Source organism: Rattus norvegicus, chromosome 2 (assembly GCF_036323735.1).
Source record: "Rattus norvegicus strain BN/NHsdMcwi chromosome 2, GRCr8, whole genome shotgun sequence".
NCBI classification, from domain to species: domain Eukaryota; kingdom Metazoa; phylum Chordata; class Mammalia; order Rodentia; family Muridae; genus Rattus; species Rattus norvegicus.
In genome coordinates, this window is record NC_086020.1 from 197,746,843 (window position 1) to 197,889,280 (window position 142,438).

General features: G+C 48.8%; 3 protein-coding genes and 1 long non-coding RNA gene across 12 annotated transcripts; all 4 read right to left on the reverse strand.

The window, feature by feature from the left end:
• Positions 1–252: 252 nt before the first annotated feature.
• Positions 253–41,625, reverse strand: Kcnc4 (potassium voltage-gated channel subfamily C member 4). 6 transcript variants are annotated; one of them, XR_010063661.1, is made up of 5 exons: positions 39,501–40,379; positions 29,185–30,121; positions 27,090–27,293; positions 12,873–13,173; positions 253–1,591 (listed from the first exon to the last, which is right to left on the reverse strand). XR_010063661.1 is itself a non-coding variant. In XM_039103131.2 (4 exons), exons 1-4 carry the CDS (start codon positions 40,179–40,181, stop codon positions 13,169–13,171), a joined length of 1,827 nt encoding a protein of 608 aa, XP_038959059.1. In that variant the 5' UTR covers positions 40,182–40,379; the 3' UTR covers positions 253–13,168. The 6 variants fall into 6 exon arrangements, 4 of the variants coding, with proteins under 4 accessions (XP_038959059.1, XP_038959057.1, NP_001402039.1 ...); XR_010063660.1 differs by having other exon boundaries at positions 12,318–13,173; XM_039103131.2 differs by having other exon boundaries at positions 253–13,173.
• On the reverse strand, positions 16,945–19,737 carry LOC134485669 (uncharacterized). Its single transcript, XR_010063914.1, has 2 exons — positions 18,312–19,737; positions 16,945–17,940 (listed from the first exon to the last, which is right to left on the reverse strand). It is a non-coding gene; the product is annotated as an uncharacterized LOC134485669 (long non-coding RNA).
• A 7,154-nt stretch (positions 41,626–48,779) lies between the features above and the next one.
• On the reverse strand, positions 48,780–97,041 carry Slc6a17 (solute carrier family 6 member 17). Of its 3 annotated transcripts, XM_063282444.1 has the most exons (13): positions 96,668–97,000; positions 90,477–90,624; positions 79,394–79,766; positions 75,031–75,188; positions 73,324–73,450; positions 72,477–72,658; positions 70,853–70,963; positions 58,521–58,762; positions 58,073–58,265; positions 55,536–55,728; positions 54,834–54,993; positions 53,385–53,547; positions 48,780–52,888 (listed from the first exon to the last, which is right to left on the reverse strand). In XM_063282444.1, the coding sequence occupies exons 3-13, from the start codon at positions 79,677–79,679 to the stop codon at positions 52,520–52,522; spliced, it is 2,184 nt and encodes a 727-aa protein (XP_063138514.1). In that variant the 5' UTR covers positions 79,680–79,766; positions 90,477–90,624; positions 96,668–97,000; the 3' UTR covers positions 48,780–52,519. The 3 variants fall into 3 exon arrangements, with proteins under 3 accessions (XP_063138514.1, NP_001028251.1, XP_063138515.1); NM_001033079.2 differs by lacking the exon at positions 90,477–90,624 and having other exon boundaries at positions 96,668–97,041; XM_063282445.1 differs by lacking the exons at positions 90,477–90,624; positions 96,668–97,000 and adding an exon at positions 96,318–96,468.
• Positions 97,042–133,826: 36,785 nt separating this feature from the next.
• On the reverse strand, positions 133,827–136,325 carry Ubl4b (ubiquitin-like 4B). Of its 2 annotated transcripts, XM_063281208.1 has the most exons (2): positions 136,247–136,325; positions 133,827–135,254 (listed from the first exon to the last, which is right to left on the reverse strand). In XM_063281208.1, the coding sequence occupies exon 2, from the start codon at positions 135,029–135,031 to the stop codon at positions 134,468–134,470; it is 564 nt and encodes a 187-aa protein (XP_063137278.1). In that variant the 5' UTR covers positions 135,032–135,254; positions 136,247–136,325; the 3' UTR covers positions 133,827–134,467. The 2 variants fall into 2 exon arrangements, with proteins under 2 accessions (XP_063137278.1, NP_001389736.1); NM_001402807.1 differs by lacking the exon at positions 136,247–136,325 and having other exon boundaries at positions 133,832–135,162.
• Positions 136,326–142,438: the final 6,113 nt, after the last annotated feature.

A 142,438-nucleotide genomic window follows, 5' to 3' on the forward strand; every position in this document is an offset into this window, starting at 1 on the left:
GATGGGAATTTCACCCCCCCCAGAAGCCCCTCTGCCACACTCTTAGACCAACTGTGTGAACATATTAATCAGAGAGGATAATGTCAGCCCTTTTCTGATACCAAATGTGGCACAGGAATTGTACTGAGAGCAACCTAGGGCAGAGGAGGGTAAGTCGGGTTCTCTCTCTTGTTGTCTTTCCTGGTGCTGCTGATTGAGTGATTCAAAGGCTTGCAGAGCATCAGTTCATACACACAAAACAAAGCTCACTCCTTAAGGGGAATCGAAAACGTATTTATCCTTGACCCAAATATGAGTGGCATTAAGATGGCCTGGGAACATGGATATAGGTTTCCCCAACACCACAAACTATGGAAACCATTTCACCGGGCTTTTATAGTTACAGAACAAAAGAAAGTCATAAATCAAGGCATCTTCAGTGCCACAGGAGGAGACATTATATGAGTGGGGTACATGAAAGCAAGCACATCTCACCAGTTATAGTCCCAGGTCCTGACAGCCTTTCTTAGCTTTGGGGTAATGGAACCCAGTGGTCTGATAAGCTAACATCTTCTAAAAGATTTACCTGATACTCACAAGGATATTGGGGCAGACACAGAGGCAGACACTGAATAGTGGCTAGGAGGGCAAAGAAAGCCCAAGTTAATTGGTTCTGGAAATACAATGCTCTAACTCCCTACAGATCGTGACGCTCAAATCCAGTGGCTCTCAGCCTTCCTCATGCTGTGGCCCTTTAATGTAATTCTTCACATCGTGGTAACCTTGAACCATACATTTACTTTGCTGCTACTCCATAACTGGAATTTTGCTACTGTTGTGAATTGTAATGTACATATTTTCAGAGATAGGGGTTTGCCAAAGGGGTCATAACCCACAGGTTGAAATCGCTTTTCTAACCAGGCAACCAGTCTTACAGACTCTTTAATAGGTATGGCTATTTCTTGAGAGTATCAGTCACAAGACACATTGGTAGATGTGAACCATGCCTAAGGAGCTATTACATAAAGCAATAAGGACAAGGACTCTCCAATGAAGGCCCAGAGTACAGAAAAACATGAAGAGCCCCAACCCCACCCTCCATTTCCCCCCTCCTGCCCCGCAGAGGGGTACAGCCTATCTAGGGGAAAATAAGGTTCGTGCTAAGAGGCCAGGTTAGGGAGGTAGGCTGGCGGCTAGGAGGATCAAGCTTTGGGGTGCTCCAGTGTGGGGGATCTGGAAACAATTTGGGTGCAGAGAACTGTTTATCCAGTCGGTCCCTTCTGGTTCTGGCGGTGTCTCAGACGCAGCGGTCCTGCTGCTCCTGGGCCCTCCTCTATGGGGACCCAGAGGTCGTATACAGTTTCCTCTTGGGCCAGGGATGTGAGCAGGGGTGGGCAGTGTTGGTGGTCTCTTCCGCTCTGCAGCCTCAGGAGTGCCCACCTGACCAGGCGGTGAGGTCTCTCTCCCACGGGGTTTGGGAGCAGAGAGCTGCTGCGGGCAGGGATCCTCGGGTTTGGGACTCCCGCTAACCACCAGAAGTGCCTGGTCCTAGAGGAATTTTGCCTCTGTGTGTCCTGAGTTCACCAGGCAGGTCGCTTGCAGCAGAAAAGTTCTGGAAACAATTTGGAACACTATTTCACTTGATGCAAAAGGAAGGAGCTATGCCCTGTTATTGACAGCGACAGAATCTCTGCTATGCTATGATTGTTGGACAATGGAAGTGTTACTTTGTGACAGCTTCAAGGTGGGACCCTTTCTTGGAGACCGTTTTCACCACTAACTCCCTTTTTCCCCCTTTTCTTTGTTTCTCCCAGTGTATCCTTGCTGGCCTCAAACACAGGGTTCCAATGACTCAGTGTCACAGTGCAGGATGACAGTGGCTTTGGAATCAAGGAGAATTGGTTTCAAAACTTGCTGTCAGTCACTGACGCAAGTCAGTTTTTTTTTTTCAAACCTTACTTTCCATAAAGTGGTGACAATCATCTCCATCCCTAGGGCTGTTGTGCTGGTTAAAGATGCTACTGTGACTACCCCTTAGAGCCTGCATAAAATAGCTCAGACATGCCACTTTTACCTAGAAAAAGTAAGCATTGCCATAGGTCCCAGAATTCTTTGTGAGTGCTCACCCTCAAAGGATGAAAACTGGGACTTAGGCAGGGGGTGGTCCAGCATGTTCCTGGCAATGCTGTCTGTCTATATGTGCAAAGGGGGCTGGTGGGGGGGCTAAGTGCCTGCCAGTGGATAAGGACACATAGAATATTATCTATACATGTGACAATATTTTTCAGCCTTGAAAAAGAAGACAAGCCAGTCCTGGTGTTGAAGGCCTGTCGTCCCAGCTTCTCTAAAAGCTCAGGCAGGAGAACCGAAAGTTCAAGGTCTTGCTTGGGTTTCAGAGAGAGAGTTCAAAGCTAACCTGGGTAACTTAGTAAGACCTGTTTCAAAATAGGAGTTTTTCATATTGCTGGGTATGCAGCTTAGTGGTAGAGAATCTACCTAGCATATTTGAGGCCCTGGGTTTAAGGCCAGTAAAACACAAACCCAGGCATGTGAGTACACAACACACACACACACACACACACACACACACACACACACACACACACACACGCACGCACGATCATTGTGCAATTCTGTTTAGATGAGAGATTTGAGTAGAATGGTGTCCTGCAGGCATGGGGCATGGGGGCTGAGGGATTACTGTTTAATTCATTTAGGGATGGTGAAGCATTCTGGAGATAGATGGTGGTGACAGCTGTGCAACTGTTTGAACATACTAATTGTCCGGGTGCGTTAAAGATGGTTAAGACAGTAAATCTACACTGTTGTCATTTGAACAATTAAAAAAAATGCTGCTTTTATTCCACTCCAGAAGCAAAGGTTTTACTGTTTTCTTTCTTCTCTTGAAGAATGTAGACAAGGGCAGACTCTCTGTGACACTTCTGAAAGGTCACCAGCCCTGAGCTTGATACCTAATTATCAGCTGATCCTGCCCAGACTCCCAGAGGGGGCGCTGATTAACAGCGCTCCATTCAGGCCAAGAAATCCATAGATCAGGTTCATTGGAAGCTGGCTGTGTGCTGGAGCAGGGCAGAGGGAGGAAATGGAAGACTCACGTCTACTGCACACCCCATGTGCTAACCAGGTGCCAGGCATGCGAATGAAAAACTCTGTCCTCAGGGGGTTCGCAGTCACCTTTGGCCTCAGTGAAGCAAGGCAGGCTTCACTGTGGAGATGCTTAGGAACGGAAAAGGGAAGATATTTTTCTATTAGCCATGACTTGGGACCTAAAGGCATCTTTCCAGGACTACCGTATGACCTGGCTCTTGAGGTGGCCATTGCTACTTGACCTTGGTAGTGACCTCTAACAATAAAAATGCCTGGTTCTAGACAAGAGGAGCATTAGGCTTGGCTGGCAGCACTACAATTGGCAAGCACTTAGGCCCCGGGGCAGGTAGAGATAAGAAGCCAATCCCAGCTCCCACTTCATAAAGAACTTGCTTTGGCCAGCCTCCCTTTGGGGTCCTAGGCCCCAGGTATTAGAGAACGACCTAGAGTCTGGGGTGCGGGTCTTAAAAGAGGGTCTCATCTTTTTTTTTCTTCTTTAACCTCACAGGAATCCTACTGGGAAATATGGTTGACAGTACAAACTTGGGCCCCAATCCCAAATAAGTACTTTCACCACTCACTCCCTTGTATTTATTTGTGGAGACTTGAGCCTTTAATTCAGTTTTAAGTGACCGTTTAGCTTTTGCTTTAAAACTGTGCTGAGATAAAATCTGCCAAAGCACAATTTTTGTTTTTATTGTTTGGTTTTTTTTTCAAAGTATAATTTCCAAAAATAAAATCTAAAAAGGAAAAACATGTGATTCTCATAAAAAGATTTGGTTGATTGGTAAGGAGGATTCAGCTGGGGGAGGGGGCAGTTGGTAAGAGAGGGTAATGGAGGGTTGTAAATGACCAACATTCACTAGTGCCTATATGAAATTGTTCAAGAATTTAAAAAGGAACTAAGAGCCCCCGAATATTATTTTAAAACAACAACAACAAAATGTTCATTAACAATAAAATGATAATGTTGGTTTAAAGTCACTTGAGCAATGGCGTGTGAGAGGGAAACAAGTAAAGACCCTGCTTTTTATAGCTGTTGCTTTGCTCGTTGTTTATCATTTAAGACAAACTTGATTAATAGCGAGGCAGTGACATTGATTTCATTTCATACAGGAAAGAAGTCATTGGAACTCTACCCCAGAAGACATGGTTCAAGTTAATGTGCACGTTCACAGTCTGGTTTCTTGATTAATAATAATAATAACAACAATAGTAATAATAATAGTAATAATAATGATATATGACAGTCCATCTTCTAGAGCTACTTTCCAATAGATATGCGCCCTGAGTGTGATTAGCTGTTTTTAGCAACCACATTAATAAAACCATGAGCTGGAGAGGTGGCTCAGTGGTTAAGAGCACTGACTGCTGCTCCTCCAGAGTTCCTGAGTTCAATTCCCAGCAACCACATGGTGGCTCACAACCATCTGTAATGGGATCTGATGCCCTCTTCTGGTGTGTCTGAAGAAAGCAACAGTGTACTCATATAAATAAATAAATCTTAAAAAAAAAAGAAACCTTTTTAAAAAAGACTTACTTATTTTATGTATACAAGTACACTGTAGCTGTCTTCAGACCAGAAGAGGGCATCAGATCCCATTACAGATGGTTGTGAGCCACCATGTGGTTGCTGGGAATCGAACTCAGGACCTCTGGAAGAGTAGTCAGTGCTCTTAACCGCGGAGCCATCTCTCCAGCCCAAAAAGAAGCCTTTTAAAAAAATAAAATAAAATAAAACCTTGGCACTGTAGAGATGGCAGAATGGCTAAAAGTACTTACTTGCTACTCTTACAGAAACTCACCTACACGACAGCTCACAACCATCTCTAACTCCAGTTCCAGGGGATCCAGTGCTGGCTTTTGAATGCATTAGGTATACTGGTGGTGTACAGTTATACATACAGGGAAAACACATAAATAAAATAACAAACAAAGAAAGCTGGGTGGCAGTTGCGCATACCTTTAATCCCAGCACTCAGGAGGCAGAGGGAGGTGGATCAATTAGCTCAAGGGCAGCCTGATGAACAGAGAGTTCTAGGACAGCCAGAGATACACAGAGAAATCCTGTCTTAAAAACCCAAATAAGAGGTTGGGGATTTAGCTCGGTGGTAGAGCGCTTGCCTAGCAAGTGCAAGGCCCTGGGTTCAGTCCTCAGCTCCAAAAGAAAAAAAAATACCCCAAATAAAATAGGTAAATAGATAGATGGATAGATGGATAGATGGACAGCATGATAGTTTGTATAAGCTTGGCCCAGGGAGTGGCACTGTTGGAAGGTGTGGCCTTTTTGGAGTAGGAGTGGCCTTGTGGGTGTGGGCTTTCATACCCTGGTCGTAGTTGCCTGGGAGTCAGTATTCTGCCAGCAGCCTTCAGATGAAGATGTAGAACTCTCAGTTCTGCCTGCACCATGCCTACCTAGATGCCACCAAGCTCCCACCTTGATGAGAATGGACTGAACCTCTGAACCTGTAAGCCGGCCCCAATTAAATGTTGTCCTTTTTAAGACTTGCTTTTGTCATGTTTTTGCTGAAAGCAGCAAAAACAAAGACAGACAGACAGACAGATGATGAAACCATAAACTGGCTGTGGTGTATATGCCTTTAATCTCAGCCCTTAGGAGGCAGAGGCAGATGGACTTAGTGAGCTTGAGGCCAACTTTTCCTCCATAATGAGTCCTAAGATACCCAGAGCTACATAATGAGACTCTGACTAGGGACAAAACAAAACTGAAAGAAAGCCAAAAGCCAGACACTTGTAATCCCAACACTTAGGAGGTTAAGACAAGAGGATTTAGAGTTTGTGGTCGTTATGAACCATATATCAAGACCCTTTCTCAAAAGAAACAAAACCTCCAACCAAAACACACAAAGAAGCAAAAACAAACACAAAAGAAATTTCAATAATATGTTTTAACCCGACGAGTCCAAAATATTGTCATCTTGGCATATGGCACTAGCCACATTTCAAGAGCTCAACAGCCATCTGTGAATTACAGTTCTGGAGAATTCAATAATCTTCATGTGGATGTGTTAAATGAAGCTTCCATATGACAATGAAGAAATGTAGTCCTTCACTTGGCCTCATCTGTACTTGAGATCGTTCTTTATAACAAATGTTCCTAGACTCCTACGACCCAACAAAGATTCCAGGAAAGGTGACCCTAAACTGTGGATCCTAACAGGGTTTGTGCAAAGCAGTGGCTGTCCAGGGCTATAAGACACAACATCCTGTGGGCAGATCGTAGATCAGGACACATTTTAGTTTGCAAGGTGGAGGCTATAGTGGAAGGACACTTTAAACAGAAGGCCAAGTGAGTCTAAGGCAGGGGAGGGCACATGTTTAAGGAACAGTGATGGGGGGCTGTGGCTGGAGAACAGGGTGTATGGAGCAGGCAAGGCATGGACTGACTAAGGTCTGGCAGGCAGGCTGAGACCTGAGGTCAAGGGTCTGGAGAAGCCATGGTGGCATGTCCAATGTACATCCAGAAAGGAAAGAACATGTCTTATCTTAAGCTCTTTCAAGGAGCTCTGAGCCCGATGGCTGGTCACATCTTTTCTGACTTTTTCCCTCTTGTTATCACCACTGTGACTGGGGATAAAATTCATATCATGGTTGGTAGGTAAAAATGTTTTTGGCCACCAAACGACAGAGATGATGTCCACATCCAGGATGATGAAAGCATTGGTAGATGGGGCAAAGTGATTTCCAAGGTCGCCAGTGAACAAAGACTCCTGGGACTGAGGGAGGCGACGTGATGACCGGTGGCCTCATGGTTGATCTCAGGCAGCCTTTAGGTCAGGTTCATGTGAGATATGAATATCCACCCAAGTCTGGCATTAACTCGCTCAAAGCAAGAAAGAGCAGATAAGAGGTGACTTGGAGTTCTCTTGCCCTGAGTCCTTTACAAGCATTCTCTAAATCACTGGTCTCAGCTTCTAGAAGAAGCAGGCCAAAGGGGAGTAGGTAAAGCTGGAATAGATCACACAGAATAAGAAGAACCAAGAACGTCTCAATTCTTGGCAATATTCTCCTGGGTCTCCCACCCTATCAACATCAGTAGGACACTAATTCGTTTTGCTGCTAGTCCTACAGGAGAAACAGTACATGGGCACAGAACAGGCATTGGTAGGATAGAACCTGTAGCTACCAGGATGAAAAGAGGCAGCGTGGGGGAGATTTGATGATGCTCTGTGGTCAGCTGACTCTCCTGTATGCTCATTCGTGGGGGCAGGGCTGGGTCTTTAGCCAGATGCTTGGAGAGCTGGTGTTGGGTAGGCAGCAGGCTCTAGTTGAATGAGTTAGGGTCCTTCTGTCCCTTGGGCTACGCAATTACCATATGCAAGACCAACCATCCAGGGGAATCAGGGAAGTGCTCATCTCATCTCCTTGGAGATGAGACTCCCCCTGCTTCGGTTTCCACACTTTTTGCTATGAACCAATTGCGGCTGGGTTTCACAGAAATGCCTTCTGATGATGGGGAGAGGAGAGAAAAACGAAAGCCCAGAGAAGCAGAGGCTACTGAATTGGAACTTGGGAATGGAGCCAGGCCTGCCAGCTCCCAGCTCCATGTTTAGAAATGAGCTCCACAAAAATGTCAAATAGTTGGTTAAAGCCAAAATGCAGTGGGATCTCCGGTTGTGTTCCAAATACCACATGCACGTTCAGTTGCCTCTCTACCAGCCACCTACACCACCAGCATTTCTGCCGAGACCTTTGGTCCCTCCATCTCCCACCTCCAACCAGACTTAAACACCCAGCCCCAGCCCTTGGGGGGCAGGGTGTGGGTAACTGTGCTCACTCACCCTGTCCTAGTTTATGAAGGGGAAGACATGAGAAGGACAGGAGGCTTCATGATCATCAGTTCCTGAGCTCAGTTGTAAGTATGGGATTTCATTCAAGTCCCAAGGATCTATGAGGTTTGACAGCCCTATCCCTCAGTGACAAGTGGGAGGGAGCTGTAGCTCGTTTGTTAACTGCCAAAGATCACACAGCCTGGGTACAAGCCAGGCTAGAGTTTAAGGTCCTGTCCAGTTAGTTCCAAGAAGCCCTGAGCTGAACTGTAAGAAAACAAACAAGCAACAACAACAACAACAACAACAGTGAAGAAACAAAATCATCTAGGAGTAGATGGAAAACTATCACCCAAGGATGGCTGTCTTCAAAGTCTATGCAGTGTATAACCCTTTTTGATTTTTTAAAAAAGACCTCCCCCAAACTGATCAGATTTACTAGGTCTCTCTCTTCCTCCCTAAGTGTGTGTATAGACAGTAAGGACTTCTGAAAGATAGTCTGGGAGAAATGCAGAGCTGCCTAGAAGAGGCACTGAGCTCTCTATAAGAGGTCCAGGCAAGATGAACAGCCCGTAGGAAGCAGAGAGCAGTCACGGTGCTGCCTAGAAGCAGAGAGACCAGCTGACCTGCCTGAGAAAGGCTCAGACCAACTGATCTATCTGAAAAGGGCACTCCAGCCTGCTGAGCTGTCTGCAAACTGAGCGCTTGGTACCAATGTGGAGGACCTAGGTTTGACCCACATGGCAGCTTACAGATGTCTGTAACTCTAGTTCTAAGGGATCCAAAAACTATCTTCTGATGCACTCCTCTGGTTTTTGTAGACACTGGGCATGAACATGGTACACACACACACATATATGCAAGCAAAACACGGATACACATAAAATTATATTTTTAAAAAAATCCTTTCCCCTTGCAGCCAGCAGCATCCATACATAGAATAAAAACCCAGAATAGTCTTGGTCTTAAAGTAACTTTACACTTGCCAAAGATAGGTGGTGTCAGGCTAACTCTCTTATAAGCCAGCCTGTTAAAAGTAATGATTACATGAGGAAAACATCCCCTAAAAAAGAGCCCCAATTAATTCATGCCAGAATGGAATGTATACTTCCAAGACTGACCTACCTCTGAGGTTTTGATCCGTGTCTTCCTTAAATTGTGCCTGCTCTGCCCATTTGGGCATTTGCTCAGCAGATGAACATGTGGGATTTGCCCAGTGATTCTATTTCTAGATTGTTTGGTTCATTTTAGTTTCCATAGTCTTGGCCTTCAATAGTCAGGCCTTCTTCCTGTCTCTCTGCCTTTGCCTCCTTCCCTCCCTCTCTTCTTCCTTCCTTCCCTCTTCTCTATCTTCTGTGCTCCCATCCCCCTCTTTCTCCATTTCTAGACTCCTGACTTTTTGGTCTGCTTCCTGTCACTGTAACAAATACCTGAGATGAGCATCTCAGTAGGAGGCCTGATAGTTTGGCTTGTGGTTTCAGAGGCATCAGTGCATGGCCACTAGGTTCTGTCATTTGGGGACCGTGGACAAACAGTCCATCGTGGCAGGAACACACAGCAGAGCAACACTAGGCCGTGTGAACTGATAGAAAGGTGGAACTGGCATCTACTCAGGGCTAGGCCTGTTCACTTCATGGAGGCCCAAAAGAAAAGGGAGGAGAAAGGACTAGAACTCCCATATCCTCCTTAATGCCACTCCCCCAGGAACCTAACTTCTTCCCACTAGGCCTTATGTCTTCTTTATGTCTTCTGGGTTCTGTTGCCAGGTAATATAGCACCTTGAACAGGGGACCAGGACTTAGGGAAACTACAGATCCAAACTGTAGCATCTGTTTCCAATGTGTCCTGTGCTTTCTCCCACCCCACTGTCTCCCCAACTCTACTTTCAGTATGTGTGAGTGTGTGTGTGTGTGTGTGTGTGTGTGTGTGTGTGTGTGTGTGTGTGGTGTAGGCAAGCCTTTGGCCTTAGAGGAGAGATAAAAAGCAGCTTGTTAAAATTAGGGCTGAGTTACCCTAACCATGGACATAGTCCAGGAAGCAGGTGGCATCATGGACAGCAAGCACATATTATCCTGCCTCTGGGTCACTAAGAAGGAAATGTCTGTACCAAAGAGGAGCCTCATGGATATTAATGTCCCAGGGCCTGGTCTCAAACTGGACACATACATCTCATCATCCCACACTAGATAGTTTTAGCAAGGGATTTGGGAGAAATCATTTCTGGTACTTTTTATTGTTGAAATCAGATCTGAAACCTTATCCCCTGGCTAGTTTCCCCAAGGACATATATTGGTCACTGTTCTGCTGACTGGGTCTGTCCAGGTTTTCACACATTCCATCTCTCTCTTCCTCCCAATAGACTCTGAGATGCAGGGTTTCTTAGAGAAGGAGCCAAATTCAGGGGGGTTCATTTGCCCAATGCCATAGAGTTCCCAAGCAACAAAAATGGTTGCATTAGAATTTGCTGGATACAGCCAGTGTGGATTGATAGTAGTGGTGATATTGAGTGAAACCCATGGCTGAGTCTGGTCACAGACTTAGTGATGGGTGCACAAGACCAGAACCAGCCCAAATGAATTTGAGCTCATGAAATCTACCTGCAGTTTACCTCTCGTTCTGCTTTTCTTGTCTGGAATGAGATTGCTCAGATGAGTGACTGCCTGCACGGAGCACAGAACTTGCTTTCCTTGTTGTTAGTACTCAATCAAAGGGACTTGTGTTCTCCAGCTTTCTGAGGCAATTGCGTCTGACCATAGAACACCCACATCCCTAAAAGTTCAGGGAATTGGGAGCCCTTCACGCCAGCTCCTGCTTTACATGATCTCAGAGGACCTGTTCAGAGTCTAATTTACCTCAGCACTTTGGGTGATGTGATGTTTCTGTGGGTTCACCCCAACTTCACAAATGTGGAGGCTCAGCAGCATCAAGGACCTGGCTTGGACCCTACAGAGCACTGCTCCCCTTTCTAGGCCTCCCTTTCTGTGACTCACTTCTTCAGCAGGGCTCTTTGTCCAAAGTACAAACTACATACTGAGTGAGAGCTGAGGGGAGAAAGAGGCACAGAATGTTCACCGTGAAGACTGAGAAGGAAGAAGGCTGGAGGGAAATGGCCCAGGACACAAGCCTCTGGCTGTCCTGAGCAGACTGTACAGATTCAAGGTCACTAACCCCAGAAAGGAAAACAAAAAGCTTTAATTATTTAGAGCCCAGGAGCTGGAGGGCTGTGATGAGAACAATGGATGGGAGAGGGCATGGACTTGGTGGTGGGGCGCTAAAGAAATTCTAAGACACAGATGTAAGCTGGAATGACAGAGGCAAAAGACACAAGTTGACAGGAGTCAACAGTGGGCGGCCAACTCATTCACAGGCCATTCTCCTGTGAGCTCCTAAGCAGAGGCTTAGGTTAGTAAACAAGCAAGATGTCATCACTGTGGTAAGTATGCAAAGTGCTTATTGTGCACACGTGAAGAGCAGGCCCTGGGAGAGCTCTGGAAGGACTCTCAGAGCTGATACTTTCGTGAGCCTTGAGAGACTCGGAAGCTTACCAGGAAAAAGACTCAATACCAGTATGTGGGAGGGGCCAAAAAGGAGAAGGATCTTTTAGACTAAGGCAGATACTACTCCTCAGTGTTCTGATAGCTTAATTCAGTGCTGGGGGTTGAACTCCGGGTCTTTTGAATGCTGCTACATAAGCTCTCTAATCTTGAACTACAGCCTAAGCGCCTTCGCTTGTTTCGTGGTTAATCAGAGCCAGGCAATAAATCCCCGTGGAGACCTGTCCTCTAATTTTACCCATGCAAGGACGATTTGCCTTCTTTAGATTTAAAAAACAAAAACAAACAAGCAAAAGCCTATCCTGCTTCCGGCTCTTTGGTGCTACAATCTATGATACAATAAGGTTTTTGCTCTGAACGGTGAGAAGTCTTGCAATTTTATCTCCTGGAAAATAAAACATACACAGACTCTAATTCATGCTGGAATGTGGATGATTAACATTTTCTTGTTCCTAGATTAGATGGTGAAGTTCAAGTAAACTTAGTGGAAACGTCATGAAAGGGAGCAAGGAGAAGGCAGCAGCAGGAGGAAGGCAGAGTGCCTTAGCCAAGAGGTGGGAAGCCGGAAGAAATGGGGCATTCTAGAAACTAACATTTCAACCGTGTGTAGGGAAATTCAGCTTGTCACAATTCAGCACTGAGGTCCAGAGAGAAAAAGAGAACGGTTTCCCTGGGGCCTTCTCCCTCCCCATCCTGCCCAGGTTTCCTGGGATCTGGTTGCTACCTCTAGTGGGATCCTAAGAGAAATGACATCCCCAAGTGGGCTTGCCAGGAGTATAAACAGTGCTGTCCCCTAAGGGGACAGAGGGACTGCTGCTACACTAATATCACAAGATGTCAGGGTGAGACTGTTCCCCAGACATTGTAAGGTGCACTGACTACTCACTGGGCTGACTGATGGCTCAGGAAAGTGCTGCTTCTCCACAGAGGCAGCCATGATGGTGGTGGTGCAAAGACACACCTCTGTTTTCTATGGCAACTGGGGAGCTGCCACCCCAGGGAAGCCACCATGGCAACAGCTATTGCAGAACAGCTAGGAGCCTCTGGGCCTCCAGGCTTCCTGGGCTTGGCTCCTTGGTCTTCTTGAGAGGTCATTGGCTTGCCTAGGACTTAAAGAAGAGGTAGAGGCAGTCACCTCTAAGCCTGGCCTCTGGGTCTTAGAGTCTACAAAGGAGTCTGTCAGTGGTTAGTTTGCTGTGAACATTTCACCACTGATTAATAAGGACTCTGAAAGTCACAGGGCCAGAGAACTAGATACAGAGGACAGAAGGAAGCGATGCAAAGCTGGTTTCCAAGATCAGAAGTAGAGTTGAGCTCCGGTTAAGGAATCTTGGTTTCTTGTCTCTACAAAGGTTTTCCTACAACCTACAACCACAGGGTATATGACCCGACAGTGGGAAACCCCTCTTGGTCAGTGAACCAAAGCACCCTGCCATCCCACCTGAGGCCTAGGCAGGACCATGAGGCTTGGGGTTTCATGAAGAATAAGATTCTTGGCAGTACTGGCTAGAGGTGAATGCTGGACCAGGCAGCTGGGTCCCAGAGTTCTCCTTCCCTCTTCTCAGCCTCACTTTCAGCCCTCCTGACTGATAAGGACTCTCCTCTTCATCCTCTTCATCCTCTATTTTTCATTAGTTCTTCAACTCTTCTTCCTTTTTCCTTCTTTATCTTGTTTTCTTATGCTTGCTTCTTTCTTTCTTGTTATTTATTCATTTGGTTAAACATTTCATTGAGCATTTACTCTGCAAGAGAAGCCAGGAGGAGTCAGTACTCTTGAGTAGCCTGCAGTGGGGCAGGGGTACTCCACTAGCGCCGCCCCCCCCAAATCAGGTAGAAAATGGAGAGCTCTGAAGGCAGAGAGATGAAGAGCTGTTGTGCTTGTGCGCTCGCTCGCTCTCTCTCTCTCTCTCTCTCTCTCTCTCTCTCTCTCTCTCTCTCTCATTATTCTGACAGCTTCTCAGGCAGGAAATGTATAATGGAAAGAGAACAGCTTTCACATGTTCCCCAAGGGCTCCCAGGAATGCCCTAGAAGTGAGACACCTGAGCCAACTGAAGGCACGGCTGAGCTCAGCAACTGTGGGCTTGGTTGGTCTCCTGCTTCTCATTCATTCATAAAATAGGGACTGAGCCCCTAGGATTGTGCTAGGCTCTAGCAATACACAGGGGCAAATATGCAGCAGTACAGAGGGACGAGAAGAAACATGAAGGAAACCAGCTGGCTGAGATAGAAAACAACAGAAGACCAACTGGGGCTCCATTGGACAGATGGCTCCATTGGCAATGTGTCTGTTGCACAAGTATGAGGACCTGAATTCAGATCCCCATGCCAACAAACAAACAAAAGTCCAGGTAGGGAGGTATCCACCTTTAACTGTTGCACTAGAGAAAGGGAGACAGCAAAGACAGGTAGATCCATCTACTGAGCTTGTGGGCCAGTCAGCCTAGATGAATTAATGAGACCTATGTTGAGGGTTTCGATAGATGGATCGATCGATAGATAGATAGATGATAGATAGATAGATAGATAGATAGATAGATAGATAGATAGATAGATAGATAGATAGATAGAGCATGCAGAGGTCTAGAAAGTGGCTTAGCAGCTAAAAGTGCTTGCTGCATTATAACAAATCGCCCAAATTGGACTTAATCCCCAAACTCCACAGAAAAAGCCTTATGCCATCGTGCATCTGTAGTCCCAGCACTCCTACAACACGATAGAGGACACAGGAGAATCTGGGTCAACCAGTTCATGGGTCAACCAGCCTGGGGGATGTGATGCAGTGAAAGAAGGTGAGACCTGACTTTGGAAGGTTGTCCTCTGACTTCCACATGTACGGGTGCAACAGGAGCGTGCACATATACCACAGCCACACGAATAAGGAAAGATAACTGCTACACTGCCCATGATCACAGAAAGGGAAATGGCAAAAGGAAAAAAATATACATATGATGGGGTGAGGGCAGGGACCTGGCAAGGAAAGCACACTGAGGTTGGGAGCATGGGCTCTTTTGCCTCATGTGAAGGGTAAGAAGAACTCAGCCAAGCAAAGGGCTGAAGGGGGTAGACAAGGAAAATGGAAGAGAGAACAGAGAGGAAAAGCTAAGGGTAAAGCCAAGCTAGGGGGCCCCTGGAATCTGAATTCAGAGTTGGGGTGAGTCTGCAGAGGTGGGGGTGGGTGGGGTAGGGAAATGGGTTGAGAAACAGCTGTGCCCCAACCCCTAACCCCGCTCCGCTGCAGACTTGGACTTTTCCTTTCCTTGAAGTACAGCGGGAATGAAGCCACCAAGGGTTCCAAGGGGAACGGGGATCTTCATTCCAATTTGAAGTTGCTCTCTGGTTGCGGAGTGTAGATCAGTGATGATAATGGAAGAGCTGAGGGGTCATGGGGGTCACAAGGCTGGGGGAGGGGGAGCTGGGAGGTGCCTCTTGCATAAAGACCAGGCTGGGGACCTCAGCAGAACTGCACCGATTTTGGAAGGGGGCAGGAAGAGGACATTTGAGATCCATTTCCAAGCCAGAAAAGAAGCATGTCTGACCTGTGTCCTGCTCTAGCACACAAGCTCCAGCACACACGGAGGCAGGAGTCCTGTTCACTCCCCTCTCCCAGGACGTAGCACAGGCACTTGAGAGTTTTGTGTTTGAGAACTGAGTGCGTCAAGTAGTGAGAAGGTGACATGGTAGGGTCACTGCTGTCTGGCTTCTGGCCAGCCTTAGGGTGTGTGCAGAGAGAGGGACGGTAGAGGGTAAAGTCCCATGTGGAGTAACAGGAAAGATGCTACGACATTGTTGAGAGCAACATGGGAATGAAGGAGGCCCACTGTGCGCTTGCTGAATGACTAAACAGATGTGAGAGGGGATTTCTGAAATGGGACTAGAAATGGGTGTCATCAGCATTCTGCAAATGTTTAAAGCATGTGAGTGGGTAAGGTCACTTAAGAGAGAGGATGAAGGAGAAAGGGGCCCTTACCGACACCCAGAGTCTGTTGCATTAGGTAACAGGGACCCAAAGTCAGCTGAAAGCAGGTCTCTGTGGTTTGCAATAATCTAATCCCTAATGACCCTAGTAAATACTTTAACCACACCCTTCCCTGGAGTCCCTGGAAAGGCAAGCAGACACCTGGGGGGAGGTACAACTGGGGTACTTAAGAGACAGCCAGGTCTCACGAGTCCTTGATAGTCCTCTGGAGCAATGCACGATGTTTGGGGCCTGAGGATGATGAGTACAGTCCCCAGGGCTAGCTCACATCCAGCTAGTGTGTGAGTATGGTCGGGTCGTGTGCAAAGGGCTTGGAGCTCCGAGCTAGACGAAAGCATTCACTGTGACAACGCCACAGGGATCTCTGGTGGTGAGTGCTGGGTCACGTGGGAACCCAAGTCTGTCTACTGAGTCCCTGCTGACTAGAAGTGTCACAGATGTTCTTTGCCATGGCAGGAATTTGGAAAAGTCACAGCAGGGAAAGAGCTCATCTGAGTCTTCCCAGAATCTCTAGGTTCTGGACCTGCTCCAGCTGAGTCAGCCTTCGGTCAGAGGTCTAACCACCTCGCACACCGGGCAGAAATTCTTCCCACAACAAGCACTCGGCTACTGGTGCCTCCATATCCTTCTAGGAATGGCATCCCCTCAGCCTCCAGAGTGGTCTGTTCCTAATTTTGGCCATTTTGTTAGAAAGCTTGAAGACCTTGACCAGATGTTCACAGTGCCACCTCTTGGGGGACAGTGAAATGCAGGGAAGGGAGATCAGGCTTCCCTGCTGAGTTGATGTGGGATATTTTCTAATATTTTTTCCACTACATTTGTGAAGGAATCAAAAATAAGGTGTCTGTCTGTCTGTTTATATGTGTCTGTGTTCACATTTTTGGATATTGTTCCTTATGTGCATCCACCTTCTTCTTCTTTCTTTAAAAGACAGGGTCTCTAGCTGTCCTAGGACTTGCCAAGGGGACTAGACTAGCTGGCTGGTAAGCCTCAAGGATCTGCCTGTCTCGCCTCCCAGTGCTAGAGTTACAAACACACTGCCATGACCAGCCTTTAAAAACATAGTTCATCATGTTTGAAAAGCAAGTACTTTATTGACTAAGCCAGCTCTCTAGCCCACAAACAACATTTTTTAATCCAATTGGTCTCCTTAACATTTCTATCAATAATTGAGCCCAAGAACACAGAACGCCCTTCAAGTATCTGAGAACAAGAGTTGGTTTTCCACCAAATCATCTCCAGGCCAAGCTGCTCCTCAAGTAACCTCGTTTCCAAGCCAGTCACACCCAAGTTTCTCTTCTGCGTATCAGAAAGTAAAATTCTACTGGCTTTGCACTAAGAAGGTATCTGTCGTTCCCTGGGCTAGATGTTGCCACCTGATTATTAATTAAGGAAGCCAAGATGTTCCATCTCAAGTGTGTGTGTGTGTACACAGACATGAAAGAGTGAATTACCTCAAGCCTTGGTTTTCTTATCTTGATAAAGGTATCAATTTCAATTAAGGAAGTGAAAAACATTAAAAGCTCCACACAGGCGTTTTACCTCCTAAACTTTATTTGGTTTAGATGCTGTCTATGCATGAGTCCACAGAGCAGTACAGTTGGGCCTGAATCTCAGCTTCGCTTCGCCTCTTACAGGACTGTGACTTTGAAGGTATGACCTTACATGCCATGCTGCATTTTCTTCTCTGTGGAGCAAACCGTCACACCAATCTTAGAATGCATTTCCGTGTGTATTACACGCATGTCTCAGGCAAAACAAATGCATGCTGTTTGTGAATTATTCCCACAATTCCTTTGCTAAAAAGGACAGGGCCTCGCTGAGAGGAAGTTAATTCACAGCACTTCCTTTGAAAAGTGAAAGCTTCAAACCAAACTGCCGCTGTTGGTGGAGGTCGCTCCAGTGGTAACCTTCCACCCATATTTGTTTAAATGCAATGGCTTTTAATTATTTATTTGTGTGCATGTAGAGGTCTGAGGATAACTGGCAGGGATCAGGTCTCTCCTACCATGCGAGTCCTTGGGATCAAATGCAGGCTGTCGGTCCTAGCAACAAGTGTCTTCGACCACTTGGCTCTCTTGCCAGCTCAGTAAGCAGTGACTATACTTCCTTGGCACCACCTGTGCCATTCTCCTAAAGCTCAGTGTACCCATTCTTACCCTGTTAGACGGTGAGGAATGGAGATTCCGGCAGCCTAAGCAACTTGGACTAGGATCCTGAGACAACAGATCTGGGCCTCAAATCTCTCTGACTCCAAAGGCCCATCCCAACATTGCTCTTCCATTCCCTAAGGCAGCCCCCAAATTAGGACTCAAGTCTGGCCCCGGGACAGCAGATGCCTAGAGTGTGCCTTCTACTGTAGGCAGATTTCTTCACGTCCAAACATACGCAGAAAAGGACAAGAGCATGCCCAGAGAAGGGCAACTGTAACAGTCGATTCCAGGGTTCTGAAGGTGTCACTGTGTAGCCCAGCTCTCTCCCCTCCGGATGATCCTGGCATCCAATACTCTGCTGTTTGCTAGGTTCTCAGTCCTGTAAATATGGTTTCATATTTATGTTAAAAACAAAACCCAAAACCCAGCTAAACTAAAAAACAGTTATTCTGGATGTGGGCCCTGATGCGTAATGTCATTAGGGAGCCAGCAGTATATCCCATCCCATTATCGTCTGGCCAAGCTTCTCTGAGCAGCCTGGCTGTAAATGGCTTTCTCGTGGGGGGTGGGAGGAGGGCACAGCCCTCTCTGCCCTCCAGTTGGAGGAGAGATTTTATCTTTAATTGACAACTGGCCGCCTGCCACCGCCCTGCCTCTGCTGCTGGCCCAGGCTCACGGCTGGTTTTCCATGTTCCTTTAGGAATAGGTTTCCCCTTGTTTGTTTCTTCCCCGGGGCCCCGTGGTCCTCACCCTGCCATTCTGTAATGCCCTAGACAGCGCTGGGTGTGCTCTTGTCCTTTACTGAGTGTATTTGGACATGAAGAAATCTGTAGAAAAAAAAAAGACTGAGCTGAAGGCAAGGGTGAAGAGGGAGCTAGCATTTACTGTAGATCTCCATGCTGTATGCAGACCCCTGAGCCTGGGTCAGGCTTGTTAATGCCATGTTTGGGATAGGCACCATAATTTTACGGGCACGAAAATGAATTTGAAGAGTGGCTCCCACATTATCTAGCTAGTAAGTGGGAGATCAATGCTAAATAGAGGCTCCTGTGACTCAGTTTATGCTTAGACAGAGTGAGGATGAAGGAGTCTCGAGCACACACCTAGACCTAGCCATGTGATTTATAGGGCCCAGTACAAATGAAACCACAGATCTTGTTGAAGATTAGTAACTCTACCATTGTACCGGTACTGGCTGGTACAATGTCAACTTGACACAAGCTGGAGTTATCACAGAGAAAGGAGCCTCCTTTGAGGAAATGCCTCCATGAGACCCAACTGTAAGGCATTTTCTCAATTAGTGATCAAGAGGGGAGGGACTAGCCCATTGTGGGTGGTGCCATACCTGGGCTGGTGGTCTTGGGTTCTATAAGAAAGCAAGCTGAGCAAGCCAGGGGAAGCAAGCCAGTAAGCAGCACCCCTCCACGACTCCTGCCTGCCCCAAGTTCCTGCCCTGTGTGAGTTCCTGTCCTGACTTCCTTTGGTGATGAACAGCAAGGTGGAAGTGTAAGCTGAATAAACCCTTTCCTCCCCAACTTGCTTCTTGGTCATGATGTTTGTGCAGGAATAGAAACCCTGACTAAGACAACCATGATGACAGTAGCGTCCTAAACCCAGCATGGGGCCCTTCTGAGTAGCTGCAGACCTGTACATCCATAAACCAGCCTTGGGTATGCTCCTACATTGGAGTGGAAGGAATAGTGAGAGCCACCAGTGTACCAGAGCTGGGCACTTTCCTAGCCCACATACCCAATGTATGTTCACTCTCCATCCCCAAGAGGCTCATGGTTGTGCCACCAGTCTTGTGTTGGATTCAGTCCATCAGCCATCATGCAGTCATTGCAATGGCTGGCCTCCCCAGGGCCTTGGCCCATTTAGGCTGATACAGCTGCAGGGAGAAAGAAGTCCCTGTACAAATGAGCAGGCACATAGTGGACTTCCCCAAATAAGGAAGATTTGTTTCATGTTATGGTGGGTTCAGGTGACAGTAGCGGGCTGTGAGGACACTGCTGGGGACCCAGGGGTTTAGAGTTGATTTATTTCCTGCAGATCACTTTGGAGAATTGCCTGCTAGCTGTAAAATGCAGGAACCGAGCCACAGGGAGGGTCCCTGGTGGGGACTCAGTTAGGCTCAGGTGTGCTTGCACTCCTTGACACAGGTGGTAGCTTCCTTGGACCTCACAGAAGTACCCCCCACCCCACCCACCCACAGACCCACAGTGAGAAAAGAGAGATGAGGCAGATGCTCACAGAGGAGCAGCAGGACACTCAGATGTCTTTATTGGTACTCGAGCACAGCATGACAGTGGAGGGCATGCAGACAGGGCACAGTGGGCCCAGCCTAGGCGTGCCTCAGACACACACAAGGGGACAGCTTTAGAAAAGGACTGACCAATACCAAGGGTGGGCAGGAAGGGCCGAGGGAGGGGCAGAGGCCAAGGCTGAAGGGGTCACCTGGCCTCTGCTATTGCACGCATCCTCTGGCCACTGGCCAGGAAGTACAGTATTGCAGCTGGTCTCCTCTTGCCCAAGGTGTCCCCTTCTCAGACCCCTGAGCCAGATGGGCAAACAGATCCCTTCCATCTGCCCAGCAGCATCTTTGAAAAGAAATGGACAAAGGAGACGCACAAAAGAAATGAAACTCCCCTCTGTCACCGACACAGAAGGGGCGCCGGAAGGAGTGACAGAGGCTGCAAAAGTGCCCCCCAAACTGGGGTGTGGGGTGGGAGGTAGAACCCCAATCTGGGGTGGGGTTGGGCTAGTGAAGCAGTGACCCCAGAAGGGCAATCGTGCCTTCAACTGACTTCAGCAGGCCACCTGCTGGCAGGGGACACCCCCAAGTGAGAGCAGCCTGGGACCACCCAGCTGGAGGGGCAGGTCCCAGGTATACCTCTCCTGGGACACTCCAAAAACATGGTCAGAAGAAACAATCCATGAAGGAAGAGGGGGTGGGGAAACAGGGTGGGCAGAGGACTTGGGAGACATAGCCTAACGATGAAGACAGACCACCAGTAGCACGTGCACTACACACAAGAGTATATAGTATGTATGAATATAGATACTATATGTGCATATATGTCTCTTCAATGTACAGTAGAACAGAGTATCAGACCCAGATGGCTCTGGGCCCTGAGAGTTGCATGGGAGATTTTTCCACCAGTCTTGTGCAAACAAGGATATCTTTCCCAGCAAAAGATTCGTGCCTGGGTTCCAGAGTTTTCCTAAGCCTCTGGCTTTCTGTCTGTCTGTCTTTCTCACGTTGGTGCCGCTCTAAGAGAGGGTGAGGACTTCAGCATGGGCATAGTTGGACGAGAGGGCGTCTTGGCAGGTCTCTGTGTTTAAAGAGCACAGGTGTGAGACACTGGGACGCACGCTTTCGGCTCAACACTGCCTTCTGGCAGGGGGTGGGGTAAAGAGTTCAGCAAAAGAAAAGGAGAAACAAAAACAAACAAACAAACAAACAAAAAAACAAGATGTTAGAAGGAAGCCAGCCAGCCTCTGACCCACAGGCTGTGGGCTAAGGAACAGCCAAGAACAGTGCTGGAAGGCATAGGGAACCCAGGGCTAAGAGGCAGGGAAGAGCTGGGGTGGTACAGGAGTGGAGTGAGCCCTTCATCTCGCCTGCCAACCCGCCTCCAGGCAGGGGAGACCCAGGTGATGCTGAAGCCCAGGTAACCATTTCCAAGAACTGCCACCATCTCAGGCCTTCAGCGTCCTAGTGCAACGGCCAGAGGAGCCTTAGCAAACTGTATATAACTTAGCAGGAAAATCCCTGTTGTGGACTATGGCTTCTGGACCATGACCCCAGCTGCTCTCTACTCGATTTGTGCTCTACCCCAAATAGCTCCATCTTCCCTCACCACCACGGACAATCCCACCATCCCAAGGGGCAAGAGAAGATGTCTCTAGAGTGTGGAGCCACGCCACACCCACACCCACACCCTCAGAGCCCTGGGGCATGTGCGGGTAGGGGTGGGCAGAGGGCACACGACAAGCTGGCACACAGCATCTTATTAGAAAACCCACAACCTCAGCTTCAGATATCCATGGCCTGGGCCTTTCCCCTAGTTTCCAGTGGCAGCACTGTCTAGATAGCTAACAGTGTGGAGAAGTTTCAGCCTCCCAGACTGACTACTATAGCTATTAGGTTTGCAGTTAAAGGTGGGCATATCGTTTGACATTCAACTCTGGTTCCCTGGCACTCGAGTTAAAAGCTTTTATCTTTGCTAAAAACATGTTCTCATCTCACAGCGACCTGTTGACCTGTTATCATCTCCTTTAGGCTCTGGCCCCAACTCTCCTCCTTGAACACAGCCCCCTTAGCCTTCTAGAGTTCCTGCGTCTGACTTTTATCCCTCAGGAAACCACAAAAGCAAGCTTAAGACTCTTCAGTGCTCCATCTCTGAGGGCAAGTCAGAGCCACCTTTTGCCCTGTTTTCCTAACAGTGATCTGTCTGTGTACATTCAGAAATACCCAGCCATTGGTCCCTACTCACAAGGAAAAGGGGAGTGACTTTGGACACTCTATATACAGGTCACCCTAAGATGCCCTGGGGAGAGAATGGCCTCCCCAGGGTGGCCTGGCTTTTGTCAATGGTTTCTATGCTCTCTGCCCTTGGGGTCCTCTGATAGTTGGGGGATTCTTTCTAGGAGTCTTAAGCTAACCTGCATAACTCACCAGGGATGGTGCAGGAGCTCCCAAGGGAGACTGGCCAGGGCCCTGCTCTCTTAGATACTTTGTGAATGGCAGTCTGATCCAGCACTCATCATCTATCTCCCTAGCTGTAATTGAGCAGTAACCTTCCCACTGGTGGTCCGTCACAGCCTCCTGCCTTAAAGCTTGGGCTGTGAGGCTAACTCCAGAGCTGTCAGTAGTACTGACAGACCGGAAAAGGCTAGGAGTTCTTTCCTGGGCTGCCTGCTTGCCCTTTAAGAAGGGGCCCAGCCCCCCAGCTACAGGGCCAAGTTTCTAAAAGCCAAAGTAACAGATCCAATTCCAAGTCTGACCCAGGGAAATATTAACTGTGTCCTCAGTGTCTGGGTGGGAGAGACCTTAATGCTAGTGAAGGATATTCATTCAAGGCCTGGATGGGCCCGAGGCTGTACAGGCCACCACCTCTTAGGGAAGGGTCTAGTATACATGGAGATTCTATCAACGATGGATACCTTCTTTCCTGGGACACTGAGCAAGCACAAAAGTCCTAAGGTAGCTAAGGGCAGATAACCTACCTAGTTCTTCCAGCAAGTGGGCCCCTGTTTCTTCCCTGTTGAGCCCGGAGATGGGGGGAGGGGCATGTATAGGAGCCCATCCCTCCAACAAAGCACTGGGGGCTTCAGCCTGGCAGACGCACTGTGCTGCCCAGGGACATCTGTGCCCCCCACAGGGGTGCTATGAGCATGCCCATCCCTGTAGGAGGGAAGAGGGGAGGAGGCGGTGGGTGCCGTGGAAACTTGGGCTCCTGACAACTTGAGGGTTGCCACAGAAATAGCTGCCTCAGCTCCCCGAACCAGAACGGCAAGTCAGGGAAAATAGCTGTGGTACCGCTAAACTGGACACCTGGCTCATCATGTCTCTGTCAGACCACAGTCTCCTGGTGCCAGGAGCCTTGTTGGGTGGGGTGAACCTGCCACGGGGAGCTGCATTCAGACACAGCATCTTACCCTACCCCACAGGCTTCCCTACTCATGACACCTTTCTGTATCTCCTTATCTCGGAAGACATCTCACTCTTGAGAGCAAGTAGCATCAGGCCCTATAGAGCACAGCTCAAGTGGAGTGTCCCAGGGCCTGCTCTAACAGATCTTTTCAGAGGGTCATCTAGTTAGTGTTTTCTCAGCGCTGACAGACATGTTTGTCACATGCTTTGCACGCTGACCCCAGGAAACAATCTTATACTTATACCACCTTTCGAGTTGCCCCCCTTGGTCCCAGTCTCCTGCCAGGTCCCTAAAGCTATCTCACAAGATCTCTTGATTACCCTGTAGGGAGCAAATATGGGCCTTCCTTAGTCACTCCCTTTTCAAAGTTGCATAATCTGACTCTAAAATTGCCAGGCACATGGCCCTGCTGTCAGGTCAATTCCCATCGGGTGAAACAGGAAATGTGGTGGCTGAGGCTTTTGTTCTTTAGCCCCAGGCTGAGGAAGGGGCTTATTGGGAGCAGGTGGGGCCAGTGGCAGGTGTGGGCAGGGTAGCTTCCATTTCCTCACTTCCCCTCGGCTGGCCCTGTGCAAGGTGTACCCCTGCTCACCCAATGACTCACAGACCTGTTGTTCCCGGGCTCGTTAGGTAAATGAATACACTTAATTATAGAAATTAGATGAGTCTCTGGTTCTGGCAGGAATACAGAGCAGAGGCTGGGTGGGAGTGGCAGGTGACTCAGAGGCAGGGCTGGGAATCTGAGGGAGCGGGAGAGGGAGCAAACTGTCGCGGAAGCAGAGGAAGCAGTATGGAGAGATGCTGCAGCACGGGGCACAGATGGGATGCTGGGTGGGCCGCAGGGTGTCACCCGCTGAATCTGGGCACAGGCCCCAGGGAGGAGGGCCTCCCTGCACCTAGACACCCTGCCCAGGGCTTGCACCAAGCCCTGGGCTTAGATTCTAGGAACTCCCACCTGTGCCCCATGTCACAGCTGGAAAACACCAGGTCCTATTCTCAGGGCAGCTCTAGCCACAGGCTTGCTGTTCTAAGCAGTCAAATGTCCTCTACACCAGCAGAAATGCCCCGAGAGACAGCCTTGTTACCTGCTGATCTTGGTATGGGGTGGACAGACAGACAGACAGACAAGCTGTTTGGTTATTAGTTAACGGCCATAAGGAAAGCAAACGAAATTTCTGTGATTAAAATACAAATGTAGGTATGACTCGAAGGCAAGGATGAATTGCTCCAGATAGTCCATGTACCATGGCCAGGCCTCTAAGATCCTGAGCTGGAGGCAAAACCCAGAGACACTGTCCTGAGTGTGCCAGCACCCATGGTTCAGGAGACTGGCTATGAGGGAAAAGCCCTGTGAGTATCTCCTCCTTGCACTCAGGCTCCATGGCTGAACATTTGGGGGAGCCCGGTGCTGTGTAGGTCAGGGACTCAAAGTCTCCACCCTGACTGAAGTTCCTGTCTGTTGTTCTCTCAGACCTCAGGAGGGACAGGGGCTGGGGTGGCATGTCAACATGTCAGCTTAGATGTGTGTCCCAGTGTCAGAGCTGAGGAAGGCCATGGGTGTGGCTAAGGACCTGAGTGGCCAGGTGGGGGGCTGGTGAGAGGGTGGAAGGGGTGCGAGAGCAGGAGCTTTCTCGGAGGATAGGGCGAGCTGTATCTCGATGCCAGTGGAGACAGCCCCAGACTGGTTCCAGCTGCTCCCGCTATGTTGTTTAGACTCCGGGACTTTTCACAGCCTTGGTGAAGAAAAGGCACATGGGTCAAGAGGAAGCTCCAAGCTAGTTCAACAGACTCGGCTGGGTATGTAGGTGGTCTCAGACTGAGGTGGAGGCTTCTCTCCTTGCTGGGAGTAGCTTCCTAACAGTCTCCTGGGCTCCTGAGGGCAGACCATAGGACCTGTGTCCTGTCCTGTTTCCCTCTAGCTCTTTGGTGGTTCAGCCTCACAGAGACCCCACAGCTTCCAGCACGTTCCTTCCCCAGTGAAGTGGCACATGCACTCCTGGCTCACTGGAAACTACTGGTTAATGATGGGGTCAGTTTGATGGCTGGAAAAAGCCCAGACTCAGTCTCTCTTTGTCAGGTCTAGATAAGTGCAGAGAGGTGTGGTGTGGGGAAAGTTGTTAAGTGCGCACTGGGAGTTTGGTGATATTAATTGCCACACTTGCTTAGCAGGCCCTGTTTCCCAGCAACCCACCTGTTCCCTCTCGAAGGTCACTCTAATTGGCTGAGCTACATGCTTGTTGCCAAGAAGCAGTGTGGAGGCATCTTGAAAATAGAGCAGATGGGCCCCAAAGGCACCCCAGGGAGACAAAGTGGAGGGATGCAGGCTCTTCTGCATGGTGCCTGTACATGTAGGAGCACCCGCCGTCAGGGCTCTCCTAACCTGTACTCCCATGGTCTCTTCCACATCCCTGCTTCTACCAAGCACCTCACAGCACAAGAAGGGAAGCCAGGGTTTTCATCCTCCAGCTCTGTGCTCTGAAGTCCTCCACAGGAGAAAAGGATACATTTTATACTTTTTCTTAGCAGGCTGGGGCCTGAGCACAGCTCTCTAGGTGTAAAAGAGGATGCAGAAGAATTGCTGCATTCTTGAAGTGTAAAGCGAGAAAGGCATGTCCAGGGCCTGAAGACTGGGGCACAGGATTGGCAAATGAGGGTATATGAGCTCTGTGCACTCTCTACCTATAGCTATTTAGCTGGGGCCTCTGGGCCATCTCCTTCCAGGCGCCAGACCGCTGCTCCTGTTGCTGTTACTGAGGAAGGTGTGTACCCAGCAAAGTCGAATGCCCGCCTTTTGGAGCTTATCAATCAGGATGCCTAGGAATCACACAGGAAGGTGCCCAGGAGTCTACCCGGACTGGGTACCTAGGAGCCATTTTTAGGGTCTCAAAGCATCATGGGATATTCCTGCAGCAACTACTACTCTTGACAGACTCAAACCAGTCTCAGCCTGGGACTTGGAACTGTGAGAAGTTGAGTGTGGAAAACCTAGTTGGTAAAAGAGCAGCCAGAGGGAGAACTTGGTCCCCTTGTTTAGGGAGGATCACAGCTTCTCCTGGAAAGAGGCAGGATGTTGGGGAGGTTCTGACATAGGACAGGCAAAGTCAAGTGGGATCAGAAAACAGAGAGGACAAGGAATGGGTCTTGAGCCTCATGGTTCTCAGCCATCATGGGTCCTTATCACCCTAATGGTTTCTGCTTCCCTTCCTCCTTTAAGGCTAAGAGCCTCTAGCTGCACAGCCCAACCTCAGCTGTCTCTGCCATGCGCTGGGAGCATGGTGCTAGGATTCCAGCCTCCCTTGCCAGGTAGGAAAAGGGCTGCTCCACTAAATTTGAAGATACTCCAGGTCACTCCTCGGAGAGAACTCTCCCTGCCCACCTACTCATAGCCACCCCTGGCTCTGTCCCATACCCATCATACCCTAGCAGCTTGCAGATATGAGTCAGTCCACCTTAGGATCCAGGCCCCCAGGGAAAAACTGAAGAAACATGGTCTGAAGATCTAAGACCTGAGATCCCTGAGTCTGCTTCCCTGAGGAAACTTTGGCAGTGTTTAGGAGGCTGCATATGACCCTGAGGGCTGGGCCTAGAGGCTGCTGCAGGGCCAGAGTGAGGGAGGTGATAGAGCGTCCCCTCAGATGTCCACTACTGGGTGGAAACCTTTGAGGGAGGGGCTCCACAGGGGATGCTAGAGACCTTTTTAATCCATACACTGGCAACTTAGGAGAGCCGTCCTAAAAGCGAGGGCGCATCCAAGGCAGAGGAGATGGTGGCCATGGGCTGAGGGGAGGGGGAGACCTCGAGCTCTGTGGGGAGGGCTGGGGAGACTCAGCTTTTGGGGGGCTCCCCACCTGCCCAGTCCAGGGAGCCATACCTTTCCGGACACTGCCATCAGCACAGGCATAGTCCCCAGCACTGAGCAGGAAGCAGGCAGCTGCCTTCTTGTTTCTGTCCCGTGTGCCTGAGCGTCTCAGGGCTCGACGCTCTTCAGGGGTGGGGGCCGAGGCCAGGGGCTGGGTGAGGCCAGCTCCCTCCTCATCGGACAGCACCGCATTAGCGTCACCATTCTGCTTGGAGTCTGGAGGGGGACAGAGAGAAAGGAAGCTAAGATGGTTGCTGGGGTCTTCCTAAAGGGAGCTACTTGGGGTCTCCGATCCCAGGTCCAGGAAGCAAAGGCAGAATGCCTGTGCTCCGTCTGAAGGATCTTCTCTCAGCTTTGGCTTAGAGCCTCCTTTGGGGATTGGACCACAGCACAGACATCCATCCTACAGCAGCAGTACTTCCCAATCAGGCTTGTGAGGTTGTCCCAGGAGATCAATCCTGGCAAGCACAAATTCTCATTTCCCCTCGGGTCTGGCTCAGGTAGGCTCTTGATGAGTCTGCATTCCTCAGAGAATACCTGGCTGGTAGGGATAATGGGTGGTGGCTCAAGTGCCAGAAATACTCAGAAGTGTCTCCAGCTTTCTCCCTGCACCACTTAAGGCAGATATTTCTTTCCTCAGGCATCTAGGCCATGCTGAAGGGCTTGGGGCACGACTCTCTTATGTCTGGGAAGATAAAGGGAAGAGGCTCCAATTCAAGTCTTCCCTGTGGGGACCACCCTGCCTTTGTTGGAGAGTAGCACAGTCACTGTAGCCCTGATGGTATGTCGTGGAGTTAATTGGCTTAAAGACAGTGGCTCTGGCATTGGCCATGCACAATCTCGGTGTGGCCAGTTAAACAGGATAAGGGCCTCTGTGCTATGCACATCTAGAAGGTTACCTAAGACCCTCTGCATTTGGTCATAAGGATCTTCTGTGGGTTCTGATTGGACCTCAGAACACACTTAGATTCCTAACAGGGCCAGGAAGGGGCACCATGTTAGTAGTGCAAACAGAAGGAGGCTTCTCTATTGAGGTCTTAGTCAGGGAAGCTCCAGAGTCTAGTTAATCCTAGAGAGCAACTAACCCCAGCACAGGTGAGGTCACAGGGAAATGTCTGAATTCAGGCCTCTCTCTGGAAAACTAGTCCCACTTCTAGAGTTTAACCAGGAGCTGCTTCCTCAGTCTCTCAGCTCTCCTGAGCCCAGCCTCAGCAGACTGATCCCCAGTCACATTCTAGCCCTGGTCCACCATCCCTGGGAACCCTGCCCAACAGATCTGAGAGTGCCTTTCCTGTCTTCTGGCCTCCTCCCATGTTGCTGGGGACTATACTGATTTTCCCTCTTGTCTCCTGACCCAGAACAGGTGAGCTTTCTTGAGTGGACTTTCCCTGGAAAGACAGAAGTTGATGCTTGGTCTTATTCCTTTCAGGACACAGACATCATCAGCTCCTTCCATTTTGCCTCTTCCCAAAGATCCTGGACTACGTCTTCCGTGGTCCCCCTCTATCCCTGTCAAGCTGTGAGCCCAGGACTCACTCCAGCTTTACTGAACAGAAGGCAGCCTCCCACTGCCGTTACGTTATCACAGCTATTAGGCCAAGAGACAGCAGACGGGAATGTTGGGAAAGAGGTGACTCATGTGTCGATGCACCTTGGAGGAACAGCTGCCCTGCTCTCCGCCTAATCATATCAGCACCGGCATTTGTTCTAGTTTCTCAAAATGTGGCACAGCCACCACCCATTTGGGTCTCATCAGAGTAGGATAGGATATTGATATGTCATTCCCATTGATAGGTTGTGCCCAGAAGGGAAGGAACTGGCTTCTGGGAACAAAGCAAGGGGGGCAAGAAGGGGCTAGAAACCACTCTTCCTAACATACAGTCCCCATGTACTGTCTGCACATCCTACATTGGAAGGATAGCTCACTCCACAAACACTGGTGGTGTTCGCCAAGGTCATTAAAACATGGGACCAAAAGTTGGTCTTAATATTTTGCCCTCCCAGAAGCTCATCTTACACACAGTGAAGCTTGCACAATATAGCACAGACCCAAAATTCACGGGCTCCCTTGACTGCATAGGGGAAAGGGATCCTAAGCCCTACTCACCTGCTCGTTTCCTCTCGACCATACCCTCTTCCCGGGCAGGGGGGCTGGTGTCACTGTAGGTGCTGTCCCGGGGTGAAGTCTCCTCAGACTTGCAGTAAATGGGTGACTCAAGCTGGGGTGGCCGTGGTACATGCTTCTTTCGTTTCTTGGGAAGCTTCTGCTTGGCCATAGCCAGGGAGTAGTACATACCAAAGTTATTGACGATGACAGGCACAGGCATGGCAATGGTTAGCACACCAGCCAGTGCACACAGCGCACCCACCAGCATTCCTGACCATGTCTTAGGATACATGTCCCCATAGCCAAGCGTTGTCATGGTGACCACAGCCCACCAGAAACCGATGGGGATGTTCTTGAAGTCGGTGTGGTCATTGCCCCGTGGGTCAGATGGCCTGGCCCCGATTCGCTCAGCATAATAGATCATGGTGGCAAAGATGAGCACACCCAGGGCCAGGAAGATGATAAGCAGCAGGAACTCGTTGGTGCTGGCCCGGAGTGTGTGGCCGAGCACACGCAGCCCCACAAAGTGGCGTGTGAGCTTGAAGATCCGCAGGATGCGTACAAAGCGCACCACACGCAGGAAACCCAGCACATCTCGAGCTGCCTTGGATGACAGGCCACTCAATCCCACCTCCAGGTAAAAGGGCAAGATGGCCACAAAGTCGATGATGTTGAGCAGGTTCTTGACAAAGTCCAACGTATCAGGGCAGCACACAATGCGAACCAGGAACTCTAGAGTGAACCACATCACGCACACGCCCTCGATGTAGGTAAGAATGGGTTCTGTTTCTACCTCCCGCCGGAAGCGCACGCTGGTGATATTCCCTACCCGGTGGATCTCCGTCACATTTCGGTCAATGTTGAAGGCCTCGTGGGTCTCCAGGCAGAAGGTGGTAATGGAGACCAAGATGAAGAAGAGAGAGGCAAAGGCTACCACCTGTGGGCCAGAATAGGATATGGCTGTCACGTCAGCGACGGTTGGCCTTACTGGGAACAGTGACCTCAACTCATAGAACATGAGCATGCAGGTTCCTAGGCCATCGCTAGTCACAGGGTAGGATTAAGGTAAAGACACAGGAGGATCTGTAAGTACCGATGTTCTAGGACAGCGGTTCTCAATCTGTGGGTCACATATCAGATACCCTGCACATCAGTTATGTATGATTCATTACACTTGTGAAGTAGCAACAAAATAATTTCATGGCTCAGGGTCACCCCAACACGAGGATCCGTAGTAAAGGGTCTCAGCATTAGGAAGGTTGAAAGTCACTCCACTGATCTAGGGCAATGCTTCCCAATCTTTGTCAGGGTGCTCAGAAGACAGAGGCTGCTTTTGTCTGGAAACGAGTCAGGCCCCCTTGCTGCCTGCCCCTGCCTACTACAGAGCTGCCCATTTCATGATTTAATACTTCTCAAATAGTGGTGTGTGGATGAACCAGGTAAAAACCCTGTCAAACCTGGCTGACTTGGGAGGCTTAGGGAAGGGTCAGTACTCCCACTGTCCTCGTAAGCTCCCAGGTGAAGGGTATGCCACATACTACAGTTGCACTAATCAGCCTCTTGAAGGGGGGCCCAAACCAGAAGCATCAGGTGCATGGAAACAGGTTAGAGATGCAAATTCCAGCCACACAAACCCACTGAATGAGAAATTTGAAGGAGACAGGAGTCAAAGAAGTACTTTACTAAACTATCCAGTTTACGAAACCCTGATACACACTCAAGATAAAAGTCTATTACTTTAAGGGATGTCCAGCAACAAGAGCTGCAAGGAATAACCTCTCTCTGCCAACTGATCTTCATGACCTACCTTCATGACCCCACCTACCACCTAGAAGCACCTTCTGCCTAGGTAATCAATCCAGGAAGGGGGACATTTATGGGTTATGCCAGGAGAAAGGTGGGCTTTCTCAGAACAACCAACGTCTCCCTGATGTTAGCTGGGACACTCAGCTCCAAAGTCAAAATGATCTATATTTATCAGGATCAGAATGGCAGCAGGCATGTGTCAGATGACCTGACAGTCATGGGCATCTCAGCTAGAATGGTGGCAGCAGAATTCGGCAGAGGAACAGCTGTAGTAAGTGGCGGCCATTATGAATGGAGATGAGCTTCATGTGTAATAACACCAATTACAAAGTCTTCATCTGTTATTCATTCCCTTCCATCCAGCACTGTCAAGATGCTCCCTGTCGCGGTCTAGCCTTCTGTCTCTACTGTTCCTGCTCCTGCGTGGTGAACAGGGCTTGGCCTCCTCCCAGGTAGAGGACTGAACCTATGCAGGCAGCTGAGGGAAGTCCCTGGCTGCACACTCACAACTCCATGCCTGCCCTGCCAGTTTCTACCTGACCTTGTCCTTATCCCCCATCCAGTGAACAGTCAGGTCTGCCTGGCAGGGGGTTTCCTTGTGATGTGCCTACAGTAGAAGGGAGGAAGCAGTGCAAGATACCAGTATGGAAAAGCAGGCCGGAGTCCATATCCCCAGGCCCTCTGGGATAGAAGTAAGGCAAGGAAGGAATTTTGGACATGAAATTCACCATCTGTCCTCTTCCTGGAACTACTGGGCACCTTATATGTGTCACTGCCTTCAGTCTCCTTAGTGACATAGAAGGCAGGTTTCATCTTTCCACGTCACATAAAAAGAACCAAGGATCAGAGAGGTTGCATGGTTATTCTGGGTAAGAACCAGATGTGAACCAATAATCATGTGCTCTGTGCATTCCCTTTATACCCTTAAACCATATCATCTTCACTATCAGAGCCATTTCCCAGGCCCAGAAGTATAGGCTGTGATTATTGAGCCTGTCCCCTCAGCACGAGAATGTGTACCTCCATAGGACAGGTCTCCCACCATACACCACGAGAGGTTACTTCCTTCACACTTAAGCTAGGATGAGCTGATCATAAACAGCAAGGAAGGAGCACACTGAGGTGGAGGGTCCATAGACACTTTCCTTACTTTACAGCTCTTCCTACCTACTTCTCCTCGGTTAAGTACATTTCAAGTGCTTTTGCTGGCCTCATGTCCTCCCCTGAGACATGGCTGCCAAGACAACACAGGCTGCTGCAGGTTGTGGCTGTGGCAATCCAGGGTCCTGGTTCCAAGAAGCAGAAGGGACCAGAGTAAGGGGTGGGGACAGAACTTCTAGTTTTGCTAGGACTCAATCAAACATATCTCTCTCTCTCTCTCTCTCTCTCTCTCTCTCTCTCTCTCTCTCTCTCTCTCTCTCTCTCTCTCTTTCTCTCTCTCTCAGGGACTGTTAGCAAGCAGAGTCAGCCCATCTGGGATCCCGAGCATGAGGTTAATTAGCGATGTGGAAAAACAAGGTCAGAAAGAGCTGCCAAGGGGCTGAGCAGAGGGAGCAGAGGCAGGAGGGAGATGCCCAACCTTCGCCACTGCCTGCCTTCCTCAGCTGCCTCTGCCATGGCCACTTACAACAGGCCCAGACCAGTTTCAGGGGGACAGAAACAACCCCAATCCCATGGTCTCCTTGTCCTTGGCTTTTGTTTTATTTAACACAGAGCTGTCCCACAAATGGCCATAAGGTTCTATAGTAACCTACAGTATTCCTCTCCTCTACATTACTCTCGGGCCATTGTTTCCTAAGTGGTTGGCTAGTGTAATTGGTGCTTTTTGCTGGGCCTCATCCTTGAGGAAGGGATACTGTTTCATTTCCCACAAGGCCCTTGACTCAGGCTGCCCAGGACAAAAGAGATCCCAAGAGACAGCAACTCTAGCAATGGCATCCTACAAGAGGTCACGGCTTGTGCCTGAGCCTTAGCCCGCTTCGAGGCTGTCAGTTGTGCCTGAGCCCTCCTCAGCAATCCCTGCCTGACTTAGGGCAAAGCAGAGCTTAAGAGTTGGCAGCCTTGCTGGGTGTCTGTTGTCCCTTATGATCAGTTAGGTAAGTGCTGTACCCTTGCTGCCATTCTCTCTTTATGTTCTGGGGCAGTACAAATACCCACTTCATAGTACCACTGTAGGATAAGTGAGTTTCAACACAGCACATGCCTAGGATCTGCTAAGTATTCCATAAAATGGTGACCAAGCTGAGGTAGAGGTAGTATCTGGGGGACACTTCCCACCCCAGGCCTAAAAATGACTAATCATTGAATCCTCAGAAGTCTGTACAAGTCAACTCCCTTTCAGCTTCTGGAGACAAAGAAACCCGAGGGCTAGAAGTGATTTGTCCTTGACTCTATGCCTGAGGCTGTCTCCTCTCTCCTTGGCATGAGGACACGGGCTGTGGATTCTAATGGAAGTCAAAACCGCCCAAGCAGAAAATGGCTGGTGTGAATTGGCTGTGCCTGCTAGAGGAGGTAGGTGGGCACCCTGGATTGGAGGCTCCTAACTGTCAGGACTGTACCCCTCCTATCAGCTCCCTGTTCTCCCATACACATATGCTGACCACTGTGGCTTTCAAGGGACCTGTCTATATTTAAAGGCCCACAGTATTGCAACTACCAGTCAAATTGCCAGCTTTTTCTCCTACTCCATTGTCTTTGAACAAATTAAAGGTCACACTTTTGGGTTCCAATTAGGTTCTGTTACCAACTGCCTATGAGACCTCTGTGAATTTCTGAGCCCCAACTAGCCTTAGAATTATCATTTACAAAGTGGAAAGCTGAACACCTACTATGTGCCACCGTGCTGGGAATAGCAGGAAAAATATGGACCAACACTCCAGCCTTTTGGACCTTCCAACCCAGTGGAAGGAAGCGGGTGACAAACGGGAAGCTTACACTGTCTGCATACCCAATGGTGTGAGCTTTATGGGGACACAGAGAAAGGAGGCATGGAGTAGGAGCACTATTCAAACAAGGGTGTTCAGCTCACATCACCATGAAGAGGTGAGGCCTGAACGGAGACCTAAAAGGAAAAGCTGAGTTCCCGAGGCAGCAGAAACAACAGTGCAAAGGCCCTAAGCCTGCAGTTTAGAGGGATGAGAGAGGACTCTGCCTAATACGGTTGTTTTGAGAATGAAAAGAAGTGATACTTGTGAAACTTAGCACAGAGCACGGAGTGTCTGGAATCTGGCACAGGCTGGGTGAGGGGAGAGGTGACAGACACTAGTCAATGGGAACTAAATACAATCATTGGGGGCTGGGAGGGGAGTCCAAGGAAGGAGGGCCAGAGAGACAGATGGACAGATAAACATAAGGAGACTCATGCCCGAAAACCTATATTAAGGAAGACGTGTAGGAGAAGGAAAAATTGAGAACACAGCCAAAGACGCTTACAGAGGAAGATCCGTGGAGATTGGGTGAGGGGCTGAGCCTCTGGGTAAAGCCAGAGCTTCCTACCCAGACAGTGCTGAACAGGGAGTAGGGTGCCTTGGAGTTAACGGAAAGAGGAACAGAGTCAAGAAAGGCAGCTCCTGGCTCCTAAGTGGACATGCAGGCGGTCCTGGCTTAGCTGAGGGCCATTCCTCCTTTTTCAGCCCTGGCCGTAAGCCAGCCACGAGAGCTAGCCTTTACCTGTGTTCATCCTTGATGAAAGGCTTCACAGACCTACCCAGAATCTGTGAGTCCTCAACCAAAGGGGCTCTGACCAATAGGACAATCAATGTCCTATGCAGACCTGTCTTCCCTGGAAAGACAATTCTGTCCCTGACTCTGCCGAGTTGGGTATCATGTGTTCCTTATAGCACGCCTCCTTTTAACCCATTATAGGGGAGGTAAGTCATTATCCTACAAGACCCATTTGGCTTAGCTTTCTACTTTCTCCTAGAAGCCCCTTTCCATTTAGAGGTGGGACTCAACATTCCTCCTTGCCTATTGGACCTTATTCTCCACACCTACCACAGCACCCATCACAATGCACCTAATGTTACTGTTTCTTGCCACCGAGCTCTCTCTCCTGCCATCCACTCTACCTGCTCTAGCTCTCCTCAGATCACTGTACTCTACATGTCTAAAGCCCAGCACGGAGCTGTCATGTGCTAGGTAAGGGTCTTCTAGATGAGTAGAGTCAAGGGGACCACAGCTTCTTCTCATAGGACTGGCAAGCAATCAGAAGATAGGATTAGCCACCTAACTGAGGCTAGAGGTGACAAAGGTATGCCCAGGAGGATCTCCAGATACAAGTCACTTAGCACCTTGACAGCTCTCTAGAGCAAGCCAAACCTACTTCTGGACAGGACTCCTTGTTAAGCACTGGGTGACCATTTCCTGGCCAGAAGGAAAATCTAGCAGGAAGCTGGGCCATTGCGGCATGTTGGCTGTGCACAGGATGTTGTGAGTGGCTGGTGCTCAGCATTTACACTAGCAATGTCCGTGATGGAGATTAAGGATCAAGGAGCCGGCTTTCCCCCAGGCCCTGCTACCTAACTCTGCTTCTGCCTGCTCTTTCCTTAGATCTCCAAAACAGCCCAAATTTAATTCCGCTCCCCTCCCCCACTCCACATCCCTACAAAAATGGTGACAAACAGAAACAACTCATCATCCAGAGACAAGATGCTCTGAGGCAAATGTTGATCTGTTCAGAATGAGAAAGAGAAACAGCTCTGGGAGGAACCTGGGAGGTTGCCTGAGGCGGCATCAGCAAAGTCTGCAGCCTTGGGCTGCCCAGGGTGGGCTGGCACTACCCTTCTAGACTCCTATTTCATGTTTACTCTATCCAATCACCCTAGCTGGGACAGCATCAGCAAGTGCTGGCTCTCACTGAAGCCTGTCATGAATATTGTGACAACCCACCATATCAGACCATTAGATGGACATGAGTTTTGACCCTCTGCCCCACAACCTGGTATTATTTGTAACCAAGGTTGACCTATTTTACTTATCAAATCACAAGGTGAAAAAGTGAGAGACAGGAGTCAGACCAGGACAATTCAAGACATGATAAGAAATAGCAAAGTGGATAGGAGTGGAAGGGAAGAAGAGGTTCTCCGGTGACAGCCACCCCAAGCCCTTCGGAAGCCTTTCTGAGCTGGAGCTACTGAGGCAGGAGTGGCTGCATATGTGGACTTATGTGACCTGGGTTTGGATCCTACTGCTACTGGAGGTGCTGTCCAGACAGGTATCACTGTGACCTGGTGTTCTTGTCTGTTCACTGAGGTGAACAATTACTGCCTATCCTGAGCCAGAGAAGGTAGCAGATGAAAGCCCAGTCAAGCACCTAACACACAGTAGATGCCTGAGAAAGAAGAATATTCATTTCTAGCCGCTCTCCTGAGATAATTGGGGATCCTATTGTTACCCCCTTATGTTCTGAAGGGAAATGTAGTAGGAAAAAAGATCCACCCAGGAAACTCAGCCAAAAGAGAAGGGCCTTGGCCCCTTCTCTGTACAGATAATCACTGAGTTGAAGTCAACTCATCCTGGGACTTCTAGAGAACAGAGCAAGGAATCAAGATAGCTCAGGATCCCATTAGGTAGGCCTCTAGTCTGCTCTCAGATTCTAGAGATCTGAGTTGGGCCAGGCCCTCCTGGCTCCTACTGGGTTATACAACAGTCAAGGGAGCCTTTGCTCTGCCCCAGGGCAGTGTCCATGAGAGGCAGAGGATAGAACCTCTCTGCCCTCAGCTCAAGCCACAGGAATAGAACTGCAGGAGCATCCTGAATACAGTGAAGTCAGCAGGGGTGGTCATCCTGCCTAGGAGCCTTCCGAGTGGACCAGCTGATGGCCAGGCCAGTAGCTAGGCAACAGGCTTTCTTTCCTAATTAGCTCAGTTCGCTTTCCGTTTGTGTCTGTTTTGCTCCTATCATAATGCACCAGTCAAACGACTGGACTGTTGTATGTAAAGAGATGCCTCAAGGCCCAGAGCATGGCTCCTCTGCTCTCATGAGCCCTCCCAGGTGAGTCTACAAACCCCTAGTGTTGCAAACTCCTTCTGGGGAAAACTTCAGCTGATTGAATGGTATACAACAGTACAGAACTCCTGTGGGGGACAGTTCTGCCAACTTGGGGTCAGTGGAGAAAACGGATATAGCTTCAGAACTCTATGACACTGCACCCTCCGGTCTTAAGGATGGACAGAGCAAGTGCCCTCTCTGATGCTCCCTTGGACTTCTAGGTTCCATTGGTTCCTGGGTACCTGATGTTTTATTCACAGAAGAAAAGAACCTCAGGACATCAAGCAGGCTGGCACAAGGAACCAGCACCTCTCCATCCTGCAAGCAGCCTTTCAGTGGGGAAAGCACATGGTAGTTACAGGAGTAAAGTCTTAGGCATGAAGGAGCCCTGGCTTTGATTCACAGCCCTGCTACCAGTGTTGTGATCCCAGGCCAGTGGTTTTCTTGCTCCCAGCCTCAATCTGTTATGTGGGCACTGTTTTAAGTTCATTAGGAATAATTGAGATGAATGGACTATCTCCATAGCAAAGCCCTGGAATTAGGATGCTCAGTGAAGAATTGTTATTCTTTTCTTTTTTATGAATTGTGTGTTCCCACTTGTGTGTCCAGGAACATCTCAGAATTGGTCTCTGTCTGTGTTCCTCAGCTGCAGGCAAGCCTTTTGGCTCATGTGCCAGCCAGAGCGCCACAGGATGGTCCACATCAGCACTAATGAGCTGAAGGTTGGAAACTAAGGGCGGCTTTGACAAGACAGTTAATGTGTCTGAATCTTGGTTCCCTTCCCTGCTTAAATGGGAGAATTAACCCTCTACCTGATGGTAGAGCCTCTCACAATTCCAGGGGGTGGGGGGACTGAGCAGAGGTCCCAGAATGCTCAGAAAGAGGGCCTGGCTCACTGAGTCAGCTCTTCTAAGAACTGTTCCCCTTTCTGCCTACCCCACAACTTTGTCTCAATGACTTGTGCCCGACTCGCTTTCCTGTAAAGACAAGCTAAGGGCCAACACTGTCGGGGTGCTAAGCCCACAATAGAGGGGCACTGGTCAGGGGCGTCACTGTGTTTCCACCATCTAGCTGATTTCAGGACTACAAGGTCATAAATCAAAGCAGTTGAGGGTAGACAGGGGCCTGGAAATCAGAATTCCAGTGGCCACCTCAAGTCCCAGCCCTGTATAGGACCTCTTGCTAAGACCTCTACCTCTTTTCTCTTTCAGGCAGGAGATGTATTACCCTGGCTTGGTATTCACACCAGACTAACCTATCCCTTTAGCTGCATTCTTCAACACCAAGCTCTCCCCGGGTAGGAAATGGAACTTTTCCTCCCATGATTAGGCTGAGGACCAGCCTATTGGGTGTTGAAGAAAGATGGAAAGGTTCTGAGACTCATTAACATGACAACTTGGGGTGCCAAAGGAATCAATCAATCCAGCCTCAGCTTCCAGAAGCATACCCCAGACACAGCAGAACACACGGCTTTTTTTTTTCCTTCTGTCTCCCAGACAGGTTTTAGGCGAAGGCTATAAGATCAGATACCAACCTCCAGGGGTTCTATTTTTAAAGTCTAAAGCCTTCTTTCTTCAGGGTTTTAGCTGGCCGAGGATATCGAAGTGAGTGAATAAATACATATCTTTCTAGGACCCCCTCCCACCTGCAGGACAGGCATCAGGACTTGTCTAAATCAACCTGTTTCCCCTGCTCCGCATACATCCATTTCCAGTGTAACCTGAACCAGGGCTTTCTGGGAAGCCACTTTGTGCTGCAGCAGAAACAAAAGAGCAGTGACAAATCTGGTATCGTCACCAGGAAGCTTGTGGCTGGCCACTGTCCTGGGATCCTGAAGAGCCTAAAGCAGGTGGCTTTTCCTGTCTACTCACTCCACCTCAGCAGAGGCCAAGCTATGACAGAGGTACAGAAAGCCTTGGGACATGGCCTGCTTCTAGGAAAAGAGGTCTTTAATCAGGAAAGGAGGCCTGGGTTCTGGGGCTCTCTGACCTTTATGAGACAGGTATTCTGGAAACTGTGCCCCCTTCTCTGAAATGCATAGGAAATCATAGGATCATCTGAAATGCATACAGGACAGCTACCAGGATGGAAACAGGTAAGCGTCCTACATAATCCAGGATTCCTTCTCTTGATCCTACCTCACCCCTGAAAAAGGCCAAATTTAATCTCTCCAGGACTTTGTGGTCTTGTAGAGGGCAACTGTGCTGATCAAAAAGGAGTGAGAAATGCTGAAGTCCAAGGGATGCCACCCACTGAGGGGCATGTGCCAGAGCAGGCAGCTCGGATTAAGTCCAAGTAGTAAGTTAAATGTGTGCAATCTCCTGATGGAGCACGCAGGAGAGAAGGGGGTGGGGTGTATTCCCAAGGGGCGAGGGTGGGGGGGGATTAGGAGGCAGGCAGTTATAGTCTGCCAGGTATGCCAGTCTCCTTCCACCCCCCCCCCTCCCCATCCAACCTACCAACACTAGTACCAAGAAACCCTTGGACACCGAGATGGGGAGACCCTGGCTTCTGCCACTCACCCTGGCCGCCCGGGATGAGTACGGATCCTCGAAGAGCGCCCACATTCGGGGCTGCCAGCCACGGCAACCCCCGGACCCAGCACCAGGGCCAGAGCCTCCTTCATGGGGGCCCAGGCGCTGCAAGGCCAACTCCCGCTCATCGTCTCCAGCCTCGTCGCCGGGCCCTGCGCCACCCCCGCCCCCGTCCGGGCTCTCGAAGATGTCCAGTGCCTCTTCAGCATCGCGGTGCTGCCGGTAGGTCATCCAGCAGCAGGGTTCCACATCTGTCTCATCGATACCCCAGAAAGTGAGCTCTTCCTCAAAGAGAGGCCCACAGACGTCTGCGGGGCAATGCAGCTTGCCCGTGCGGTAGTAGTTGAGCACATAGGCAAAAACACCCGGGTGCCGATCAAAGAAGAACTCACAGCCCCCGCCGCCGCCGCTGCTGCCGCTGCTGCCTGCACCGCCGCCATCCGACTCTGGCCGACCCCCGCCGTCGGGATCCGCCAGCCAGGCAAGGCGGGTGCCCGGTAGGGTGCGCAGGGTGCTGCGGTAGGTCTCATGTCGCGTGCCGCCCACGTTGATGATGATCTTCTCCGACGCCTCGCCCTTGGCCATCTCCTCCTTCAGACATGTTTTGGACGGAGGCTTGTTCCCCGACTTGCGCCCGCGGTAGGAGGAGACACACACCGAGCTGATCATAAGAAGCGCTGCGGGGCTCCGGCTTGGGGCGGCCGCTGCCCTCCAAACACCCTTCCCAAGGAGGCAGCGTCAGAACGGGGAGGGGGAGGAGACGAGAAGGAGGAGGAGGTGGTGGAGGAGGAGGAGGCAGGAGGTGGTGGCGGCCCCTTCTGCAGAGTGGCTCTGCCCCTGCCTCCCCCCCACCCCACCCCCCCGGGGCTCGGAGCAGGAAGAGTTGGCTTTTTGTGGTGCACAGGTGGTTGGGATTTGGCAGGAAGAACCTAGGGGAGGCAGGAGGTGAAGACCAGGGTCGAGGACTCAATCCAAGGGGTCCGGGGTCTCAGAAGGTTGAGGCAAGCACAAGGATGCTCCGGGCCGGGGACACGCCCCCCCCAACCCCAGAAAGACAGAGAAGCGCACAGTCCCAGAGCACTGCCAGGGTCCGCAGCGCGCTCGCTCGCTCACACTCACACGGGCCACCTTTTGGCTCCTAGAACCCGGCGAGCCTGGACGCGGCAGGGTTTCTCCGGGCGGCGGCAGCGGCGGAGGCAGCAGCGTAACAGCAACAAGTCTTCGGAGTGGCTACCGGGGCCAGGCGGATGTTCTTACGGTAGCCAGAGCTCTGCGGGGCCGGGCAGTGTGCGGTCAATTCGAGGCGGCGGTGGCGGGCATGTGGCCTGTTGCCCCCATTCATAAATCCAGCGCGGAGCACCGATGGCGGGCGGGGCTGAGCCGAGCGAGACGGACCAGCGGGTGGGAGCTGCGCAGGACCAGGCGACAGGAAAACAAGCGCGCCCGCTGCAGCGAGCCTGGGTCCTGCGTCCGCGGCCGGGAGCTGCGCGGGGCTGGGTGCAGCGCTGCGGGGGCCGCGCCGGGACGGGGAGGGGGGGATTCAGACGGGGCGTCCTGCGCGGCGCAGAGCCTGGAGGGCGGGGCTGCTCTGAAGAGCCAGGCACCCAGTGCTGGCGGAGGAGTGTCCCGGGCGGTGGCCGAATGGTCAAGGACACCTGCAGGCTTCCGAGGCCGCTCCAAGAGGGAGCCTCAGCGCAGCGCCCCGGCGCCGGGTTCCTGCGATCTGGCGGCGCCGGGAGCCGCGCCATCTGCGCGTCTGCCCATCTCCGGGCGGGGCGCCGGCCTTGGCTCCTTGCTAGGGGCGGGCGCGAGGTGGTCTAGGGATGGGAGCGCCTGGGCGCCAGAGGAATGGGGCTCAGAGGTTTCTGCGACTCCCTCCCGCGATGACAGAGGATGCGACGCTCCAAGTGGCGCCTTTTCCTCTCGGCCTCGCTTGACCCGGGCGCGCCCTCCGGGGGGCGGGGTGGGCGCGGCAAGGCGCAAGGCAGACCTGGGGCGTTGCGGAGCTCCGGCAGCAAAGCTCAGCCTTCATCCGCGCATCCCAGCCCAGCGGAGGCGCGTAACCCGCTAGCAGCCAGTGCCCAGCGTCGCGCGCCGCCCCTGCGCGCCTCCGCTGCCATCCCCTCTCTGCCCCACTCCCCGCCTCTCCCTAGCCCTCAGCTCCACCCACTGCAGCCCTTGGTGACACCCAAGCGCTCTCGACCCCTGACCTTTAACCTCTCTTCCTGTCTCTTTCTCTACACCTCTTACAGCTACCCCGCTCGTATTGTTGTGGTTTCACTGTTTCATTGTGGCTGACTGGAAGCCAGGATGGAATAGAGTGGCAAGACTGTACATCAAAGAAGAGACTGTCCTCTCCTCTTCCCGAAACATGGTCTGACCACCGTGGCCCCATCCTGTGTCTTGGACACTCTGGATCTTGATATTTATGATCTCTGACATAGTCACCACAGCTTCCACCTTGGAGCCAGGACAGCATGGCCTTGGGCAGAGAAATGTTTCTGGTCTAGGTGGAGGGAAGCTCTAAGCCTGCTGCTGTCCGTGGAGAAATGGTTTATGAGTGTGTTCCTGAAGATGATCAGGTCGAAGGCCTGGCTCCCTGTTGCAGTGAAGGGAACCTAGGAGACGCCACACTCTTCCTCATGCTATCTTAGGGTCCTACTGCTGTTCCAGTCCTTGCACTTGTCTCTGCCTTGTCTTCTCTCCCAGACTGCGGGTTCCTCTAGGCTGCACTGTGCTTTTTCATCTCGATAACACCCACAGTGGCCGCCTCTGAGGACCTATTTGCTAAGTAATTGAGAAGCTGCTGTATCCAAAACATGAAGCATTAGACTTTGTTGGCCTTCTCCCAGAAGCAATTTCCAGATTCATTAGTTTTAGGGTTTTTTTTTTTTTTAAGCGTAGAACCACACCTACATCTTTAATATCCTCCCTCTTCATCTCTTCCCCTTCTCTCTGCTTCAGGAACTCTGGGAGATACAGGGAGGACTTTTAAACAGAAGTACAAGGTGATTGACACATCACACCTGACCACCTGACACTACATGTGCGTACCACCTGAGATCTGGAACAGGCAGCTCCGAGAGAGGTTAAAGGGCCAATGTAAACGCAAGGGATTTCTATAAAGCAAAGGTCTTGTCATTAATGAGGGTTTTAAAACCCCAGAAAACAAAAGCAAAACAAACAAACAAACAACCCCAAATTATCATGTGTACTAGCATTCAGGACAGGCCCATACCACCATCTTGACTGTAGTTAGAAGCACTCATTTGTGGGTATCCTCTTTGGGTACTCCCTTACTCTTAGATATTATGTCTGGATTCCAGAGTTTAGTGCAGCAAAAGAAATACTTCAACATGACTGAGAAGAGAAGATCGAGGACTGCCTAGGACCGAATTGAGAAAGGAAGCACTACCAAGAGGATATTGATGTCCTGACTGTGATGACATTAAAGTCCTCTCAGGATTGTGTCCTGGCCAAAAAAACAAACAAAAACAAAACAAAACAAAACAAAAAAACAAAAAAAAACCTTCTCTTCACTTTCCACTCTTCAGCCTGAGAAAAGAGACAAGTGGCTAGTGCTGGCAGGAGAAAGGAAGGAAGCAGGCTACAGCATCCCAAATTTGATTTGTTGATTCATTGAGCACACAGTACTTTCCAGAAGCTGTTCCAGACACTGATCACACATCTGTCTCCAGCCCCGGGAGAGCTCTGTCCAGTTTGTGCTTCCATCCTGCAATACTGGTGGGATGGGGATGAGTGTCTGGGGAGCACAGAGGGGGAGCCTTGCCAGGAAAAAAAAAGAGGCAATGAAGGAAGAGAGGTAGATGAGAAAGCTGCTGTGTAGCTAGAGGGCCTCAAGAAGAGCTCAGGAAAAATGTGTTAAAGGTATTCTGAGACAGTTTAGCCCTAAGCTCTTGAATAACCTGCCTCATGGGCCTTTCCCAGATTCCCTGGGAGAGTAAGCGTGCTAAGGTTGGCATTCTGAGGTTTACTGCCCTCCTCTCTGTTTGTGAGGTAAGGCTAATCTCTTCCAAAATCTACAGGCTTAGAAGAGGCAAGCACCCTGCCCTACTGTGTGGGAGGGTGCTGCCCCCTAGTGGTGCTGGGACAACCCAGTTAAGGAACTGGCTCAAAGCTGTAAGGTATATGGGAAGTGGGTTCTGCTTACTATTGGTTACTAATGGCAGTTGACCCAGGATTTCCTGTTGATGCTAAGACCTCAGGCCTTAGCCCCACCTAACATTCCCAGGATACTATCTATTCTGTTCTCCATTCCCCAAGATCCTGATAGTTACAAGCCTAAAGAAGCCTGCCCCAGCCCCTGCTGGAAATGTTTATTCCCCAAGCTTCTCCCCACCCCATCTTGGTATTCTCTCTACTTTTCTTATCTGAGATATTGTCAAGAGCATTTAGAGCCAGTTCATACTGGTGGATCAGATGCAATAAACTTCCCAGCTAGAATTAAGGGGGTAGCCGAAGGGTAAGGACAGAAGGCTAAGCTTAAATCTAGAGTGATGCAGATGCAGATTCTTGGGCTCCTGTATCCTTTGTAGGGCTCTTTCCTCATCTCCACTGAAGCCAGAGGGAAATTAAGAAGCTAAAAATTAAAGTTTCTCCCCATTGGAGACAGTCTTTGGTCTCCTTCTTTTAAGTGACAGGGGTCATCTGATCACTTTTCCACTTCTTTGGGACCCCTTTTTTCTGAGGGGCCCCAGGTCAAGGAGCTGGCCTATGGCTATTAGGATAAAGCTATATCCTTGGGTGCTCACGCCTCTTAGCATTACTGATCCTGCCAGGGACCAACCCCTCCTCCTCCTCCTCCAGATGCAGGCCAAGGAGCCAGCATCCTTTCCCAGCATGCCCTGCTCTCTCTCAGCCCAGCAAATTGAATTGCTTTATCAGACTTCATCACCAGGCACATGTGGTAGGTCTTTGATTCTGTCCGGGCTGTGTAGGGTGGGCAAGGGAGTACTGGGAACCTGTTTGCTCAGGAGTCCATTTTATTCTTCATCTCTCACCCCCGCCCCAGTCTCAGACTCCAAATCAAATGTGAGAGCTGTCTCAGGAGGGTCTAGGAGGAATGTATGTAAGACAATGAGCCTAAGTACTACCAGCAATATGGAGATCAGCTACACTGGTTCTGACAGGGCTACAGGCAGGATTGGGCTCATTTTAAAATCTCAGAGAACTCCAGATGGCTTTTGGTGGTCCATCTCCTAAGAGGAAGAGACTGGAAAGGTACAAATCACAAGTTCAGGCTGGGTTAGAACTCAGGGCTTCAGAAGCAGTGGCTTAGAGTCACAGGACTGGGAGGGACTGGGTGCTACCTCATAGGCATGTTCGTGTGGAGGGGTTCAGGCCTAGGCAGTAGTAGTGAACCTTAGAGATGGAGCTATTGCTGGGTTTGGACCAAAAACAGAGAAAACATGGAGGCCCATGTGGTCTCCACATGTAGGAGTCTGTTCATGAGAATCACAGAGCCAGAGCCAGTTGAAGGGTCGCCTAGAGGTCTTTTTATTCAAGGCTGTTGGGCTGTGGGAGGCAGCTGGGGCTGGAGAGTGTACACACACACACACACACACACACACACACACACACACACACACACGAGTTCACGGCCCAGCTGGCATGACTCCCTGGCACTCTGCATTTCCATCTAGAAAAGTACATATTCCTCCTACCCGGGCTGAGTTCCAAAACGCAGGCTCATTCCAGTAGAGTAGTTAATTAGTCCCGATGGGTTTGATCCCCTCCGGCAGTATCCTGGGGAAAGGGGAGCAGCTGTCTGGAGAGACAACTCAAACCCAAGCTCTTGTTGGATAATCATGAAGCCCAAGAATCTATCTCTTCTTAGGTTAGTTCTGGACACAGGGCAAAGACACATTATCCTGCCAACGAGGACCCTGGGAGCCCAAGGGTAGACGCCTACCAAGTCTTTCTGGTTTGCAGCTGGCACCTTGTCTACATGGAGTAAATCTTATTCATAATAGGTTGCTGTTAAACAACTTGAGTCTTCTACCCATCTTTCACACTCCTTACCATTTAAGCTAGTGTGGCTGGCACCACTGGGAGGTGGACACACTAAGTCTCATTGTGATTGCTGGGACAAGACAAGGAACCTTGCCTGAACCACGCCTTTATGTAGGTCCTCAGGGTTTAGCACAATTCTAGGCACTCCAAAGAGCTGCTCCATGCTCAATGAAGGGATTAATGAGAGAAGATGAGAAGTGAGAGAAGGCTTTCCACCAGAGCCTTGTAATGTGGCAGAGTACACTGGATCGGAAGTCAGGAAACCAGGCAATGGCTACAGTTTCCCCTCTGTCTACTTGTTCGAGAAAGCCTTACCCCTTGCCTCTGTCTCCTCAGTTGTTCTAAGGAAATTCTGTCAGATCATCCCTTGAATTCACTTCATAGTTATTTTTACTGTGAAATAAAGTGCCCCTATATAAGCTTACCAGTAATCTTTCTCATTCACTATTCTATGGGCCAGGAAGTTAGGAGGGGCCCAGTTAAGCAGTACTTAGAGCTCTTGCAGTTGCAATGTATGAGGCTCCTTGAGCTGACTGTTCAGTGCAGCACATTCACATGGCTGGTGGTTGATAGGGGCTAAGAGCTCAGCTGCAGCTGTCAGCAGGAGCACCTGCAAGTGCACAGCTTCTAGCACTGTCATCTCAGGTAAGTGGAAAGCCTCCCAAAGCGGTTAACTTCCCCCAGAGCTGTTATCCCTAGAACAACACCCTCTGCAAGTTCACAGCATTGCTTCCTCCATTTTCTGTTGGCTAGAAGAGGGATTTGCTGACCCAGGTTCAAGAGGAAAGGCAGAGAATATTACTGATGGGAGAAGGGTTAAAGAATGGGGAGGTCTTTGAAAAGCCATCTGCAAACAAGCTACAACATTCCAGGAGTTTCTAGAATTCCCTAGCCCAAGCCTGTGGCTAGGGTTGGATGAGGCTGTGTCTGATTGTGACTAAGGAGACATGACAGGGATAGGATTGGTGAGCGCCTGCTTCCCTTTTCTTTCTGCCTTCCTTGGCTTCTTCCAGGGTTAGGCTGAGACTGTCTTTTAACAATGGTACCAGGGTGCTGGCTCATTGCATGGGTGAAGCGGGCCATGGCGCTCGCCCAGGGTTGGTGGAGAGAATACAGTAATAACCAGCGTATATTATATCCCCCTATGGAAAACTTCTATGCTACAGTCCACTTGGCACCTCAGGAGACCATTTATTCCCCCCAGCATCTCAAGGAAGAAGTTCTATTGTCATACAGGTTCAGAGGGTTAAGCAGCCTGCCCGAGGTTGGTGACAGAATCATGATTGAAACAACCACAAACAGCCTTCCCCTGGGGCCAAAATGAAGCAGAAGAAACTGTCTCTCCTGTCCTTTGACTTGCCCTTGTCATCTTCCTCCCTACTTACTGCTTCCATTCAGGGCCCAAATTTAGCTGTTCACCTCCTCATCCGGACACATTAACTCTGTGTCTCAGTTCTGTGTTTCAGAGCTAAGATCCTCTCAGGAAAAGCCTCCAAAAAGATACCAAAGATGGACAACGGACACAGTCAATGCTCCAGAATAGATTTATTGTATGAGGACCCTCCAATTTCCAATCTACAGTGGGGTGAAGAACAGATGCTATGACCCAGAGACTGGTGGAGGTGATACATTCCCAAGGCCAGGCCTTAAGAAATGGGCACCAACAGCTTCCCTCTTTCTACTCCTGAAGTGGTCTCCCCAGGGACTTTGAATCATCAGATACGAATTCAGTCACTCTGACCAACAGGTTCAGCCATACTCCATGGCTACTCCTTTTCGCCGAAGAACTAAATGTTTGCACAATTGTGAGAAGGGTTCCAGACCGGCTCTTCTACCAACTGAACATCGCTCTAGTTTTCGCCATCCGCTGCCCCAGTCCGTACTGGAATTCCTCATTCATAAAATGCAGAGGTGCGAAATGATGGCTGTTTTAAAACTTGAACTGATGTGGAACACTGCAAGAGACAACTGTTTCAGGATCACCGCCTTTAAACTACCCTCTCTCTTTCTGTCTTGCAAGTTAGAGGGTGTGTCTCTTTGGAAAGACAAGACCCAGCTGGCACCGAACTTAGACTTCGACTTGAGGAATCGGACTTCAGAGCTCCACTGCAGTGAAGCCCTCATCACCGTGTGCCTCTGTGTCTATGCACCCTTCCTGGAAGGATGGCTGCCGTTTCAAACAAAATTACCAAAAGACGGAGTGACTGTGTGGGGAGTGATTTGTCCAACACTGGGACATTCCCTTGTTTGAGAGATAAGTAGATTTGACGTAACAAGAGAGGTGCGTGGCTAACTCAGGGCAGTGAGTGCTGACTTGCCTGTTTGGGGATGGCTGTGACCAGCAGGGAGTCTGCTCGTGATGTGCTCTCATGTCTGTTCAGTGACTTCCTCACAGTGACAGTTGAAGAGTTTTGCCAGGCTGAAACGAGGACTGACGGGGATTCTGGCCACCTGGTGGCTGCTCCCGGAACAACGAGTGGCAGGGAGAGGAGATGGAAGGTTCCTTTGGAGGACCCTTCTGAATGAAACAGATCATATGGTCTTGAGCCCCACTGGGATGGCGAGAGATGAGAGTGAGGTTCTTCTGAAGACTACACTCCTAGCCGAGGCAGGAAGAGGGGTTCTCCGCCACCAGCCCCTTCCATTCTTTATGATCCTACATTCAGTGGGCGCCCATTTAACAAACACTTGTGGCATCACCTCTTATACTTCACCTTTATCTCCCACTGAAGATTCCAAAAGACATTATCTGAAGTGAAGCGTAACTCCCAGAACTTAGAGCATGGCTCGCTGTGCAGTACCTCACTTCCCTGAGGATCAAGTCAGTCCCCTGCCTTCCCTGTGCTCCCCCTCAGACCTCCTTGTGAAGTGAACATAATATTGTTCTTCCTGAAGCCGGGCAGGATAAGAATCACCCTGAAAAGTCCTGGAAGAGGACATTAAACACCATCCTCATATCAGATGGAGGCCTGCTTTCCTTACCTGGAAAAAACCCTGTGGATTCAAGCATTTCCTTCAAAGAAAAACCTTAGATGTACAGAGTTGCTGAGGCCTAGTAAGGGCAATCACTATACACACACGACTCTGGGGATATTCCTAGGAAATTGACTGCATATCTGTCTGCATATTTCTCAGCCAGCACCCACAATAATACTCCTCCACCCATCCTAAGACACACTTTTGTCCCGAAGCCTTCGTCAGCTCCCCTCCTGTAAATAAAGAGGCAAGAGAGGATGCTAAGAACAGATACTTTATTGTACACCAGGGTAGGGGAGAGGAAGTGGGGGCTCTGGGGTGACAATGCCTCATCTCCTCTCCTGGGCTCAGCGATGCTGACCCAGAGCACTGATTAGTCCAAGACACGCGAACTTTAACTGTTCTGAATGTGTGTCTGGACAGGAAGTGACTGCCTGGTATGTCTTTAAGGTCTGTACAAAGCAGAACTTCTCATGAGAAATGACCCTGGGCCCTCCTCCCCCAGCTCCCCGTAATCCAGACCTAAGAAGAGGGACCCAGGGGCACACAGAGTCAGGTGTATACAACCTGCTTGATCTCACGTCTCTTTTCACAGTGGGCATACTATAGTTGGGGGAGGGATGGCGGTAAGGAAGGGAAGAAGGGCAGTCCCTGCCTGGTAATACTGCAGACCTGTAAGGGGCCTGGCTCACAGCCTCAGGGCTCATACACACTGCCTCTGGAGGGCATTTCCTGGCAGCAGCAGCCTCTGAAGATTTATTGCTTAATGGCGGAAGCCAACCCTATCTACCATCCCTCTGCACCTCAGGTCTCCCCTACCCTCTGTACCTCAGGTCTCCCCTACCACCGAACCTAAGAACCTCAGGCTTCTTGCTGCTCCATGAAGAGAGCTGAAGGCTCCCTGAGCAAGAAGTTGGTGATTGGAGCTAAGAGCAGGCAAAACAGGAACCCTTAGGTGTACCTCTGCACTGCCCCAACTCTATTGACTCATAGCCACAGAAACCCCTCGCCTCCTGGCAGGTACCGTATGGGCAGCACCAACCAGTGGCAGTAGGGACCCTGGGCAAAGACTTAGAGACCCAGCCCTCATTTCCAGCTCCTCCTCAGAAGCTGGGCCTGGTCTTCAATGGTCAGGTGAGCCTACTTCGTCTCTTCCGAGGAGTCAACAGAGGTCTAAGAAGCAGCTGCCGCTTTCTGAGTACTCAGGACTTTTTCAAGGACAAATGCAGGACTAAAGGGCAGAGAGATGCCTTCTTCCTAAGAAACCCGGTACTGTCTGCCTAAGACGTCATGACTCCAGTGTGAACAACAGAAGGTTGACTGGAAAATAAATCTGGGGGCTTTTCCCTCACCCAAGGCCCTCCTCCCCATCAAAGGTGAAATGAGGGTGAGTCACCTGCAGGAAACATGTGCCTTTTCCCACAGCTAGTGTTTCTTAGAAGCGCCGGTCCTGAGACCTCACCCACAGAGCTGAGAGGAAGACACTAAGTCTTCAGAAGGTGATGAACACTGGGTGGGGGGCGGTGTCACAGATCAGCACCTTATGCACTCACACCAACGAATGTAACACACACACACACACACACACACACACACACAAAACCACAGAGCTCTGGGTCCTATGCCCAACTCACAGCAAAGATGTAGCCAGGACAGGGTCTGGCCTATGGCAAAAGGCTACAACACACACTACAGAGCCCACAATGCATAAACCAGCAGCTCCAGCTCGGCTCCCCCTCCCCCACTCACTGCAGGCTCACAGGCTGGGGCCTGGCCCAGCCACGCTACAAAATTAAAAATATATCAAATATACAATGAAAATAGATCTGTACAGCACTGAGGATGGAAATAGTCCACCAGCCACAGTATAATATTGGGTTTGTCATTTCACAGCATTTACACCCACATGTACAGATTGAATGTACAATAGAAATAGCATGTGGGGAGGAGTAGAGATAGTGGAGTCTCTGCTAGGGCCTGGTTTTCCTGTTTTCTAATTCTGCTTGGGACTAGGCATGGGGCCAGCGAGGAGGTGTTGTCAGGTGAGGGGCCGATGATGGGGTGCCATGCCCCAAAAGCTCATCTCCCTCTCACCTTAAATACTAGGATGGGTGGGACCAGAAAGGCTAGAAGTGAGAGAAGGTGTGTGGAACTTAGGAAAAGGAGAGATGGCAGGCTGAGAGGATAGGCCTCTCCGGCTAGGGAGGGAGGTAACCAGTAGGCTTAGGAGCAATAGGTGGACATCTGGGCCTAGACCGTCCCTCTCAGTACTGAGAAAAATTTGGACCACAAAAATAACCCAGGAGCCTCTGGAAGGTGCCCCGGTCTGTTCCTGCCTACCAGAACTTTCAAAGATAGAAACCGTGTCTGTCTGTGTGTGTGTGTGTGTGTGTGTGTGTGTGTGTGTGTAAGACCGCTGCACCTGGCTCGCTCCAGGGTGTGTGTGTGTGTGTGTGTGTGTGTGTGTGTGTGTGTGTGTGTGTGTGTGTACGTACGTACGTATGTATGTATGTAGGTATGTATGTATGTGTGTATGACCACTGAGCCTGCTCCAGGTTGGATAGAGGAGATTGAGAAATGACTAAACCCTAGTTATGGTGACCCCATCCACCCACCCATCCATCTGTCCACTCCAGTCAGCCAAGCATATATGTCCATACACCCATCTCTCTAAGGTGATACTGCAGAGAGATACTGTGCTTCTCAGGTCAGCTCCTGAATCCTCACAGGCTGCTCTGAAGCAGCTCTTCTCCTAGGCAAGCCTTGAAAGGAGGTCAGGGACACTGCCATGCTCAGTATCTCCCTTGGAACCTAAGACCAGAGGCTCTTTCCTGCCCAGAATTGCCTGTGCCATTTCTCTGGACAGGCTAGGGAAGTTTGGGGAAGGTTTCCAAGGTGTCTTCACGATGTGCACACTGGTGGCTGTGCTTGTGCAACAAGGAGAGTGAGTGGCAGCCCAAGGGGGCAGTGAGTTTACCTGTCTTTCCTTAGAAACAAGGGCTCCTGGTGGCATACCTCTGAACTCCAGGAACCCTCATTCCAGGGGAGAAGCTGCCACTAAAGAGAAAATCAAGCTCCAGGTGAGGTGCGGAAGATTGTTTCTCTTGTGCTCCAAACCATCTAGATTGTGCTGGGAACCTGCAAATTGTGCTCTGGGAACCTCATCTTGCACTGTGCCCTTTTCTCTCTGGGACAGAGGCAAAGACCACCACCCCTGGCTCCAGGTTGGATAGCAAAGATTGAAAAATGGCTAAACCCTAGTTAAAGTGACCCCATCACTATGCTCTCGGGCAGGATCAAGAATATACCCCTCTTTGCCCCTGTTGGGGTAAACAGGAACATTCAAAGACTCCATGAGCCAACTGGATTCATTTCTTTCAATGCCAGCGTTCATGCTTAAGCCTGAGAGGGCTCTGCCTTTCTCATAGGACAGAATTGAGGAGATCCCATATACCTCCTGCCAAAGCAAAGCCCGAGTCCTGACCCACGCGTCCCTATCCCTATCTTAGCTCACGAGCAGCCTGGCTGGGTTAGACAGGACAATGAGCCCTGTTCTTATGATGGGCTGGGCTAACGTCCACCTCCTGCACCCTCAGCCCTGAAGCCTCTGTCCACCACCACATTGACCAGTGGCACAAATGGACCCTCCCTGAAACCCAAGAACAGCAAGTGATAGGTTTTACAGGGAGAAGAGGAGGTGACACCTAAAGTGCCCACTTGAAGTCCCCCCATACTGGGATTGTTGTGGTTACATGGCTGCAACTTGGCAAGAGTTCTCAAAAAGTTACATGGGTTGGGGGCCTGGAATAGGGACTGAACTGTCCCCAGTCCCCTGCTCATAGGTAGGAAGTCTGCCGGGACTTGGGTGGGGAACAAGGCAGGACAGATCCTCAATCCTTGGACTGGCCTGGGTCTGGTGGCCACCATGGAGGAAGAGAACAGGCCCGGCCAAGTGGGCAGGTGGGTATTGAGGGGAGGCAGGCAGGGTGGAGCTGTGGTCACAGCTCTGACTCAGGGGTGCTGGCCAAGAGGTAGCCGCTCCCGTATCGTCCATTGGGGTGACTGCTGCTCTCCAAGGGTGATGTGCTGCCAGGCCCCAGATAGGAGCGGTGGGTGGGCATGGGGGAGGGTGCCTCACTGGGCACCTTGCTGAGGATGAAGCGTGTCTCATCGTTCTCCTCCAGGTTGGAGATGTCCTTCATCATGCGGCCCTTCTTGTAGGACACGGAGAGGGTGTTGGAACCATCAGAGAGCAGGTGGAAGTGCCTCAGGATGAACACCACAGGGATAGGCAGGGTTGCCACAGCAATGAGGGTGATCAGCAGTGCCATGGCCCAATTGGGGAAGTACAAGTAGCGCTCGGCGGCCTGAGGGGTAACAGCAGGAGTGAGGCTGCAGGGCACCAGACAGCTCGGGTCCCAAGCCTACAGGCCGATCTTGTCCCACCCTTGCCCCTGGCCTTCCCTCCTCCCCTCTCTCCATCCTGATCAAGGAGCAGTCCTGATGGTGTCCCCAGGAGGTGCTGCTTGAGTGTGTCCTAGGGTAGCTTGGTCCCAGGGACAGATGTTTGGATATCAGCTTGGTTAAAGGGGCCTCAGTTTCTACATCTGTAGAAAGGGTGGGTAATTCCACTCCATGGACACAAAACAAGACCATGCCTTAGAAGAACTCGCAAGTGTGCTGATTTTGCTGAACCTCGGGACATGGAGACATTTATACTGTAGCAATAGTGCCACTTCCTAGGAATACAAGTTACCCAGCAACACCCATTACAGAGGAGCTGCTCTAGAAAGCTTTGCTCTGTTATGTCAAAGGCCTGAGGAGATGCAAGTGACTCTGGGGTTTGTGGGGGCCACCACTCACCTCCTCCTTAATCCAGGCACTGTAGCCTGGGGGTGACACCCCCAGCTGGATGATGCTGGCTGTGGTGAGGACAGCCATGCACAGTGGAGACACAAACTTCCACATGTAGAAATAGAATCGGTACGGTCGGAAGCCCAGCATCTCTGTCAGCTCCTGCATAAACCTGCCAGGCACAGCAGAAGACAGGGCAGTTGGCACTGTCATCACTTCCTCTTTCTCCTCCAGTCACTTGCTTCAGACCAGTCCCTTCTGGGCCCTGCTAGTGTGAGGCTTCCGTGAGCTCCAGGAGGCTCGGCTCTGCCTACTTCACACCACATTCCACCAGAGACAGGATCCATAAGACAGGCCCTGGACCAAGTGGGCAGATGCTAGAAAGCTCTGGATTCTCAGAGCACAGCCTCCTCCCACCGGTCTGACTCAAGCCTCCCCCTGCTGGAGGAGAGGCGGTAATGCACCTACCTAGCATGGGAAGAGAGAAACTCTCGAAACCCAGGGATCAGACTCTGTGCTAGAATTCAAGGAGGCAGGCAGGATATGGGTTTCAGTGGTATACAAAACTCATCTTTACCTCAGTTCCACTAACTGAGGCTGGTTGTTCCTTCTATTATAAGTGCAAGACTCCTCAGGACTGCCAACAATACTCATGACTTTATCCCAAATAGATTGCACCAGACATTTATCATATCCACAACTCCTTCGAAATTACAGTTGTCACTAGGCCCACAACTAAATCTCCTTCAGATGCTCCTTTTCTTGTGTGTTCAGTGTCTCCTTCTGTGCCTTCCCAGGATGCAAGTGGCCCCTGTGAGAGATACTGGATTCCTAACCCATATGGACATCAAGGAGGGTCAAGCCAAGGTAGTTAGTGGAAAGCCTGGGTCCCTCTGAAGACAAGGACAGTGGACACCGTAAATACTAAGGGAGTGGGAAAGTGCCTGTTCTGAAGTCCCTGGGGATGCATATTTGGACATAAAGAAGAGCTGACTGTGAGTGGAGATATGTGAGATCCAACCTTTTCTTATTGCTCTGCAAAACCTAAACCTGATGCCAAAACCATACATAAAAAATATAAATCAGGCTGCCAACATCTACCAACTCTTTGAGAACAGGAGCCCCTCAAATCCCAACCACATGCTACACAAGCTTAATGGATATCTAAGGACTGGTATTCAGCAAAGGGGCTATGGTAGTTAACCATTTAGGCTGACATTGGAACCTGAATCCAGGATTCCCAAGGTCTTTAGCATAGTTCTGTCTCTTTCCAGCCAGGTAGCCTCCAGTATTCATGTCCTCTTCATAGGCCTCAGTTTCCCCGTGCCAAGGGACCTTTGACCCTGACAGACCGTAATGTCTTGCCCCTTTTGCAAGCAGTCGTGAGAACACAAGACTCCCCAGAAAGCCCTTATGGGAAAGAAGCCACCACCCGCCAGTCCTCTATGACCTCCTTACTTCTTGGTTCCGTAAATCCAGGCCACAGCGATGTTCTCAAGGATGACGATGACGGTGAGTGGCAGGGTGGCCGAATAGTCATCAAACATGGTGACAAAGTAGTTTCCGGAGCGCTGGACGAACAATAGCCCCACGAAGAATGCAAAGACACAGCAGCCCACTACAGAGAGCCGGGAGGCCGGTGTGGGGGCAAAGGTGTAGGGTGGGTGGGACTTTGGGGGTTTGGGGGGGGACCCAGCTCCCTTCCATCACACTGTTCTAAGCAGGCCTGCAGCCTGCCCCACAGGCACAGCCCTGCAGGAGAGGGCCAGAAGCTGAGGTTCTGAACTCTCTGGTATCAGGCAGGAGACTCGAGGAAGGTAAAACTCTGCATTCCTCTGCCGTGTTCCCTGCGCCTAGCACAACACCAGCTCAAGACAACGGCTCCACTTAATTATTAACTGAATTGAGATGATTCAACTGATTGGTCCTAAGATTTTTCCCCCCAGGACACCATAGTTTTCCCATTTGAGAGGAGGAAGATACTCTACCCCATCCCTATGACCCAGGGATGCAGATAAGAGGTAAATGCATATCCTGGTAGCTGAGTGGCACATCCAAGGTCTGTAGTGAGGGAGAAGGGCCTTCTGCAGACAGGGTACTGGATAACCCCATCAAGTCAGAACCTAATTGTCATGCACATGCTGGGCAACAGGGAGTTACCTGTGAACATCTCCTTGGGCACCTTGAAGGTGTCGATGATAGGTGTGGTGATTCCTGCCATGGTCCCAATCATACTGCCCAGGCCCAGGTTGATGAGCATCAGGAAGAACATGACCGACCAGAACGGAGAGGCCGGGAAATGTGTCATGGCCTCAGTGAAGGCGATGAAGGCCAGGCCTGTGCCCTGCACAGACTGAGGGCGGGGCAGAGAGTAGAGCCCACCTTTACTCCACAAGTCCCCTGCCTCCTTTCCACTGTCCTTAGGGCTATAGGGATCACCCTCCCCTATTTCATAGGGGTCCCCATTGCCACTTGAACTCCCTCAGCTCGAGAGAGTGGGTCTTAAACTTTAGTATCAGAATCTCTGAAGAGAGCTAGCTGTAGTGACTCATACATCTAATCCCAGCACTCAGGTAGCCTAAGAAGGGGGATTGCTATGAGTTCAAGGCTAGCCTGGGCTTCACATTGAATTCCCTGCTAACCTGGACTGCAGATTAATATTGTCGCAAAACAACCAAACTAAACCTAAATGTAAAAAAAAAGCTTCTGAGAGTTTCCCTGGGAGACCTATAATCTACAAGTTGTTCAAGGAACCCAGTGATCCAGGTGAAGAAGCTCAGAGAAGCACACCCAGTGTAAGACTCTGCTCTTCTAAGACATCATCTTTGTTGCAACCACAGTGACAGTGCACTCCCATTTCTGAACTGCCAAACTCCAGACCTTAAAGCAGCAGGCTCGACTGTGCAATAGAAGCAACTGTAGTCTTTAAGTCCCCATCCCACATCATTCTCCTACAGAGGCAATGACTGCATTGGTCTAGGGTAAAGCTCGTGTGAGATTTTATAAAGCTATCAGGAAAAGTCCAGGAAGAGGAACCGTTGCTTTAACACAGAAGCCCTTCGCACAGGCTCCTGTTCACACGCTGCTTGTTCACATCACTTACGACTGTCCTGACCTTGAGGGAACACATGGCCCAACCTGAGTTTTTAGTTGTCATTCAGATATGCTTGAGGTTGTCTTGTGTGAATCCTGGTTTTGTCAGAGGATCAGCCCATGCCTGTGTGACTGGGTGGAATTTTATGGAACATGGAAGGAGAGGATCCTCCAATTAGGCTCCCTCACTCTTGATCATGGGAGAGAGTAAGAGATGTGGAATGCAGCTTCCATAAACCAGTGAAGCTGTCTTTGTGATTTTCTTCTGTTAATCCATTTTTTTAAGTATTCAGGATCAAAACCGGGGCCACATGGATACTACACAAGCACTCTACCAACCAAACTCCACCTCCAAGCCACAGGGCTGCCTTTGACAGTGTGCTCTGACGTCTCTACGTCTGCTCTCATGAAGAATCTCAGGGGCTGTGGGTTTGCTATTCCCAGCATGAACCTTGGCTCCAGCCAGGGTCCTGGGATCTGTGGGTTTGTTTCCTATTATCACTTTTAGCAGAAGTCATTTTGAAAGTTAACAACGGTGCAAATCAAACACAAGAAAGTTATCCTCACTTCAACCTGAGCATTAATGAGGAAGCAGGATTTCTGCTCTAGACCAGGAGCTAAGTGTCATTGTGGCAATGGAAGTGGGGGCAGCTGGGGAGGGCAGAACTCTCAAGGAATGATGCAGAACAAGGACCCTTACCAAGCCCCTCCCCCAACCTACAGGCTGCTTATTAACAAAACTGGGGACAATATTCATACTCAGCTCGTAGTGTTGCCACAGGAGCCAAAGGAAATGGAAACAAAAGGGGATTGGCATGTACCTGTTTCACAGTGCTGTTCTAAGTGCACTGTACACACAGGGTCCTGTGCTCAGGAAGCTTGCTCAATAAATGGTGAGGCTGGGCTAGAGAGATGGCTCTGCAGTTAAGAAGACTGGCTGCTCTTCTAGAGGACCCAGGTTCAATTCCCAGCACCTACATGGCAGCTCATAACTATAACTCCAGTTACATAATATCTGGCACCCTCACACAGACATACATTCAGGCAAAATAACAATGCACATAAAAAAACCTTGATAGATAGATAGATTAATAGAGGAAGATAGATGATAGATTGATAGATGGTTGATTGGTTGATAGATAGGTGGTAAGTAGATAGATTGATAGATGATAGATAGATAGATAGATAGATAGATAGATAGATAGATAGATAGATTGATAGATGATAGATAGATGATAGGTAGGTAGATAGATAGATAGATAGATAGATAGATAGATAGGGAAGCTCCCTCAAACTGACAAAGGCTTCTGTGATTTCAATGCTTCCTTTGGCCCTCATCTAATCACAAACTTACCTCTGGCAGATGCTTTGGGTGACATCTATCTTTCTCCATACATACGTAACATATATATATATATATATATGTATATATGTATATATAAATATGTATATATATATATATATATATATATACAGTCACTAAGCCTTTGTTTATTAGCAAATGATTACTCTGTATGGTCTTTCAAGACCTGCTCCCAAGCCCCAGCCACCAAACCTGTCTCTGGGTTCCTGTCTGTTCCGGAGAGGGCAGCCTGTTCCAATACCTTGTCCAGCTCATCCTCCAGGAGGCAAGGATCCAGGCCCAGGGCTGAGAACTGCTTCTCCTTAACAGTCATGATGACATTGTACATCTCTGAGTAGTCCTTGGTGGTCAGGTGAGAGAAGTTGACGTGGGGTGGGATGAGGTCCCGGCTCAAGACATTGGAGTTGAGGTACCCTAGAATTTTCTCAGCATTCCTGCAGTACAAAGAGGGCAGGACCAGCTAAGAAGGTAGGAGTAGGACCCCAGAGGACCCTCTCAGAAACCAGGCAGGTACCCACAGGCCACTGACAGAAACATCCATGAGCCCGTCCTTGTGGGCCAGGGCTGAGGAAGATGACGATCTCATCCCTTATGGAACAGAGAGGACCTTTCACCCTTCCCAGCCCACCTACTACGCCCTGGGTGAGGCAAACAGGAAAAGGAGGGACCAGAGGGGCCATGCCACCTACTCGACCACACACTTCTCATTCATGATGTTAGCTTTGAAACCCAGCACTGCAAACACCACGAGGGTGGCCAACACGGAGGTGAAGAAGTTGATGAAGGACACCAAGGCAGCATCGAAGTGGCAGTTATTGTCCTGTTTGTTGTAGCTGGAAAAGGCGATGACACCTCCAAAGCCCAGCCCCAGGGCGAAGAAGACCTGCGTGGCTGCCTCCCGCCACACCTGGGGGTCCAGCATCTTGTCCAGCTACAGGTATAACCATGGGAGCAAAGAAAAAGACAAAGAGATGACGGTTTTAACCATGTGTCCAACATCCCCGCCCTTTCCTCGGCCTCAACCGAGTCTACGCAACATGACGTGGCTGTGGATTCTGGGAAATTCACCTGACTCCTCTGAGCCACAGCTTCCTCGGGTGCAAAAAACAGATAACAGTGTCAGCCTCAAAGGGCTGTTTAAATACTGAGTCCTCACACAGGAGGCTGGGCTACAAGAGTATTCGGGTGATAAGGAGCTATTCCCAAAGCCTTTATCAAATCAAATTTTCTTTCACTCTTCATTCCTCAAGGTTCCAGCATCCTTGGAGCTTATGGACTAGTTGGAGAGATGGACATTGGGAAACTGATCCCACCAACAGATGCTAAATTGCAAATATGGCAAGGGTTGGGACAGTCAGGCACTCAGTGGGTCAGGAGGCAAGGATGCTTCTCAGGGGAGGGAATCCTCAAGATGGCCTTCTAAACTGGTGACAGCAGAGGCAAGAGAAGTATTAGGGAGGAGGGATCAGTGTGAGCATAGGGTGACATATAAAGGGACATAGAAGTGCCCAAAGTGCTTCTACAATGAAGGGGTACAGCTAGACTGATGAAGTAGTATAAATATGCTGGAGCAGTAGGAGTGCAGGTGAGACTAGCAAGTGAAGTGGTACAGGTTCAGTGAGTAGGCAGGAAGGTGGTACAGATGGGATGATGTAGATAGGAGAGGTGATACAGACACAGTGTGGTGCAGGTGAGGTGGTTCTTATGAGAGAGTACAGGTGAGCAAGTGTGTTTGGGGAGTAAGGCAGTGCAGGTGGGATAGTGCAGGTGGGATAGTGCAGGTGAGGCAGTGCAGGTGAGGCAGTGCAGGTGGGATAGTGCAGGTGAGGCAATGCAGGTGAGGCAGTGCAGGTGGGATAGTGCAGGTGAGGCAGTGCAGGTGGGATAGTGCAGGTGAGGCAGTGCAGGTGAGGCAGTACAGGTGGGATAATGCAGGTGAGGCAGTACAGGTGGGATAGTGCAGGTGAGGCAGTGCAGGTGAGGCAGTACAGGTGGGATAGTGCAGGTGAGGCAGTGCAGGTGGGATAGTGCAGGTGAGGCAGTGCAGGTGAGGCAGTACAGGTGGGATAGTGCAGGTGAGGCAGTGCAGGTGGGATAGTGCAGGTGAGGCAGTGCAGGTGGGATAGTGCAGGTGAGGCAGTGCAGGTGAGGCAGTGCATGTGGGATAGTGCAGGTGAGGCAGTGCAGGTGGGATAGAATAAGTGGTTCTAGAAAATCCATAAAGAGTCAAAGGACTTTAGAGATCTTTGTATTCATTCTAAGAAAGCATTTGATTCGAGGAACACTAAGGGAATGAAGAAGGAAAGGCACTATTGGATGTACATTCACAAAAGTAACTGGTGTATGTAGCCAGGAAGCCCCAGGGAAATACCTTATGGAAGTCCAAGTGGCATGTGGTAATGGCTTTGCCTGTCACCAGATGGTGCTGAGAGAGAAATGGAGACTGTAAAGATGGACTAGAGGTGGGTATGCTAGACTGGAAGGCCATGCCTATGGCTGGCTTGGAGATGAGCTTCAGGGAAGAGGATGTCCACAGGGCTAGACAGAGCATGTCTAGACAGCAGGTACAGAGAAGCTGAGTTTAAAGTGCTAGATGTTGAGTAGGGAGCTGGGCAGATAGTGCAGCTTTACTGCAGAGAGTACAGCTGGAGAAAGAGGTTGTGACTAGCACATGTCCCTGTAGGATAGAGGTAGACACTGAGAAGACCACAGATCCTGGGTCCAAATTCATCTTTAAGGTTTCATGCAGGGAAGAGGAAGCCATCTTGAAGGGAGCAGGAGAGGCACAAGGGGGAAAACCCAGAGCCAGGACATTGTAAAGGGAAGGTCAGCACCCCAGTGAAAGATCCCCAGAGAGAAAGTCAGCAGCCAGGAGGTAACAGATGGGTTTAGCTGTTCCAGGATCCAGAGGCTCTGGAGCCAGGTGGAGAGAAGGGAGGCAAAAAGCGTAGGGAAAGAAATAGAGCCATGCACATAAGCTAGTTCCTAGAGAAGGAGCCTTGGAAGGCAGCAGAAAGGGTGTTATCAGGGAAGAAAATCTGTGCAATGAGGTTGTCATTTTTCTATATCCTCATTTATGGTTTGATGATCAGATAAAAAAACACTAATGGGGGCAGAGATGTAGGAGTGGGGCATGGAGCTGTCCTTCACAAGAGCCCTTTGAACCATTTGCTAGAAATGGAAGAGGAAGGACAGGACAGGACAGGTGCAAGATTGTCAGTACCTACAGCTTCTGCCTGTCACATGAGGGGTTCTTGACTTGGTAGTCCTGCTTTCCCTGAAAAGCAAGAAGCGAGCCAGAGTATCAGTGTGTTAGGTATCAGTGGTTGTGGAGGAGCCTGAAACACAAGTAGGGAAAGGATACCCTGCACTGCTGTGTGCCACCTCGTGTGCAAAGGTGAGGTATGCTTTTTGCTGTTGTCTTTTGAGAAAAGGTCTCACTCTGTGTGTGTGTGTGTGTGTATGTGTGTGTGTGTGTATGTGTGTATGTGTATGTGTATGTATGTGTGTGTATATGTGTGTGTATATGTGTGTATGTGTATGTGTGTATATGTGTGTGTATGTGTGTATGTGTGTATGTGTGTATGTGTGTATGTGTGTATGTGTGTGTATGTGTGTGTATATGTGTGTGTATGTGTGTATGTGTATGTGTGTATGTGTATTGTGTGTGTGTGTGTGTGTGTGTGTGTGTGTGTGTATAAACAAATGTACAGTATGAGGGGTGGAACTCAGGGCCTTCTTTATGCTAGGATCCTGTTCTACTTCCTGAGCTCCATCCTTAACACTAAGGTCTGTCTTTTTTATGTAAGATTAAATGTGTTTGTTTGTTACATTAGAAACCCAGGCCCAGGGCTCTTACGTAAAACCTTGGGGCCAAACAGGGTTTAGACTTGGTGGCTTTTGCTTTTATTGTATGTTAAGACAACAATACAGTGCTATGAGACACAACTGTGTTAACGTACCCAGCGAGGTCCAGGGTTTCACCCTGTAACAAACACTTGAGGGTCTCAGTAACACAATAGGAGTCTTCACACCAAGTGAATCAAGAGACTATGCAGGTGTTTTCCCTCCAAATGAGTTCTACAGGGCTCAAAGGGAAGAGAAGCAACTTTTTAAAAGAAGACATTAGTAAACGGGGGTCTGTAGTAGGACTAATTAGAAAAGTAGACATTAGAGAGAAAGAGAAGAAAATAGTCATTCGATTCTAAAGGACTCTTCTAAACCCCTCTCCCGTCACCCGCTTGAGTGACAGACTTCCAATGATTCTCCAAAAGGTTCCAGAAATGGGTTGAAAGATTGCACATACTCTGAAGGCATGCTGGACTTCACTGGTGTTTCCTGGTGTCCACTGTGATGATGTCGTTTATGTCTGAGACTCAAGCATGGGATTTCCTTAGGGTTCTCATTATTCCTGGAAGCTAAAGCAGGTATGTGGCTATTTGTCTAACCCCATGACTGTTTAGGGCCACATTTCTTAAATAGAAGCAGCTATTCCAGGGAGACAAGACAGTTCCAAACTGATGAGTAAGACTGATCTAAAAACTTGAGCACACCTCAAAGGACAGGGCAGGGTGGAAGTGTATGAAATGATTTTTGTTAGAAACAATTGGGTTTTTTTTTGTTAAGATCATAGCTGCCATTATTCTTTTTAACTATGACCTGTAGAGAAGGGTAGCATAGCAAATCCCTATTCTAGTCATCCCCCAGTTTCAGAAACCACCCACATAAGAGCACCACCCCAAACCCCTCCAGCCCTAGACACTTTTGAAGGAGACTAATAGCTCCGAATTGAGTTTGAATCAATCGAATGCTAAAGCTTGCCCTTGTGGGGGAGATGGCCCAGTGTGAGTGTTCTCCCACACCCTTGCTTCTAGTCCATAGCTTAAATAGGACACTTTAATGTTGGAGATGAACAGATACCCAAAGCTAATCTGGAGGTGAACTCAGTCAGGAGGTTTCAGCATGGAAGGCCTGATGCTGCTTGATTTTAAAGGGGGTTCTTGTCATGGGATGACAGTATGTGATTTCAGGAGGTGGCAACAGAGGTCACTCACTATCTAGACAGGACACGTCCCTTCCAAACACTGGGATAAGTCTACAAGAGGAGAAAGGGGAAGGGATTTTCTGATCTGGAGAGACGTCCATTCCCTCCCAGTGTCCAGTGTGATACAGCATTGGCTTCCTGATGTTTCTTTGGCACAGTGGTTAAGTCACTTCCTGCCAAGGGAACAAGATGCTTTCTGAATGCACAAGCAGCTGCTGAGCACCACCTGGGTAGCGAGTGACAGCAGCTCACATGTGACACCAGCTCACACATGACAGCAGCACACACTCTTGCTTCTCAGTACTTCTCCAGCACCTGCCATGGCCGAGCCAGACTGAGCCACAAGACACCAGATGGCACTGGAGTGCAGAGTTCCCACTGCCTAAGAATAGTGTTTCCTTCACAAGGGACGAGGACAATAATAGCTTGTGCTTGCCATGTGTTCTCCACTTGCCGGGAGCAGCCCCATGAGCTCTGCCGACAGCCCTGGGCAGGGGTATCACTGTGCACCCCACCTTGCAGCTATGAAAACAGGCCTCAAGAGATGGGGAATCTTCCCAGTGGAAGCTGGGTAATGAGTGGCAGGTCAAAAGGCTGGGCATCTTCTTGATGAGAGGTCTTTGCTCACATAGGAGTCAAGAAGTCTCACAACCAGACTCTTTTCTTGAATTCTCGGGACTTGCAGGGATTTCTCTGCTTTTCTCCGGGAGTTAACATACACCCTTGGTCCTTTAGGCTCTTTTTCTTTACCCCTCAATCCCAGAAGTCCAGTTTCCTTCCTCAGACACATGTAACCATGATATTGGCTTCCGGAGCATTCTTCCAGTGACATTCATACAGACAGCAGCACATGCAGTATACATCTCATGTTACAACATATACAGACACATGTGTGCGTGTATTTCTCCCACACCTCATGAAACTTTTCCTACTCTGGGAGCACACCATCCTGTTCTTCGTCACCATACCTCCTCAGTGTGGATCCTGGGATCCCACAGAGTCCCGGAGTGCCCTGTCTCCTCACAGCCTCAGTTAGTTCACCTCTTTGGGGAACAGCAATAGTAAGAACACTTACCCTGAGGGGCCTTACAGGGTTAAACAGGTTGATGTGTGCGAGGAGTGTAACACAATTGTTCACGCACCTCACTGGTGTGGGAGGCTACGAGCTTTCAGAATACTCCTGTGCAAAAGGCTGCATCATCAGAGTGCTGAGAGCTGGGGGTGGTCCATGCTACCAAAGTCCTGCCCACTTCTGAGCCCTATTTACCAGATGCCTTTTAGGGCCATGCTTGGCCACTGTTCCCAAATGGACAGTGACTTCACACTCACATCCCCTTGGCTCTCCGGGGCCCCTTCTTCATTCCTCAGCTAACCACTTGGTTTCCTACCTTGCTGAGAAAGATGACTCTATCAGAAGAAGGCTCCCACCATTAGAACCCCTCCCTTCCCACAGCATCTCCGTGACAGCATGCTGCCTGGGGCTGCTCTCTCCTGTTGGTGTGGAAACTCTGAATCCAACTAACACCAGCTCTTCCCCCAAGGACACTGGGCCTCTCCCTGATGCCATCTGGATCTTTTTAAAGTGCACAGTTCAACGATTTTTAGCACACCAAAGTCATGCAGTCTGTACCACTATTAATTTAGAGCCTCTCCCCTTCTCCTTTAGAGAAGCACGTTTCTATTAACAATTGTTCCTCATCTCTCCCCTCAAGTCCACCCCTAAGTGACTGCTAAAATACTATCTCCATGAGTTCAATTGCTTTGGCATCTCATATACTTAGGATTACATAGTACGTAGTTTCTTATGTTTGGCTTCTTCACTTTGTTTAATGTTTTCCAGGGTCTACCATATTGCAGCATGTAATGAATTACTTAATTCTTGTGTGTGTGTGTGTGTGTGTGTGTGTGTGTGTGTGTGTGTGTTATACATGTTCATAGGGGAGGGGGATATAGTTCTGTATGTACATGAGTGGAAGTCAGAGGTTAGCCTTGAATCTCTTCCTCGGTTGCTCTCCACCATATTTTGTTTGTTTTGATACAGGGCATCTCACTGGTTTACTAAGTCATTGAACACTTGTGGCCTAGAATAGAGCCTAAACCGGCTGAACACCAAGTCCCGAGGATTTTCTCATGTCCCATCCACAGAGCGGGGGTTGCCAGAACATGCCACCATGCCTGGCTCTTCTATGTAGGGGTCACATCTGGGTCCTCAGGCTTGCAGTGCATGCGTGTTACGCATTGTCACCGCTCTGGTACGTCCCTTCCTGTAGCTGGATACCATTCCATTTTATGTGCATACCCCACCTTGTATGTGTCCATTCCTCAGCTGATTGGCATCTGGGCTGTTTCTACTTCAGGTCTACTATAAACCACGCTGCTGTGAAGATTCACGCTCAAACTCCGTGTGAAGTCACATTCTAAGTTTTCTTAAGGTCGAAGTGTAGAACGGTTGCATCATATATGGAGATGGCAGGCTGTTTTTCAAAGCTCTTTTGAACTCTAGCCTCCCAGTGTCCGATGAATTGTTCTCACCATTATATAAATCCTGCTGAATTGTTCTCACCGTTCTATAAATCCTACTGTAATATCCTTGACCCCGGGCCCCCTCCACTTACTACATTTGTCTCTCTCTGGTTTTTGTTCGGTTGTTTCCTTTTATAGTGAAACTACCCAGTATAAATGCTCTCACCTTCTTGTCTCTGACTCGTTACCTCACTTTTCTTTTGGTTTATTACTATTAGAGTTTGCCCCCCATATTCTACCAAAACATCTCCTGTGAAGGTCACCAACGGTGCTTCTGTTGCCAGCTGATTGGTCTGTATCATGTGAGCATCCCATCTTTATTCAACCATTCTCCCCACTCTGCTAGGGGCTGGAGGAGTGTGCTTCTTCCTTCTCCTCTGCCTCCCTCACCTGCTATCTTTCCTTCAATCTCTGAACACTTAGGCTCCAGAGCTGAGTCCTTTCTGACAGTGATCACCCTCCAGGTGATATGAACCAAACCACCGCTTTGAATTCCAGTACCCAGGAATCCCAAATATGTTCCTTCACCGGATTCTTCCAGATTTTGAGAGCGAATTTCCACTCAGCATCTCCACCTGCCCATCTGGCATTTTAAAACCACCACCTCCAAAACAGTGCTCTGAGTGTTTGCCTTAAATTCTGCTTCCCCCACCATCCTTCCCATCTCCGGAAATGCCATCCTCATCCTTCTGGTTGCTCAGGCAAAAGACCTCGGAGGTCCTCTTGACTCCTCCCACACGTCATATCCAAGCAACAGCAAACCCTCCTGAGTCTGCTGTCTGAGTGGTTCTTCAACTCAACCAATTCACTCCTCCACCACTGCTTGGCTGGCAGTTGCCACTCACCCACTGACTCTCACAAGCAAACCCCCCTGTACTCCTCTAGGACTCTCTAGGGCAGTCTTCTAAGAGGCTTAGGGTGACCATATTATCTCATCCCTCTGCCCAGAACCTCCCGCTGGCCAGAGTTCCTACAGAGTAAAACAAATGCCTTCATGGCCCCGTAGACACTCATAGACCTAGTTAGACCATAGTCCTACTTCTCTCCTTTCCATTCTAGCACTTTCTAGATTTTTCAGGATGGACCAGCCTCGAGTTCCTTTCATTCATTGTCTCTCTGTCTAGAATGGAAGGTGTAATATCCACATCTGCATGTAGCTAAGGAGAAAGGGGCTCCTTAGAGCGGCCATTCAAAGGCTCTTTCCCCGTGAGGCCTTCTTTGACCACTCTGTATAAAATTACAGCTCTTCTCCTAGATACCCCAAGTCCTTTGTTCTCCACTCTATTCTCCCCCTCAGCCACAGCAGTCAGTCTCAGTAGCTTATCAGTGTCCTAGCTTATAGCAGCCATTATGAGGGCTGAGAAATCCGTCTGCTGTATTCATGGCTGAATCTCAGAACAGTGCTTGGCATCCAGTGAGCCAATGTCGGATGAATGCAAAGACAAATGCTAGGCATTTGGAGCATGTCAATCTCTTGCTACTAAAACCGTGGCAACCAATACTGAGTGCTGGCCATTTTGCTTATCTATGATTACATTTCCAGAAAAAAAAATCTACAAGTGAAATTGCTGGGCTAAAAAATATGAATGTGTGTAATTCTAACTCTGAGAGTTTATGTGTTCAGAGGACTCCAGTCACCATTATATGTTGGACAAATTACATAAGAATTACAGGGCACCCTGTGGTGACATGGGTTTGCAACTGGATGAAAAAAATGATAAGGGGAAGCTGTCTGGGAATTTCCAGCAATTCAGTGACCATTAACGCAATTACTATCCCATCGGAGGCACTAATGAGTCATCACAGTATCCTGGGCACACAGCAGTCGTCAGATCCACTAGCTCTCTGCTTGCAGACCTGGACAAAAGGCATAGGTCCTATATCCCGGATAGTTTCTGATGTTGGGAGAAGTCAGGGAAGGAGGGAGGGCCTCTCACATCATCTAGCACAGTCTGAAGAGAGTCTGAGATGCCATGGTCAGAATTACCTTGGACTCTTTTCAGGATGACAAATGGCATGGCCTCTTGGGATGTTACTGATATTGAAGCCTCTATTAACGAAACAGTGCCCACATCCTGGGCACCTCTGGACAGTTACCTGGTATTCTATGGTACCGAGAACTTTAAATGGACATAGAGATCCTCATATCATGGCCCCAGAGACCCACGTTTTACCTCATATGATCTAAAACAGCCACTTCTCCACAGTGGTCCTCGTCCTGCACTGACTGCTAAGTAGCTGATGCTCAATGTGGGTTCATGTTCTCTGCACAGTAATGGAGATCTGTAAATAGAAACCTCACTCCAGGCAAACAGTAGCACAGGCTGCCTCAGTGCCCTTAATGGAGCAGAGCTCGTCTTCTTTGCCATCCCTCCCTGTTCAATGCAATCCTCCAGAGTCTCGGGCAGGATCTGTTCCATAAGATTGCCCAGTGGAAAGTGTCAAGATGGGTCAGAAAGATTTGCCTTGGAAACCAACGAGTCAGATGAGCCATGAGCTGCACCATGCCAGGGGACTTGGCTTTACTAGGATGTCCTGGGTTTGATTTTTCAGCTCAGAAGATTCTGGCTCCACAAGTGCCAAGATAGATTCAGATGGCTTCTGGAACATCCGGGAAATGGTTTGAGAAAGGAGGCGCCCCCACTGCTCAATGAGTTCGTGAGCTATATGCATCAATTTGATGGGCAAAAAAAGAATCTTGACTGAGATTGAGTGTTGATATACCGTGAGTGTTCGTGGCTACAACCACTTGGGAAGCATTTTGGCTGAAGATATGTATACCCTTTGAGACAGCAATTCCAACAGTTACTGTAGATACCCTAGAGAAACTTGAACAAGGACGGGTGTAACAATGTTGGTTATAGCTTGTGCCAGTTAGTTTTGATTATCAACTTGACATAACTTGAGTTCCTGCTCTGATTGTTCCTCATTGATGGATTGTGACTTGAAAGGGTAAGATGAAGTCAACCCTCTCCCTCTCAAGTCGTTTTTGGTCTTGCTATGTATCACAACAACAAGGAAACCAACCAGCAGACGTAAAAACTATCAGCAAAAGTAAAAACTGGAAACAAGTTAAATGGCCATCGAGTAGAAAGCAAATAAGAACATTTTAGTTTAGATCTGTGGTGAAATATTATACCGTACTTGAATAGATGTGCTAGAGCCCTACATACCAGTATATGTAAAACCAAAAGAAGTGTCATGAAAAATCAAAGCAGGTCATAGAAGGATACCTGTGAAGATATATGTGAACTTTAAGAGTACATAGAAATGCTATGCACTGTTTGTGGAAATAAGTCTATGTATAACATCTCAAAGGATGCATTTGCAGGGTAAATCCCAAATTCAGAGTAACAGTTTCTGTAACCCCCAATTCGCACTTGGGCCCTAATATTCAGGAGTGATTCCTTGGAAATGACTAAATTGAGGAATCCACTCTTGTGAGTGGGATTAGTGACTTTATAATAGGGACTCAAGCTATTAGGAATAAGATAGTAGACACAAGAAAGCCACCCGAGAATGAATCTGAGAGCGAGTCAGTAAGCAACATTCCTCAGCTTCTGCCTGAGTTCCTGCTGACTTTTTCTCAATGATAGATTGTGTCCCTCTGCCCTTTCACCATGAAATCTTCTGGTGCCTTCGAGTTGACCTTCCCAGTTCTAAAACTGTGAGCAATAAATTTCTTTTGCTTATAGCCTATTTTGTTACAGCAGCAAAAACAGACTGCCAGCAGCTACCTTTGAGAAAGGAAAGTAATGTCACATCAGAGAACATTGCTTTTTTGGCATCTGTGATTTTTTATTTCTTTTTAAAATGTCTATTATATTACTAGATATGTATACTTATAAGCTTGAAGTACTTCACAATTAAAGAGGTAATATAATGGTGTCTGAATCCAATGAGGTGAATGGAAGTGCTGTGTGTACCAGGTCTGGTGGCCAAGTTCAGTGTTTCTGTGCCATCACCTTTTGGGTCTTCATACCAGTGACTCCTAACTCTGTGAGCAGCCTATCTGGAGACATTTGTGACACGTTCATATACATAACCAGAGCTTATAACATCTTCATGTAGCTCAGTGAAGTATAACTCAAAGACTCAAGTAGACGCGTGAGATGGATTGTGACTCTAGGATGATTGCTGAAGTAACTCACAGAAGCCAATGGCCTTCTTCTCATAACTACTTATTCTAGAGGAAACACGGGCTTTCCATTAGATGTCATGTGCTTACAGTCCTATTGTTTGCTTTAAGAGACGCACTTCATGCTTGTAGGTATGTCTGTAGAAATCTCGATTGTTTGGTTAAAGGAGGCCTAGGGCCAGTTTGTGCAGTTATGTATAGTGTAGGCCCTAACCATGGCCATCCTCCACACACCAGAGCCTACTCACAGTAGCAGGGCAGGATTGAGGTCTTCTGTGTCACCCAGTGTGAACTCCCTGTGTAAGGGCATGTGCATGTGCATTTGTTTACATATGGAGCCTTGAGGTTTCCAGCTGGTCTGGCCCAGTCTGACCTGGAGCGCATGGGCTAGAGTCTTAGCAGGCCCCTTTGGCTGCTACTTATCAAGGGGATTTGGAGATGAAACTCTTGGTCTCGCCAGCTGAAGGCACTAATTATGTTATGACAATTTAAAATTATTATTCCCCAGTGGCATGACCCCCATATCTGTGCCCAGTGGTCTAAACGACCATGAGGTGGGGACAGACCACCTTCCTGAAGGCTGGGCATACATCCTCAGGACACCTGTTTCTCATCTGCAGCCTCTATAAACAAAGTTTCTATGCGTTCCCTTCGCAGGTCATTGGTAGGATTGAGAGGGAGCCTGAGTGGGCTCCCTGCTCCCCCGGTTTGGGTACAAACTGGAATTCCTAAGGGGAGTTCATCTTCTTGACTCATTGTCACAGATCCATGAAATAAAGCTATCCCGGGGTTGGGGATTTAGCTCAGTGGTAGAGCGCTTGCCTAGGAAGCGCAAGGCCCTGGGTTCGGTCCCCAGCTCCGAAAAAAAAAGAACCAAAAAAAAAAAAAAAAAAAGAAAAGAAATAAAGCTATCCCTCGAATGAATGAGTGAATAAGTGAATGAATGAATGAATGAATGAATGAATGAATAAATGAATGAAGCCCATCCTTCACATTTCAATGGAATCTGTCTGTATCAGTGCTGCAGGCATGCCTGGTGCTTTCCCACATCCTGGCTCATGTGTTTTCCTCTAATTAATAAATCATACTGGTACTTGTCAAAGCCCATCCTGCTCTGCAAGCCTTTACCCAAATTGCTATAATATCTCTTTCCTCACAGCATGAGGACGAGCCCATGGCCTTTTCCTTGTGCCCCACCATGGGGGCTGGCAAAAGACTTGATACACAGTAGGATTTGGATGTGAAATTGCATGAAGCTGACCAGGCCCCGTGGATCTGATGGGGTTCCCCCACATGTGGGAGCCGCAAACCCTTACCTTAGGAGTGAACATGTGCAGGATGCCATCAACTGCCCCTCGAAGCAGCAGTCCCCGGACCAGGAAGCAGGCCAACACCACATAGGGGAAGAGGGAGCTGAAATACATTACCTGCAGGGAAGACAAAGGCCCCTGTCACGCCAGCCCCTCCTACAGCAGGCACTCCACTTCCCTGCTCACAGCTGGGGTCCATGATCCTCCTCTGATACTAGGCAGCAGAACTTGGAGCCTGGAGCCCCCAGGCACCGAGCCAAACCCACCATCCATCTGGCCCTGGGCCCAGGCAGGAGCAGAACAAGCTGGAGTCAGCATGGCTGTGCCTGAGGCTGCTCTGCCTTTCAAGGGCGGACAGGAATGAACTGTTAGGCTCCACGCCTGAGGGCTGTTATGGGGTGAAAAACTCCTGTGCTCTCCCTTCTCATTTCCCAGTCTGGTGTCCCCAGTGGACAGTTTCGGGATCCCCCCTGTCTTCAGAGGTCCTGTAGCAAAAGACATCTAGGAGGTCTTGACACTGTTGCCCAGCAGAGCCCACCAGAGGCCCAGCCCCTAGGGATCCCGACCCTGAGCCATGCGCTAGTTGCTGGCTGATCTGTGTCATGCACCTTTCTACAGCCCTGTGTGCCTGGTACAGAGCCACACACACAGAGTTGGCTCATGGACCCTCAGATGCAGTAAAACAGATCGTGGGGACATTAAGGACAGGGCAGCAGAAAGAAACGTTCTGAGCTGAGGCCTGAGCACTGATCCTGCAATCCTGAGGCCCTAGGCTCTCTGCTTAACCTTCGTATGCCTTTGTCTCCTCGCCTTTAAAGGGCTGCAATATCCTTAACTCATAAGTGGTGAGAACGAAGCAAGGATGTGACAGTTCTGACAAAGGCCTTGAAGTCTCAGCTGCCATTGTAACCTCCAGAGAGGGAGGAGATTGGTGGCTGAAGTGATACCAGCTTCCCACAACTTAGTTTGGGTACTCATTGAGTCTGGTAAAGAATCAGAGAGCCCAGACAGACAGACAGACAGACAGGGCTCCAGCCCAGACAGACTAGCTGTATGACATTACATGAGGCACGTTCCCCTGTATAGACTTTAGTTTCCTTGTCGGTAAAAATGAGTGGGGGCCTATCAGATGTCTGTCAACTTTGCCATCACTTGAAGACCAATTCTACTAAATCACAATTAATCCAGGTTGGAACTGTTGGGAAAGGTGGCTGGGGCTTGGCTGTTATGCACGCATCTTCAGAGACTGGACTGCTTGGGGGAGCCTCAAAGTTCTCAGCCGCTCTAACAGCCTGTAGACAGTGTAAGGGGCAGAGTTTCATCAAAAACTGCTTGGAGTACCCGATGCAAGGACCTTTGTTTAGGAAACTGAGGAAGCAGCATCTAGACAGATTGCACCCAAGGTCAACACCTCTATCTTCCCTTCTCCTTGGTATTTGCAGCACAGATCTGAACTATGAGCACCAAGGTGGGTAAGTGTTCCAGTAATGACTCTCTAGCGAGCTCGTCCCTGGACTGTCTGCAGTGGTAATGCTCGTACCCCTCCCATGAAGCTATCACTGAAGTATTCTTCCTTGGTGGCTTGGGCTTCAAGCTCCTGCTGAGTCCCTGCTGCCCTATCCCAGCTCACCTTTCCAGAGGACTGGATGCCCTTGACTACAGCCATGCCCACGATGCTCCAGGCCACAAGGAGGCAGACTGTCATCTTCCAGTTGAGGCCCCCACTCTCTGAGATGGAGTTGGAGATGTCCAAGGCCTCTCGATACCAGAAGTAGGTAGTAGCTGAGCTCTTCTCGCACTCAGGCTCCACCACTGAAACCACAATAAGGTCACAGAGCTTCAGCTTCCAGCCCTAAAGGTCGCATCCTGTGTGGGACCCTGCCCAGGTAGCAGTGGGTGAGTGGGTAGCTGAGAGTGGGCTCTGCCGTGGTCTGGCAGATCCTCGGGAATCCCGAGTCTCTGATGGGACCTAACAGGCTTTAAGCCACAGTCAAATGGCTGAATTCCCACCCAGACCATCGTCTACTCACTAATTCACAAAATGAAGAGCTAAATCTGTCTAAAGGTTCTTGGGGGGAGGCCTGGAGACAGAGGCTGGAAACCCAGGATTCAGATCACTGGTTAAATGGACAGTCTGAGCATGGGAAAAGTGGCTTCGGGATCTGTTTTTCCATCTGTGGTGTGGGACGGTCTGCTGCACACAAACTAAAATCATTCTCAGACATGCTAATAGGGTACCACAGTACTGCATAATAACCAGACAAGATTCAATCCCTGAGACCTCCGTGAGCCAGGCCAGAAGGAGATCAGTTGATCATTCCTTCAGGAGAAGGAAAAAGATGAGGATCAGGAAATCTCCAAGATGACTCAAGGAAACAAGGAAATCCCAAATCTGAGCACTAACCAGTTTAGACTCTTTCCTGGGACAGGGCTGGCTAGAGACCATAGCTGGGGTTCCGTGGGGATCCCACACTTGCCTGCCACAGTCCCATTCCTGATGACAGGACATTCACTCCAGGGCAGTGGGTACTGGAAAGACTTGAAGAAGTAGAAGACGCTCCATCCAATGATCACGTTGTAGTACAGCCCAACGAAGAGGCAGACCTGAGGGTGAGGGCCAAGGTAAGAGCATCATAGGGGCTATAGGTAAAGCTGTACCTCCCCGCACACCATCCAAGGCCTAGCAGCTCAAAACCAGCCATGATGGAGAAGAAGGGGGTGAGGTGGAGCAGGAAGGGCCTGCTGCTAGTCCTCCTGCACTCGTCGGATTCATCTGGTACTCAGGCAGGCCACAAAGGAATTCCTGGGATATTAAAATTTGCTCCTTTAAGCAATAAACTCTTAAAATGCTAATCCTTTCCAGTTTTAAATTCCTGTAAGATACTGAAGCCCTTCCTCCATCATTTCCTGATGACTTGGGATTTTAATTAGAGATGCCCTCCAGGACCATGAAGGCATCCACAGCACTGGTCCCCATAGCCCAGACAGACAGTGATGTATCTTGAGACTGTGTGGATTACTGTTTTCCTACGTCTTCCCTTCTTTTGGGTGCTACCCTTTCTTTGAAACTTTGAGCAACCTGCCTCTAGAGACATGGTAATTAAACTTGGCAGAATTCTATTAAAATACGAGGGTCTATCCATGTGTTACAGGCAGGGCTTGGCTGTATCTACTCCTGAGGCTCAGCGGTCCCTTCCAAAGCCTTGGCTAACACAGACAATTGAGTTTGCTGGTTAGTGTGCGTGCAGAGGGTTCCCGGTGTCTTCCCTCTCACGTGAGCATCAGTGTGAAGAAACACACATTCACACAAAGAGAGAAAAAGAGGGAGAGTTGCACTGGAATAAACACAGAGGTATCTGTTTCCTTAGCAGCGGTGTTTTCAGTCTAAGTAGAGTATTCCCCTCCTCTTACATTCATGGCGTGCGTTCATGGCCAGCCTCGCACTTACACTGTGGCTGAACACACAGGTCATGCCTGGTTTCACCACAGGTCTTAGGACAAACCTCCCATCAGGTTTGATAAGATACTCAGTCCCTTCCAGATGTGGGTTCCAGTTTTTATCTCAAGTGTGAAAGTGGGCACCTGGGGACTTGGCCTTTAAGGGATGCTCAATTTCCTTAAGAATATAGAGCTCTCAGCCAGAGTTCAACTACAGCCACAAAGATGAGCCTAAAAGTCCCCATCCAAGGCCCACGAGGTCTCCCAAAAACTCATGCCTCCTGATGTGGATCATAAAGCTCCAGTCTCAGTATCTCAACTGTCCATTTACAAGACACACTAGCAAGGGATCCTAAGCCACATACATTTGAGACATTCTCCTCAAGGAAAGGTAATGGAGTTCAAAAGAAGCTGAAGGCTGGTGAAGAGCGGTGAGGACCTGGGATAGCCCATCTGTCTCCAGATAATAGGGACTGAGATATTCTTGTGAACATGTCACATTTTCCCTCTTTTGCATCAGTTGTGAATGTCACATTGGTTTCTGGCAGTGTCGTCAACTTTCAGTTTAGGAACTATGGTGACTATGGCTCTGAGACACCAGCTGTAAGTAATTCTGCTGATGGTCTCTCTTGCTCTGCTTCTCTTGGCCCAGGACTGTGGGCTAGTAACCCGATAATGTCCTCTATAGTATCCACCAGTGACCCCTCTGCCTCCCTCACAGTGTCACGCCCCAGCACCGGACTCACAATACAGCTGGAAAAGCCAATGCCCCCCAGGCGGGGGCACACATAGTGCCAGACCCCAATGCTGCCACGGCGGATCCTCTGGCCCACAGCCAGCTCCAGAAAGAAGAGGGGGATGCCAATAATGATCAGCAGCACCAGGTAGGGCACCAGGTAGGCACCTGCCAAGAAAAGAAAAAGGCTGTTAGAATAGGTCTGGATCAGAGGGCCTGTGTGAGGGAAGGGGTAGCCATAGTGTCCTACAGTCTCAACTGCCGTGTGTGCAGTGACAAGAGGGTAAGGGAAGGGACGTGGGAGCCATTTACTACAGTCTCAGCCACGTCTCTTAGGCCATCTGGAACTTCGCTGTGAATAGTATGGCTGACGGCTGTGATCTCTCCAACACCGGCACATCCAGACTTTCTTCTCCTTGATTCTGTGACTTGAGATGTGAATAAAGGGGGCATATGGATGCCAGAGCCTTCCATTTACAGGGCTGGGTCCAGAAGTGCTCACCGCCTCTCAGAGAGCCGCATGCCAAGTCTCAGACACTGACCTCACGTAGTATTCTGTGGCTACCTGTCTACAACCCGCCCAGACGTCAGGATGAATCCTGCTCACTCATTCCCAAGGGCTCATTCCTATCCCACCCCTCTCCGTGGTCCAGCATCTGAGGCAGGTGCTGACACAGCAGACTGAGGAACTCTAGAGAAGCCGAGCTTGGAAACTCTCCAGGGAAAGGGTCTGATCAGCCTCATCATTAATCCACAGCTAATTGGGAGGAATGGAAGAGAAATTAGCTGTTCAGGAAAGCGTGATAAGGGAACCATAAAGGATAGAATGATCTTGCTAAAGATTACAGATAACAAATTAATCTTGCTGTCTTAAACCTAGCTGCAGATGCGATCTCAATTTCAAGTGACAGGGCATTTAGCAGGAGAATTAAAGCCACGGATGGACATGGTCGAGTGCACCCCACCAAGAGTTGTGCCAAGAACATAGCCCTGTTAGCAACACTATCAGTCAGGTCCTGCCTGTCAAACTGTCTTGCTGGTCCCTGTCTCCTGGATTCCTAGCACCTCCAGGGAAAGCCTTTCAAGTGAGGAAGTCTTTCAAGTCTCCTAAAGACCCCAGCTACTCTGTTCTGTCCCCCGTAACTCAACCTTCTTTGGCACACACCCCATCTGCTTATTTAAACACTGGGGGTCAGGCATCTCCTGGACACAAAATCCATCAGTTAGCAACAGAAGCTGTTTACCATGGGTCTCCTCTGGGCCAGACTCTGGCTTTGGGGAATGCGGGAGGAACAAAAAGCACAGACACCATCCTGGGAGACTTTGTGGAAGGTGTGTTCCTCAGAGTCACTTGGGTAATGTCAGCAGGCGCATGCATACACACATCCTGGAATGGCCACACCTGAGCACATGTCTGCTGAAGGAACTCATGGGGAGAGCATTCCAGAAGTTCCCACTGAGACTCACAGAGCAGCATGTAACTTAGTGCGTGCTTGAGCACACGTGCATACGCACAGACACAGACACAGACACACACATGCACACGCACACACTCATCCACCCTGTCATTCACAAGCTGTCCTATCAAGTGCTCTTAGGTAGAAGGAAGCAGAGAAACAGGAGAAGGACTAAAGAACCATAGGCATAGACCAGTCTGTCTATGGCTGTCTGTCTTTTACTCAGCCTTCTGGTCTTTAATGGAAACAGAAGCAATAGAAGCAATTTATTACAGAAAGACAACAAAAAAAGAGCCTCGCTGGTTTTTTATTTTCCCTTAGATGGGGCAGGATGTACAGAGAGATGAGCGTAAGAGTCAGAGCACACTGGTGTCTCCTATAAATGTTTCCTCTTGCCACAAACTGGGAGAACCTCTAAAAGTGATCTATGGCAAGAAAAAACAATGTGGACTGGCCTCCTGTCCTCCTGTGGCCGAGGGTCCTCCTATCCCAATCATGGTCATTACCTCATGAAACTTAGTCTAGATAGAGGGCTCAAGGCCAGGACACTTAGGCGAGCTGAGTCCGTGGCAGCCAAAGACAAATGTGTGTGTCGGCCCTTGCTGAAGTCATCTGCACATGCGGCAGCACCCTCTCCCACCTTGGAAAGCGTGACTTGGAGACAAATGGATTTCTTGTGATGCTGCTGAGTCCTTCAGGGGTCTTGGGACCGCAAGCTGGGAGCACCACTCGGGGCAGTAAGGTGTTTAGAAGAACACAACCATGAGCGGAGCCTGGCTCTCCACACTTCCCCAGATCGCTAGCTATACCCTGTGCTTGCTTTTCGCAAAACCCTTCTACTTCTTGTGACAGGAAGAAGACTCACCAAGAGTCCACTTTCGGCCCCAGTTATAAGGATTGAAAAGGAGCTGAGACAGACTCTGGGGTTAGATCATCGAGACCGCAATCCGGGCTCTGCCTCCTACTTTGCAACTTTGGACGAATGACTCGATCTCTCTTTGCTGTTATTCTGTCAGCCAGGTAGACCAGTGGTTCTCAACCTGGGGGTCACGACCTCTTCAAGGTCAAACAACCCTTTCGCAGGGGTCACCTAACACCATAGGACATCACACATATTTACATTACTATTCATAACAGTTACAAAATTATAGTTATGAAGTAATAAAAATAATTTTATGGCTGGTGGGGTCACCACAACATGAGGGACTGTATTAAAGGGTCACAGCATTAGGAAGGTTGAGAACCACTGGTGAACAGAGAATGAAAATATTAGGTGAAACTGTATGAAATTGCTGATATATGCCCATTTTTAATTTACAAAAATGCTATTTCATGCTCCTCCACTCCCTGTATCTGTATAAAGGGTGTCATGAAGAAGACGTGAGTTCTTTCGAATAGGCAGACTAAGAAGAATGCTGCTATACAACTCTTTAGGAGGTGGGGGCTGGCTGGCAGAGATGAGGCACTGGGGTGAGCCTTTGAGAGTTACAGCCTGTCCATGATTCTGTATTGCTGACTGTTTTTCGGTCTACCTTGCCGTCACCCCCCAGTGCACCTCTGCGGGCACAGAGACACACAGAGACACTCATATCTCCACCATGACAATCCAATGGAGTGTGGTGGTCCCAGAGCAGCAGACCCAGGAGCTCTGAAGTTCCCTGCTGGCAGCCTTCTCAGGAACACCATGCAACTTCCTCCAGCTTTCCTCTGTATCCTTGACTGTCAGCTTGACTATAGTCATCTGAGAAGGGAACCTCAATTCAGGGATTTCCCAGATCAGACTGGCCTCTGGGCAGTGTTTCCCCATGGTATCTTGAGAAGTTCTTGCCTGAGTTCCAGCCCTGACTTGCCTTAATGATAGACTGTGACCTGGACATATGTATATAAGCCAAATAAATCCTTTTCTCACTTAAGTTGCTTTTTAATAAGAGAATTTTATTGCAATAGAAAAAAAACCTAAAGCACAAACTTACTAACGTTTTGTTGTTGTTTTTGTTTGGGTTTGTTTGTTTGTTTGTTTGTTTTATAATTTTCCCATGGTTTCAAGCCAGTCTGCCTCTGGAAAATTCTGGTGAACCTCCACACTCTGGAGAGACAGAGCCTAGGAATATCTTCTTATCCTAAGTGCTTTATCAGCACTGATGATAATTTTACAGCAAGCCGTAATGCTCAAGAGAAATCTGCATGCAGGTGCAGCCTCAGACCCCATTACAGGCAACCAGACCATGTGGTGTAAAGTGCTCAGGCCAGGTGAAATCCCGTCACTAGCATTAATCCTTCATGCCACGTGACCAGAAAAAATTTACCCAACCAATTTGTACCTCAGTTCTACAGTCTTTAAGGTAAAGACAGTGGCCTTTTCCCTTAAACAAGGTTGCTGGGAGGAGCCAATGGATGAACCATGTGAAACGGCTGCTTTGGCTGTTCCAAGATGCTCAGCTAGGAGGAGTTTCTACCAGTAGGCCCAGCATCCATTAAGTGCTTAAAATAGTGCTTTGTATCTCATAAGTGTTTGACAGTAACAGCCAGCACTTGTTTTTACCAACATAGTATATAAAATCCATTTAATCCTTCCAACCATCCTGCAGGCAGGAATACTCTTATGCTCAATTTGCAGAATAAACCCTAAGAGGTTCAGCAGCTTGCACTAGGTCCCGGGCCTGGCTGAGAGTGTTGCTAACAGGACTATGTTCTTGGCACAACTCTTGGTGGGGTGCACTCAACCATGTCCAGACCCACATTCTTATCATGGCCTCCAGCCTTTTTATAGCTATGACTCTCTGAGTCTTGTTCTAGAGTCCTGCACTCCTTCCTCTCTCCGAGAACTCCAGTTCTGCCTCAGCAAAGGTACAGCCCTATCTAGCCCAGCCCAGCCCACGTTCTGGGTATCTTTGATCAATCATGGTTACCTCTTACCTCCTCCATTTTTCTGGCACAGGTAGGGGAACCTCCAGATGTTGCCAAGGCCCACAGAAAAGCCGATCTGGGCCAGGATGTACTGCAGCTTGCTGTTCCAGGCTGGCCGGTCCTCTGCGTCCAGCTCCTCCTCCGCCACCTTCTGCTTGCCACCTGTCTCACCAGCCACGTTCAGTACACTCTGCTTATAGTCCACAGGCTCCTCGAGGGCCAGCAGGTCAGCCACCGACTCAGTGACATGCTCATTGCTGTGTTCACGCTGGGTCACCTTGCTGTTCTTCGGCATGGGTGCCACTGGGGCTGCGTAGCCCTATTCCCCAGCACACAGAGAAGGTGGGGCTCAGCTCCTGTCAGCTTTCTCTCATCCAAAAGCCTGCGAAAGCAGACGAACAGCGGATGATTCTCTGACAATGCCAGACACCAGGATCCCAAAGTAAACAGATAGAACCCAAATCAAGTCCCTGGTAGATATCCCAGACTAGAGAGGGTTCTCGGGGGTTGAACGTGCTTTTGGCCCCACCAGGATGCTCACTGGGAGTTGAAGGTAAACACACACAATCTGTGTTACTTGGGCATCTCTAGAAGGTGCTGGAAACCTACTGTGGAAGAACCAACAATACCTTAAGCCGAGCCCAAATAAAGGTCACCTACCATGACATCTGTCCTTTGCAATGCAAAGCCTAGAGTGGTGAAGGCTCTTAGACACACCCACAGCCTTCTCCCTCCATTGTTGGGGCTCACATCTGTCTCCATTGTGTGCTGGCTAGCCAAAGCCACCTGGTGGGACCCTGGTGTGGTAGTTTTGACTATCAACTTGTTAGATTAAGGAATTGCTTCCTGAAGTACCCCTCTGTGTTTTAAGGGAGGGGGGGTTTCAGGACTATCCATCCTGTGTGTGTGCCATCCCATCCCATGGGCTGAGGTCCCAGACTGAATAAAAAGGAGGGAAGGAAGAAAACAAGTCAGCATCTCCCTGCTGGGCTTCCTAGCCTGTGGAGATGGGCGTGAGCAAGCAGACACATGCTCCCTGCCACTAGTGCCCCTAGCTGCTCCTACCACCAAAAGATGTCCTCCTTCTCTTAAGTTGCTTCTTGTCAGGTCTTTGGTTACAGCCACGAGGAAGTAACTAATACACACGGGAAGTCAGTGTCTGATGACTTCCCTAAATTCTTCCTGTTCGAAACATAATCCACGGGCCAAAGAGTCCCTAGGAGTTCTGTGGAAATGAGGTCTCCCAGGACTGCTGATGGTTTGGGAAGCTCTGTAGGAATCGCTATGGCGCTCCTGGACACCAGCTTCTAAATCCCTTTCCTATTTCCCTGGCAAGAGAGCTGCCCAGGCTCAGTTATGGATTCTGGCACCAGGGCCCCAGAAACGCTTGCTCCGTGCCAACAAACCCCGGGTCATTGCTCAGCACTGACATTATCTGAAGGCCACCGCAGCCAAGAGCTGTTCTCCATCCTTCAGCGACAGCTTTATGGCAGATAATGTCAGCTCGACATGGGTGGGGGAGGCAGAGCCCTCCCCGGCTGCTGCCACCCCTCATTTGTCTTTTACACGTTCCCTTGAAGAAAGAAAGCGCCGAGAAAATGAGTGCTTTGAAGATCCCCAGCGCTCTGTTATATTTCAAGGCACCTCCTCATTAAGGAGAGGCTGGAGGATTTAAAATTAAACACACACACCCCAGCCTACCGTTGCCCCGCATCTTTCTAGGGATGTAAATTAGCCAGCGCTGTAATTACTTTATTAAGGGAACAAACTGTCTCTGGAAGCCAGGCTTGCTACTCTTCTCACGCACCTATGTCCCCTGAAAAGCACACGCAAGGTCGTTGTGAGACCGAAGGGCATGGAACATTCTATCTTCTGGGGATGATACAACCTTCCTGGTAACTCCAGCTAGGACCTGACCGTGCCAGTCCTGCTACACGTGTGATAAAGCTGGAAAACATATCTGATGGGAGCAAACCATCCATGCTAGTCTGTGGGACTGGCTAGCTGGACCCATGCCAGGCCATGGACCACAGCAGGAGGTGACCCGAGCCTGTTATTTTTGCTCAAGAACAGCAGTGACTCTTTTGCAGCTGTCCCTTTCCATCCTGGGAAAAGCACATCGGGGTCTGAGGCTCTGGAGGAACTAGGGCAGAGTCACCCTGCCTAAAAGATGTCAAAATTCCCAATAAGGAACTCCACAGTGGGCTAGCTGAATATCCCATTGTGTCCTAGAGGGTGTGTCTGTGGTCTCAGCAGCCCCCAGGGCAATCTTCCCAGCTGCTGTACAGCCCCTGCTATATAAGTGAAGGGTGCTCTGGGGGTTATGCAATACCTGTGTCTAGGCCTGGGATGTCAGGATGAGAACCTGTATGGACATGCAGAACGTCCCTGACCCAAGCCCACTGAAATGGAAGCATTCAGTGTTCCTTGCTCTGCCCATTCCCTGAAACTCACCTTGAAGGCTTTTACTGCAGATTAGAGTACTGGTTGGGGGTCTGCAGACTGCAACCACTCAGATGCTTTGGCTTAGAATTTTGTCTAGCTACTTTTTCCACAGAGGACTTCCCAGGACACTCTGCAGTGCATTAGATCTGATTTACTCATCATCAGATTTGAAGTGGACAAAACCAGGGGAGATCCCCACCAGCTGTCGAATGCACCCCAGTGCTAGCCAACTAGAGCGCACGTTTCCCCATAAATACCTAGTGAGTAGCTCTGGTCACTAATGTGAAAAAGAAAAAGTATCACCACTTTAAGCTAGAAATGTTCACCTCAAATGTAGAGGGTAGCCACAGCTGCAGGACCGGCAGCCACAGAGCCACGCCCAGTGCTGCATGACCTTCTTTCTGCTGATGTCACTCATAAAGTGTCCTCCACTCTGTGGGATGGGGCCCAGGGACCCTGGTACCACTGGATCTGCAGGATGCAAGCTTTGATATGAGCCTTGAGCTGCAGAGCTGGGCTGTAGCCACAACCAGGAAGTTCTACACCCGGTGATTATTCTCAGGTGATGACAGAACCATACTCTGTAAAATTAAATCTCCAGGGACCCTATAATCGTCCAATACAACATTCGATATACATATGTGTGTGTATACATGTGAGTGTGTGCATGTGTGTTCGCAGGCATGTATATATGTATATGTGTATGAAAGCACTAAGCCCCAGAGAGAGGAAATACATTGCTCAATCTACCCAGGTCCTCCTGACAGGGAATCTCACTAATCAATCAGGATCAAACTGCTGATCTGGGCAAAGGGTTGGAGAAAGGAGGCATACCGGGATCTGTTCTGGGGACAGCAATACTGCAGTGAGCAAGGCAGACCCTCCTGTGTAGTTCATATGTCTTTCACATAATCAGATACTAAAGAAATAAATATCAAGGGGAGAAGAGCATGGGAGGAATGGAGCCACCGGCCCTCATGCTGTGGATGGAGGATGTCAGGAAAGGCATCACAGTGGCTTTGGTGAGCAAAGCCCTAAATGACAGGAGAGAACACTAGCAGAGATCACACACGGAAGTAGTGTGAGTGATTCAAGAACACAGCAATGTGGTCCAAATGGCTAGAGAGAGGAGAGGGCATGAAATGCATGGTGGGCATCCAGGACTTGGATGAGCATCTGGATGAAGTACTGACCCCTGGAGGACTTGACCACATGCAAGTTGTGTGCTCCTGGTCAAGACCTGTTAGTTACCAGAGGGCCCATCTCCTCATGGTGAAAATGGCTCTATTTAATGGCAGGCTCCCTCTCCCAAAAAGCTGCTAGGAGGCATAGCAAATGGCTGGAAGGAAGTGCCCAGCACAGATGCAGGCACCAAAGGAAGAGTACAGCTGGCACCATCTGCAGCCCGAAGGCCTAGCACTATTCAACCTTGCACATTAAACTATAGAAGTTTTCGTCTACATTTGTTACATGATTCCCTTCTTTCTCCTAAGAAAGAGCCAGAGTGAGCTGAGAGTGTGTGGAGGTGAGTGGTTGAGAGAAACACTTCCACCCACCTCAGAAATGTCCACTGTGTGTGTGTGTGTGTGTGTGTGTGTGTGTGTGTGTGTGCGTGTGCGTGTGTGTGTGTGTTGCCAACAATCTAACCCAGGGCCTTGTGTGCATTAGGCAACTGCTCTCCTACTGAGTTATAGCCCCAGCCCAGAAGTACTCATTCTTCACAGCAGGAACTGGGCCTCTCACCAACACCCCATTCATCAGGCCCTAGAGCCCAAAAGTGCACACCAAGCATCTCCAGGTGTGGATTCAGAAGCTCAGCAACATTACTTAGAAAGGTCAAGCACTGTTATTAGTAGTCACATAGCTCAGATATAGCCTTTGTGGTCATTTGAAGCCATTTAAAAACATTTTTTCATGCTAATATAGTATGGGGTATTGATTATGCTAGGTGTGGGTTCAAATCCCAGCATCACTGTGTTTCAACTACCAGGGCTTCTGTTCTCTCATCTGCCACAGATATGTTCCAAAGTACTCCTCACAGCACTGAGAATTGTCATGCTGGAGAGAAGCCACAGACTCTAAGAGGTTTGCACGAACACATCTCAGCATGGGGGCTTGTTGAGTTCCACTCCATGGGACCCAGGGAAGCAAGCAGTAAACTGTGTGTGCATTTTGCTTACAGATGGGAGTACCCATGCCACGGGTAGCACAGAGCGTGGGCCACACCTCACAGGCACCGTACCTGCTCATCCATCTTTAATGTGTTTCAAATTTTTATTGCATTTATCTATTTACTTGTGTGTGTGTGTGTGTGTGTGTGTGTGTGTGTGTGTGTGTCCACACGTATGCATATGGAGGTCAGAGGACAATTTGTGGAAGATGGTTCTCTCCTTCCAGTGGATGGAGAGTGAACTTAGGTCATCAGGCTTAGCAGCAGTGGCGTTTAGCTCCTAAACCATCTCAGCAGTCCTTTACAGCTTCTTTTAAAAGTAAGATGGTACCAGCAGCTTTTTAATCCTAGCCCCAACCCCCAACACACACACACACACACACACACACAGAGAGAGAGAGAGAGAGAGAGAGAGAGAGAGAGAGAGAGAGAGAGAGAGAGAGAGGATGCCCAAGCCTGGAGTCCATGTGCTGGCTTAGTCTATGGCTAAATGCCAGCTTTCAGATCAGGGAGTCCACAGTTACCTAGCCAATGGTCCTAAAACAGCCTAGGACAAACACCAGGACATTAGAATCCTGAGAGGACAATGTCTCTCTGCTCTGCCTTTACATCCCACAGGGTCAGTCATGAGCCAAATATGTAGCCTGCACCCTAACTTCCCTGGATCTCAGTTTCCCAGTGTGCAAGTGAGGATTCTGTGCAACCTCCCAGCATATGTCTAAAGAGTGTCCTTCTTGCATGTTGGTATGTGCAAGGCATGGCCCGCCCCGCCCAGGCATTGAGTACAGTAGGCTCTGCAGTCTGTCTGTCCTGCCACTCTCTGTCAGCTGAGATCCTGCTGGAGTATAGTGAGGAGGTGTCAAAAGCCAGCCTACCATACTTTAGCTATCCCCCTGTAGTAGTTTGGGTAGGCTGTGAAGTCTTTCAAGGGCAGCACATCAGATGATGAAGTTGCATGGTACTCTGAAAAGAATGCCTCAATTACTTACAGCACAACACAGAGGGGCTCGAGTGCAGAGCAAGCCTTCAGTGCCAGCTTGTCACTTAGCAACCCGTGTGGCTCACAGCTCAGAATAGCTCATGCGAGAAAAGCAGGACTGAGCAGTGAACTGTGAATCTTCTTTAAAGGAGAGAAAAGGAAAAACAATATAGTGAGACTAGGAGGCAGACAGGTAAAAATATCTCCTGCCAGAGCTCTAATGGGTCCAAAACAAATGTTCAAACACAACACCTCAGTAATCAGCCATAGGGAGGGTATGGTCATCCTCGGCCTGTGAGCAGGCCCCCAGCTAAAAGCAACTGAATGCAGAGGAAAGTCTCTTCTGGGATGCTAGGTTGGCTCCTCTGGATCTGGGGTGGTTCTTGTTCAGGAAGGTCATTTAAGGCATGAACTCCCCAGAGAAGCCAGGTAAACAAGATGTCATCTTTGGAAAAGCAGGCAGTCAGCCCAACTGTTCACACAGCAGTGCACATATTTTCCAGTCCGTGGTATGCCCAGTTCTGTTCCCTAAAATTTATGACCCTAGAAAGCGCCCTGGGTCCCAGCCATTCTGAAGAAAAACCTTTACACTGAGGCAGACTCTAAGCAGGAATGGAGGACTCTGTTCAGTGGCAAGGCCAAGCTCCCGTTCCACAATACCTGAAGGTAGAAAGAAAGTGTGGCTAGATCCCTTTCCCTCAGAATGCCTAGTGACTTCCTGATCTCCATGTGACCAGTGGTTGTGACCCCAGCAGTTTTCCTAACTTCTTCAGAGCCTCTGGGCTTCCACACAGCTCAAAACAGGCTAGGGTGCTCTCAGAGATACAAATTGTTCTTCAGATTATTTTCAATTATTTTCTCCAAATTTCTGACAGACATCAAAGGCAAGCTGATAGAACCTGCATGGTTTAGTGGCTGTTTTTGCTTGAACTTCCTCTCCCAGGACATGGCAGCAGGGATCCATTCTGAATCCTCCCTCTTTCACTCTATCCAAGTGCCGTGAAATCTTGCAGGTGCGTCCATCTCTGCCCTGACCCCATCATCCTGCTCTGCCTCAGACCCTTTGTTTGCTTAGGAACTTTTGGTAGTCCCCCTATTCACTTCTCTTAGCCGTCCACCCATGACCTTTAGTGTATACCATCATGCTGGTCCTTACATGTGGTCCTCAGAAGCAACTGCTGGAAATATGATGTCATCCAGATCTGCTTTAAAGAGAACCCATAGTTCTTCCCAAGACATTTGATAGGGGTACATGCCTATCAATGTTGGCCTTCAATTCCTCCCTCTACAGAAACCGTTCCACTTCTGCAACCTCTGGAAGCCTTTTAGGTCCACTTCTTCACTTTACCTTGGTAACACCTCCTGTAATTCTTTGTGTGAACACTGTAGTGGCTATTCCTGGTTGTCAACTTGACTATATCTGGGATGAACTATAATCCAGAATTAAAAGACTCACTTTTGATCTTGTGGCTGGGAGATACAAGTTTCTGACCTGGATCTTGGTATGGAGAGCTTGAGGCAAAGTGGCTATGAATCCCAGGAGCTTAAGGTGAGGAGATCTGAGTTCAAGGTCACCTGGGACAAAGCAAGTCCCAGAGGCGTGGTGGTACACACCTTTAATGTGAGACACGCCTTCTGCTGGAGACATGCATAAGGACATTGGAAGAAGGAAGAGCCCCTCTCTTTCTTGCCTGCCTACCTCATGGGGCTGAGCCACTGCTAGATCCTGGACTTCCACTCACAGCTGCTGCTGACCATTGTTGGGGAGTTGGACTACAGACTGTAAGTCATCAACCAATTCTCCTACTATATAGAGACCACCCACAAGTTCTGTGACTCTAGAGAACCCTGACTAAGACAAACACTAACCGCCCTTTCCCCTTCCTGTCTTGCATACTCTGTAAGACTACCTTGGCTCCCTGGGATAGTCAGCCAGCTGCTCCTACCCCCCAGCCCTTTACCAACCAAGACATTCTTTCAATGCAGGAACCAAGCTGTCAGCGTTTTATCCACCCTTCACTGTTCCTTGTACAACCATTGCCTGTCACACACAGGTTACTCTACAAATTTCCATGGGTGAAGCATGGACTCGGGAACAACCTCCTTTCCATGCTTAAATTTCTACTGCTGCCTTTAAAACAAAGAGGCAAGGTAAAAAGTGAGCAGAGTTGACCAGGGAGACACTGAGTCCCACCAGAAGCCTGCAGGCCCCCACCAGGGTGCTAATCAAACGCAGCTCTCTGAACATGTGGGGGGAACCCAGAACTTAGAAGCCAGTTTTCTGTTCCTTGTTTATCTGTAAAATAGAGAACATCACTTACCTACCAACTACATCTGGCTGCCACATGGGTGGAAGGGAAAGGAGAGCAGGAACTCCTTGAGGAGTCAAATACAGGGAATAGGGATTTCTCTGATCGGCATCACAGACTTTTGGGTTTGTGTTTTGGTCTCCTATTCGGCAAGACTAAATTCTGATGTTTTTCTTAATAGAAAAATAAATATAATACAAAAAAATGAACCTGCTTTTTTTTTTAAATTCCCCTCTGATATTTCCAGTCTGATTCAGTTTCATAGATTAAAAGTCTTTCTATTTTCTGATGCAATATTCTGATTCCCAAGAACATGTCATGCCCAAGAATGTCCTCAGGCGGTCATTTAAAAACAAAAGCACCCGAGAAGCCTGAGTGTGCTCCATTGTCTCTTTCCTCTTTCCCAGGAGCCAGCATTTATGCTCCACCTTCACCACCTCACAGATGGGATTCATCTTCATCTCAGAAATAAGTGTGGATGGGCACCATGTGGCACAGAGTGTGCCAGGGGGCTAAGGACGGGGGCTCCCGACAGCAAATGAAGCCGAGGAGTCGATTGTGCCTTCTACAGTCAATGCCTTCCACTTTTCCTGTCATATTTGCCAAATGTGTTCTGTGTGGCTAAAATCCTGTTTTCTTAGTCAAGAGAGAAAAGAAGCAGAAAAGGGGGCAGATGGTCCAGAGAGGGAGAAACTGGCACTGGAGGATGTGGGCGTGGGCGTGGCCAGTGCCAGCCAGACCGTTTGGGTCCTTTCACCATTTCCTGTAAGAGGGGACCGCATGCTCAGTATGTAAGACTGGTGACATGATGCCCCGTCGGCATGAGGTCACCCTGATAGCATTAGGTGCTGAGCTGTCTTCTGGGGGACCTCTGAAGATATAGCACGTGTGGCAATGACAACGACAGCTGCAGCCCACAGGTCACATGCTGAAGAAAATATTTAATCTCAGTCTGGGGTTTCTATCCTGCCTTTGATCAACCATTCACTTCCCAGAATGCAACCTTTATATTTATAAAAAGCCTTAATCAGCACTACAGCTGGGCAGACATCTACCCTCTATGCTATTGTGTCTACTTCCCCATAACCCCGAATTATAACCCGTTATATTCCATCTGGGCTACGAGTAAATCCAATTGGCCAGCCCTCATGGCCATGTTTTAAAGGTTCTTACCCCATGGCATCTTCTGCTCTCTCCACCTTCTCTCTCTCCTCCTCATGGTTCTCCTCAGACCCCAATTCTGGGAACCTCAAACCCCACCTATCTCACTTCTTCCCAGCTATAGGTAATAAACATCTTTATTCACCAATCAAGGATAACTTGGGGGTGTTGGGGGGAGTCACATAATGTTATTTGGAACTCCAAGCAGATCCTCTCATCCCTGGGGGCAAGCAGACCCTGGGGGGCAGTAGTTATCATTACAATACAAGCAAAAGACCAAGCCTTAATAGCCACACTGCTTGAGTTCCGCCTCTGTGGGAGCCACGGTGCTAAGCACCGCTCAGCCATTGTCTACTTAATCTCTCCATGATGATAACTGGAAATATCACTGATATCCACATTTTAAAATGAAGAAGTGCAGGCTACCAGGGATTACCTGTGTTTCACTGAGTTAGAGATCCTTGGATCATGAGCCAAAGGAAGTAAGTTACCCCTGCAACAGACCAGCTGCCATTTTGAAATGGATAATGATCACATTACATCCTGCTTCTAAGACATACTAGTGAGCATAAGCATGTCTTTTGGAATGATGGAATAAGGCAAATAGTGCATGACTGAAAAGTGGAGGCCACTGGATCTGCACTGTCATGGTCTGACTCCAAGGCCTGACTCCCAACTTGGCTGCAATCATGGGAAGCAGCCATGTGTCCTGCTCTGCCTTGTCCCAGCAGTGAATCTCTGGGAACGGATGTAGCCTCTTTTGATTCCAGCTTCTGGACCTGAGAGATGGGGCTGAACACTCCTAATTCATGTGGATAAAAGCACAAGGGCTCCGTAAGGCAACACTGATGGATCCTTTAGTTGAGATGATGTAGGATTTGGCTCAACCAGGAACATAGGTACATCCACCTGTGGTATGCCCTGAAGTCGACGTGGAAGTGGCCCAAGGGAACCCACCGACATGGTGAGCTTTAGGGACATGCAAGTGATCGTTACGCAAATGACTTCCTACTGACCTCTTGGGCTGGGAGAATAGAAGCACTACTGAAAATACATTTAAAATTGCTTTTTTTTTTGTTTCCTTCCTTTCTCTTTCCTTCATTTTCTTTTTTTTTTTTTTCTCTCTCTCAATATACACTATACACAATGTGCCAAGCCCTGTTCTAGGACAGCAGAGGTCAGAGGAAATTGTGTTGCTGCCCTGTGGGATTTATATTCTCATGCTGGGAGGCCAGTAAATATGTGATACATAAAACACAATATGAACAATATGAGGGGATGGGTTTGGGGGAGGGGTGCTATGAGATTTTGAGCTGTTAAGAGCACATTCTGATAAGATAACAAAAGGGCCTAAACAGAGAGAGAATGAGCCATTCAGATATCCTGGGGAGGCAGTCTAGATAGAGGAAGCAGAAAACACAAAGGTGCTGAGACAGAACCAGGGTACTTAGCGAATGTAAGCAACAAAAAGGTTTATGGCCAGAGCACCCTGAGTAAGGGATGTTGGGATGGACTGACGCTGGGAGACAGAATGCCCAAAGCAGGCAGGACCCACAGACATGGAAAACAGTTTGGGCTTTCTTTGAGACTAGCAGAAAGGTCTCGGGGGTGTGTGAGCTGTGATGGGATCTAACACAGTTATTTTCAAAAGGATAGATAGCTGTCTGTAATTCAACAACTGGAGAAACTGGGAGGGCAGAGGAAAGATGGTGGCAACTTGGATCAGGCTGCTGCGTGAGGCGAATGTTTTGAAGAAAAGAAAAGGAGGAGCCAGGTTGTTGGACACTCCAGGCCCCAGACAGAGACCTCTGTGCATACCAATTTTAAGAAAGAGAAAGATCTAAATTAGATTTGAAAACAAAAATGAATGACTCCAGGCCTCACTCTCTGCTTTCCCCACCATGGGGGCTCACCATGGTGACAGATGGGTCTCTTAGCATCTGCCCAAATCTTCTGACCTGGATTTTCTTAAACTCATTATTTTCTCTTGTCTCAAAAAGACACAGAAGGATCATAGTGTCCAATTACCTGGGTTATCCAGCAGAGTTCTGAAGAGCACTTGAAGGAGTGGTAATCAGAAACCCTTAATTACAGTCCCCACATGGTTTCTCCTTCCTGAGAACAAGAAGGGTTGGATCTCTTTCGTCACCAGCCCTCTGTGCAGCTTGGTGGACAGCTGGGAAAGAAAGTATTCCTTACTGGCAACAAGTTAAAACAACGACCCATTACGTACACTAGCGGAAAGTACAGTCATCGTTTGGTAGACGAAGATTCCTAGGCAAAGAAACTCTAACCATCATGTACAATGTTACCCAGCCACTAGTGCAAGAGCTGAGTTTTTAAATTGTGATTTACCAGGCTCCATAGTGCAGCATCTTTCTCATGTGCCAGTATTTTCCCACGTTTTCAAATCATGGTAGACAGAAAAATTAGTAGTGGTCTGGAACATTATGGTAAATGAAGGAGGCTTTGCAACTCTGGACCACCCCAAGCCATTCCAAGATATTTGGACATCATGGTTTCTGGACAATATATACTAGTAGCACCCATTGGGAAGATCTGTCCTGCTGCCTTGCAAAATGGTGCACCCAAATCCACCCCCACAGGTCCAGAAGAACCACCTCATGGACCATGGCAACTCCCTGAGTCAAGAGCTTCCTTACTTTCTCGGGTGTTTCTCCAACTAATAGAAAACTGCACTTGGAGGCCTGGTCAAGCAGATTCTTCCTAGCCATTGTAAGGAAGTCCCAAATTACTAGCATGCAGTTAGCTTTGGGTGTGGCAGGACCGTGGACAGCGCCCACCAGCCATTTTGGGAACCAGCCTAGCAGAAAAACCTGAGCTCTCTTTCTTTTAGATCCCAGAAGAAGAGATAGTCTAGGTCCTCACTGATTTCTCACCTGGCAGCACCTGCCAGGACCACCTACTGGATGACATTCACATCTTACAGTTCCTGTGGATCTTTAAAGCACACCACAAGGATCTAGGGTTCTTTTTTTTTTTTTTTTTGGTTCTTTTTTTTTTTTTTTCCGGAGCTGGGGACCGAACCCAGGGCCTTGCGCTTCCTAGGTAAGCGCTCTACCACTGAGCTAAATCCCCAGCCCGGATCTAGGGTTCTTATTCAAGGAAAAATACAATTGGCAGAGTGTTGGGACCAATGGATTCTATTTGAAAATAAAAGAATGGATGACAAATTGGTAGTGCATAAGAAATTCTAGTTAAGACAGTAAATATAAATGATGGGGTGGGGTGGGATGAGGCAACTTGCTGTCTTTAGATGAACAGCTGGGCAAGGAATATTGTGCCAGGGCTTAGATCTGGGGTTCTTCTAGCTTCGTTCCCATACCACAACTACAGAGGAAATAGGTCTTGACACCTTAACTCCAAGCTGTAGACGGAGGCAGCCTATGACTCACTGGCCCCAGAACCATTCTCTAACAAAGCATACCTGGTTCTGAGATAAGAATATCTTAGTAACGCAGTGATAATTCATACCACCTCTGAGCATTTGTTCTCACATAGGAGATTTCTGTTCACAGGGAATGTCTAATTGTGTGTTTTTTAATAACTTAATTTGCACATTGATGGATGTCTTAATTTTTTTTATTACTTGTAGAGAGAGAAAGAAGAATTATCAGCAGATTGTGTCTCCACAAAATGGCTGCCCCCAAGGCAAAGATTTCTGGGTAGCAAAGGTTTCTGGGTAGCAAAGGTTTCTGGGTAGCAAAGGTTTCTGGGTAGCAAAGGTTTCTGGGTAGCAAAGGTTTCTGGGTAGCTTCTGTTGGCTTGGGCAGGGGACCATTAATGCTTACATTTCAGTTCTCTAGCCTTACTTACAGGAACTTCTCCTTTGAGATCTCTGGAGGTTTGGGGATGGGAGGCAGGCTAGGACAGGATGAGCCTGTTCCTCTGGGAATGGCAATGTCTCAGAGAAGAAACAGATAGGCAGGAGGGGCCCGTTTTCCTCCCATTTTCCCAGAACAGCCAAGGACACAAGTGGTAGAGGCCTAAGAAGAGGGGAATCTCTATGGATAGTGACTAGGAAGCCAGCAGCAGCCCCTTCACCAGTCCCTGTCAGCAGCTGCAGTAAATAAACTTGTCGTGCCAGCAGTTTGGCTCTGGGGTCTGGGCCTCATCAGAGACTGCAAATCCCTGGCACATACTGTCCAGCAGGGAAACCTGACACACCAGAGCTCCCATGCACTCCTGCTGTCCTTGATTCTGCAGATGCAGAGGTTCTCAGGGCAGCATCTGACCTGCTCTGCCTCGTCCTTCTGGCTCCAGGCAACAGCCCTGGGTGGACAAACTTTAAGGGAGTGAAATCTAGAGTGGTCAAGTCAGGAGGAGAAGGATGGGGACAGGACAACGGAGCACCAAGATAGAGTCCAGCATCTTTATCTCAATTGCAACTCGCCTGGAACCAAATGTCATATGCCTTAAGCCTTGGCAGTGTGGGTCTGTTCATTTTCTACCAGTTTCCCATCGGTAGAGATCTAATTCTTCTCCTTTCCAGGGCACTAGTTTGAAGAGCAGAACCCACAGAGTTTAATAAACCTCACTTTGATAAATGCCTGCACGGTCGGCCACATTTATTAAGAACTTGTTATTGAGAACATATGACACAGTGACTAAGAACATGAAGTTTGAAGTCTGACAGAAGCCAAGAGCCAAATACCAGTGCCACTCAGTGATCTGAGTGACCTTGAATAAATTAGTTAACCTCTCTGGACCTCAAAATCCACGTCTATAAACTACAGATGGTGCTGTCTATCTCCTGGGATCACGGGGATGATTGGATAAGGTGGCCTGTAAGGAGGGCATTTCCCACAGCACAGAGGCCTCAATCAAAACTCGGTGTTATCTATGCATGCCAGAGAGAGCATGAAGTGCTGCCAGTCCAGAATTACTTTCCCCCATCCTGAAAGCATGTGTGTGCTATTGTACACTTGCAACCCTGGCACTTGGGGAGCAGAGGGGTCAGGAGTTCAAGGTCATTCTCAGCTACTTGGTGACTAGGAGGCCAATCTGGGCTACCTGAGACACTATCTGAGAAAAAGAGGGCAGGAGGTGGAAAGGAGAGGGGAGGTCCTGGAGTGGAATGGGTGCAGCAGGCTCTGAAGCATTGCCCCACTTGGGTTCCAGGATAGTATACCAGGAGTCCAGGATTGTGCTTCCAACCTCCAGCAGCCTAGGAGGATGCTCTGAGGAGGCTGGCACAGGTCTGTCTGTTTTGTCTTTTCCCACCCTGGTTTTCAGATATTCAGCTGTCAGGATTTCTTGCAGCATAGCCTGGAAGCCAGTGATAAGTGAGACTTTGTCTGGGGATTTAGGGGGGAGGTGGGGGCAGGCAATCCTCCTTCTTTTTTAAAACTCTTCTGCAGCTTATCTTAGCAGTTTTAAAGGGATTGATGATGAACCGTCCTACTGCAGCAAAACTGGACAGGAGTCTGGGGTGGGAGCGCCAGGCAGGAGGCTGCCGCTGCTCTGGAATCCTCTCATCTCTGTTTCTATTGGCTGCTTCTAGACAAAATACCAAAGGCATTGGCTTCAGAGTGAATGAATATACAATGTAATCAAACAAACACACACGCACGCACATTCAGTAGCCAATTGGAGTCTCATGGGTCAATCTGGAACTTTTCTTGCTACCTTGGGGGATCTTATGTTCTGTGTAGTCCTGGCTGTCCTACAACTCATTCTGTAGATCTCAAACTCACAGACATCCTCCTGCCTCTGCCTCCCAAGTGCTGGGATTAAAGGTGTGCCACCACCTCCCAGCCATGTTTTTCGTTCTTAAACCAAATGCATCTTAGGTCAGTCCTAGATCGGGGACTTTGTAGAAGAGAAAGGCAGTCCCCAAGAAAGTGGGAGACTCATTCTTCTTTTTCCTCCATAGGAAAAGCAAGCATCAGTTCTGCTGAGAATGTCTTTTAAAGCTTCTAACTCTGTTCTAGACAGGACGTGTAGGTAGGGAGATGACCAGACATCTCCAAACAAAAGAAAGAACCCCTGAAGTCTACTCAGCAGCGACCCCAGCTTGGGAACAGGCCGAAGTCATAAATAATACCAGTGAGTCAAGGTCTCTCTGTCGGAGTCATCCAGGAGTTATTGTAAATGATCACACCACTCGCCTCACACAAGCCTGGTTCTTGTTCAGCTTCCCCTTCCAGAGACCTGAAAGTTGGAATTGGGTCCATTGAAAGCTGGGTTGTGGGGTCAGTCATACAGGATGTAGCCATCTTCTTACACACACACACACACACACACACACACACACACACACACACACACCATGCTCAGGAGCACAGCAGAGGTGGGGGGGGTGTCATCTCTGGCTGAGATCCATAAGTGAAGAGGTGGGAACTTAACATCTGGGCAGCACCTTCTATGTCTAGCACTGGTCATAAAGTAAGAAAAATGGTACCAAGGGCATCCTCCTTAACAACTTTGAAAACAGATGTTCCATGATGCAGTGACTTGCCCAAGGTCACCGTGTTGGCACATGATGAAACACTAGGCCAAACTGTGACCACAAACATGGGACCCCCTCTGCAGCCTGGTCCTACTACTTGCCATCCCCATTGAGACAGAAGTAAACAGGCCCTAGTTAACAGCAGGCAAGCTGAGTTCTACTCTGAAGACTTGCCTACCCCTACACTACTTGGAGCTCAGACCATTCCAGCTCACGAGTCCTGCTAAAGAACTCTGAGGAACTCACAAACAGCTGACACACGACTCGGTGTGACTCAGGCTAAGCCAACTCCAATCAGAGCTGGTGGGCACGATTCCCCTCCTGCACTGAGTCACCGTAGACTAAGCTGCAGAAATTCTCTATTCAACTCCACCACCTACTTAGCCACAGCTGCTCCATTAGAGGAAAAGGGAACTCGGGAGCTACAACCTCTGATGGCCTTACCCACAGCCAAGGGCAACCAGGTGTGACCTGAAAGTCCTTCTCTCCCAAGAGATGGACCTAACTTGCTGGGCATGGTATAACGTGAGAACTGTGGGAGACACAAGATGTTTAAGCTCTACATAGTCTGAATGCCACCAAAGGAGATGCTAAAGTTTTGGTATGATTTTCATAGAGCCGTTTCAGGGTTTTCTCAGTCCCTGGCAGTTTTTGTTGAAAGGACAATGACACACTTTATTTTTCATCCCCATCCAACCCAACCCAATCCAACCTGCCTCTTGTTCACAACTAAACTGCCTTCCATAGTCGCTCTACTTAGACATTTCCTAATTCACATGTCCCATTAAACTATTTCCAAAGAGGGTGGTAGTAAAGGAGAGAGGGAGAGACGGGAGGAGGGAGGAAAGGTGAACGGGCGGGGAGGGAAATTTTCAAAGAATAAAGCCCACTTGACAGTAACTGGGTCTGTCTGTCTGAGTAGCCTCAGAACTGAACTTAACCCCCTGATAGAGCTGTTGGGGCTTTAAGGAGGAAAAAGCATCGGGCTTCCTTCCAAGGCGGCCGCGCCCCTGGGGGAGCAGTCTTGATTTACTGCGAACATCCCTTCAAGAGCCCTGTCTGCACAGGTATAAATGTGGCGGAGGCCTCTCTCCAGACAGCTGGCTCCTCTAGACTGTGGCTCCTATTGCAGGTCTCCTATCTCTGCCTCTCGGTCCCCAGATGCGCTCCCCTCGAGGGAGGAAGGGCTCTTCTACTCTAGCCCCAAATTCACTGAGGAGCAGCCTCAGAGCTGGGAATTAAATATTCATCTCAGGCGAGAACGTTCTGCTTCACTAGCCAATGTTACCGTCAAGGTCACGGGCCAATGGCCGAGTGTCTGAGGCTGGGGTCTCCAGCAGCGCCGGAGCCTCCCTGTGGGGCTGTGCCCTGGGCGCGCTCCAGGTAGAGGGACCCACCGAGTTGGCCTCGCTGGTCCTCCGTCCGTGCTCTCCTCTGCAGCTGTCCTGTTACCTTCAGAGTTCTGGGGCATCCTGAGCTCCAGAAGCTGAAGCTCAAGTCCAACCTGTGCAGGAGATGCTGTGCACCCTTGACGCGCCAGAACGTCGGCCGCCCGGGCCTCCGTCGCCAGGCAACGGTGGCTGGAGCGGCGGAAGGAGCCCCGCGCCAGCACAGGGTCCTGTAGACCCGGAGGAAGCGCCGCCTTGCACGGGTGTCCTCTGGCCTTCCAGGCTGGGGCGGGGCCACTGCAAGCAAAGTTGCAGTGGCTGTCCCGGGGATGCCATTTGGGGAACAAACAGCGACTCACCTGTCCCGCGTGGGCCGTCGCGCGGACTCGGCCCCTGGATTCCCGCCGAGCGGCCGTGGTCCCCAACGGGTCGCGGGTGCACCGTCCTTCCAGAGGGCAACTGGAGTCAAGCGGCAACAGGCCCCAGCCGGGGCTTGCGGGACCCGGAGCTGCGCGCGCCGGCGCACGCGACTCAACTGGCTCGTCGCTTCCCCTGTTGCCGCCAGTCCCAACCCAACTCCCGCCTTCTGCCCGCTCTGGGCTCTAGGGAGCCGCCCGGGTACAGATCCCGGAGGGAGCGCGTGGCTGCGAAGGCCCCAGCCGAGTGCCGCTGTCCCCGCGCCCGGTCCGCGTCGGCTCTGCGGAGCGGAACGGAGCTGGGCGGAGCGCAGCGCACGCTGTTCCCTCGCTTTCCGAAAGGCCACCCTGGCGGCGGGGCGCCGTGACGCAGGCCTGACTCACGCGCGGGCCCGCGTCAATGCGAGGCTCCCCGGCTGCGTGAGAGGCTCTGATGGCGGACACAAGCGGAGGGGTGGGCAGGGAGCAGGAGAGGGGTTGTCGAAAGAAGCCGCTTGAGAACTGAGTGTTCTTATTAGGCCATCTGCTCTCAGGAAAATGGACCGCCATGGCTAAAGGCCTCCTGAACTGGGACCTCACCTGTCTTTACAGACTCACCTTCTTTGAACTCTCAGGATTCCAACCCCACTCAGTGGTTATTCTTTTTCCACCCTACATGGATGTTGCCTCAATTCCCACTTTTGGCTGCCCTTTTCCCCTGGCATTCTTCCATCTTACCACCCTACAAGGCCAGCCCCTATAATACTACTCAGTTTCCCAGAACCCTGACAGATAAGTCGAGTGAGGGCAGTAAGAGAGAGGGAAATTGTGACTGGGTACCAAACAGGTGTTGAAGGATGCTGGCCCCAAAGGATACGTAGACAAAAGGAGGAAAGGCAGCCGGCCATGGTGGAGGGAACAGTGCAAATGTATGTATTTGCTCAGGGCACATGCACAAGTGCAGACTATGTACATACAGGTGGTTGCCTGAGCTGAAACAGAACTAGAGAGTGACAAGAGGTGACAGGACCAGTCTGGCTGGAAGTGCTGTTTGGGGAGTCAGAAATAATTATCTCCGCTCTAGGGGACTTTTGATATACCTAAACAGGTACCTGTTTGGAAACGATGGAGGAAGTGAGTTCGTCTTAACTATCCTAGTGGAAGTCGATGAAGACCAGAAGCGAGTACCGGGATACTGTGTACCTCAGTCTAACTAGCTGGCCTGCCACAGTTTTGTGGGTGACGACTGAAGACACAGAAGCCCAGGGCCAGAAACAAAGGACTTGTATTACAAGTGAAGATCAGTTTCTCTTAATTCTCAAGTCCTATGAGAGGGCTTCTAGTTTAGGGAAGCCTAGCTGTTTTAAAATGGACGACAAGAAAACCTGCAGGTGATTTGCCCGGACAGGATTTTTATCACAATGAACAGCAAACAAAACTGCCTTCCACTATCTGTTTTCCAAAGCTGTTCACTATGCAAAGATCCACCAGTTCACTGTGCAGAGATCCTCCAGACCTTATTGTAACAAAAAGCCATCAGCTCCTTGGCCATGAGACATCTAGAAATGCAAGGTACCCATTGAGAATGATCTCTCCCAATAGGTGGTTCTTTTGGTCAACGAGTATTTAGCAAGCTGATTGTTTGCTGGGCACTGTTGAAGTCCTGTGGACATTACAGGGAAGACCCCTCATGACTTCTGCCCTCGCAGAACTTATGTTCTGATGGAGCCAAGCAGGAAATGACAGGGATGGAGGTACATGGAAGAAAGAAGCTAGTGGTGTAAGAGATGTGGGGGAGGTGAACACAGTGTGACAACTGAGGTGCAGAGAGGTGGTGTGAGAGGAAGGACAACCTCAGGTAAAGGTGGTTTTAAGGAAAGGGGTCCTAGAGTTGGTGACTGTAAAGAACTTCTGTGCCTCATGAACCTAAGTTTTTATCCAGACTTCGTTACTTACATACCCTGAGTAAGATCTATAACCTAGTGAGCCCCAGTTTCCACATCTGTAAATGGTACATACTATAAGAAAACACATATCCTATGCAGTTGTTATGATCACATAAGATGCTTATTTTAAATTATCTGATAGCGCTTGATAAATGACAGTTACTGAGTTATTGTATTTGTCACTAAACCAAAAAAAAAAAAAAATAGTGGATTTGGGAAGAAGGCAATGAGATCCTGGCTTTGAGGCATACTGAGAAAGCATACCTATCAGGTAGAAGTCCCTTGTCTCTTCATATCCACTTGCCGACAACACTAATCCCGAGTAAACTCAATACTTGGTTTCTTCACGCACAGTTCTCCGGGGTGGAAAAAGAGCCACTGTATGGAACCATCTCCCTCTGCCTGCATGGTGACCAGCCTTGAGATGGGCTTCTTGATTCCCAGTACGTCCATGTGGCTTTATGGTCCATCAGTTCCTCTCTCCAATTAAGGCCTCTCCAACTTTCTATTCTCCTAACCACATTTGTACCTACCCATTGCCTCCCTGGTCTTTCAGAAACCTCCTCAGAAGCTCCCCCACCTGGAGCAGTTGCACTGCCCCTCCTGCACCCACCTGAGCAGCTGCACTCTTTTCTTCTCTCCCATCCCTGAGAGAGCAGGGGAGCCTTCCCTGCTGTCAGAATCCAGGCCCTACTTAGCTCTTGGTCCTGTAGCTTCTTGACAGCCTGAGTCAACCTTAGGTATCCTAGACTCTCCTGGTTCATCAACCTCTCCCTTGCTACTGTGCCTTTCTTGGCAGCTCTTAAACATGTTCAAATATCTCCTTTAAAAAGTGACTCAAACTTCCTTCTTCCAAGTTCTCTGTCCCTATTTCTCCTCTTCCCCTCACCCCTTAGCCAATTCTACTCTATCCTGAAGTCAAGATGGATCTCATCAATGACCTCTGACTGACTAAATCTGCAGGACATTTTCCAGTCCTCATTTTATTTACCTTTCTCTAGTCCTTTCTTGGACCCCTTTCCTTCATTAAGTCTCACTCCTTACATCCCTCTGCCCTCTGGTCACCCCCAGTTCTCCTGCTGACCTTTATATACTGACTTCTTGGAGTCCAGTCCTTTTGTCATTCTGGGTTGTTTCCTAAACCATCTTCACTATTGCCAATATCTTCATTCTGGAGTCTCCTGGGCTATGCACACTCAATTCCCTGCTCTACATTTCCAGGCAGATCTCCTTACTCAGAGACCCCTGTCTCCTGCAAAACAGTCAATGTTGTGCTTACTGCTCCACATCCAAGTCTCCCTTCCAGAAACCCATTTGTCACCTTGCAACCTACCTCCTTCTCATCCCTTCATGTTATCCACATTAAATCCCAGAAGTCTTAGCTACCAACAGCCTCTAGAGTGGCCGCTTCTCTTTAATTCTTCTGTCACGATCTTGGTCTCAACTATAACCATCACTTGTCTGGACACTCATAATCTCCTAACTGAAATTCAGGATTCACCCCTGTTCTCCATACAAGAGGAGTCTTTTAGAAGGGAAACTGTAATGGCACCGCTCTCAAGCCCACAGTACCTCGAAGCCCTTTCTTGTCTCCAGTCTCATCTATCACTCCTCCCTCCCTGGCTTGCCTGCTGCCCACTTGCTCCAGCAGCCTTCCCTCTGCGCTTCCCACTCTTCCCACGCTTTCCTGGCTCAAACTTCAGGCCCATCTGCCGCTCCCTCCTTCGCTTGTTTCCTGTCCACTCATACAACAGAATCCTCCATATCGTTCTGACCATGGAGGAGAGTGATGTTAACCCTTCACGTGGATATATTCCCCTTTGTAACCTTCTTCTCAACAGTAATTAGGTATTTAAAGATGTGACCGGCTATTTGAGGATGGTCTCCTTGACTGACGTGGAAACTCCATGAAGGCAGAGATCGTGTCTATCCTCAACACACAATGGGCCCTCTACAAATATTAACCAAAAGGATGGAAAAGAGTAGTTAGAGTATGAGTGAGTATGCCAGGAGAGCAGGCTGGATTCAAATCCATAAGTCCTAACCACAGAAGACATGGCTGAGGCTATCCAGAGGAAGAGTGGAGATGGCCTGGAGAGAGTCCCAGATGGAGGACTGACTGGTGGGAGGACTAACTTCTAAGACAGGTAGAAGGAGGGTCAGAAAAGAAGACATGGAGGCAAGAATCGGGAGCACAGAAGTCTCTAGAAGGAAAGCCAATCCACAGTGTCAAAACTGCAATGAGTCAGGATGAAGCTTGAAAGGCATCACTGGTGGGCGGGCTCATGAGGTGACAGGAAGTTGCAGTTCATGTGCTGAGGTGGAAATGGGACATAGACTTGAACCGTGTAGTCTTCTTGAGATCTTCAGACCCTAGTGGCCATCTCTCCTCTGAACATCCTGAATGAAAAGTCTTCCTTTTACATAACACATAGCATAATATGAAAATTACAGTGTGGTACTTTGGAGGTGGTATGACTAGTACCTTCGTCTTACTAATGGGGGAGCTAAGACTTAGTGTGGTTAGTCAATCCACCCAAGCCATACAGAGAGCTCATCCCATGTTTAAAGCCTTTGATCTCATTCTTGATATTTAGGGACTTGTGATGTGGGTCCCCTTTCATATATGTAACTTCTGAGTATGTTGAACACATAGTACTAAGATAATAATATATTCTGAGTGACATAGTGAGTGATTAGGTATTTCCCTAATGTGGGTGTTCTAAAATATGGCTCCTGACTCCTTTGACAATACTTTCTTCAAGAGGTGAAGTCTTCATCTCCTCCCTTTGAATCTGGGCTCCATGACTGCTTAAACAAGAGAAGTGATCTCATGCCTATTTCTGGATATAGGCTATAAGAAAGCAGTTGTGCCATTATCTCTGTCCTGGAATCTTGTTCTAGGACTAACCACCATCCTAAGAGGAAGCCCATGCAGAGAGGCCTACTTATTGAGAAGCCCCCCAGATGCCATCCCTCACCAGGCTCTTGACCTAAAACTATCTACAGCCTGTCAGCCAAGTGAGCAGGCCATCCTAGAAGCAGATATTCCAGACTCTAGCAAGATTCTGGTGTCTCTTCTGCACAGAGCATAGGCAACTGCCCAGAAAAGCTATTGCAAGACACCTGGTCCACAGAACTCAGGAGACAGAGAAGTCTGATGCTTTGAGCCATGGGATTTATTTATTTGTTCAATCACTTATTTATTTGCTCGTTCATTCACTCATTATCAAATTTTATGCTTATGGGTGTTTTGTCTATATGTTTGTCTGTGCACCACATGCATGCCTGGTGCCCACAGAGGCCAATAGAGAGCATAGGATCCCCTAGAACTGCAGCGACAGACACTTGTGAGCTGCTATAGGGATGCTAGGAATCAAGCCCAAGTCCTTTGGAGGGCAGTCAGTTCTCCTAACCACTGAAGAGTCTCTCTAGACCCTAAGCCATTACACTTGCAGAAAATTTCTTATGAAACAATTTTAAAAAATACAGAAGAGGCATATAATCATCAATATGAATAGATATTGACCACTCATCATCTACCTGCTACCCTCACTTTTGAGAATTCTCTCACCTTTGGCTTAGTAAATTGTGCCTCTTCCAATGGCTACCATGGGAACCCCATCCCTCCAGATTGTATTTAGTTGGCAAGGATTAGCAAATCTCACCCAATTCGTGTTTAAAGATCTAAAACACAGCTGATAAGGAGATCTCCTTTGTTACTATGTGGTTGAGCCTATAAAATAAACACCGTGCTTCTAAAATGAAATGATGATTACCCTTCTGTGGCTTCAGATGATAGAGCCAATCTTTGTGGCTATGTGACATTTCACCTGAGGAAAGGGCAAATGTCATCATTCCCTGGGGATCTAGGAACCGGGACCTGAAACACTAGCTCCACGCATCCCTCAGGCTCACACCTGAAGCACCTTTGTCTCCTTAATTCCCTGTCTTCGCCCAGCCTTAGCCACTCTCCCTCATGACGTGCAACAATGCCTAATGGACTTGGATTCACCCTCTCACGAATGAATCAAATGGAATCCACAGAAGAGATGGAGCAAGTTTTTCAGCCTAGGGGGGAAAAAAGAAGAGACATTGGGTCTCAGTTCTCAGAGTCCAGGGGACAGTGGGGGGTGGATCAGCACACAGTACAGACTAGAAAACTTGGCCCCATAGCAAGGGGAGCAGCCTATAGCCTCAGCAACTCAGGAGGCTAGGACAGGAGGAGTAATAAACCCAGAAGACAGAGAGCAGCAGGGGAAACAGAACGAGGTTGAGACCCTATTTCAAGAAGAAACAAACAAAACACAGCATCATCTTGGCTCCTGGAGTCAGAGGCAAGTGTTTGTGGTATCACTTTATTTACAGGACTCAGGTCTCCTTGCTCATGAAATGGTGATAACAGTTAACTTGATCCCCTCCGTAGCAAGCTGAGATGCCAATGGGATTTTCCCCAAGCAACACATTTCTAACAGCAGTGGGTGCACATGGAGGCTTTCATCAACACGAGATGCTGCGGCTACAGTGACAGAGATGAGATGGAAGTGAGGATGTGTACAGTGAGAACATAGCAGGGCCCAGAAATGACGATGCTCTTCGTCCTGTAACCCTGTGTAGATGGAATAGAACTCTGGAAGGGGAGAGGGCTTGACCTGTACACCAGAGTGTTCTGAAGGTTGCCTAACCATAGCAGAAAGGAGAAGAGACTTCCACAAGCATAGGGTAGCTCCTTCTCACACAGCGCTTGGGACCAACCTTGGGGATGGCAGTTCTTCCTATGGCTCAACACCCACCTTCTCCTGTTGTCACACAGTGCTCTGGTTTTCAAAAACAAATAAACTCCATGTGAGAAAAACCTCTCTGTCTGGCACTGGGCTCAGTTCCTGGCAAAGGAATGGCTTATACAATCAGTTGTGAACAATGTGGAGGTGGTTAGGGTGCACCCAGCTTCTCTCTGTATAGGTCAGTAAAAGTCCCCAAGCAGCCCATGTGGTGAGAAGACAATGGTGAACTTCACCTAGATACAGAAGAAGCAATGCTTCCAAAGGCGGGCAGTAGGGTACTTGTCGGCACCAGGTAGTCAGGAGCAGGGTTCCATTCGACTCTTGTTCTGAGTACTAATTTTTAGAAGGGCACCAAATTGACTCATTTTCACTCCCCTCCCACTGGTACATCTTGTTTTCATCATTATTGATATAAAAATCACCCTTACATGTTTTCCTTTTTCCTACTTTTTAAGGTGGAACCTAGAAGTGGAAATTGAGATTTTGTTTTTTCTCAGAAATCATGGAACTTCTTAAGGATGCTTGGCTTGCCATCTCTCAAGCAAGCATAGATAGATAGGCTATCTCCATAGCTCCGGATCTTCTAAGATTAGAGTCAATAGCAGTCTGGGAGTCTTAACTTATATCAAGATAAAGAACAAAATGACTGTGTGAAATGGCTGCTAAAACAATGGCAAGCTACCTGTCAGCATCACAAATATCTGAGATAATTAATTTGTAAAGACAAAAACCTCTGTTTTGGCTCAGTTATAGAGGTTCTTACCCATGATCCATTGGCCTCATTGCCTTGTACCTATCGTATGACATCTAGGCAGGAACATGTGGTAGAGTAGAACCATGTACCTCATGGTGTGTGGAGGAGGGGAGCCTAGGTAGGGTCACACAGATCTCCCAAAGGACACACCCAAATGATCTGGATTCTTCAACTAGGCCACATCTCACAATTTCTATCACTGTCCACTTGTGACAAGCTTGGGACCAGGTCTTTAAACCATGGGCTTTGGATCAGGGGACATTCTAGATGCAAACTACAGCACATAGCTAATTAAGGGTGAGCCTCATTAGCAGAATTACAGTTTTCAGGTAGAGGTTGAGGTGGAACAAACCCTCGTAGGTGCACCTCTATTGGAGTAAGCACAGATGAACCCATTAAAAAACTTACTTTGTCCTTGAGCTTGAAGGCAGGTCTGTGTCTATCTAGACTCCTGAACTTAAGGGACAAGCAAGAGATAAAGCTGTAAGACGAGTTCAGTCCTTACATAGAAACATGATGTGTTAGGCCTAGAAGCGTCGACTTTTAGTAGGAAGATAGTTCAGTGAGTCTGAGATCTTGCTGCACAATAAGGAGAACTTGAGTTTAAATCCTTAGCACCCATATAAAATATGTAACTGTATTATACATACATGCCTATAATCCTGGAGCTGTGGGGATGGAGACCAAAGGATTGCTGCTGTTGGCCATTAGCTTAGCTCCAGGTTCAATAAGATGCCCTATCTCAAAGAAACACAGAAGAGATTGATATAACACTATACCCAACCTTCTCCTCTGGCCTCTGTATGACCATTCCAGCACATACACATGAGCATATATCCCATACACATACACCACACATGTGTTCATTCACATACACACACACACACACACACACACACACACACACACACACACACACACACACAAAGAAAAAATCTACTTATACCAAAAGATAACAGTGAGCTATTAAAAGTTTAAGAGCATGGAAAAGGCATCATGGAAATTACTTAAGTAGGCTTAGTTGGAAGGTGGTAACCACAGAGAACTTCAAAAATACCCTATGAGATCTCAATTTCTAGTCCCAGAGTCTACTCATGGTAGCTTCTAGAAAGTTCATCATTGTTGGCTTTCTATGTTTCATGACAGACTCACTATGGGGCCTGAGAAAGATTCCTAAAGCCATTGGACTTTGGTGACAAACAGGCCTGGGGCAAATGGCAGAGAAATGGGGCAGCATTGAGAACAGAGAAAGACGGTGGGTGATGACACACGGAGGACTAATGGAGGCTCTACTTCCTGCCTGCCACTTCGAATCCCTCTGCCCATGACTCAGAGGAACCTATGAATGGCTTTGTTCCTTATCTCCCATGGCAACAGGAGGCCATTGTGCTGGTGGTAATGGAGACTATGAATGCACAGGTCTTCACAGGATGTGTGGCCTGATTCCTGTGTGCCTTGGAACTCAATGGCAGAAAACAAGGCTCCCAGAGAACATGATTCCAGAGAGTTCCTTCAGAACACAGTGGGCATCCCAGCTCAACGTGCCACTGTCAAAGTCCAAAACCCTAGAGCAGACATTTAGAAACAAATATTCTAGGGCCCTTTGCTCCTGGAAAGTTTCTGATGCCCTCTCTCTTCCCCTAGATTGTGAGGCATGGCTGGATAAAGTGATGTTCTGATGCTGGGCAATGATTGTTTGGTGTCTATGACCTTCAGATTCCACCTGAAAGAAAGAGAAAATGGAAATCAGGTGGGGTGGTTGCTCACTGCGTAAGAACACTTGCTATGAAAGCAAAGGCCTGCGTTCCACAGCACCCACGGAAATGCTAAGCATGTGTGCACCTGTAACTCCAGAGCCAGGGCTAGAGGAACAGGAAACTGGAGGATGGCTGGCACTTAGACAAAAAACAGGGTGAAAAAAATGGTGATCTCCAAGTTCTCAAGGGATTAAGGTAGAAAGTGACAGGACACTCCATGCTCTGCTCTGTCCTCTGCACACTCAGGGGAGGGAGGGAGGAAGAGAAAGAGAGAGAGAGAGAGACAGACAGAGAGACAGACAGATAGACAGAGAGACAGACAGACAGAGAGACAGAGACAGAGAGGGAGAGACAGAGACGCAGAGACACAGTGCACACACAAAAATGGGGAAAGAAATGGAAATAATAATCTGTTCTCTGATCTCACCTGGATGCAGTTAGGATTAGGGATGATAAAGGTTTATGAATTGCTGCTGTCAGCTAGTACTGCTCTAGGTAATTTAACTTGAATGTTATCAACTCAGTGAATCATTAAATCGCCATTTACTACAAGAGTTTTAAAATATATGGTACATGATACTCCGAAAGCTAAAAGTTTCATTTGAAAAGTAACTTATAACTGAGAGATTTAACATGAACAATTCAGCAGCATTTGGTTACAAAAATTAGCAAACTGCAAGTCTATAACCTTTAGATACACAACCACCAGGCAGAGAGCTTAAAGAAATAATTCTGCTACCATAGCAACAACAATTAAAAATAAAATAAGAATATAAATTGAAAGATATGTAGGAAATCAATATGAAAAAGCATCCAGATAAAACTGAGAGATTTGGCCATTAAGACCACTGGTTCCTCTTCTAGAGGACCCAGGTTCAATTCCCAGCACCTACACAGCAGCTCACAAAGGGTTTGCCTTAGACCTGAAACAATTTCTTTTCCGTCTCTGTAGCTCCAGTTCCAAGAGATCTGACACAGACACGCATGCAGGCAGAACAGCCATACATGCAAGATAAAAATAAATAAATCATTTTTTAAGAACCCGAGAGAGTCAAAAGATGGCTTGAATGTAAAGAAGGAAATGGCTGGGTGGTTGAAGGTCCAAATCTATAAGCTCAGCACCTGAAGAGCTGCTACGGAAGCGTTCACAGTATGAGGTCAGCCCCCACTACATATTGAGAGTGTCTCAAAAACAAAAGCGACGGCAAAAGACAATTGTCTTTAGAAGGGTTATTTCTGGAAGATAAACCTAATAGGCATGTTTATTCCCTCTGAAGTAATTGATTTAAAAACAACTACAATAAAAACAGTATTTTTTTCTAGAAGAGCTGATTCTGAGGTTCAGAGAGAAAAAGAAAGAAGCAAAATTATCTAGGTAAATTATGAAAGTGAGATTTGTGAAGAATTAGTCCACGGATAAGAGCATGTTCTAACTACAAAATGAGTGTAGTTGTCATCAGAAGAAACGCAGGAGACAGAGAGGAAGCTCTGAAAATCTCAGGTAAAAAGGTTTAGCTATAGTAAAGACTGTATTTAAAATGGGTAGAAATAGATGTTTTAATAAATTATATTGGTTTGGCCATCTGAAGCAAAAATAAATCTGAATCCTTACCTTGCTCCTTACATCAACATAAATTATAGATAGATCAATATTGATGAATGCAAAAACTTAAGCCACAGGAGCACATCGTGAGCAGGACCTAGAGGGATATTTATAGCCTCAAACAGATCTATTAGTAAAGAAGAAAGGCTGAAAATCAATGAACCAAGCAAGCATTTCAAACCTTGGGAAAAGAACTACGAAGCAGACACAAACAAACAAAAGGAAGGCAAGCTGGAGGCTGCAGAGAAGGGGAAGGCATAGACAAGCCACGGTACAGCAGGTTACCAGACGTTTATTCTTTGAAACATGGCACCCCAAACCCATGAACCCAGAACTAGGGAGGCTGAGGCAGGATTGTGAGTTCCAGGCCACTGAAAGAAAGAGAGCATGTGAGCCAGAGAGAGAGCCAGGGATTGGTAGGTTAGTTGGTTGGTTGGTTGGTTGGTTGATTGGTTGGTTGGTTGGTTGGCTGGTTGGTTGGTTAACTGAATGACTACATGGTCTCTAAATATCAGCAGGGAAATACTAAATGTACTGTTATATAAAGAAGAATGGATTGGGGAAATCCTACAAGTGGAAATATAACTAGCTATTACACTTTTTACAAGTATAAACAGATGCTCATCCCATGTGTAATAGAAATGCAAACTGGAAAACAATAGGACACCACTTGCTCTATTATGACGGCAAATAATGAAACATGAGAAAGGGGTTGAGGGCAACACATGTTGCTAGCAGCAGAGTTAAATGGTACAGTGTTGGTGGAAGAGGATTAGGTGGTAGTTACTAAAATTCCAATGCCACATATCTGTTAACCACTATGCCATAATGGTTATGCATATATGGCCATGTCTATAAAAATTAGGAAAACACACACTCATTTGGAGTGTGTTTTCTTAAAGGCACCATTTGAAGATACTTCTTGAGCAGTGTCTGTGATAGAAAAAAAGAAGAAACTGCCTCACTGTCTATCAGCAAGCAGAGGTTTAAATCATTTATGGTACCTTCATGTGGTGACATTCTTAGTAGCCATTAAAATGAACAGGGCTGCTCTATATGTTATGACCTAGAAATGTCTCCAAGATGGGCTGCTAAATGCAGAAAAGACGGAGAGGGTGTGACAGTGTGTGTATGATTATAGAGCCAGAGTTACCCCTGGAATGATACAGGAGAGATTGATAATCATGTCTCCTCTGTGATAAGGTGTTACAGGGGCTGGGGCAAGTGTGAGATAAAGATTTGCTTTCTAATGCGTGTTCCAACACTCACCACCATTTTCCACAGGTCCCAGTGGGCTTCTGTATGCATGTATGATCCAGAGGAACTAACCTCTAAACCAGCCATGGTGACTTCCCTTGCAGACACAGAGAAGGACAGCTGGTTGGAGCTCCCTGAAAAGGGAACTGGATGGACTTTGACTTTGAATTTCCATTTGTTCCTGTGTTGCCTGTTCATTTAAATAACAAAACTCACTTTCTCAAGCCCCTGCATGATCTTCCTTTCTGCCAAATCTCTCCTTAGTTCTTGTTCTGGGTCAGCCACCACCACTGGGCACACCCTCTGCCACACTTCGACAAGGCAGAGTGAGCAGAGTGCAAGCTTGGGACAGCTGGGTTGTGTTTCTGAGCTTCCCATCTTTGTCTGCACAGTGGGGCTAACGGAGGCCTCTGTGGCAAAGGAGGCGGTGAGGATTAAATAAGGAAAAACATACAACTTTCATTTGGTAAGCAACAATTACTGCTTACAGCTTTTCTGGAAACAGTTATAATGTCAGGGGGGCGAGAGGGAATTGAACCTCATGGATGAATTCAAGGGTGATACTCCCTCCCTTTCTCAGTTGCCTCCAAACTTCTCAGGAAGAGAAACAGCAGGCAATATTTTCTAATATCTATCAAGAGCAACAAAGACATTGCTCCTCTCTGTACTCGAGGAGGACAAGGGAAGCTATTCCAACTGCCTGCGTAGCCAACAAACATCCCAAGGCCCAGACTTCAGCCTGTAGATGCACTGTCATTTAATGTAAATAACGCTCAGTAGGAGCCAGGAGGGGCTGGGAAGACCCGCGCCAGGTAATTCTGGGAAGGGGAGGGTGATGCCTGCTCCACCAGGCACAGGAGAAATTAAAGTACAAACCCCGCCTCCCCTCAGCGCGATGAAGGCAGGGAGGTTTCAGGACCAGCTTCAAATATAGACCTGCTTCCATAAAAGCATCAGCAGCTGCTTCTATAAATACCTCAGCCAGTTTTCCGGGGTTCTCATGTGACTTTGATGCCAACCTCAGCTGCGGGGATCCGTCACCATGGCGACTGGCCCCGTGACCAGCCACTCTTCATTCATAGCAGGTTACAGCGTCCTGGATTGAGGGTGGAATGATGAAGAGAGGTGGGGGGAGGACCAAGGAGAGGGGGAAGACAGGGATGAGCAATGAACAAAGATAAAGGTTCCAGTCCTGGGGGAGACTGCAGTGCTGTAGCCTGACTGCTAGGATGCTCTGACAGAATTATTGATCTCTCCAGGCTGCTGTCACAGGAGGAATATTTTTATTCAGGTTGCAGTAGATATCTTTGCCTTTGAGTCAGAGAATCAAAGGTTCGGGGCTGGAAACAGTCCTCCTTTATGTTGATGGTACGGATGAAAAACAAGGCCCAGAGAGGTGGGTGACTTCTACAAGGTCGCACAGCAAGATTTTTGCAAAACTGGAGCAATGGACCAAGCTGCATGTCATTCCTGACTCCTCTCCCCTCTGGGTCTGCTGTGGCTTCTAGAGACCTAAGTGTGACCGCTGATGATTGAAGTCTAAGGCTCCTTTGCTCCTGAGGTACTGAACCTAGATGGAACCATGAGTAGGCACAGAACTCAGTCTGTTGTCAGGTCAGTCCTGCCCCTGACTAATAAATGTGGGAGGGAATGAGTAATAAACCATGAGAGGTCCCGTTGCAATTAGCAAAGTCAATTGTCAGGTTTGGTCAGCCATGGAGATTTCTGTTTGATCACAATGTCTCAGACCCGCCATTCAATGGCATGGACTCTTTAAAGTCCACCCTGGTCTATACCTACCTGTGCTTCAGTCTGGAGTGACACAAAGAGACATGGAAGGAACACTTTTCATATGCAAAGCACACAGCCACTGTGCTTAGATGTTAGGGGTAAGAAAACTAAGGGGACTTTTTTTTTTAAAGCCAGGATCTCAATATGTAGCTGAGGTTAGCCCCACATTCTTGATCCTCCTGCCTTAGCGTCCCAAATTTCTTGATTATGGTTATGTGCCACCTTACCCAGTTTGAGAAGACTCTTGTTAATTCACAGGCTATGCTCCAGGAGAGTTCTCAGATCTGGAAGGAGGGCAGACCACAGAAACCAGAGAGGGCTTCCAGGAAGTGAGGAAGAGGATAGAACCTGAAACATGGGTCAGAAGGAGCAAGAGGGAATGTTCTGGGGCAGAAACTGGCTGCCTAAGATGAGGGAAACACTGTGACCATGGTGGTCAAGATTCAGAAAAGGAATTAGCATGCTGAGCACATGCTAATTCATATGGTTCCCTCACACAGGCTGCAGAACTAATATCTAGGAGGATATGAATTTAGATAAAACAAAGAAACACTGTGTTAAAGTTTTCCTGGAAGGGACTGGGAACAAATGCAGATATCATCACAGGGCCAGACGACCAGCAGTAGCAATCATGGGCTCTGTCGTCACCTGGGTCTTGGGACAGATGCTCAGCAGGCTCTGCAGAGGTTCACACACACACACACACACACACACACAGAGAGAGAGAGAGAGAGAGAGAGAGAGAGAGAGAGAGAGAGAGAGAGAGAGAGCAGCTTCTAGAGAGGCCCCAGTACAAGCTCAGTGGCCCTGCCTCTTTTCAGTAGTCAGTTATGCTATGTTCATATAGCTCAGGATAGCAATCAGAGACTAGCATGTCCCTCTTGTCCCTCCCTACCCATCTCTGGAACCAAGCCAATAAAGGGACCCCAAAAGCCTGCTTCCCAACCTGGAGGGAACAGAGGATCCATTCCATCTGAGAAAGGTCGACGTCCTCTACGCTCCTCCCTGCTACTTGTGTTTACTCAAGCAGAACTGCCTCTCCTTGAGTCCAGGGACTCTGCTGCACCTGCGTCTAAAAACGATCCTTTGGCTTACAACTGGGGACGTGGGATATCCACGCAGGAAGGTCAGGGCAGGCCTGAAGCTAAGTCCTGGCTGAGTCACTTACTCAAGTAGCCTTCAGAAATTATTTAGTCTCTGAGCCTTACTTTCTTCCCTTGGAAAAAAGGGCTATGTTACCTCCCTTGAAGAGATATGGTGGTCACAGTGGCTCATGGAGAAAGAACTGGACAGAACATGGAGTCACAGAACATGGAGGAAGGAAGACGGTGCATCCATCCACACACTTGTAAAAGCATACACACAAAGCAACCTTACTAAACACACATGCACCCCAACCACCATCCTTCCTTCTGCCTTACCTGATTTCCGCCAGCCTAGCACAATGCCCCTTAGCCAACTCTGCCTACACTTACTAGTGACCATAACACCTCCCTATGTGCACAATACAGCTTCTCTTTATAGCCAAGACGATCAATGGGCATTATCCTATGAACACCCTTCACTATCCTGATCATCAACCATGAATGAGATCCCTAGAGTCATTGGCAAACCCATAGTCATGCAGCTAAAGGGTAAGCGGGGTGGGACATGAGCCCACCTTCACTGTATTAGTCATTTTACATAGTATCTTTGTAGAACAGCTGACAGAAACAGTTTAAGGGAGATGTTTGTTTGGGCTCACAGTTCAGAGCACACAGTCCACCACGGCCCCACAGACATAATGATTGAAGTAGATCAGTCTTTGGTGGTGTGAACTTCCAACATCTGCTCACATGGGGATAAAAGAGCAAAAGGAGAGCCCAGATGTGAAGTGGGATGGCATATCGCCCTCAAGGTCTATCCCTAGTGATCTACCTCAGCCAGCTAAAGCTTATACCCACACGGTTCTACCCCCTCCCAAAACACCACAACCAGCTAAGGCCCAAAGCCCAAACAAACATCTGAGCTTTGCAGAGGACATTTCCCATTCAAACCCAAGGAAGTGACCTATTCCCACAGCTTGCTGCACACTGTTCCCACTGCTTCCCGTGCTGTTCCCATCTACAGTGTATATGGGCACGACCAAAATATCATAGACCTTGGAGTCAGCAGGAAAGGGATATAAAGCTTACCTCCACCTCAAGTGGGTCAGCCCTGTGTCAGTCCTTACCTCTCCCAGGCTCACTTCCCTCATTTAGAGTTGCTGAGGTTTTAGATGAGAAGCTATTCCAGGTGTAGGAGCTCATGTCTGCCATCCCATCAATCAGGAGGCTGAAGCAGGAGGGTTGCTGCGAGTTCATGGTTCAGCATGGGTTGTACAGTGGGATGCAGACTAGCCTGGACTACCAAGTGAGTCCTTAAATAATGCTCGCTTCAGTTACTTTTCTTGTTACTGTGATAAAATACTCTGACAGGAGAAAGGCTCACGGTTTGTGGGTAGTGTCGACCATAGCAGGAAGTCACGACAGCAGGATCTTAACATGGTTCATTATACACTTCCCTCAGTCAGGAAGCAGAGAATGATGAATACTTGTAACCAGCCAGATTTCTTCTGTTCATGAAATCTAGGGCCAAGACCAGGGGATGGTAGCATATACTTTTAATGTGAGTCTTCCCACCTTAACCAACCTAATCAAAATGATACCTCACAGTCACCTAGGGGCTCACATAATCGAGACAATCTCTCACCAGAGTGTCCAGAGACTTCTTTTCTAGATAATTCTAGATAGAGTCGAGTCGATGTCAATTTATTGAGCTATTGCAGTGCTGGGATGTGGTTCACTGAGTACAGTGCTTGACTTGCATGCATGAGGCTCTGAGCTCAATGCCCCCAGCACTGCACAAACCCAGCCTGGTTGCAATCCCAGCATTCTGGAGGTAGAGACCGAGGTAGGAAGATGAGAAGTTCAGCTCATCCTCAGCTATATAGCAAATTGAAGCTCAACCTGGGAACTACGAGACCCTGTCTCTAAGTAAAGAAGCAATGACATGCCACACAGCGGTGGGCTTGACTCGGAATAAGTATTCACCGTCTATCGTTATTGTTCCTGTGTAGTCGTGTGTAATGGGAACTGTATGGCCCACTCTCCAGCATCATCTAGAGGCTCCCATGTATCCCTTCCTCTTATCCCTTACAACCTTCATGGAGTCCATGCTGTCGGTAGCTGCACTCTACAAACGCAAAGTTCAAAAAAATTAGGAAACTTGCTTTCACCAAATAAATAAGAAGCAGGCCTTGGGTTTGACCCCAGATCTATCTGGTCCCATGATTCTTGGGACTTGTCACCTATCCATTTCTTCTATGGAGGAGTCCAAGCAGGATCCCAGATTCTGGCTGGTGAAAAACCCAGAGAGGATGTTCATTACCTTTCTGTAACTGTAACAACATACCATAATAATCAATCATTATTGGTTTATAGTCTTAGAGCCTCCAGGCTACGATCAGAGGACCCCATGCTCACTCGAAAGTGAGCTCAGAGAAGGGCTGGTAAGATGGCTTAGTGGGTAAAGGCACTGGCCAGCAAGTCTGAGAGCCCGAGTTTGATCTCTGGGACCCACATGGTAGAAAGAAAGAACCCCACAAGTTGACCTCCAAATGTATACCATGGCATGAGTGCACACACACACAACTGTACTTATGCATGTGCCCACATATGCACACACATGAATAAGTAAATGTAATACAGAACCATTTTTTAAAACAAGAGTGAAAAAGGGAAAACACAGGGCCCCATAATTCCCTGCTAAGACATGCCTTCAATGACCAGAAGGCCTCCCACTAAAACCACTTCTTACAGATTCCAGCACTCCCAACAGCCCCTAACTGGAGGCCAGACCTTACCATCTGTGCTTTTGGAGGAACATTTGTGGCCCAACCTCTAACAAAGGGAATCAGGACACTTGACCCAGGCACAAGCCAGCTGGTAGCCACCAGTCCTAGGGCTCACGGCTCCTGAATTCAGAGATGCACTTTCTCCCTTGCTCCCTGCTGCGTGTGGCTGAGATCCTTGGGATGGAGATGCAGGGACTGTGGGATCTTGGCCAGAAAGCCTCCAACCATGGAGGAATTTGCTTTGAAGACAAAGGATGACTCCTGGCAAGGAGAGCCGTTCCTATTTCTGCTACAGACAAATGGGCGGTTGCCACGGATTCCATGATAAATCTTTCTGCTAAAGATGATGCATCACTTGGGGCTGCTACAGGCATGGAATGTTTGGACATTATACAAGTCAATTACCGAGACCAAGGCTTCAGCAACGAACGGAGACATTTTCATCGAGTGTGTCTGGGATAGAGCCAGGCACTTCCTGGGATCCAGCTAGGATGTGGTGTCTGCTTTGTACTTGATGCTAGGGGTGATAAGGAAAGGTGAGGCTAGCCTCCTCTCCCATCATGAAGGCTCCAATATGTGTTTTCCCCTGAGGTCACCAAAAGGCACTGAACCAATCGTGAATATTTAGCTCATTCTAGAATCCCCAATGTAGGATGGGGAGAGGGTTCAGCAGGTGAAGACATTTGCCACCAATCAAGCCTGCCAACCTGAGTTCCCTTCTCCAGCCCTGCACACTGGAAGGAGAGAACTGACTTGCACAAGTTTTTCCCTTCATGGAACACATGCATGAACACCTCCAGCGCCCCCACACAAAAAGTAAATGAAATAAAAGAAATTTTAGGGGCCCCAGCTTAATGCATCCTTGCTCTCAGTTATTCAGAATTAAGAAAATAAGTTTCCGTGTCAAACTAAACCACAAGTACAATCTGAAAACAGGGCCTTGCTCCCTCAGCCCCAGGAAGAACATTTCTGCTCTACCCACGCTCCAAACTTCCCAGGTTATGTCTCCTGCCCCTCTACAACCTCCTGGGCATTATATCTTTCAAGTGAGGCCATTACCCAGGAATGGCTCTAGGCCAGCCATCTCCCAACCCTTGACGGAAAAGCACCTGGCCAGGCCTTCTGGGGCCATCGGTGCAATCTCACATGTTTATTGTTCTTCTGGCCCAAGTACAGCTTTTCTTGTTTTAAAATCAATGGGGTTGGGGATTTAGCTCAGTGGTAGAGCACTTGCCTAGCAAGCGCAAGGCCCTGGGTTCGGTCCTCAGCTCCGGAAAAAAAAAAAATCAAAACTTGCCACCTAAGCCGAACTCTGAAGGCTTCTCCTGGTCCCCGTTTGGGGCAGATTCTTCAACCCTCTGTACCCCAATCTTCTCATCTGAAAATGTGACAAGTTTACCTGGCTCCAAAATGCTAAGATTCATCCTCTGGGGTTTCAAAGAGACAGGAGCAACCAGAGCGTAAGATGAGGGTGCTGAAGTTGTCAGAAACAGGAAGGCGACATATTAAACCTTGAGGGATAGGGCTTGAGTCACTGAGATCTTCAGCATTGTGCTAAAATGCTTAAATTTTATTTTAAAGGTAGCAGAGAAAGCATGACGCCGGAACTGCCAGATTTAGCAGTGAGAATGCCAGACGTCCAGTTAAACTAGAATTGGAATTGCACATTTTATGTGGCAAGCCTGTATGGAAGCGATAGAGAAGAACGTCCTCTCGGTTCTGAGAAGAGAAGGTTGGAGGTGAAAGACACAAGGAGCAGAGGGACCGAGTGATGGCCGTTATTACGCACCGGGTAATTGTTATTATTATAGTTAGTATTTGCAGAACACTTTGTGCCAAGCACTGTTTCTTAGAACCTTACATGGGATCCACTTAATTTTCATAACAAGCCAATGAAGCATGTGTCTAGTATCATCTCTACTTTATAGGTGAGGAGACTGTGTACAGAGAGGTTAAGAAACTTACCCCAGGTTACACAGCTAGCTAGTGGCAAAGCAAATATTGCAGGCCAAAGCCCGAGTGTTTAACTCCACACTGTCATACAAACTGGAGCCATAGGGTGAGAACTGAGTGATGGAAACTGGGTTGCAGCTCTAACCCACTGTGTGAGGAGGGGACTCGGGAAAGCCACAGTGTAGTGGAACATTCACATCTTACATCATTTGATACCCTACAAAGGAGGAGGTTAGAGCCAGAACCAGGGAAAAGAACCAGCCAACGATCAGGCTTTCCACCGGCTGTTCTGCTCCATCCCTCCACCACTGCCCCTTACGTTATGGGTAACTGGGAGGACAGTTTAAGACAGAGGGTGGACTGCAGGTGTGAAGAGCATTTGGACGAAGAGCATCAGATGGAGGCCAGGAAGGTCTCTGCAGCCCTGGCCAAGGGACGCACAGGTGGCCCCCTAAGGTTTAGGAAGCACCGTCAGCAATAATGGTGGCTAACCAGGCCGAGTTCTGGAATAGAAGACCGAAAGACCACATCAACCAGACTGGAATGATGTCCAGAAGGTACCTGGACCCCTCGTGGGGACCAGAGGAAAGTCATATTTAGCTTAACGAGCTCTAAACTAATGGGACCAAAGCAATAACCCAACTGAAGCCCATACGGGTAATGGTGATCCTGAAGTCATAGGGGATCAGGGCAGAAATGGGCACTAGGGTCTTCTGACTGTGTCTGCAGAGTCTGGCCCTGATGGAGTTCTGGTCTAGACACCAAGAGAAGGTGAAAGCAAGCCACGATGGTGCATGCATGCCTGTAATTGTGCAGGATGAGCTAAGGCAGGAGGATCACAAGTTTAAGGCCAGTCTGGACCACATAGGCAGTACAAGGCTAGCCTGCCTTGAGATAGTGAGACCCTATCTCAAAAAGTGTCGAACAGAAGGGGATGAGGATGGAGACACTCCAAAATGCAGGCATAGTCAGTGTTTGGGGTCCCTGCTTTGGGCAGTCAGCTTTTGAGCTTTTGTTTTGTGTGAAACAGAAGCTAGGGCAGAGCTGGGATGAGACATGGGTACTGAGAAACAAAAGACATTCTCTCCTCTTCTCCCTCTCCCTCCCCTCTCCTCTCCTCCCCTCTCCTCCCTTCTCCTCCCCTCTCCTCCCCTCTCCTCTCTCCCTCTCTCCTTCCCTCTTTCTCTCTCTCCCTCTTCCTCTCTTTCCCCCTTTCCCTCTCCCTCTTCTCTCCTCCCCTTCTCCCTCCTGTCCTCCCCCCCCCTGTTTTGCTCTGAGAAGACACAGTTGCTAATGTGAGGTAAACGGGAAGCTACCCCATGTATCCACTCTGTCATTCCTTCCTTTGTCCGTACCACTACATGCTGGCCTTCACAAAGTCTTCTATCTCCCCTCTCCTCCATATCCTATCAGCTTCCTTCTTAGACCTTGAGACACAGCCCATTCCCTGCAGCATCTGCAGAGAATCAGGCGGGAGACAAACATGCCACCTCACATCTCAGCCAGCCTGGCTGCCTGCCTGCCTGCCTGCCTTCCCCTTGCCTTCCAATCTGTAGCCTGCCTCACCCCCTCCCACTGTCTGGTTCACAAACTATCCCAGTTCATCAGGACTCTTCTCCTCTGGTCCACCACCCAGGGAGCTGGCGAGCTAGCGGTGGGGAGGGCATGAAAAGCCCAAGGGGATAGGAGGAGGCTCCAGCCCTGCCAGCCTGGAAATGTACAAAGCCCATCCCTCGGGACCAAGCCCGAGCCTGACGTCAAACAGAGGCTGAAAATACAGTCTGGAAAGTCACGAGGTGTCCATGAAAAATGAGCCGCCCTCCCTAGCCAGAAACGTGGGACCGCGGAAGGGATGTAGATCCCAGCTTTTTAGAGTCTCTGAACAGAAGGAAGATCATCCTAGCTGCTAGAATTTGTGCTGAGAAATTTCTAGCTCCCTAGTCTCACTCCAGCCATTGCCCTGGACAGGACACCTGCAGTCCTTCCTCAGCTCCTACAAGCTAATACTCCTATTAGCAACTAGTGCCTGAGGAGGCGGCATGTGAGTGGGACAGGCGAATAGTGGGTCCACCCCCCTCCACCTGCCAGGACCTATCTAGAACTTCTCTGGCTAAGCCATAGTGTGATAGGAACTCAGTTTCCCAAACCTTACCCAGGGGTCTCATAGAACCCAGATATGACACCTTTTGCTATTCAGGGAACCTCATTTTCTCCAGCTACTTCCTTCTGCAAGCTCTCCTTTGTCCTCTACTCAGGAAACATGAATAACGCACACATGTGCACACATGGACACTAACTCCCTAACGCCTATTTTGTTTGCTTCTCTCCTCCTTAGAATGTAAGCTCAATAAAGGTGGGAAATTTATTCTTGGTGTTCTTCTAATTGAATCACACTCTTCCTACTTAATATCTTTTAACTTGGCTTCTGAAGTAGAGCAAACCACAACGGGGCATTGTCCTGGCAGGTTTTACGTCAACTTGACACAGGCTAGAGTTCTATGCAAGGAGGGAACCTCAGTTGAGCAAATGCCTGTGTAAGATCCAGATGTAAGGCATTTTCTTAGTGATTGATGGGGAAGAGCCCAGCCCGTTGTGGGTGATGCCACACCTAGGCCGGTGGTCCTGGGTTCAATAAGAAAGCAGGCTGAGCACGTTGTGGGGAGAAAGCTAGTAAGAAGCATTCCCTTCATGGCCTCCATCAGCCTGCCTCCAGGTCCCTGCCCTGTTTCTTTCACTTTCCCCAGTGATGGAGTGGGACCTGGAAGTGTAAGCTGAAATAAATAAACCCTTCCCTCCCCAAGCTGCTCTTGGTCCTGATGTTTGATTGTAGCAATAGAAACCCAACGTAACCTCTTGTGTTAGATGAAAAGAGAATGGGAGGGCGGGGTTTTTAAAATGTCGAATGATGGAAATGATAAAATACACGTAATGAAATACAGCTGGCCAGATGGCCATTGTGGGTGTTTTACCCACCTTCTTCCAAGGCAGGTATGTATGTATGCATTCCTGTTGCCCTCAGCAAGCTTCTCAGATGTTCTGAGGAGCTTGCCTGAGGTGGGGCCGAGTACAGGACAGAGGGTAGCTCAGTCACTGCAGGTAGCACGCAGGTGGAAGGCGCTCCCCTATGCCTGAACACCCCCTCCCTTTCTAGCTCCCTCTGAATAGCACTTGCTAGTGCTGTCACCTGTGCCTCTAACAAGGCCCAAGAGACCCTGAGGGACTGACACCAGGGCCCTGTTGGTGCTCTGAGAGGTCCCATTCTTCCTGTAAAAAGGAACACCTTCCTCCATAGAGATTTCCCCTCAAGGCTGTGAGCCTGCGTGTTGCTCATAGTAACCAGAGTCCTCTGGGAACACTGTGTATAAACTGCAGCTTGCGTGTAGCCCAGCATCGACTCTGCCCTAGCCTCATGGACCCTGGAGAGGCTTTCCTGAGGAAGAGATGCAGAAGGGCAGTGACCGGACCTGTTGGTTCCTACTTGATTCCTAGCCTCGGGACTGGCCCAGGAGAAACACTGGATGCACGGATTCTGAACCACTATGTGATGGAACTCTTGGCTGTCGACTTGACCATATCTGGAATGAACTACAGTCCAGAAATGCAGGGCACACCTGTGACAGACTTTCTGCTTGGTTTGAAGTGGGTGAATCCACTTCTAGTCCAGACCTTTGAGGTGGGAAGACACACACCTTTGATCCAGATCTTGAAGTGGGATAGATCCCTTTAATTCAAATCTTGAAGCAGGAAGACATACCTTTAATCTGGGCCATACCTTCTGCTGGAGATTTATATACAGACATAGAAGAAGGATGCCTGTGCTCTGTGCCTGCTTGCCCTTATCTTGCTAGCACATCCATTTCTTTACTGGCCTCCTCCTCCTCCTCCCCTTCCTCCTCCTCCTCCTCCTCCTCCTCCTCCTCCTCCTCCTCCTCTTCTTCCTCCTCCTCCTTCTTCAGGATTCCAGCATAAACTGAAGACCAGCTGAGACATCCAGCCTTGTAGGGCTGAACAACTACTAGATTGATTCTTTAACTTTCCCTTGATGGCTGCCATTGTTGGATTAGCTGAACTGTAGCCTGTGAGTCATTCCAATACACATATATTATATACATATACATGCATACATATATATATATATGTGATAGATAGATAGATAGATAGATAGATAGATAGATAGATAGATAGATAGATGATAGACAGAAAGACAAACAGACAGAGACAGAGAGGGAGTGAGATTCTTTCCATGAATTCTGTGTCTCTAGAGAACCCTGACTAACACACAATATACACAACAAGGTAGAGAGTGAAACCAGGGTTCTGGGGACCCTTGGGGGTCAATGGGTCTCAGTTTTACCACCTATCACCTAATTAACTAAGAGCTCCTGGACTAGTGTCTTGGCTTACAAAGTCCCAATTCTTTATCTGAAAAGTAGGGCTAAGTATACATCTCAACCACTCTTTAAAATGACCCTGTGTTTACAACACTAAGATAGAGGGAGCTGGTCCAAATGTGGCATGTGTCTCTGTCTAGAGGTAGCGTGCATGTGCCACAGCCTGCAGTCTGTCCCCGTAGGAGCTTTACAGGGCTCCTCCACCAAACACAGTCTATTGCATGCCATCAGTATCTCCCAGCACTGCTCCCAGGAGGAGCAGCAACTGTCAAGGTCCATGGCGTTAGAGCAGAGGGTAAGCTGCGTGGGACCTAGGTGTGCAGCAGTCGAGGAGGGAAAGTCATGGGCTGGAACTTTGTGGGTACCTGGCCCTCTTGAGAGAAACTGAAGCCTTTTCTTAGGGAACTTCAACTGATTGGGTTAGGCCCACTCAAGATAACTTACCTAATTTAAAATTAATTAACAAGAAGCCATGGCTATATATGCAAAATCCTTACAGTAGCACCAGTGTTTGAATAGTTGCTGGAAAGGGAGTGTTTCTATTGGTTTTTTATCCAAAGCACTCCAGGCAATATATTTCAGAGGGGTTTGCACCTCAGTGTTTACTGAAGCTCTTTTCACAACAGCTAAACTAGGGAACCAAGCTAGTCAAACAGCAGAGGAATGGACAAAGAGGATGTGGTAGATATACACAGCGGAGTCCTTTGAATCCTTAAAGAAGAATGAAGTCATGTTGGTTGCAGGAAAATATCCAATATGGAGAAAAATTATAGTAGGTGATCTAAGCATATCTCAGGGAAACAAATATTGTGTTTTCTCTCATCTGTGGTTCCCATATTTTACGCAGACATGTAATGTGTATATATAACATAAAAGTAGAAATAAAACTGCCTAGGGCTGCGGTCCTCAACCTTCCCAATACTACAACCCTTTAATACAGTTCTTCAGGTTATGGTGATCCCCCTAACTATAAAATTATTCCGTTGCTACTTTATAGCTGTAATTCTGCTACTGCTATTAATTGTAATGTAAATATCCGATATGCAGGATATTTGATATTCATCCCCTGTGAAAGGGTCATTTGACAATCTCCCACAAGGGGGTCATGACCCATAAGGTGCAAACCACTGGTCTAGGGGGACACAGAGAACTGAGGGGGAGGGAGAGGTGTAAAAAGGAAGGGTAGGAAGGTTAGATGAAGAGTACAGTCAACACACACTATACATCCACAAAACCTTTACAAAATAAAGTATAAGGGGTATGAGGGACAAATGACTTAGCCGCTGTGTTCCCCATGTCCCGTGAGAGTCTATCACCCCTGCCCACTCTATGTGAAACCACACAGGAAAGGAAGTTCTGGGGAATGTGATTTTGCCTCCCTCAGCAACAGCAAAGTCATCCCCTACCCGCTGGTTTTGGTCTTTGTAAAGATACCTGTAGTCACACAGAGTGCCGAGTCACAACTTGTAAGGATTAGTCGAATGCCACTGTCTTGCACAACCAGCAGAATAGCTTATTGTAGGGAATTTAAGTAATTCGCTCAAAAATATAATTTTCCAGACTTGCCCCTGTCTCTCTGTTTCAGTCTGTCTATATATCTACCCCACCGTGTGTGTGTGTGTGTGTGTGTGTGTGTGTGTGTGTGTGTGTGTGTGTGTGTATGCATGCATGTGTATACACATACCATGTGTGAGGGGAACCTAAGAAGGTCAGAAGAGGGCATTGAACCTACTAGAGTAGAGTTATAGTAGTTGCCCAAGACTGGTGCAAGGACGTAAACTACGGACCTCCGTAAAAGCTGCAAACACTCTTAAACCTTTGACCCATTTATCTAGCCCTTTGTTTTTGGTGGCTTACCCATGCTCGCAGGCAGCTTGAACTTGTTTATTTACCTGACTCCTTCATATCTTCACCAGGAACAGAGTTTGCTAAGAGGAAGGACAAAACTTTTATCCCTGTCTGCACATCAGAAAAGGCCAGAGGAAGAGACCCAGGGTTATGAGGCTATCTTGGCCTAACACAGAGACTCACAGTATAAAAGGTCACACCTCATTTTCCAGTATTGGGATTAAACACATGCTAGGCAAGTTCTCTATGGCTAAACTGTGTCTTCAGTCCTTTTTGTAACTATAGGATAGTGTCTCGTTGAATTACCCAGGCTGACTTTGAACCTGCAATCTTCCTGTCTTGGCTTGAGTAATTGTGCCAGCAGACCTAGCGGTTAACATTTCTTTCTCCAAATAAAATGTAACCCATGCCAAGCCTCCATACAACCAGTCCAGAGGGAATTTAATGTTGGTGTGGGGATTCCTTGCACAAAGAGCAGAGTCCAGGGTCTCCCACATCACTAGGAAGCACATGCTGGTCTCTGAAAGAAAGTAGGAAAGGAAGGAGGGAGAGAGACAGATAGGAGAGAGAGAGAGAGAGAGAGAGAGAGAGAGAGAGAGAGAGAGAGAGAGAGAGAAACAGAGAGGTGATTGTTTCCCTGTATTAAAGAGACTAGAAAGCAAGCTGGGCATGGTGATGCACACCTTTAATCCAAGCACTCAAGGGTCAAAGACAGGCAGATTTCTGATTTCAAGGCCAGACTGGTTCACAGAGATAGTTCTAGTACAACCAGGGACACGGACACACACACACACACACACACACACACACACACACAGAGTGTGTCTCCTGTCTCTTAAAAAAAGAGAAAGGAGAGGAGAGGAAAAGAGGAGAGAGGAGGAGAGGGAGGGAGGAGAAGGGAAGAGGGGGAGGGAGGGGAGGGAGGAAGGAGGGGAGGGAAGGGAGGGAGGAAGGGGAGGGAGGGGAGGGAGGGAGGAGGGGAGGGCACAAATGGCTGTTTTGCCTCTAGGACCCACACATAACCCTAGTTCACCAAGGGAGTTCCCACATGATTCTTAGAGGTGGAGTGAGGAACAGACGTGTCAGCAAATGGAAGGAGGCAGCACTGGCTGAGGGGATGAAGCTCTCTGGATGGTCTCTGGAAGTTTATAGTGTCCCCAGAGTATGACCAGCAGGGTAATGGTTTCCACAGATCCGGCTGGTGGGATTTCTCCAGGGTGTTTGTCTCCAAGCCATGCATCTCCTGGCCCTTCCAAGGGTTTTAGAAACAACACACTTTAATAAATTCCTGTCTGTGTACGTCAACCAGAATGGCATCTGTCACCCCCAACTTAGAAGAATAATTTAGATCAGAAGAGATTCCAAGCAAGAAACCCCAAAGGAAATGAGGATCTGGGACTCATTCTCTGTATTTTGAGGCCACAGGGAAAAGGCCAGCATCATAGGAGGTGGGTGGCAAAACTTGATGAAAGTTCCTGAGGCGTCTGAGGCCAGCACATAGTTGTCGCCAGAGGAAGGTGTTTGCACACGTAAAAGAGCAGCTGTTCAAAGTCAACCTTTTTTTTTCCCTAAAGGATCTTGTGAAGTATTTCAAACAAACACAAAACTGAGTAGTGAGCAACCCTCAGGCCCCAGTTTCCAATGACATCACTATTCAACATGGCCCATAGCCAACGCGTCCTCCTCCTGCTTCAGTGGGTTATTCCAAAGAAAGGGAATGTATCACTTCTTCCTCTGCATCACCACTTCACCATGCTAAAGGATGGCGCTGTGTGTGTGTGTGTGTGTGTGTGTGTGTGTGTGTGTGTGTGTGTGTATGCGCGCGCGCGCGTGCGTGCATGTAAGCATGCGTGGGGCGGTGGTGGTGGTGGTGGTGGTGGTGTGCACACATGTGGAGACCGGAGGTTGGTACACATTGTCATCTATCATTCTACACCTTTAAAAAAATAGTGTGTGTGTGTGTCTGTCTGTCTGCCTGCCTGCCTGCTTGTATGTATGCATGTGCCATAGTATACTTGTGGAGATCAGGGGACAACTGAGACTTTCTTCTGTCCTTCACCCATGTGGGCCCTCAACATCAAACTCAAGTTGTGAGACTTGGCAACAAGCACCTTTTCCAGCTGAGCCATCTTGCTAGCCCTCCACCTTAGTATTAGAGAGAAGATCACTCACTGAACATAGAACTCACCATTTTGGCCAGATTGGTTAGCCATTTGGACCTGGGGATTGTCCTGTTTCTGTCTTTCAGAGCTGGAATTATAGGCTCACGATGCCATGGCTGGCTTTTTCCGGGGATCTGAACCTAGGTCCTCATGCTTGTACAGCAAGCCCTTTACCCACCGAGCCACTCTCCACCCCAAGGATGACTTTTTAAAGCATAATTGCAACAGCATCATCTCATATTTTAAAAATCAATATTGATTCTCTGATTCCATCAAATGTTCAGCCACTGTTTAAATTGCTCCAACTGTCTTACTTTTTTGCAAAAACTGTTCAAATATGTCCTCAAGACTCCTTTTCAGCTAAGATTTCATTACAAACTGGCTTCTCCAAAGCAAACACACTCAGATGGCTTATAGATTGAAATGAACCAAATGGCAGGCGTCTCCACAGAGCAATGTTGGGCACCCTGGGGTTCCTGGGTGATGAGGGATTTGTGGGCTCATTTCTGGAACTAAAGGGGCCATGCGGGAAGCAGGGGTCGGGGGAGTAATATGCCTCAGTATTTCTCTCAGCCACAGTGATCCAATTAATGCCCAAGCCTGGATCCTGACTCCACCACTGACCCTATAGCCCAATACTCTCTGCAGTATGTTCGTTTATGCTTAGCCTGGCCAGGGTGGATTCTACTAAGTGTAATAGAGACCCATGGAGGTGGGAGGGAGAGAACAAGAATTTTTTAAAGCTTTAAAAAAAACATATATATATATGTATATGTATATATTATGTATATATATATATGTGTGTATATATATATATATGTCACTACACTGTAGTTGTCTTCAAACACACCAGAAGAGGGCATCAGATCCCATTACAATGGTCGTGAGTCACCATGTGGTGCTGGGATTTGAACTCAGGACCTCTGGAAGAGCAGTCAGTGCTCTTAACCGCTGAGCCATCTCTCCAGCCCGAGAACAAGAATCTTTAAACTCTGCCTTGTACTTTAGAACTTACAAAATCGTTAACATACCACATCTTGGTGGGTTCCGTTTACCCCCCGCAAGAGTAGTGTTGACCTTATCAGATATGAGTCCATGGGAGCATGTGACCAAAGTCTCACAAACAAGGAGCATCATAAGCCTTCAGGTCCTGGATTCCAAGAGAACTCAGAGAATTCTAAAGACTAGACTTTCTCTCTCACACCAGCCTCCCTTGCCCTGTGAGCTTCCATAGTCATGCACAAATAGAAGGCATGGGGCTAGTGGGTACTCTCATTACCCTAATGGGTATCCTAATGCCTCCAGGAACTTGGGCAGTGTAAAGAGAAGCGGAATCTGGAAAGACTTCCCACTCAACTTAAGATGTGCCTGCCACCTCGAAGTCACCTGCCAAAGTCAGCCAGCCACAGGCTGACACCAAGTCCTGGTGCCTGGTGAGCCAGACTGCAGCTGCTTAGCTAGATCTCTAGCCAAGATCCCTGTTCTCATACACATGTGCGAAATGGAATGAACCTAGAGTTGGTAAAATGAGGTGGAAGGGACTCAGAGGAACCCAGGAGGGATGAGGCTTTTCCTAATGTATCACAGCTCAATCTTAAGCAGCACCAGTGGCCCGAGGTGGTCTGGATGAGAGGAAAGGCCCACAGGGGAACTGGACTCTACTCTGTGGACCAGCACCCTGACCTCTTGGAGGGGCAAAGGCTTTGATCCCAGGGTTTGAGACTCTCATAAATAATACTTCAGGCCCAGGTACCCTTGGGACTCATCCAAAGTCGCTGGCTGAAAAGGTAGACCTGCCCAGCCCCACAGGAGACCTGCCTCTGTTGCAGTGGGCTGTGACAGGTTTATAGCCAGACTGCCTACAGTAGTTACCTCAGATTTATCACCCTTCTTCAAGGGCAGTGGGAGCCGCCAAAGGCAGCCTGGGAGCCCATAAATCACCCTGATGGGAAATGCTGTCAGAAGGAGTGGAGGGGCAGATAGGAGGCATCTTGGGGACTGGGGCTTCCTGCTGACCTCTTGGGTCACAGGCCTTTCTAGACTAGGATTTACAACCCTAAAGCCTATTGGAGCCCAGCAGCCCCCCTATGGAGGAGCCTGGAACAGAGTCAAGACAATGAGGGTGCCCAGGAACCCAGCCTGGAAACTGTGGGCTGCCTTGCTGGAGAGCAGCTCGTTCTGGCTCCCTCTGTGAGGTGCACTGATGATGTCTGGGACTCTCACCTCTCTGCCTGCTTGCTCATCTTGCGACAAGGTTGTTTGTGAAGATCTTGTGTGTGCCTTTTGTCTGTGCCTTTTGTGTGTCATATCTGGGGAGGGGGATGTATTAACAAACAGATGTATGTATGAAAAGAAACCATTTCTCACCGCACTCCAGTACCAGTCTGGGCCTATAAACCCATGGATTAGAATTGCATATGTAGATGGACTAGAGAGTCAGTAGTAACTGGTGGTGTTTCTGTTCGTTTTGTTTTGTATGTTTTGTTGTTGCTATTGTTTTGAGACAAGGTCTTGCTAGAAGCCGAGACTGGTATAGTACTTGCTGTGTAGCTCAGTCTAGGCTCACGTTCACAGCAATCCTCCTGTCTCAACCTCCCAAGTGTTGGGATTACAGGCATGCACTACTCTGTCTGGTTGCTGATGTTTAACAGAAAGAAAACCACTGTAGACTCAAAGGGAGGGGAGGCGAGACAATGTAGGTAGAGGTGAGTGGGAAAAGATGTAAGAAACAGAAAGCCCGGAAAGAAGTACCCAGATGCCTACACAGTGCGAATTAGCCCCGAATGGGGTCAGAAGGAACAGAATATGCATGTGGTAGAGAAGAGGTCCAAGAAGGAAAGCAGAAAGGACAGAGGAAAGGTGACCCAAGAAAGGAAGGGAGCCAGAGGAGGAGGTGACCAGCAGGGAGCACCATCTGCTCCAGCGGGCACCAGGACCTGGGTTTGGCAACTGTTCCCACCTTAACCACTTCAGTGAGTGACAGCTGGCGTGGCAGCAGGATCCAGGGCACCACGCCCTCTGGCCACTCCCCGCCATGGACTGGCAGACACCCAACCCCAGCCTAGAGCACAAGAATAATGAGCCAAGCCAGGCCAAGCATTCAGCAGCAAACTTGTCACCTCTGAGAGCGCGCACAGAACAGGGGCTCCATGCACAGCCACGTGTGAGTTGATGTGTGTGTAGGCACCTGGCAAAGTCCAGCTGGGACCATTTTAGAAGTGTAACACCCTTCCTGTGCCTGGGGCTCCCCGTGAACACCTCTGTCTTGACTGGACTCTGCTCTACCTGCAGAGGAAACTGGTCTATCTACCTCTTTCTACAGTCCTAGCACTTCCTTCATGTGGCTCTGCAAAATCTTTGTGTCCGTGACAATGTAACATATGGATCTCCTGACAGGACTGGCCAGGTTGGGCTAGACTGGGTCAACTCAGTTCCAACAGCATGAACCCAAAAAGGCCACATCTGGCCCTCTGAAAATGAAAGCGGCCTGCAGCTACCTTCTTCAAACCAGACTACACTGTGGACCCCACTCTCTGTTCTGAGGTGCTGTAGGAAACAGGGGAATCTGTGTGCATAAGTGTGCACTTTGGATATGGCTGTCTCTAAGGGTCATGGATGTCGTGAAGAGTCCAGAAAGGTCAAATGTAAGATTTGCTCAGCCAAGTGACATGTGGACCTCAGGTTGTCAGGAAAAGCCCCCCATGTGACTATAATCCTTCCATTCCCATTTTGTTAGCTTAAATGTATCTGCCTCCACAAAACTTCCTTAAGACATAGCTAGGATTGAGCACTCTTCCTCCATGTTCTCCCAGGAACAACAGAATATTGCAATGGATTTGTTGTCGGTGACTTTTATGTATGCTGCAATGCATAGTGACATAATCACATCTTCTGTGGAGGTGTAGGGACGCCTATGATCTTCACCTCCTGGTGTTCATGACTTTGGATAATGGTCCCCATCTTTGAATCTAGGCAATGCCTCTGACTCACTCCTGAGAGAGTCTGGCAAAGGGGGTAGGATGCCTCATTACATCAAGTTGAGTAGAGCTTGGTCTATGTCCCTCTAGAAATTCTCCTTGGAGGCCTTAAAATGGAAGCAAAATGTTGAAAAAAAAATCTATACGATGAGGGCAGAATGCAGTTTTGAGGAACTATGGATGGCCTCCACCAGCATCCCATAAAACCAAAGCCCCTGAGTTCTACAGCTGCAAGACTTCTGCCTACACGCCATGTGAGTTTGGAAGTAGATGTTTCCTCCTTCAGGTTCTCAGATGAGAAGACAGCCCGGTGATGGCCCTTCATGGTAGTCTTTGGAACCCAAAGTAGCATGAAAGTCATGCCACTGAACAATGAGATCACAAATAACACTCATATACCCCTGTATTGGTATATGTAGCTTTAAATTTTACTATGTGTGTGTACACATCTGTGTACCATGGTGCATGTATGGAGATCAGAGGGAGTGGGCACTGCCTTTCCACTCTGTGGATCCTGGGAATTAAAGTTGGGTTGTCAAGCTTGGTGGCAAGTGTCGTTTTATACACCAAGTCATTTTATAAAACCATAACTTTACAAAAGAAAAACCTTTCCTTGGTTGAATTTCCCTCCTCACCATAATATCCTCCTAGGTGTGTGTCCTTAACCATGTCTCATGTGATTTTTAAACATCATTTCTTTTATTTAAATGTATTTATAACTTCCATGATACCTAGTAGCAACCTATCCTGAGCATCCGTGCATTGTCTACCCTGGCCAGTTCTCAATGTCTCATAGTAACCATGAGAGCACCAGCCTCCGGCAGCCTGGGGAGTCAGCAACTCATGTCTGTGACTTTGGGCCAGCATAGGACTTGAGCCAAGAAGGCATCTTAGAGTTTAAACCCAGGCTCTTCTCCTTCTATTTTGCAAGTGAAGAAATCTCTGGTCCAGAAATACAAAGAGAGTTGCCCAAAGAAAGCTCAAAGCAGATAGTAAAGCAGACGAGGGCCTAGAGCCTGTGTCCTCCCACTTTCCATTTCAGACAACAGCTACCAGGATGTACCTATCTGGAGTTGGTCTGAACATCGCGCCTCACACGGAGATTCTGTTCATTACAAACAAGTTACATCCGGGGCTGGGGGTTCCATAACCAGTAGGTACAGATGCCTCCACACAACCTCTCCACTATAGTAAGGGTTGAGTGTGCCATTATGAACTTGTTTGCTATCACTCAGTGCTTTTGCTGCATTAGTCCTGAGGTGAAGACCTTAACTGAGCCTTTTCTCCCACTGGCAGGTCTGCCCCCAAAGTGCGAAGACTTTGACAGCTTTAGAACTGCATCCAGACGGGCTTACATTTATTATGGCTTCTCCCACAATGATAGTTTTCATTTAGCAAAAGCAAAATTGTGCTCAAGCTAGGTCCCAGATGTGGAAAGAGAAGCTGGTCTTCCACCATAATCTCACCCCTAATGGAACCTCTCCCCACACACATGGGAGAGGAGATGCCCCCAGCCTGCCCATCCCATCTGGTACACATCTCCATCCAGTGTTGCCATGCCTTCCCCGAGGCATCTCAACTGGATAGGGGTGCTTTTCTGGGGAAGCTCAGCCATGCCCCCCACTTCCTCCCATCCTTGTCCCTCTTCCCCAGTTTGAAACAGCTGGAAGCTTTAAACAACAACTGAAGTCTCACTTAATCCTGAGCAAATAGGCCGGGGGAGGGGAGCAAATGAGGGGTGGAAGCAGAATGCTCTGGGGCTTACATCTAAAATCAGACACCCAGGCATCCTGTGAGCTCTGGCGTGGTGTAAGCTTCTTTCACATCTGCAGGACTCTTCACCCTGACAGACCGCTGTCTGCCTGGCCATTCAGAACTAGGAGTAAATGTCCAAGCATAAGCCTGGAAGTCTCAGTATTCAGGCCACTGAAACAGGAAGGTTGAGAGGCCAAGGAAAGTCTGATATACATAAGATTCTGTCTCCAAACAAATAAACCAGAAGCAGGAGGAAAGCAATGTGGTGTACCTGCCACATCTAAACCATGGGTCAAAGCAGCACGTCAGGGATGTCCCCTAAGCCTGTGGTTCTCAACCTGTGGATCGCAACCCCTCTGGGGGTCAAATGGCCCTTTCACAGGGGTCTTATATCAGTTATCCTGCATATCAGATATTTATATTGATTCCTAACAACATAATTACAGTTATGAAGTAACAATGAGATAATGTTATGGGGGGCGGGGTCCCCACAACACGAAGAACTGTATTAAAGGGTCACAGCATTAGGAAGGTTGAGAAGCACTAACAAGTCCTCAGCTCACCACACAGCAAGAGACAGCAGGGGGCGCACTGCTCTTGTCTGGGAGCCGGGATTCTTCAAGCTGCCCGCAGATGGCATCTTAGGAGAAGACTGATAGAGAATGGACAACTTTCTCTTCAACGCAAGAACGTTAAGAGGGGGGGCCTCTTAGCAGATGGCTGAGTCGAAAGGGCTCTGTCCTGAACGCTGCCCCAGCATACCTTAGTTAGCTTTTGTTCAGGCCAGTGACAAACTGCCCCGGAAAACAAAGTGGACCTCTGGTCTTGACAAGCTTGTACATACATGTGCATACATATACCCTCACACATATGCACTCATGGGTGCACTCCTCAGACAGTGGCTTGGCCTGGAACTTCCAATTTGCCAGAACTGTGGGCCACACTTTTCGGTGGTCCATTACTGCTTTTTATTTTGGTGACGAAATACCTACCAAATACAATGCAGGAAGGAAGGGGGTTCTGACATGATTGAAGAGGGATACAGTCTAGCTCGGTGGCACACAGTGGCAGGGGAATGAGATGGATCATCACATTAGGCAGGAAGTAGGGTCTGCCTTTAGTGGCCTACTCACTCCAGCAAGGCTCTGCTTTCTAGAGGTCCCACAACTTTTCAAAGTAACATCGCCAGCTGGGGACCAAGTGTTTAAACACATGAGCCTATTGGAGGCATTTATCATTCAAAAGACAACCACCAAAGCCTAAGGTATCTTAATATAGCAGATACGAGACTATGGCAGAGGCCCCAGAATGTTTGCTAATGAAATCAATAAACAGTGCAACAGCACACAGGCCAAGAGGCCTTTCCTGATTCAATCAGAAATGGTTTTGCCAGGCACTAGACGGGTTTGGGACTTTGGGTAGGTGATCCAGGAGGAAGCTAGAGTCCAATTTCTCAGTGGACAAGTACACAAAGTTGGCTGTCACAAGATGTGGCCCACTTGACCAGTGTTGTTACCTCTAGAAACATATGTGCCCTTTCCTGTTAGAGGAGGGAGAGGTGATATAGGGAGTTAAGAGCTATCTGCACAAAGTTAAAGTTCAGAAAGAGCTCTTCCTATTGTCCCCCAAGTGGTGATGCAGAGTAGGGGACAGAAAGTCTTTCCAGGAATCACTAGCACCAGCGGAGGGTCCTTGTGTCAGGTAGCCTATGAACTGGGGTTGTCCACATACAACGGAATCACATGGGAGAGTCAGCATCTGCTGAGGACCAGGTCCACGTTGATGATGCACTCTATGTGTCCTCAATATATCTGCACCTGCTTTTCCCTGAGTACAAATCTTATCCCCTCTCAGAGAATGAAACCCATAGCTCTATAGCAAACGGCACTGCGCTGAGTGACACTAGCCCTGGCTTAACAGGTTTTACCAGGCTTTACCTACATGTTGGAACATGCTCTCTAGTGCTCAGCTGCTGAGGGGGAAAGTGGCGAGGAGGGCCCTTGGGAGGTTTGGGATCAGTAGTAGGAGACACAGAGCGGATGGAAGGATGGACCAACTTTTGTTCTTCCCAGTTTGGGACTGAAAGCATCCTCCCCTGAACTGCTGACCGTGGAAGCAAGAGAATGGCTGGCTGCCTTACCCTGCTCTCTGCCACTAGCACCAGTCAGAGAAAATGAAGGCTTTGCCTGCCCTTCATGCCAGCTTCTCTCAGCAAAGAGAATAAAACGCCCCACTTACTTTTATCACTCAGAGGTTTCCTGGGAAATGGGCTATTAGTTCCCCTAATGTAAAGATAATAGGCTTGTCCCCATTGGCAAACGGCACAAGCCCAGCACAAATGAATTCACAGAACCATCACAAGACCTCCCAGCAGATGGCAAATAGCCTAGGAATGGGAGTGGGATCAGAAGCGGGACTTCAGAGAAGTGTGGATCCCACCCCACCCCACCCCCACCTGTGGGCAGTGTGTCTGGGAAGTCATTCAGAACCATGTTCCGCCTTTCTTCTCCCTTTATCAGAAAGGGTAGAGGTGGATGCCATCAGCAAAGCGAAGCTGTCTCTAGTGAGGAGAAGACAGAACAATGCCACCAACAGGCTTTTACCACAGAGGGTTCCCAGGTTCTTCCTGCCACCGTTGTGGACCTCACTGCTAGAAAACACACCTACTACCCCAACTACACCTCTTGCCTGCATCAATGTCTTTGGGGTAAGTGGATGTTATGATAAAGGTTGAAAAGTTCAGCATCCTACAGGGGAAGGTTGCCAGCCAAGATGTTGGCCTAGGCTGAAAGTCAAGGGCCCTATAGGCCAACAAAAGAGTACTTCCCAGAGAAATCGGACCCCTGCTGTTCTTTTCCAAGAACCTATCTACCCCCCACACACACACACCCTCTCCACAGTCTCCATCTCTGGCCCCCAGAGCTGAAATTCTACAGGAACAGTACTTTGGGGACCATGGTTCTCAATAGGCAATCCTGAACCTGTCCCATCCATACACAGTATAGGTTGCTCATCTCTGATCTAAGGCTGTGCTCTTAACCCCAGGTAGAAGAAAGACTTGCTCTGGCAATATTCTGCAAGGCAGAAGCACCAGGCCATTTAGCCTCAGACTGTGCTCTATCTGAAACCACTGTGTATGTCTCTCATCTACAAGGGCAGGAGACCTTGTTTGTATTGTCCCTCCACCTCCATTCCTCCCCATCTCCAAAGGAGTACTGGTCAATGCCAGTCAAATATCAGGAGCTCGGTGCTACCTTGATTAGTCAGAGCATACTAGTGGGCATAACTTTATTTAGGCTGGCCCTGTGAGTGGACCACTTGCAGACCATTTTTCCTGCCTAGGGCACTGTTTGCTGTCATTCTGGGACTTCGTCTGAATTTCCACAAGCCCCAAGACTGGCCCATGTGATCGCTTTCCCTGACTCCTGTCTCTGTGGTCCCATCTCTGAAGTCATGGAACCACAAGCAGGGCAGCAGGGCCAGTCTCACTGTGAGTTCAAGGACAGCTGATAGCTCTCCCCCCTCTCTATACTACTAGGGGTCTGGGTTCTATGAAGAGGGACAATGAACTCACACTGTCTGCTCTGAAGGAGACGAGGTTCTGTCTCGAGCCATGGAGACTCACTCTAAGACATGCTTTGGCAAGCTATTCCACTTAGAGCCAGGGTGAACTTTGTCCCTACAGTGTACCTTGGCCCATTCAGGTACCTTGTAGCAGAGAGAAGGTGCTAGAATTAGTCGGCACTTCAGAAGGGGACCTACAGAAGGATCCAGATATCTTCCAGCTACTTAAGGGTTCAGCAAGAAGGACAAATGCATCTCCATCAGGAGACAGCAAAGAGAAAAATTGCCCGAGAACGTAAAAGGGTCAGTCCAGGGGAAGTTTAGTGAGCGAGAGAAGGATGGGTCAAATTACTGATCAGCTCCCTTCTCAGCTTCCTCCTTCTCCTCTTCCTCCTTTCCTCCTCCTCCTGTCCCTCCTCCTTCTCCTTCATCATTTTGCTGGAGTTCTGATGCAACAGCAGGGGCTTCCTTTTCCTCTGCCAGCTCATCAAGCTGCTGTTGTGCTAGGAGTTGGCCCACCAACTGCTCCAGACCCTCCAGGCTCAACCTCTGCAGACGCTCCTCGTGCTCTTGCCTCAAAAACCCCAGCACAGTCTTTGCATCCTTTGACCCAAAATGCTTGTCTAGGACCTGGCCCAACTGGAGCCACAGGGGCTGGGTTTGATGGGTCTTGTCCAGTGCTACATCCTCCTGCGGCCGCATGATGACGTTGATGGAGGCATTGGGCCCAATGCTGTAATCCGAGAGGTATTTGTCATCAGCCAGGAGCTGGCCTCGGAACAGCAGGTGCTGCTGCTCCTCTGGCACCTGCAGGTGCTGAGAAACCAGCTTCTTCAGCGTGGCCACACTTTCTTTTCCAGATACCTTCAGGCTGCATCTTCGGCCCAAGAGCAGCTTGACCGTAAGGAACATTGGGGCCAGAGAGGAATCAGGAGGGATCCATGCTCTGAGAGTTCCCCTGAAGGTATAGGGCCAGATAGGTGACCCTGTCACTGCTCCTAGTAGGACAAGGGCCCAGGCCACGTGGGCAGCCACTAGCTAATGCACAGTGATGTCATAATGCCACAGGAGAGCTCCTTTCCAGAGCAGAACTTTAGGAACATCAGAGGAGCATTGTGGGTGTGAAGCATCTTTCCTTTATGAGAAAAGAGAAGGAGAAGGACAGGGTTGGGAGACAGGGGGATGACCAGGAAAGAAAATGTAGGCCCAGGAGAAAGGAGAGCTGGAACAGAGAGAGAACAGGGAAAGGCACCATCCCAGCAGCATGGCCGCCGACGCTTTCAGCACATGCCTTAGGTACTTTCTCGCTCTCTCAGTGTCAGCTGGAGAAACCACAGAGCCCCAGGAAAACCAACACGGAGAACTAGGGGAGAGCCACTAACAGTGTCTGTCTTGTATCCATAGCCTCTACTTAATCCACACATCCTATGAGGTACTTTGATGATGCCTACCTTTGCGGGAGGGGAAGGTGTAGGCTCATTTAATCCTATAGCAAGAGTCACATAGCTGTGTCTTTATGGTGACCCGCCTTCCCCCCTAAAACATCTCAGAATCTTCCTCATGTCAGGCCAGCTCTGAGCAAACTCTGGAGCCAGAGGTACATAAGAAACGGAGTGTGTGTTGGGCATTTGAGTGTTGCATTTGGCAAGTTTCACTGCAACACATTGTTGATCTTGGCCCAAACCTTTGGCAGGTGTTGTCACAAGCCCTAAAGGATGGTACTTTTTTGGATGAGAAGCAAGTGGCCTAGAAAAGAGCTAACATCCCTAGTGGGTATGCTAACTGCATCAGAGACTCCCACAGGTCTTCCCAGCGCCCACATCTGTCCTTTCCTTCATCCTCTCCTCCTCAGTCCCCGCCTGACTTCTTTTGCTTTCCCACTGCCCTGACCCTACAGAGGATGACAATGTTGATGACAATAACCACGGCTTTCCTGAGCCTGCCCATTCACAGCACCCAACTCCAACCCTGTCCCAAGGCTGCTCAACCTTTACTCCCATCCCCTTGGCATCTAACAGCAGCTGAGAGGAATGCCCATGGGTGCCCGGACCGTCACCTATATCTTTTCTCCCACCCCTGTATTCTCACTCTTGGCACATGACCCAGATTCTGGTCCACAGCACTCACAGGTCAGGAATCCCAGCCACTGAGCCTCTTGTTATTCCTCCTGCTCCCAAAACTTCCCCCAGAGATCAGCTCTCCCGTGCTCCCGGCTAGCCCTGGTGATGTAGGCTCTTTACTCCCAACAGCCACTGCTCTGACTCATTTTCCTGTCAGACCAGGTACCACCCTAAGCCCACTCATTCCATGGCCAAAGGGCAGCCCTGAAGTTACTCCAAGTCCTGGAAGCTTACTTTGCTTTTAGATTAAAGCAAACCTTCCTGGCCTGGCCCTAAGGCCTTCCTGGCTCGGCCCTTGGTTTATCACCCCAGTCTCATCACAGCCCCACTTCCACCCTTCACTCCAGCCACATGAACCTGCCTTTCTTCCTGCTTGCTTCCCCATTTGAACTCTACCAACTCACCCTGCAAACCCTGCTTGCCTTAAAAATCGCCTCCTCCATGAAGCCTTCTCTGCTTTCCCCAGTCTTGGACAAAGGTGACCCTACATCCCTCTGTGCAACCATTTTTCCAGTGGTTAGGACACCCAGCATACATACCTATCCCTCCCTCTGATGCTCAATAGTATCCACTGTGATACCCATGCCTTCAGTACACTGAGTTTTATATACAGATAGCCCTAAACACACATTTATTAGTAGAAGAGATCCAATCTAGACACACAAGCCATGCAGGACCCAAGTACATAGGCTGTAGAAAGACATAAACTTGCCTGCAGCCTCTCCTTTACCCTTCCCCTCCCCCTAGAAAGATGAAAATCCAAAATTATATAGAAAATAAACCAGAAGGTGATATCAGGCTTTACCAAGGAATCTTCTATAACACTTATTTAAATAACCAGCTCCCCTGGCGGATGGGAAATAAATCTGAATTTGCAAGTGTGCACACAGTGTGGGAGGGGCTGTGGGCTCCATGGTGGACAGGCAGGCATCTGGGCACATGAAGGGAGGAAGCAAGGTTTCTGAAGGGCCATTTAAGAGTCCTCAGTCCCTTGAGAGGAAGACCCAATGATGAACAAATCACTGGACAGACAAGATTGGAGTCATCCTATGGTAGTTACCCCAGCAGAACTAACTACAAAGGCTTTCTGGACGGCAAAATCCGAGTGAACTTTACAGGGGACAAAGGAAAGTGAGGTACAGTCTGATCCAGCTCAGGGGTTCTGGGGGACGAAAGGGAGCTGGGAACATGGAGCTCATCAGCCATCTGCCTCTGGCCCCTCCTCTGAAGGCCCATTCATCCAGGCTTGAGCTGCCCCAGACATGAGAAGTCTCTGGAGATGACCACTTGGGTCAGGCTCCCCAGACTCTAAGCACATGGAAGTCGTAACACAGGCCCAGCTCTCCATAGCCTGTGACTATGTGTAGGCAGGTGTACCTTTTGACAGAGACTTTAGAGCCATGAAGACAGTAACAACTGAATTAGCAATGTCTGAGAGAAATGGTCACTACTCAATCCCTGAAATGGGAGTTCCTCAATCTCCAGCCCCCTCCCAAAGGGGACAGAAGCACCTGTCTGGGTAATGGAATCTCATTTGGAGCTAGGAAATATTCCAAGATTCCCCTCCCCCCATGTAGTTGCTTGTTTTAATTATGCAATTAACATGATAAAATATAATTGTGCAATCAAAGCACGCAATCAGACAACGATTGTCATAATTGGAGGGGAAGATCGGCTAGAATGAGTGGGCTTTATGACTTGGGAAAGGAATGAATGTGTGCAGAGAATATGGACAGCCATGGGTTCAGATCTCTCTTGCAAACACTGCAAACGCTATCGGCATCCCTGGGGACCAGTGCAATGTCTGAGGGGCAGATGGGCAGGGTGGGAGCCATGCACAGGCCTGAGCATCCAGGTTTCTGAGCTCTTCCAGTGCTCCTGTGTGGGCTAACTGAACCTTGGTAATCATAAAATTAGATCAGTTGTCCACCAGCCGGCCTGGGGCCTGCCTTTAATGGGTTAATCCTCAGATCTCATTTTTCAGTCTAGCCAACAGGAGGATGACCCTTCCCAGCATCCTTCTGAAGCTGAGGTGTGAACCCACAGCATCCGACCCACAGAGATATTAAATGTGACATTCAACTGACAGATGGAAATGAGAGCCCCTTTTGTCCCTATGTAAGAGTGAGAAAGGCCCCACGGTCCCTGGAAGTGTGCCTGCAGTGAGTCTCAGTGTGCTCCTACCTGTACAGGTGGGTGGGCGGGGCAGTCTTCCGCAGGCCTGTCCTAACTCAGAGGGGAAGATGGGGTGAGCAGGAAAGTTAGTGACAGCCAAGGGGCTCCAGAGTGCAGGAAACTCAATGCTGCCTCCTCTCCTGTTCTGTAGGAAGGCTTGTGGGGGAAATAAGTTACGGTCTCTGTCCACCTGACACCCCCCTCCCCAATGAAGTGTTGTTATTTTACTCGAATGATGTCACCTCAGCCTTGAAGGGGGTGCCGGGGATGAGGGAGCAAGTGAAAGGCAAGGCAAGACCTAGAAACAGCCAGAAGCAATAAGGAAGAGGACACGTATAAAAAAAGCCAGCAGAGGAAATATTTACCCAGGGGAGACCCAAGGAGTGGGCCAGGGAGGGGCACAAGGGAAGGGGGATAAAAAAGAGGAAAGGGGGAGAGAAGCAGGGCAGGCAGAAGTAGTTCCTGTGAAGTACAAGCACGCAGGCGGGCTGCCCCCGTGAGAATGCCATCCTCTTCCCTCTCCCTAGAGAAGGAAAAGTTCGTGGTTGTCAGAGAAAGTGAGGTCTGTCTGGGAAGCTATTCATCTCAGGGTAGAGCTGAGAGACTACGCCCTTCCTCCTCCACTCAGGGACCTTAGCACTCGGAAGCACATCTCAAGCGCCATGGTATAAGGCCCAGGAGAGCCCAGTGCTACTAAGTCCCCAACCCTGTGGCAAGGCCCACCCTCAGAGCTATCCTGTGCTGTCTTCCATAGCTATCTAGCTGTCGCTAGGAGAGGCTGCTCTGCACTCCATGAACCTAGCTCTCTCTAGGACAGGCATCTCTTTAGGGGACTCTATGAGCAAGAGGACCTTGGCAGATCTCATGGGACTACAAGAGCCCAGAGGGGCACAGATGGGAGAGAGCAAGGGAAAGACAAGCTTCTGCTGGCAGTGAGCAGCCTGGTGTACGTCCAGACCTCCATTCTCACACCTAACAACCTTAGCCCTGCCCCATGTTGCTGTCCCAGTACCCTAGAGAAGTCAGAGGACTGTCTGCAACCTGCTGGAGCAGGCTGGAAGCCTGGTCCCAGAGCCAAACACAACTCCCACCTTGTGACATCTGACTGTGGCCACTAGATGTCACTGGCGACCTCCCTGACCAGCCCCAGTGGCTATGGCCAACCAAGCTATTGTGAAGCCTGCACACACAGGACTGGACTTCAATCAGGTACAGAGCTTTATCCTGACTTGAGACCCCACCTCTCACAGACTATTCAGCCCTTATCAGTCATGATTGGGGCAGAGATACAAGGGTCCACACTGAACAGGGTTCTGGGCCAAGAAGAGGTCAGCCAGGCACATATTTTGAGGGAACACATAACCCTGACACTTCAGTAACTAAATTACCACCAGGGAAAGGAAGCCACTGCTAACAGCAAAGGGTGTGGGGTGGGCAAATCAGATGGCTTTTTTTGGGAGGGGCCTTGGGAAGAGCTGAAGGAGTCATAGAGGCAACAAGAGCATCCTGGCTGAGGGCCCAACCTGGCCGAGGACGTGTGGAAGAGTGTGGGAAACCTGACTATGTCATCAGCCAGAGCCGCGGGAATTCTATCATGAATCTTTGGTGAATGTTATCATAAAATCAAGGATAAAGATGCCCATAGAACTAGAAGGGTGTCTTCCCTCTCACCCTCAAGATCCAGATCCAAGATCACAGATTGGGTAACTGAGGGCTTGAGTTCATCTCTAGAATTTGCAATTGGTCTAGATAAGACCTACTCAACTGGAGTGAGTAGGAGGCCAGGGACCGGACAGCCTGACTAAACTGGGCTGAGTTCCAAAGCTCATTGGCTACCTGGTCGGGTGGCAGCTGTCCATCAGATGTCAGGCTCAGTTGGGACAGGAACAACGTCTGCAGTATTACCCTTGGGGTTAGCAAGCTGAGTGGGAGAGGCAGACAAGGCAACCCTGAGTTTCCTTCCTGCTCGTTTGTACCCAGGTGAGAAAGCTGAGTATCTCTCCATGCCGGACAGGTTTGGACTGAGCTTGGGTATTACACATGGGATTTCTAGCCCTGAGACATTCCTTCCTACTCCCTGCTGGGTTAAGCCTAGGTTCTTGGCTTAATAGGAGTCAGTGGCTCATGAATGGTAGAAGTCCCAGGGTTGACTGCTCCAGGTCACCTGAGCTGTCCCAAACCACTATGCATCTTCTCCCTTGACGCCTTCTCCCCATCTCCCTGCAAGAGCAAATGGGGTGAGTACAAAATCCAGGGTTACAGCTAGTGACACATTTCTGATAACGGTGCTAAGAATGCAGGGTTGGTTCTGACCACTCGCAGCCATAAAGAGAGCCAGCCTTAGTCCCTGAAGATGCTGAATTAGCAGGGAGCAGGGAGATAAGATGGCCTCAGCAATACAGAACCTTGAGAAGCCGATGACCGGAGAAGCCCTAGTAGAGAATATAAGCAGGATTCATACAGAAGGGCTCACACAGTAGGTAAAGAGTATTTAATGTGTGTTCACTGTGTGCTCTGATTATACGAGGAGGTGATAGGGTGGTCCTACTCCAGCCAAGACTGGGACCCTGAATTATACTGTCACAGGATGTTAGAGAAAAGGGGGAGCTAAAAGAGTAAGAGACTGGGGCCCAGGAAGGTGCCCTGCTAATTGTCAGCCTACTGGGGAGGGGGATTCCATAACCAGGACCCCTGGGGAGAATGCCAACAGGAGAGAAGCTGGCCCTAAGCCCAAAGAATTGAATCAGGATGGCCATAGGGAGTCACATGTGGAGAGGGGTCCCTAAGACCCCAGCCAAGGTTCTGGGCCCCAGATGAAAAGTGAACCACTGGTTCCCCCTGGAGGGGAGTAGTCAGTCACCCTGTAAAAGTTTATTTTTATACATGTCTGATCTATTTCACATCCGCTCAGATATTTTGACACATATACAGGAAATGTAACTCTCCCCCATATGGCAGTGTTTGGTTGGCCAGACCCTGAGGAAACTCAATAGGGTCGCAGAGGAGCAGAGGAGAGCACAGCAGCTTTGGAGAAGAATGTCAGAGGCCTGGGACCCCCGGAGCACCTCAGACCCGGAGACGAGGGACAGGATCACGGGGAGCTCAATATGGGAATTCTTCCGTCTGGAAACCGAGCCAGGGACCCCCGGTCCTGAGGGTGGTTATGGTTGCTGCTTCCTTGGAGGGACAGACAGAGGATGGAGTGAGTCCCGACACAGGCAGCAAGAACCAGCAGAGGGATGAGGTGCAAGCCTCAGAGATGAAGTCAATGTGCACCCTCTGACACCAGCTATGTGAGCTGAATAGAGTCTCTCACACAAGGAGTCAGGAAGATGGATGGAAACAGGGCAACCACCAGCTTGATGCCTGTCTCCAGACCACCAATGAATGGCAGATGCCTTCCTCATCCTGTACACAGGCACCTATGATCTGAGTCGTGAACTGATGCTTCAACGGGCCCTTGAATGTGTTAGCACAAAGTGCTGTGGAAGAGTGAGAACCAGCATCTCCCTTCTTCCACATGGGTCAGGAAGGGACTCGCCCCAGTTCCTACAGGCTGAGCCCACTTCTGCCAGAGAGAAAAAGATGACTTAGCTCAGTGTTCCAAGAGGGAATAGAATAGCTTGTTAATCTTGAGGCTTTTGTTGTAGGTTTAATACACAAATGTCACATTTCCGTTGGGTGCTACAGAAAGGCAGGCTGACAGTCTCTTACTCATGGGTTGTGATGGAGCTGATGCTCCCAGGGGTGCCTCAGTGCTGGCATTTGAACCTGAGCACGGGCAAGGGCCTTGAAACACTATCCCCTGTGAAACATTGTCTTCACAGTGCAGTCTGTGCAGTTTCGACTATCCTGTGAGCTCTGCCCGTGTCTTGGACCTCCTTCCCTCCCTGTGGCAGTGGATTCATCTTGTTGCCTCGGTCACTGCCCCTCCTGGGTGGGGATGGGGGTTACAGGCTGGTTCGGGATTTCAAGGTATGGTGTCCCTGCCTGAAGTGGAATGCTCCTAGGTCCTCCCCTCCTC

Bases quoted from the DNA above. Each gene is read 5' to 3' on its own strand.
- Kcnc4 (XM_039103129.2), bottom strand. From the start codon at position 40,181: ATGATCAGCTCGGTGTGTGTCTCCTCCTACCGCGGGCGCAAGTCGGGG. The intron at 30,122-39,500 runs GTGAGTGGCAGA...TCTGGCCCACAG, and splicing joins ACTCATCCCGGGCGGCCAGG to GTGGTAGCCTTTGCCTCTCT. The intron at 27,294-29,184 runs GTGAGTAGGGCT...GTCCCCCTCCAG, and splicing joins GGTCGAGAGGAAACGAGCAG to ACTCCAAGCAGAATGGTGAC.
- Slc6a17 (NM_001033079.2), bottom strand. From the start codon at position 79,679: ATGCCGAAGAACAGCAAGGTGACCCAGCGTGAACACAGCAATGAGCAT. The intron at 75,189-79,393 runs GTAAGAGGTAAC...TTTTCTTGGCAG, and splicing joins GTGCCAGAAAAATGGAGGAG to GTGCCTACCTGGTGCCCTAC. The intron at 52,889-53,384 runs GTGAGTGGTGGC...GTTACCCCTCAG, and splicing joins GTGCCTGGATTAAGGAGGAG to GCCGCCGAGCGCTACTTGTA.
- Ubl4b (XM_063281208.1), bottom strand. From the start codon at position 135,031: ATGTTCCTTACGGTCAAGCTGCTCTTGGGCCGAAGATGCAGCCTGAAG.